At 40.4% G+C, this 121,896-nt stretch overlaps 1 protein-coding gene across 1 annotated transcript; it reads right to left on the reverse strand.

The window, feature by feature from the left end:
- Positions 1–52,466: 52,466 nt before the first annotated feature.
- Positions 52,467–121,486, reverse strand: FER1L6 (fer-1 like family member 6; the record flags this gene model as incomplete). The annotated part of the gene is made up of 41 exons (XM_079533384.1): positions 52,467–52,653; positions 55,328–55,428; positions 56,789–56,952; positions 57,286–57,527; positions 60,249–60,347; positions 62,578–62,666; positions 63,249–63,391; positions 65,132–65,292; positions 66,095–66,265; positions 68,120–68,247; positions 69,316–69,441; positions 70,368–70,499; positions 71,400–71,515; positions 73,825–73,864; positions 73,970–74,092; positions 75,637–75,818; positions 76,032–76,215; positions 77,547–77,708; positions 78,884–78,994; positions 82,440–82,589; positions 83,154–83,288; positions 84,957–85,081; positions 85,860–86,046; positions 87,307–87,459; positions 88,388–88,504; positions 89,277–89,367; positions 90,039–90,139; positions 90,684–90,804; positions 94,047–94,227; positions 95,536–95,644; positions 97,708–98,054; positions 99,018–99,210; positions 102,376–102,562; positions 103,660–103,816; positions 104,842–104,920; positions 108,716–108,778; positions 109,096–109,227; positions 109,302–109,356; positions 110,317–110,443; positions 113,684–113,766; positions 121,452–121,486. The coding sequence occupies 41 exons, from the start codon at positions 121,484–121,486 to the stop codon at positions 52,467–52,469; spliced, it is 5,589 nt and encodes a 1,862-aa protein (XP_079389510.1).
- Positions 121,487–121,896: the final 410 nt, after the last annotated feature.

Below are 121,896 nucleotides of genomic sequence, written 5' to 3' on the forward strand. Positions count from 1 at the left end.
TCAGCACCTTCAATAAGTCACCTTCTTTCCCCACTCAGATGGCAGATGACTGTGCATTGGCAGGAGAGAAAGGAAGTCTGGTGAAATAGCTCACTAATTTTGAGAGCGTGACCTGGCAGGACCAACAAAGTGAAAACAGAAGATAGCAGCCAGAATGTTTTCACAGGTTAATACCTTATAATCATTTTTGTTGCATAAAACCCTCAGGTTTTGCTGGGAATGTAATCCAACTGAACACAATTCAAATGAATAAATAAGATTTCCCTGATGGCAAGCTAAGTGCAGAGTGGTACTGAAGCATTCAAGGTAGCTATGGTGACTGTATCTTCCTGCTAACTAAAAAATATGCTAGAATTATAACAGGGCTTGTGACCAACCAATAATTGTGCATCCAGACCACAGTAGTTCATAGGAGAGAGAATTGTAAAGTTGCAGGCTTTTACAAAGTAGTATTTGGATTTTGTGGTTATACTTGGAAAGTAACCCAAGAGATTACATGCCAGTTTTTCTGCAGGGGTGTAAATCGGCTGAGACAATTATCACAGCCTGGCTGTTTGTGGGTAGAGCTGCCCTGTTCATCCCACTGCTTTGAGGACCTGCCTTACACAGACCTCCAGAGATCTTGGAGAGGATGAGTAGTCAAGAGAAGGTGATTACAGTGTGGTGGTGGGCAAGCACAGGACTTCTTAAATGAGATCTATCCTATGTATCTCTCCAAAGCAAAGGTCCAACATGAACTCCATTGCACATCAAGAAATTCATAATTTGCATTGTGTTTTTCCTTACGTCACCCAGCCCATCCACACCCATCCCATGAGGAGGTCCAGAAGTTTGCCCACAGTCTCATTGGGCTGTTGCTATTCAACACAAGTATTCAGGTACAGTAATATTTTTACTCATATGAATTTACCTGCTTTTTGTGTATAATATTCGTATTTTCATGTTAACATCTTTGGATTTAGCAAAGATTCACAGCTGTTTGCCTTACCTGGTAGCTCATAGTATCTTAACAAACAATTTTTGCTATGCCCACTGACACCTTCCATAATAAAGTGAGGAAATATATTACCAGAGATATTTGTAGAAAAGCATGAAACTTTAGATTTGAAAGTAAGCCAGTGCCAGCAAATAATCAAAATGATTCTCATCATCTCTATGTCTGGGTGGAGGCCCATGGTGAGTAATGCTCCCCAGAGGTCCATCTTGGGACCAGTGCCCTTCAACATCTTTGTCAATGACATGGTGGGATCTAGTGCACCTTCAGCAAGTTTGTGGATGATACCAAGCTGATTGGTACAGCTGATACAACAGAAGGAAGGATGCCACTCCCCTTCTACATCTGACAGTTGAACAGTGAGACTTGCTGCAGGGCATTAAGAATGCCAAGATGGGGAAGAGAGGGAAAGATTGTATGGGATTTTACATGTACATTTCACATGATACAAGTGAGTTTGTGAAGATACCCAGCACATCCCACTAGACTTTCTGGAGCGGAAACACCAATCTTTTTTTCTTTTATCAAGAGTCTAGTGGGGTAAACTGGGAACACTGCTAGAGCAAAACAGCTTCTCCATCTTGGATACCTGAGGAAGCTCTCAACAATATCATCCGTTTTCTCCAGCATTTCAGGAAATCCCTCATCTTGACAGTCTCACTGCACACCCATCACAGAGTCGAAGAATCATAGAATGGCTTGGGTAGGAAGGGACCTCAAAGACAATCCAGTTCCAACCCCCTAGCTACAAGCAGGGTTGCTAATTAGGCCTTAGATAAGGTTGCCCAGGGCTCCATCTAACCTGGCCTTGAACACCTCCAGGGATGGGATATTGTAGGGGAACTGCTGAATCACAGCCTGAACCTCTGACTGATCACCTGAGACAAGCAATGACTCAGCCCTGGGAACACAGGTGAAGGCAATTCACCTGGGCTGCTGGAAGGGGTGGAGCCTGGCTGCACCTCTCCTAGACCCATTTAAGAGCTGACTGCCAGTGGGGAAGGATCTCTTCTGGAGATCCTTTTTTGGAGTTTTGCAGTGACCCCAGGATGAGGGTAAGCACTCTATCTATTCTCTTTTGTATAATCATCTGCTCAGCTAAACTCTCTGGTATATTCTGTAATTATAACATCTGTGCATTCATTGATTATACAGCTTTCCATCACTCTGAGCAGCCTGTGCTAGTGCCTCACTGCCACCATCTCAGGGAGAATTTTCTTATCTAATCTAAATCTCCTCTCCTTTAACTTAAAACATTTTTGCCTTGTCCCAGGAGGATGGGCTGCCTGTACAATGGGAAATCAAATATGAAGCATTCCATAGGAAAAAAGATGCTGGCAGCTGTCTATTGGGAGTATTTCACCTATTTATCATAAGTGAGCACTTCGGTTTGACTGCCTGCTGCAGCCAATATTGAATAGAGTGCCAACTCTTGAATTTGGCTGGATAGGCTCATTTTTTTTCTTGTCTTCTGGTCTTCATTTTATTGTACTTAGCACTTTCACTCCATGCCTCACTAGAAACATTAGATTGTGTGGTTATTATTAGCATGCATTCAGGCTCTTAGCAGTGGTAGGACACAAGCAGCTGCACACATAAGGACATCTGGTAAAGTGACCTTTTGTTTGTGCCAGTGTATGGGCATGAGTGCACAGATACAGAAAGTACTTCTGATCTTTCTTCCCTCCCTTATTCTATTTACAACCTGAGTGTATTTAGGATATGAGGATATGAATCAAAGCTGACTTGCACTTTATTTAGCACTGTTGCTGTTCTTATTTTGACCCCATCAAGTATTTCCTTGGTAGCTAGATCCTATTTGGCTCACTGATCGATCATTTGACACTAGAAGTATGCAGTTGTACTGCTGATTTATTGCCTTTTTTGCCTCTACAGTTAATTTTATGAAGTAGTTCTTCAAATCAGTAAATAAACTCTCTGTATCACAATGTGGCTCTTGCAGAGATGTGCGCACCTGGTGTTTCCATGAAATTCTGGGAGTGAATCAGGGAGTCTGTAACACATGAGCTCAGCTTGATCATTAAGCATACCATACTTGTAATGTTTTTCTTTTTTAAATAGGAAATGATGTAAAAAATGATTGGTGAAGAATGGAAAAGTAATCAGTTATAATATTTAGTGATTTTATTTCATCTTTCACCTCAGGATTTGAATGCTTTATCATCTACTAATTAAGACTAAAAACCAGCAGGGTTTTACTTAATGAGTACTGAGACGTTCTACTCCATGCTGAGCTGAAAATAATCTTGAGCATACTAACAAATTTCTATTATATACCTCCCTATGGTCAGTATTAACAGGGGCTGAAATATTGTGAACTGGATGCACAGCCAGATATTAATGTCAAGGTAAAAATTGGGTTTTATAAAGGTAACAGCAGTAGTTTATTTTCAAAATGCCTCTGAGGGGAAAAAAAAGATTTGCATAGTTTCTATTCTACAAATATTTATTTACCCAGCTGTGGAGAGGATTCACCATTTAAAATTTGAAATGTAAATCAAGTTCCGAATCCCATCATATTAATGTTGTCAGTGTTCTCTTATACAACCATGTAGGAGAAGCTTTTCTTTAGAGTATAATTGTTCACGTTGCCAAGTGATTTCAGAATCACTTAGTACCAAATATTAAGATATATATTACAAACTGGAGAAAGATGGGGGGAAAAAATGTGGAACTATTTTCTGAACCCTAAAGTATGTCTTAGAATCATAGAATTGTAGAGGTTGAAAAAGACCACGAAGGTCATCCAGTCTGAACATCAACCTGTTGGTCATCTTGTTCAATATTTTCTTCGTGGATCAATAAGGATATGCATTGCTATAAAACAACTTGAGTAGAGGGGTAATAAAGATGATACTAAATCCTCACCTGCATAGAAAAACTGATTTCTGTGCTGAATGGGACGCTAGCTATGCTGTAAAGAACAAAGGTGTCACAGATATGTTTTAAAGTTTGTGTTTCTTCACTTGCAAGGTTTTGGTGTCACTCAAATTGCTATAAATACCCTGTCCCTGGGGCATTACACTTCAGCACCAAAAACTGAAAACATGTGTAAGATTCAAGTAACTGTAACTCTGTACTTGCTCGATTAATCACAAATTCAACTATTGATAGTCCAACAAACACGCAGTTTCTGTGTAAATTATAAATAGGTACTAATGATTTCTGTTAACCTGCTTGTTATGTGATTATTAGATACTGTCCCCAAAATACATTGGCTGCTCTGAAAGTAATGCCTCCTTTTTTGTTATGTTGGCCCAAAACATCAGGTAAAAATGTTGGTGGTTTCACAGTAAAGACTGAAACTTTTCATCAGTATTCCATTACGTTTTGTTGCTGTGTGACAGGTGGCAACAGAGGGGCAGACTGACAGAATGGCACCTGGCATAGAAGTGCATATGATGTGATAGTGTGTAACTGAATTCCTTGGTGCAGAAATGCAGTGAGGCAGTGATTGCTGCATTTCAACAGTGGTGACAGTGACATGAATGACAAACCACATTCAGGACAGCCATGTAGATCTTTATGAACACAGCATACAGATTCTTGTTCATTGCTGGCAAAAATGCGTATCTGATTGTGTTGACTACGTGGGAAAATACTGTTTTGTAGTTGAGAATTTGCTTTACCAAATAGTGTTAATGAACTCTTCCTATTTGTTGTAATTTCTGAATAAGTAGGAGGCATTACTTTTGGAGTAATCAACATACACGATAAATTTTTTTATCTACCCACTCAGGCAAGTATACTTTGATTTGAAATTTGATGTATGCAAACTGTGGGGCTTCCACCTATAAAAGCAGTGGAGATTTCCTCTAGTGAAGGGTGTTTGATTCACCAGGCTTTATATTTTGTTCTGGCTTGGTCTAATCGTATTATACTTTTGCCTTCTCATTTACATTGTGAACAGGTTAAGCACAAGGGGGGAATGTTTAGATTGGATGTCAACAGGAAGTTCTTCACAGAGTGAGCGGTGAGGGGGTGGCACAGGCTGCCCAGTGGATGCTGGAGGTGTTCAAGACCAGGTTGGATGGGGCCCTGGGTAACCTGCACTAGTGCCAGATCTGGAGCTTGGTGGCCCTGCCTGTAGCAGGGGAGTTGGAACTTGATGATACTTGGGGTCTTGTCCAACCCAAGTCATCAAAAGATTCTATGAATGATTTTTAAAATGTGGGAAAATCCTTCCTGTCTCCTGATGCAACAGAAAAAGTAGTAGCTTGAAAAAATCAGAGTCTGATGCTTGCTATTATATTTTCTGCTTTTTGATCAGCTGGGAACATTTCTCCCCTTTTCTTACTGGCAAAACAAATATGCTCCTTTCGGTACTCAGCATTTGCCTGTTCTCTGTGTGTAGACAGCTACCTTGGAGTGAACACTTCAGTGTCAGTTTTTTGGGAAGATGTGACTTGTCCTTGCAAACACTGGAAACTGTACTCATAGGAAGAATTTGTGCTTCCTTCCTTTGCACTCGCTGTCATTTCTGCATATTTTCCTTATGTTGATCCTATCACATTGCTGGAAGAAGACTTGCATACAAAATCATTGAAAGTGTTGCAGTTAGCCTAGGATAGCCAGACATGCAGCACTGACTATAGGGCTTAGTAATGAAATGAACTGTTTAAACCTACAGAACATCCTTAGCAATTTTTTATGGGTATATAGGGTGAGATGGGTAATGGGCATCTAAGGCACTGCATTCTGCAGATCCAGAAATGTGTAATCAGTGAGAAGAGCGAGGGTGATGAGGAACTGGAGAAGGTTACCTAGTGTTGTGGTTGATGCCCCATCCTTGGAGGCTTTCAAGGCAAGGCTGGATAAGGCCCTAAGAAACCTGATCTTGCTGTGCATGTCCCTGTTCATTGCTGGGGAGCTGGACCAGATGTCCCTCAGAGGTTCATTCCAACTCTAAGGATTCTATGGTTCTAAGAGTTTTGGACCATTCACTACAAGAAAGACACTGAGGCCCTGGAGCATGTTCAGAGAAGGGCAATGAAGCTGTTTAGGAGCACAGATCTTATGGGGAGCGGCTGACGGAATTGAGATTGTTCAGTCATAGAAGAGGAGGTTCAAGGGAGACCTTATCATTGTCTACAACTCTCTTAAAGGAGGTTGTGGTGAGGTGGGGCTCAGCCTCTTCTCTCACATAACAGCCATAGGATGAGAGGGAATGGCCTCAAGTTGTAGCAGGGGAGATTGAGGTCAGACATTAAGAAAAACTTCTAAGAAAGTGGGGTCAGGCTTGAAATGGGCTGCCCAGGGAGGTGGTGGACTCAACATCCCTGGAAGTGTTCAAAAGTCATGTAGACGTGGCACTGAGGGATGTGGTTCAGTGGGCATGGCGATGATGGGTTGATGGTTGGACTAGGTGATCTTAAAGGTCTTTTCCAACCTTATTGGTTCTGTGATTTTATGGTTTTGTCTGGAAAGGACAACAGTTATTTCCTTGTAAACACTCCCTCTGAGATTCGGGATAATATTTTGGCACACCTAGAAAATTTCCTAAGGCTCTTCTCTGTACTTTTGGCTCAGTTTTTCTTTAAATTTACTGCTTCCTTGGAAGGAAAATGAGTCTCCTACTGGTTCTTTTCATACCTTGGACTACATGAGTCTGAGCCAGCAACTTTAACCTCAGCAGTTTATTGTTATGGTACTGCTAATCCACTGTAACTACTTCTGCAAAGAGTTTTCTTTGGTTGCTAAATCTTACTCAGCAATATAGGGAATCACATGAGTATTCACACTTATTTGCGTGTATATAGATGTGTGTTTTTGTTCATGTATGTGCATATGTATATTAGCAAAGCCTATATTCATACATTATTTAAATAAATTGTAATATTAAAATAAACATTAAAATAAAAGGTTTTCTTTCTCTCGTTCTGATTTATCTTACTCAGGATACCTATCTATGCAACTTTCATCTTTATTCTACCCAGGCATGTTCTCCATTAGCAGCTTCTAGCTCTTTACCTTGGGCTCACCTCCCTGCTTGGAGGAGCAGGAATTTGCCCTGAGCGTGCTAGAGTGCAGGGAGGATCTGAGCAGCTCCTGTTGAGTGAGTTGTAGCTTTGGCATTCTTTCTAGGCTGGATGCTGTTTAATCACTTTTAATTCAATACTGGCATACATCTAGGCATACATCTCAGAAGAGATGCACAGATACAATATTTTATAACCAGTTGGTCACTTTTCCTTCCGCAGCCAAAGAAAATGTAGGAACAAAATTTGCTTAGCTGGTTTTGGAGATGCGTGTTTCTGGAGTATAACTCAAATGCAATGGAAACCTAGGCAATTGGCTGGAAAACAGAACAACTCTCTGCTGTCTTCAAAATCCCTGCACTTTTAACTCTTCTATTAACTTCTCTGCCTCTCCAGCAGATATTGATTCTGTCAATTCTCATTTCAACCAGCCTGCATATGGGAGAAAAGTAAGGTCTGGCTGACATGAAATGAACCACAAATTATTGCACAACTGTTGGAAATTCAGTGCATTCTACAATGTCATAAGTCAGTGTTTGTTACAGATGCCAAGGCAACCAGGCTCAAGGGACACTGAACATGTAGTAACAGACACAAAGTATACAGCCTGAGGACTGAAATTCTTATTCTTATGGATAAAAATACTTTATCAAGTTTTTCTTAGATAGGATTTCTCAATCCCCTTGTGAGAAAGAAATATTGACAGTGTATGTTGAGGGACTGTGCAGGAGTACAAGTTGTGGTAGAAACAGGTACAAAGCTTTCGAACTGCTTTATAGAGACAGCTGAAGAAGAGCTAGGACAAGATTAAAGCACCTATCTCAATAATAGGAATATCTGCAATCAGAGTAGACAGAGTGAAAACATATATACATTCATGGAAGAGATTTCTAGCTTATTAATTAGTTGGTGAACCAAAAAATATACCTGAAAGAGACTGATGGAAGGCATCTTTCTGGGTAAATCACTCCATGAGCACCCTGGACAGGTTTTCAACCTTCTGGCTTTTCCAAACACAGTATCTCTCAGAGACGGAAGGTGACGTGGTGTGGGGCTGGCCTGGTAGTCTCTTGCTTGCCCTATCTAAATGATGGGTCTGATAGAAAATACTTTGGAGGTGTTCAAGGCCAAGTTGGATAGGGCCCTGCCCCGATCTAGCACTTGATCTAGCTGTTGGCAACCCTGCCTGCAGAAGGGAGTTGGAACTTGATAATCCTTGATGTCCCTTCCAACCCAAGCCACTCTATTGTATGAAAAAAACCTCATTAGAAACTGACTGCTCATCAAGAGACTGTGTTGTGGTTGATATCTGCTTCAAGTGCGTACATCCCATTTGTGCAGCACCCCTCTGCACTTCTTGGGAGGAAGAGAAAAGCAGAAAGGGAGACAGAGGCAGACAGCATCTTTTCCTGTGTTATAACTCTATTCAACACACTGCCTGTTTCACTGGGGACTGTAGTCTTGTCTAAGCCAAAATTTGCCTAACAGTTGCTGAGTTTGTAACATACATTGAAAGTAAAAAGGATGGAAAGTACTGAATGAGGAGCAAAACACATTTTTAACGAGGAAGTTGTTGGGTGATCTGGCAGTGCAAAGCCTGGACGACAGATTTTCTGCCCAAAAATCTATCCTTCCTTAAGTCAGAGAAAAGGATAATTAATTATTGCAGCTATGGGTATTTTACTAAGGTAAATTAATGGACTATCCTTAGGCTTTCCCTCTTCCCCTCCTAACACTGTGTCAAATATACCTTTAATTTATAGTTATTAGTACTGTTGGCCTATATTCCTGCTTACTTGCATATCTATATTCTTTAAAACTATACCTTCTTCACTTTTAGTCTTATGAAAGATGCTTTCTGATGCTTTTCACTTGCAGGCAAAAGTGGATCACAGCTGAGTCATTGCACTTCAAACAGAATGAAAGCTCCTGAGATGAGCACATAGAATGCCACCTGATTCCTCCAAACTTTTCAACCCTGGTAGGCACCAAAGCATCTGTGCCCATTGCAGGCTTTCAAGAAACAAGCAGAGCAATCTTGGAGTGAAAATGTGGATGAAAGCTTTAACGCCCTATGGATTTAAAGTCATATGAGCTGACATGCCTTTAAATCTGTTAGTGTTGGACTACCCAGGGTTGGAACAACTCAGTGCGGTGCCCAGGAATGATCAGTGAGATTCTCTCTGCCTTTCCTTTCAGTGCTGTTTTCCAGCACTATTCTTGCCAAGCGCAGAAAGGAGGGCTGTCCTGTTTCACTTACCACAGCAGTAGCCAGGGTGGCGCAGGAATTGTGCATATGCCATAACAGCATTTTAAACAGTTACACGGATTTCTTCATAGGAAATAAGATGGAACAAAGGATGTCCCGGGATGGAAACTGGAATGGAAACAGGTCCTCAATGTAGCCACTAGTAAATTCCAACTTTCATAGAACCTGTAATAGCCCATGCTCCTTTAGGATTAAAAAAATAATAATAGTAATGGTCAAAATGTACATAGACCATTTAGAAACGGAGGAAAAAGGAAGGTCAGCCTACTAAGTGCTGATTTTCGTGATGCTTTACTTTTTTCAGACACTGCAGCTTCAAAAAGTGAAGAAAACAGGACAAAATTCTCTGGCTTTTTAACACTGACCTTATTTTCCTTCTGAAGAGCCTGCAGGGACCAGTATGCCTTCAGTAGTGGCTGGGGAGAAGATGAAGGGAGGGATTTGAGATATACCAGAGGTTTCAGCTAGAGAACAAGTAGTTTCTTCATTGGGTTGTTCACTTTGGAAATGATTTACATTAGCTGTTCTTGTGCTTTAAAGGACTGAACTATTAAATAAATTCTGTGTGATGCTACAAGACAATCAGGCTTAATTTTATGAGGAAGGAAATATGTTCCAGCACTCTTACTCCTATGATCAGGGTCATTGTTCAGGTATGTTGGAAGCTGGTTGGGGTACTTCATTCAGGACTGTTCTGGCACACTTCAGAACTGATAGCATGAGCTCCACTGATAATCCCTCAAATAGCTGTAAATAGGAAGATGATTTACCATGAGGTAAAAAATAAAAGTTTAAAATAAGAGCTTTGATATAGGCCTTGTACAAATAAATTGCCATGACCAAAGTCCATGGCTGGAGGTTACGGTTTAGAGCAGATAAATTTGGACAGTTTGGAAGGATAATTGGTGAGAACACAGTAAGTGCCAGTAAGTTTCAGAGACTGGAGAGAAGACAAGTCATCCCATATCACCACTGCAATAAAGATGCCAGTACTAGTTCCTCAGAGACCTGCTGGGTTTGAGCCATCAGCTTCCCAGTGAGAGAGTGAGCACCGAGCAGCATGCATGTACTGCCTGGGACATCATCACTTCTCACAGTCCTGGTTTCCTTATTGAGTTGAGGAATCCAAAAAATGACACCCATGCCTGGGAAGGGAATTGTTGGGTTCAAAGAAGCAAGAGAAACAAGAATTTTGTTGCGCATTTAAGATGTCATAAAAATGAGAAGTGATGCATCAGGTTAATTCCTTGTTATTTGCAATGCAGGCTGCTCCCAAGCTTTTATTGGCATCATTCTGCTCACAGACTGACTCATAACTTGAACAGCAGCACAACGGAGCTGGACACACAGCCAGACTGTGACATCACTGCCCCCCTTCATGCTCAACATCCCGGTTCTTGGAGGTGCTGGACAAGTCTTAGCACCATGTCTGCTTCCTACTGACTTTCTCAGGAGCTTATTATTGTTTTTGTGCTTATTGAAAGGCTTCCCTTCGCCACAGGGTACTGTAAACCCCAGAAATTCAAAACCAACAAAAGGTACACCCAGAAGATCATAAGAATCTCCATATTGGTGTTTGAATATCAATTTTGTCCATCTGTGGTGCTGAGTCATTAGCAGTGTTGCCAGGTCTGCAGAATATGTCCATGCAGAGGATTTTGTGTCCCATAGCCGCAGTGATCGCCATGTCATTCAGCTGAGTCCTGGTATGGCAGTATGGGTGAGAGTTCCAGAAGTCACCCTCATGTGGCCTGTGAAGGAGCTCTGTGTCCACTTCTCCCTTTGGTCTTTCTCCAGCCCCAGAAGTTTTTCTCCAGTGAATAAGGGGAGGCACAGGACCATCCTCTCTCATTTCCCAGGTCTGGATCAGCAGGGCAGCCTTTTCTCCCTGCTTATTCTCAGCTATACATGTTCAGAGCAAGAGCTCAGAAGTGGGATCTGCTCATGCTTTTTCCATAAAACAGAGAAATAGCAGCAAACAGAACTCTTCTGTGCTGTTGGGCTTTCTCCCATCTGCTGTAGTTGAGCTTGGCTGCTCTCCTCATTCTTCTGCCTCAGTGTCACCTGGCAGAGTTGCTAGGGAAGCACTATTAAAGCAGTGGAGTTGAGCACTGACATGGCATTGTGCCCAGGAGAGTGGTTGCCATGAGAGAAACCAGGTGTGTTATGCAGATGAAGTATTTTGATTTCACTTATTCATCTTCCCAAAGGTGATTTTAGCAAAGCTGAATTCTCTTCCTGTTCTTCTTTTCCATTATTATTCATCACCCTGCAATTAGGACCCACCATAATTACTCCTGGCTCTGTTCCTCTTGCCCAAGGAAGAAATGGAAATAATAACACCAGAGCAGGGAAGCTGAAGTCAGCTGAGATGCTTACAGGAAATTTCCCCATACCTTCTGCCCTCAGACAAGATCTGTGTCCTTCCATTTCTCCTTCAGCCTAGTTACGAGAGTGGGACCAGTATCACTCCCCACCCTGAGCCTAGAAGGAAACCTGCAGTGAGTCCAGCAGCTCACAGCTGACATGGGGAGCTGGTAGGAGCTTAGAAAGCAGAGATTAATTCTTGGCAAAGGCGCATTTGATGTTCCAGTGCTATTAAAGCTGCTAGATATAAAAAGCACTGGCCTGACTGATTGTTTTGCAGGATATTAAAAGCATTGGCCTGTCTGATTATTTTGTGGGTGAGTCCAGCTAGCTGGGTTTCCTCATCATGGGAATTGGAATGCTGTTGTTTTCTGATGCCATGATGCACTGTTTTTATAACTCTATTTGTTCATCATCCCTTCTCTGATACCCCCACTGCATATTCTTGTGTCTGAGCTGAGGGACAGGACCTGGAGTTCACTCCACATCTGGTTTCTGTCTCCAAAAATGAGGATATTTTTAACCTGAGCTGAACTCCTGCTATTCTCAGCTCCTCAGCTGGAGCCTCCTTTGTTCCCTCCTATCTCCCTCCCCTTGTAGCTCCTGAGGCTTCTTATTTTCTCTCTCTCAAATCTTGTTAATGAGGATATTGGGAATATATCCCTGCTAGGAGGGGAGGAAATATCTTGGCATTGCACTGAATGTTAAAAGGCATTAAGAATAAATTGTTTTTTTCACACAATGTCTTAGCTCTCAGATTTTATTAACATGAATAAACTCAAGACTTTATGTAGGAAACCATCATCAATGGACTAATGTGGGAAAGGGTGTTTACTTCAAAAATAAATTTGTCCCCAGTTTTTTTCTGTGGTCTTAACTTGCTTAGCTTAAGAAAAAGAATCTTGAAGGAGAGATACAGCTCCTGGTCTCTCACATTTGATGTTAGGCAAAAATTCTTTGCTCAGAGGGCAGTGAGGCACTGGCACAGGCTGCCCAGAGAGCTGTGGATGCTCCATCCCCGGAAGTGCTCAGGACCAGGCTGGATGGGACACCCCGAGCTGGTGGGGGACAGGCGGCCCAGGACAGGAGCTGGGGCTGGATTGAGGCTCCTTCCAACCCAAACTATTCTGTGATTCTGTGAATGGTGGAAGATGAGACAAGGGAAGTATGAAAGGATAAGCGCTCCCTGAAAGCATCAGCACTGCCACCAAACCCAGCTCATCTCAGCTGGGGAGAGGTTGCCTTAGCACTGTGGGTACAGCTGTTCCTGCTGAGAGCAATTCTCTCGTTTTCCCCACCTTCTCTACTGTGCCCTGAGCGAGCTGCTGGTTTGAGAGATGGTGCTGCAGGAGGTAAAAGTAAGTGAGCTGATAATACCACCTTTTTTTTTTTTTTCTTCATTCTTTTCCAAGGAAAGATAGTAAATTAGTTAGCTTTTGAAGCCTTAATTAATTTAAGAGGCTGATTTCCCTCATTTAAATCATTTAATGTTTCACATCTAGGGCAATGTACAGGAGAGCTCCTCCTACCATTATGAATATCATCCATGCCACAAACCTAGGAGAGGAGACATCTCAGTTCACTCTGTGATTATAATGGTATGTAACAGCAACGATGGCAATAATGCGCACAGCTCAGGCATTAACAGGACAGGATTTCCTTTGAGGCAGTGGTTTCTCTTGAGGTATTGCCACACCACGAAGCTGCCAGCTGGAGGCTGCCTGTGGGACTTCATGGCAGCCAGGCACCAGTACTGAGGTAACTTTTAATGCAGAGAAACATATTCCTTTCAGCTGTGCAGCTCAATGACTGTTTCTGACTGTGCTTACTCAGGCTGGAAGGCAAAGAGGAGAGAGCTTAGCAAACTCAGGCTGCCTACCCTCCCTCTGCTCACAAGTTATGTGGGGCCCTGTAAAAAAGGGCCTGAGCAGCACGGTGACTCCTGGTGGTATCTCTTTCCAATACTTTTTCCACTTACCTCTTCACCAAGAGCTCTGAGCATTTTCCATTGTCCTTGGCAGCACAAGAGGCAGTGGGCACAAATGCTAGGTTTGTGCTGTTGGGCCACTAGACATCAGCCAGATCACACTGATGCATCACCACTTCTCTTACTGGCTTGCAAACTAGGCTTAGCTCTATCCTCCATAGGATAGTTTTATAAAAATAGATCATTTCATTTGCATTTTAATGTGCCTAAAATTTTCAGGAGCTGAACTGTGGATGGGAGGCTCCAGTTCCCTTTCCCTGTATTGGAGATGATGAGATTGTGGCTCTGTAGGCTTGCTTCGCACTAACAGCCCTTACCATTCTGTGACTCTGCATCAGAGATTTTATTTTCATGTTTTAAGCTTCACATAAATGTTTGATTTTGAGCTGGTTTGGTTATCCAGCCACTTAAACTAGAAAGAGGCAGGAGAGACGAGAGAAATGCAAGGACTTTTGGGACTGAGCTGTGACATGACAGATTTCGGTCACTTGCGCACATCCTGACGTTAGGCTTGACTGGATGTGGAACGGGGAGAAGGCTTCTCCTGGGGCTGTGGCAGCAAAATAAGAGATGGTTTCTGTGTTGTTATTGCTGAGCCAGTATCCTGGCATACAGCTGGGAAAAGTGGCCTACTGAATTCTTTTGAAGACTCTGTTTTGGAAAAACAATTAACAGAAAAATTACAGCCTGCTATAAAGAGAAAATGCGCACTAATACTTCTACCACCTAATCCTACTTTGCTTCTGCATAGCTAATTGTGAAAGCAGTTGGTATTTGTAATCCCTGAGAATGGCCTCGAGAGGCTCCGTTTTGGAGCCCTGCTGTAATGTGATGACCAAATTAAAAACAAGTGGGGGCATATCATGCCCCATTCTTGCTCTGCTCACACAGCAAGTACTGGGTAATTATCTCCTAGAGCAGATTCATCTTTAATTACTGTAATGGAGTCATAGGCTTGCAGAATGGCTTAGTTTGGAGAGGACTTCAAAGCCCACTCAGCCATAACCCCCTGCCATGGGCAGGGCTGCCCCCCATTAGCTTAGGCTGCCCAGGGCCCCATCCAACGTGGCCTTGAGCTCCTTCAGGGATGAGGCATCCATAGCTGCTTTTGGGCAGCCCATGCCAGTTCCCCATCACCCTCCGAGTAAATAATTTCTTCCTAACATCTAATCAAATTTTTCCTCTATTAGTTTAAAACCATTCTCCTTTATCTTATCACTATCAGACCATGTAAGAGGTCGATCCCCCTCCTCCTTACAAGCTCCCTTCAAGTCCTGGAAGGCTGCAATGAGGTCTCCTCCTTAGCCTTTCCTTTTCCAATCTAAACAAGACAAATTCCCTCAGACTTTTTCCATAAGGAGAGGTGCTGTCCTTCCATTCATTGTTTTCTCCCTCTGACCTTACCGGCCATACAGAGTGCTTCGTAAACAGACCGTACTGACAAGAATGGAAGTGCAGGTGAGGATTTAAAAAGAAATAATTTTGTTTCTAGGTATTTTGAAAGTCTGCAGAATCAGGAAAATATTCAGCAAGAAGTATAGAGTTCCTCAGGAAGTCCTGATGGATGATTAGTATTCTTAGCTATGAAATGGCATTTCAGCTTTAGACCTGCAATGGCTGTGATTGTATTGTGATGCTAAATGTGATGTATTAAAAGGTTCATGTACATATTTCTTTATAGTCAACCTCATGTATTAACTTCTGAAGCCGCTTCAGGGTGTTGTTGATAATGCTTGAAAACCATTGTAAAGCAAGAAGGGTGAATCACCAGTGGCAGAGCACAAGAAAACACAGATTAGATATCAGGAAAAATTTCTTTTCAGAAAGTGTGGTGAGGCATTGGAACAGGCTGCTCAGGGCACTGGTTGAGTCACCATCCCTGGAGGTATTCAAGAAACGTGTAGATGTGTCACTGAGGGACATGGTTCAGTGGGCATGGTGGGGATGGGTTTTGGTTGAACTGGATGATCTTAATGATTCTATGAAAATATGATTCTAAATCTATTTTGGCCATTTCATGTCTAAATAGTAAGCTTCTCTTCTGTAAGGAGTTCAGAATTGAAAATGTGAAAATTCCTAAAATCTGTTCTTTCTGTGCGTCTCTTGAATGTAAAGTCTGTGTTTGCTTTAAAGATGTAAGATCTGTACTTTGTGAAAATAGGCTAGTTTGGAAAAGATCATTTCCCTGGTTTGGCCACCTGTATAATATTCTTGCTGCTGCAGCATGTTGATGTCAATCATGTTGGTCAGGTTGGAGGGCAGGTTTAAGGCCTGTCTCTTTTTCCAACAGAGAATTCAGCATTTCAGAGTCAAAAAAGACCTGCCCTAAGTAGAAGTTATTTTATGTAACATGGAGAGCTCATTCTCCTTTTTTTTTTTTTTTTTCCTAACAGATAAACAAACTTAGTTGCTTATAACTTTGGCATATAGTAGTCACTCAAACTGAGATAATTCCTCAGAGGCTGCAAATTCAATACTTTGTCTTCCAACTCTTTTGTGGCTTTCCCTAGCTCATTTAATTTAACATCAGATGACACTGACAGTCCTTTTATGCCCCTACCTCTTTCTCGTTTTAAATTTTAAGTCCTTTTTTCCCACTATTCTCTTGAAATCCAATTTCAAAGTGCCATGGTGCTGCCAGAGCTATCAGTGTAGCAAATAAATACTGAGTGAGGTTTTCTACTGACTGACTGACTACTCATGCATATCTGCAATACATCAGTATGTGGTACAGTGTCCGTGGCTCAGGTCATCCCATCTCCAAAAGGATACAGTATGACCTGAAACAGAACTGAGGAGGGGAATAAGGATGATTTCCTAGCTCTGGTTTGAATTTAAAGGGCTCCTTGGTCTTGAATGAATGCAACAGAGAAGAAATGTGACAGAGGTCTGTAAAAGTATGAACAATAAGGGAAACGTGAAAAGAGTGCTCATTACTTTTCACAACATAACCCATAAGCCACAGGAAGAATCCAATTAACTTAGTAGGTAATGAGTTTAAACCAAAGAAAAGGATGTACTGGCTAACAACAAATTCAACTTCACAGCTGGGATTCTTAGAGGAGGTCAAACATGAAAACAGGCTCCAAAAAGAAACAGATATATTCAGGTAGTAATGGGCTAATTAGCACAGTTATTTGGATGAAGTTTCTGACCAAAAGATCATCACAGCACTGATTAAAACACATTACAGTTATTCCAGGTAGTTATTACAGACTAGCTTATCTGAAAACTGAACACTCATCAGCATCAGGAGCACTTGAGATGCTCTTGGAGCACAACTTACATTTTGTTTCAGCTGAAAGAAGCCCAGATTCTCTCCAGCAAGCTCAATGGGGCACAGACTGAAACACAATAAGCCAACAGGACTGAGAGATTTGTTTCTAAATTGCATTCCTGATCTGAGCTGCAATGCATTTGAAGGTGTAAGGCCAGGTTGAATGGGACCCTGGGCATGCTGATCTAGTGCCTAATATAGTGGTTGGCAACCCTGCCCACAGCAGAGGGTTAGAACTAGATGACCTTTGAGATCCCTTCCACCCCAAGCCATTTTAAGATCATATGACTCTATGGCTCCCTATTACCCTATTAGTAGCAAAAGAGTACTTGACTTCATTGGATTCATTTTCTTTGGAAGGGGAGGATGGGAACTAGATTATCCTCTTCTCATTACTATGCAGATGAGATAAAGGCAGAAAATACATTTAACTGTAGGAAATGTCTAAAATACATAGTGATGCCATGAAGCATCTGTGGAAGTGTGTTAAAGATGACTATGTGGGAAATGGTGGAAAGTAGGCTTGGCTCTCAGGGACAGAGAATGGATTTATCTCCTATGGCTACAACAGTGGTTTGACATTTTGTTCCTGCAAGGACATTTTTTCCTCTGGATCCAATACAAGAAATCTTAAGAGTTGCACATAAGTATTCACTGTTCCATATTTACAGAGGATTAGATACATGTTTTGAATTTCCTTTCCTTCAAAGCAGTGCAGCACACAAAACTCATGCTTTGATGTATGAGAAAAGGAGAAAGGAAACAGAGGAATTTGGAAAGGTTTCGTTCTTTTTGATGCAGATATAGTGCTGTATTTGACAATGATCTTACTTCTCCTGTTTGAGGAGTGTATAAAAAATAATTTTGAGTTTTTGAATTCAGAATATATGTGCTTTCCTCCACTAGCCAGCTCCAAATGCCACAGTGATGTGTAGGACAAAATCTGGATGTTTTTCATACTTTGTGAGTTCAGCTTTTCAGCTGTGTGCTACAGTGGTGTGTTAGTGGATAAATGTTTCTCTCTCTTTGGCTACTACCTCTTGTCTGTAAAGGATCAACTTCCTGGTTTGAGGTGCAGAGAATCTGCCAAATATCATGGTGTTCATCCAGGTTCCCAGGTGGTGTTATTCTGGGAATGTTATTTCAAGAGGCTTTTATATGTACAATGTTTTCACCCTTCTTTTTGTTTTTAACAGACTCTTTTTCCATGATTGCATGACAAGTTGAAAGCACAAGCACAACAAAATGTACAGGCTCAAGAGCAGAAAGCAGAGGAAAAGATGGTGAAATACTTATTAAGAGCCTTAAAAGGATTACATCAGCGGCTGATTATTTTGGACCAAACAAAGACATTTGAAATGCAGCTGTTCACTTCCAGCTCACCTGGGAATGCTTTGTGGCACCATGCATTTCTGCAAAATACGAATTCTCACTGGCGTCTTATTGAATTAGCTGTTAATTAACTGATCTCTTGACATGAAAATCATGCACAAATAGCACGCTAGCGTTATTCACTTGACTACTAGACATAGTGCTGATGATATTCCTAGGTACAATTTGGATACAATGTACAAACAACAGATTGAACAAAAAGCCAATCTGTTAAGCTTCAGAATTACAATTGAAGACCTTACTTTAGGGTCATAGTAAGGTAAATAAAAACAAATGAGAAACAAAACCACAGGTCAGACCTGCAAGATTCCTATTTGCTTCTCAGGTATGTTTTGAAATTCTTATGAATTTGTGTTTGCAAGCCTTTACCCAGGGAAGTACTAATCCTAATGCCATTTTGCAGATAGAGGTACTTAACCACACATGTGGCTACTGTTTTAGCAGACCCATGGTTCTTTCACATACCTGGAGCCTCTGGTAAATGTGTAGTTTGATTTTTTTGGATTCTAATCCAGATGCTAACCTGATTTGAACTACTTCATTGGCCTAATTATCTTGCAAAGATACTTCATTAAGCATAATGAAACCAAGGCTTCATATCTAGAAGTTCATTTGCTTCTCTAAGGCAGCCATGTAGCTACTTCCATACTTAAAGGAGGAAGGGAGGCAGCCCAAAGGCCGAGACTTATCAGACCAAGACTCTGTCGAAGCCAAGCAGTGCAATTCCAACTTTGGTGAGATGGATGAATGGATCTCAGTTGACTCATCTGGCCTCTGTGCTGCCCCTCAGCTGCTCATCTATCCTCCCTTGTCATCACATAATCATGCTCTGAGGTTCAGATGAGAAAAATGGTCAGGAAAAGCAGGAGTTGATGTTTCAAGGGCTCATTGAATGTCTGATAGAGTGCCTTCATCTCAACAGTCTGTTCAGAGAAGTGAGTTGTTTTCTGTGTCATGATGTCTGCTGAGACATACAGAGAGCTTCAAACTGTTAACTACTAAAGAATCGACCAACTTGTAATAACTATAACCCTTACAAGACAGACAGCTAAAAGAAAATAATAGGACGTGCAGTATGCCCTCAGGTGACTCATATGTTTGAAAGGAGGATGTGAATGGTGTGAATGGCTTTTATATTAAGACTGCTCAGAAATTTCATTCATTTGGTTTCATGTCAGATCAGCAGGTTCTCTACAGCTTTGGCAATTTTATTCTCTTGTTGATTGTGTGAATACATTCAGTCCTACAAACACATAAAGCTTTGCCAAACTAGAGGAAACATGCAGCATGACTCTGTCCTATCATTTTGGCTTCATGTAAGAGAAGAGGCCTTTTTTCAGTGTCATGGCATGCTGTTGTAATCCACTGTCTGAATAAGTATATCCTCTGCTGGATATTCAGTGCTTCTAAGATGGAGCCAAGGGAACTCATTTTTACCAAGGTTAAAGGATTCTGAGATGTTATTGAGCATCCATTCCCATGGTTACTGCAGAAGTGCTGTACTTGCAGGCAGACTGTAAAGAAATATTTAATGGTTGACTAGTTCAAACAAAGTTTTTTTGAAAGCCCACAGTAAAATTTAATGGAATTAGCACAATTTTTTATATGCAAAAAAGTGACTGTGAAAAACAGCAAAAATGATGCAATTCCTGCAGTCTGTTCTCAAAGAACTGCCTGGCCTCACCCAGAAAGTCTGCAAGCAGGGATGAGTATGACAGCCTGACTACCTACTCCTGTGCTTCGACCTCAGAGAGGAATGCTTTCTCCTTCATTTCATTCAACAAAAGGTTAAGTATATTAGAAGGCAAAGATGGACTGTATCTAGAGTGCTTCAAATTAGTCCATTTGGTTTCAGTTCTGATTTAGAAAGATGTCTGAAAAGATTGACTCTTCCAAACTTTCATCTTCTGCTGTCTTCTTCCACATATTGCTAGTTCCTGAGTTGGATGGTCCTATTTGACATAGTCTAAACTCGTAGTACCTATTCCTTGCAGAAAAGCTTGAAGGATAAATTTCATTAATCAAAAAGCAGAGAGAATGCAAATCGGGATTTCTTTTTGCATGTCGCTTATTTCTGTTTCTTCGACTTCTAGCATTAGCAGTTGAGAAAGAGTTTAATATGGAAACAGTTCAGCTGAAAACCGCTTAACCCTTTCTAATTCTGAGTAAATGTCATTTCATGGAGCATTCCTTGTGTTACCTAGAAAATCACAGCTCTGCAGGGCACAGTTGCATAGTGCTGCAGGTAAGGACCAATCCTGTCCTCATGAGAGAAGTTTCATGCTTTCACTTCTAATCTTGTGGTATCTCTGGGCTGCTCCTGCAGACAGCTCAGTAGGACTATTATTGAAGCTGCAATACACCGGGTAGTCCTGTCTCTGATCCTGTGTTGTGCTGCATCCTGCTGGAGGAGGACTCTCAAACAGGGAAATGACAGCAATGCATCAGGGCCTGGGAATACACTTGTTCTACTTTTTGTAACTCAAGTTTTGGCAAAGGAAGAGCTCTGTCTCAGTTTACAGCCTGGCTTGTTTCCCCAGTGAAATCTAACCCCCTTCAAAGCAAAGAGACAAACTGTTTACGCAAAGGCTCTATGAGATATTTTTGTATGAAGGGTAGCTTAGTGAAGTAAGGCCTGTGCATCAGCGACAGGAAGGTTTGCTTGCTTAACCTGAGTGATGATAGCAAAGAAGGAATTTGCTCCTGACGCTGGCCCAACACACACTCATATGAGCTCTTATCCTGAGGCAGCAAAGGTTTGGGTCAGCTCTCCTTGGGCAGCTTGGAGCAGCACAGCCAATGGAGACATAAGGTCCAGGGGATCATAGAATCATGGTATGGTTTGGGTTGGAAAGAACCTTTAGAGATTATCTAATCCTAGTCCCAGGCCCTAGACAGGAACATCTTCCACTAACAGAGTTACACAAACTCCCATTCAAAGGGTCTTTGGACCAGGCAAAATTATCAGTAAGAATTTACCTTCTACCTTGTTTCAGGTGCAAACAATAGAAAGAAAAAGCCCCTGACAACAAATGCTCTGATGTACCAAAGTACCAAAGAAATAGAAAAGTATTTTCAGGTTGAAGAGTGAAATCAGGGTAATTTTGCTAAACATTCCATGACCAGGGATGTGTTTAAAAACCCACAAGACTATAAAGTAATCAACAAAAGCCAGTAGAAATACATTCATTTGTCATCTGGTAATTTGTAATTTAAATACATAGAAATAAAGCCAGTAAAACTGGCTGCTAAAAGCTGTTAAAAAATTTGTTGTGACATTGAGTGTGGAAGCTCAGACTTTCACCTTGGGGCACTTGGACAAACAGTTTGTATTTGAGTAAATCAAGGCTTCTGGAAAGGAACCTGGTTCTGTTAAGACTCCGGGAGAGGCAGGAGAGTCTCAGTTCCACACTAAGGATTAGAATGAAAGCTAAGTTCCACACTAAGGAAAGACTTTAAAGAAAAAAAATGAGTTTCCTTCATTGCTAAATATGACCTACTTCAGCATTAGGTTTTTTCACAAAAATACATTGTAAAGCCATGAGAGACAATGGCTGCAGAAGACTTAAATGACTGCAAGTTACTTCTAGATTGCTTCTGACTCATTAAACAGATATTTGCGCTTCTTGTTTTATGCAAGCTTTTCACTTTTGCTCCTCGCTTTTCATACATGTGTCCTCACTGACTTGGAGTTCACAACCTGGAGATATCCTTTATTAATATTATACACCAACTATATCTTAAATTAGTGTTATATACTAATATATCAGTGTATCTGCACATTTTCCAACTTACTCATCTTCATTGTTTCCTCCAGTAGGGTGTAAACAGCACATCTTGATCTATTGCATGTTTGACTCTCCTCCTGTATTACTGATGGATCTGGGACATGGACCAATGTGCTATGTGGTAGACAGATCCCATCAAAGAGAATAAAAAGACATTACTCTGCAGGTAATGTGTTGTAAACACTGTCTAACTTTGCTCTTGGTGGGTCAGTGTTGTGCAGTTCAGTCACATCTTTGCATTTAGTTATTGCTTGGTGTTCAGTGGTCTGGCACAGACCACGTGGTTGCTGATGACTGATTTTTGGCTTACAGATGACACAAAATCTCTCCCTAACTATCTGCTGCTGATCTGTAGTGTGGAATAAACATAACATAGGCTGAAGGCATATTCTTATTGGGAAAGAAATTCTCATCTCATTATTCAAGTAGATTTTCAAGCTCTCAGCATTCCACAACTTGCAAGGTCAGGAATTGCAATGTTGTTTCAAATGTGGATATTTGTCTCTGGCCAAGGTGCCCTGTTGGGCTCCATGTGACAGTGCAATCAAACAAAGCCTATGCTAGCAGAGGAATTTTAAGTGGTTCTTTAATGCTAAGTTGTATAATTAACAATAGACTTGCAATGCTGAGGGGGAAAAACATGGAAAAATGAGTGTTTGTCTGTTTAGAAATCTATCTTCATTGCAGACTGACAGATTTTCTAAAAGAAGAGTAAATAATTTCTGTCTGGATATTTGGAAAAAAGTTACCATACAATTACATGACAGCTGTAGAAAAGGGCTGGACTTGTTAAAAGCACCTTCAGCTCAGACAATATCCAAGCAGCTGAGATGTACCAAATCACCTCTGGTCTGCTGTACTGTACTGCTTGCCTGAGTCACCACAGTGAGAGGTAATGCCCCAGAGAGGAGACAGTAGGTCAAATTTCACTGCAAAGCAATGCAGGCCAACTTTAATAATGAGCTATAAAAGTCATGTAACTTTCCAAGAGGGAAGAGCTAATGGCTCCACAGACAGTTATTAATAGCCAAGTGTTAAGAATTGTTGTTAAAACTGTTTAACTTTGCACACCCACAGAAGATCCTTGCATCTCTCTTTCTCTTGGTAGACAATGAAGACAAGAGCTCATGGAGAATGAATTATCCTATCTATTTTAAATACCATTGTACAAGAGATGAATGGAATATTAAATATTCCTAGACCTCTCCACTGACTCCAGTGGTTAATCATATGAGAAGTTCAGGTGGAGGCATGGGTAAATGTAGTCAGTGTTTATTCAGAGGAATCCTGGCCATGCTACCTTGGGAAAGCTCCTTAACTACTTAAATATCCGAACCTTCAGTTGCATTGGAATTTCTGCTTCAGATCAGATCAACTCATCTGCAAAAATAACATTCTGTGTATTTTGCAAAGACCTGTCCACGAATTGGAGAGCTGAACGTAGGTATGTACTATAACTCACACACCCTCCAAAATGCAAGAGTTAAAATCCATAAAACTACTACTACAAGTTCATGCTGATTGACAGAAGTACTGTTTATTAGGTCAAAAGGTACCTAGAGGATAAAAATAATTTAGTAGTAATCATGCTCTGAAACAGAAATCACTTATTCAAGGATTTTAAGAGCTTTTCTTTGACTTGGATTTTTTCTCCAGATTATGCACATTAGTTTTACTTTCAGAAACTCTCACACAGACAAAGCATGCACAGTTTTAACCTTAATTCAACTGCACAGCCCATGCACACACATAGGACATATGTTTCACTGCAAGTGAGACCTGAACTTGCGACCACTGAATGAACATGAAAGCACCTTTGGAGGTGCAGGATCATAATCACAAGCATCTATGAATGTGCTTGTGTCATAGAGTCACAGAATCATTAAGGTTGGAAAAAACTGCTAAGATCATCTAGCCCAACTATCAGTCCATTACACCGTGCCCACTGAACCATGTCCCTCAGTGCCACGTCTCCACGTTTCGTGAACACCTCCAGGAATGGTAACTCTGCTACTCTCCCAGGCAGCATGCACCAATGCCTCACCACTCTTTCTGAGAACAATTTTTTCTACATATCCAATCTGAACCTCCCCTGCTGCAATTTGAAGCCGTTATCTCTTGTCCTGTCTTGTCAATTCTGCTTGTCTTCCTGTCGCTGTCCGGAGGATCCTAGGACTTGCAGGATACAGCTACTCCATTTGTTTTCATAGCAGGAGCTTAAACCAATTTGTGTCAAGTCTCACCTATGGTTTATGTGTTCTTGGATCTGTGCTTTAGTGTGTTGCTAACTCCAGGATATTACATCACCCACAAGCAGGCATGATAAATAATGTGCTGACCCACTCTCTCAAACTCCCAAATCAGAACCTGATCTCTCACTAATCCAGCCCAAGATCATCTTCTTCTCTTTGGTTTGTTTGACTCTTCAGATGTTTCTGAAGTTTAAAAGATACTATGTAAAAAAAAAAAAAAACAAACAAACAAAACCAAAAACACCTTTATTCAACAAATAGATCAAATATCATCTTTGCCCTCTCTCTTGCTCTAACTTGCTGTATGAGTTAGAGCTATCTCACCTGCATTATTTAAATGTCTGTTTCATGTGACCCCAGCATTCATTAAAGGAAGTAAAGTGGCAATCAAACAGGTGGCTTTTAGGTTTCGAAGTTATGTTGAGATAATTCATGTAGTCTGGGAAAATTATAGTGAAAAATAATTGCTTCCTGCTTCTATGATCCCTACAGAATAGCTAGCTACGTAAAAGGTCTGAGGAAGTGGTTATCATTAAATCATTTGATAGAGAGGATTCCTCCATCCTCCCTTTCCCTGGGCTGCCATGTGAGGGATGGAGACCATGACAGCTGGTGAATACAAGTCACGTCCTCTCCTGTGCAGCATATCAAAAGGGCCTAAGGGGTTTGCAGACTTGAGGATGTTTCACTCATCATGGGAGAAAAGGATCTGATCACCCCTGGTCGGTGCAGAGTGGAATGCCATAGACCTCTTGATACTCCTATAAGGATCTGGCCCATCCATTCTTCTCCACGTTGTGTAAGGAGAAAGCAGTGTATATCTGGGTGTCCTTGAAATATCTTCCAGCACACTGCCACGGTGTTACTGCAAGCCGGGAATTACATGACCTCTGCATATCTCAGGGAAACATTTGATACTGCCCACATAACCTCATTGGCATGGATAGCACTGCCAATGAGCAGCCAAAGTAGAATTCTAGTAGAACTCCTATGTGAGGAGCAGTGCAGCAAGTTGGAGACCTGAGAAAGGTACTGCACTGCTTTTCAAGCCTTCTACACCCTCCTTGATTCTGTCTTGGGGAAACTGGATACTAGAGAAATTTTTTTCTCAGAAAAAGTGGTAGAGCACCGGAGCAGGCTGCCCAGTGAGGTGGTGGAGTCACTGTCTCTGGAAGTGTTCAAGAAACGTGTGGAAATGGCACTGAGGGACATGGTTTAGTGGCTATAGTGAAGAAGTGTTGATGATTGGACTAGATGATCTTAGAGATCTTTTCCAACCTTAATGATTCTATGAATCTGTGAATCATTTGGTATGTAGCTGTCTTCAGGGAAGACCCTGAAGATGAGCTGAGCCAGTCACAGAGGTTGGGCAACACTCCTCACAGCCTGTGGGCTTCTCTCAAGCTAAGGAAGGCCTCTCTGGACTAAGAAAGTCTAAATCAAACGTTTACACAGTAAATACTTGTTTGCTCTGGGCTGCCCCAGTTGGAGCAGTAGTGAATTCCTGAGACTGGGCTTGACCTTCCTTGGAGACAAGCATGCCCAATGCCTTTGTGAAGCCAAGATCTCTGTATGCAGACTAGCTTTATTGTATATTTCTTTCCAAAATGTGGTCTTTTTTTTTTTATAATATGCAAAACACATGCCATATCACAAATGATGGGATAGATTAAACAGCTGGTAAGGAAGTCCCCTCTCAAGGACCAGTTTAAGAATAGTACTTTAATAGCATAAAGGCCATTGACCAACAAAAGACTTTTTGAGCTCAAGAGCCTTTTTATGACTCCCTGTTCAGCACAGTATTGAAAAATAGTGAGGAACTGAAAAATATTTGAATGCTATAGTGAACACTTATTTCTGTCTTCCATTACAGATGATAGGTAGACATCAGATGTAATGATAAGGAAACATCAGAGTTGGGGGAATTAAAGGATTAGTGCTTGGTTTGTCCTGAACCCCTGTGAAAAACTTTTTTGGAATTAATTTTTTGTCTTGCAATACCTAGATTAGACTACATTAAGCACTGGTAAAAATAAATAATAATTCTGAGTGTATGAGGTTCTCATCTGGAAATAAGTAAAACTGAGTACAGGTCACATGCAGGCACTCTGACATCTCTTTCCAGAGTGAGGCTTTGGTCCTGATCTATCTACATTCAGATCTTGCTCCATTCTGGGGCTTGATTCTGAAAAGTGGACCTCAGAGGTGCTGTTGTGGAGGGTGCTTTAGAAAGGAAATACAACGAAACCAGTCTTGTAGAAACAAAGGAGGTAGCATTTCATGGGAGATGTATGCACTAATAATAGGACATAATATATAGTGCCCCCAACTTTGTTAAACTCCCGGATCGATTTTGAGTGCTGTATGATGGAAAGCATGGCAGAGGGGATCCATACCAGAGTACAGTCCCATGTCTTGGTTGTTGGTTCATATGCTTATGGATAGTAATTAGAGGGAAGCAAATTTCTTTAAAAATGTTCAAATGAAACAAACCAGCTGTTGATGTGTGCTAGAAATACTTGTGTGCATTCCTTATAGCACCATGAGATGCTGGGTCATGTGTGTGGCGCGAAGGACTGAGGGTCATGTAAATAAAAGACTGGTAACATTCAAAATATCTTTTCTCAGTGTGCTAAGGAAGCATTACTTAAGGAATAAATCACTTCAAAAGCTATCAAAATTTGCAAGCATTGAGCAGCTATGTTTTTCCTTAAGAAAGAGATGTGACTTTCCTTGAGTAAGTCAAGATTAATTACACTTTGGATCACATCATTTTGGATTGCACTTTCCACACTTATCAAACATGAAGATCGTCTTTAAAATGAGATCTGAGCTAAGGACTGGGGGAAGAAAAATAGCAAGCAGCAAATTGCAGTGTGTCTGTAGCCTAGTGACATGTATCCTGTGATGCAATAAGACTGCATCATAGAAGGAAAAGTAATTCAGAGTGGGATGGAACTGGAGGGGTGAGAGTAGCAGTAGTAACTCCTCAAGGAGAAATTCAGCTGGTTTAAAAATAATAGTTGCCAGGCAAGACAGAAAGTCTTGGAGACAAGCAGGTGGCTGCAGCAGATTCTTGTTCGAAACGGTAAGGTGAAGGCAAATTACCATATTCTTCCAGTCTTTCTGTTTCCTTAGATTCAGAAGAAGCCTGATGAACATGTGGAAATGTCTTGTCTTCCTACTGAGTATCCTCTTTCATGGAAAAATGAAGCTGATATGCAAAGTGAACTACTGCCTCTTCTCTGAGTAGGGTATTGATGCTCCCTTTGCTCCCACAGTTCAGGAGGTTACTCAGAGGTCAGATACTCTTATAAAGTAATTTGATGCCTATCGTAAAACATGATGCTTCTCTCAGTTTCTTCAGAGCTCTGAAACATTCCTTCTGCTTCTCCACCAATGCTTGCAGCCAGTTGCCTCTGGTGAGGATGGAAGGGATCAATTCTCAAAGTAACCAGATTATGTCAGAGATGGGAATAGGCAGAAGTAGACAAACAACAGCCAGAATGATCCATCAGTCATTCCCAAGGGGCTCTTCACAAATAGCCTTGATGTACTCTCAGTGCTGAAATTTATGGGCATTGTTAACAAACAAAGCTCAAGGCATTGCTAGAGGAATGAAGTGTTTTCAGTTATTGTACACTACAGGCAAGCCAACAAGCAAGCCATCAAAGCTTTTGCAGACGATTAGTTTTAAACAAACTGAGCGTAGACTTTTGAGACAAAAGTACTTCTGTTATTTGATAGGGAAAGATTAATCATACCAAAAGTTTGATGGCTGCAGTGCACAAATCTCCACCTGGGCTTCTCATCGTGAGCTCCTGATAGTGTCAATGAAAGAAAAAATGCACAATTTAGAATATGATGTATGTACTGGATTTTAGATGTAGACTTTAGAGTGACATAATAGCAGACGAGGTGGCCGAGTGGTTAAGGCGATGGACTGCTAATCCATTGTGCTCTGCACGCATGGGTTCGAATCCCATCCTCGTCGGCAGGCAAATCTTTATGAAACTGAATGTGTACAAGTCTATGGGGCCTGACGACATGCATCCCAGGGTTGTGCAGGCTGATGTGGTTGCCAAGACACTCTGCATCACATCTGAAAAGTCATGGCTGTCAGGTGAAGTCCCCAAAGACTGGAAAAAGGGAAACATTACTCCCATTTTTAAGAGGGATAGAAAGGAAGACCTGGGGAAATAAAAGCTGATGAGCCTCACCTCTGCATGACAGAATCAGTGGACAAAGGAACAGCAACTGATATCATCTACCTGGAATTCCGCAAGGCCTTTGACGTGGTCCCACATGACATTCTTATCTGTGTATTGGAGAGAGATGGATTTGGAGGCTGGACTATTCAGTGGAAAAGGAACTGGTTGGATGATTGCAGCCAGAGGGTTGTGGTCAACAGGTGGAGGCTGGTGACAAATGGTGTTTCCAGGGTCCATCATGGAACTAATGCTCTTTTACATCTTTATGAACAACCGAGGCAGTGGGATTGAGTGCACCCTCAGCACGTTTGTAGACAACAGCAAGCAGAGTGGTACAGCTAGTGCAACAGAACTTCGTAAGGAATGTCATCCAAAGAGACCCGTCACCCAAGTGCAAGGTTTTGCACGGGGGCAATCTCTGATATGAGTACAGTCTGGGAGAAGAACACACTGAGAGCAGCACTGCAGAGAACGATCTGGAGGTCCTAGTGGATGAAAAGCTGGATATGAGTGTGCCCTTGCAGCCTGGAAGGCCAACAGTATCCTGGACTGCTTCAAAAGAAGGGTGGCCAGTAGTGTGAGATTGTCCCCCGTTGCTCTGCCCTTGTGAGACCCCACCTGCAATACTGCAGGCCTGGGGCCCCAGCACGAGCTGTTGGAGTGGGTCCAGAGGAGGGACACAAAGATGATTAGGAGAGCTGGAGCTCATCTCCTACGAAGAAAGATTGGGTGAGTTGGGCTAATTCAGATTGGAGAAAGAAAACCATGTGGAAATGTGGAAATCTGCTTATAGCCTTTCAGTATCTAAAGGGAGATTAAGAAGATGGAAAACAAAATTTTACATGGTCTGATCTTGATAGGACAAGAGGAAATTGTTTTAAATTAAAAGAGGAGAAATTTAGGTTAGATGTAAGGAGGAAATTCTTTACTCAGAGGGCTGTGAGGCACTGGCACAGAGTGCCCAGAGAAGCTGTGGATGCCCCAACCCTGGAGGCAGTCAAGGCCAGATTGGATGGGGCCCTGTGAAGCCTGTTCTGGTGGAGGGCTGCCTTGCCAATGGCAGATAGGGTGGAAGTGAGTGGTTTTTAAGGTCACTTCCAACCCAAGACATTCCATGATCCTGTGATTTCATATTCTATGATTCTATGATAGTGGACACCCTGATATGCCAAATTGTCATCACTGTTGAGGTAAGCCAGATGAGTGTCTCTGACATACTCTTCTCTATCTCTGATCACATGAATCCCAACAAAGTAGTAGTTCATCCTAAGAATGCTTGGCCTATGTGAACTTCCAGTACTTCTCAGTGATTATAAATCCTCTGCCCCAGGGAATCCTGGTTTATTTCAACCTACAGGGTTTGACAGTCATGTCGAAGTATCTCATTGATCTTTCTGACCTAATAATTCGTGACCTTTGTCTTGGCAGTCCCAGGCAGAGCAAGGCCTGGTTGGAGTTTTATGTCTATTGGCCCTTTGAGAGAGCGTCTTCTGAAAGCAGCTTTCTGTTTTGGACTTCTGTTCTATATCTTTGTATCTACAGAGATATCTGATACTACTTCTTTCTCTTCCTAGTAGTAATATTTCCTCACTCTGCTGAAACAGATGCTGACAGTAGAGTATCAGCCAGTAAAGATCTGAGGCCCCAAGGGTAAGGTCCCCCCAAGTCTTTTCATCTTCAGTAACATGTTTTGGTATGCACCAGTATGTAGGTGACTGATTTCCATTTTGCCTCTGCTATAGATATCTCTCACTCTCCTTGGCTTTCTCCTTAAGCCCCTTCCCATTTCTTTGTTTTTCTGTTTCCAATTTGTTCATCGTCAAGAAGGGCCTGAGAATTATCCAGTAGCTCTAAAATCAAGGTCTGAGAAGATGCTCCCAATTATTTCTATCCTATGACTTCCTCAGGTGCTTTCCATTACTGAAAAAAGCTAACATTTTTGACTTTTCATTCCAACCTGGAAAGAAAAATTATAAATCTGAAATTTTCTGCTAGAGAATTAAGAATCCCACAAATCATATTTTCAAAGAGAAGCTCCCAGTCTGGATATTTTTAGCCTCAACTTAATTAAGTCTATCTCCTTATTCAGTTCTTACTTTCTTCACTGAACTTACTTGAAGAAATATTGGGCTAAGAGGGTTTATTTTACCAGCGTGTTCTATAACACTTGCTAATTTTGGCCAAATAGCTTTCCTCCAGATCACCTGTGGGTAGCTGGTATAACCAGCAGGGTACATATTGTAACTATCAATTTTGAAGCGAGTGCAAGTTTTTGCTGTTATGATGTCTGTTTGGCAAATAGTTTCTGGTCATAAACTATGCAGTAAAAGATGGAATTGCCTTCTGTGTTTGTGCAATTAAAAACTAATTATAAGACTTAAAAAGTCATGTTGTAATGCCAGTAATGACCTTCTGTGCATATTCCGGCAATGAGTATTTTCCCTGTATTCCTTTTTATTTGAACAAAATGATTTTGTTCTTCTTAATGTCTTTTCTGTGGCAAAGGTAAGGAATTCTAAATGCATCTCTGGTGTAAACAAATGTATGAAAATAAGGAAAAAATTTCTTTCAATGAGTTTGAAGAGCTTTCATCCAGCTAATAGAAAATATGGAGATGAAGCTGTAGGAAGAGCACTACAGGATGGAAAGTGATTTTGTTCTGTGCACATGTTAAAGAAAGCAATATGAATGCATATTTCTATATGCTCAGGAGAAAGAAGGAGGGGATTTTATGTTGTGGACAGTTGAGCACAAACTTCTTAACTATTTTCTGTGTCTGAGCTATAACTGGTGGAGTGCTGCCCTGGGGCTCTGAGGGAGCCAACCCCATGGAGACAGTACTATCATCACCTTGCTTCACCTTTGTCCTGGCCTTCTAAAGTTTCCTGAGTGAGCAACAGCTGCATATGAGAGTAAACTCTGCTTGTGCCAAGGCTTGACAAGCATCCTCTTCCCACAGCACCCTAAATAGGGACCTCATTGCCAAAGCACCTCCAACCTCCTTTCTTCTTCCCTTCCTTTCCTGTCTAGTCTACTGTCTGTACCTGCAGTCCTCAGGGGAGACAATTGTTGTGACATCCATAGGTGAAATAAATAATTATAAGACCTTGTAACTTGTACTGTTCATGTTTCTCAAAACATTTCAGCAGTGTCTGTAAGTTGGCATCTCATTTTTCCGAAGCAGACATATCTGAGGCAAAAAGAAAAAATAAGGACTGTAGTTCAGTATTTGTTCAAGACTTTAGATGTCTCACTGGGTCTTAACCAGGCTTTAAACATTTAGTCTTAACTGGTTGCATGTACTGTCCCTGTCATTATGGGCCACCTGAGAGAGCAATTCTTAACGAAGACTGAGTAAGGAATCATTGCACCCAACTTCACACATCTCTATTTGGACTAGTTTCCTTTTGAGTTCGGTTTCCATGTTTCCTCTTGAGGCTGTAGAGAAAAGTAACATACAATTCTTTATGTCTACTGCAGCATGAGATAGACTACCCCTATTGTTCTCCTTTGATCATAAAGATTATTCGATGACAACTGGCTTGACGATTTATAACTGTATTTTAAGAGTTGATTTTCATCCACTGTGATAAATGCCACTGTTCTCTGAGGTTAGTTCTAATACATCAAAGAGTCTGTTTGCTGGCCTGTGATGTACATCTGTACAGGTTCTGAATCAGCTGCAGGGTACAAAAGAGACTAGTATTTCTGGGGTGTAACTTGTAGTTCTTATGGATTCAGCTAACATTGTAACTTAAAAGTTCTACAAAGTTGTTGACTATGAAGGCCTTCTGTCTTCCAGGACTTGTGAAAGAGGATGAGGAAGCAAGAGGAAAGGACCCCGCTGTGATAGGGGGGTTGGAACTTGATGATCCCCAGGGTGCCTTCCAACCCAAGCTATTCTATGATTCTATGATTTTTGTGGTCCTGGCATTCCTCAGAATTACAGTGAGTTTTAGAGCTAATTAGCTTTGGCTAAGGAGGATGAATAATAGGAAAAATGAACTACTGTACAAGAAATTTATTTGTTGTGACTACTGAAAGCCACATCTTCCCACCCATCATATTATGGTGTAATCTCTGAAGTGAGACAGGCTTTTCCAAGCTTATGCCATCATCAATCCCAGGTGAAAAATGAAGCTTCCTCACTATTATTCACATTACCAGTATCAGCCTTCAGTCCTGCTGCCTGTTTTGGAAAATAGCTTTTGTAGGATAGGAGCTCTATCTAGTAGTATGAATCTGACATATTCCTTTTTAATTTATTATTTTATAATTTTGTGTGATAAAATTGAGTGCTTTTCACTTATTACCTTTTTCAGTAAATGAGACCTAAGCCACGTCTCTTAATTAAGCAGTACAGAAAGTGGCTTGTAACTCTGTAAGACACCTCATCTCTGCACAGCCTGCTATGTGAGGCTGGGATGACTTATGGTCATCCCAACCTTGCCCATGCAGCCACTGGGATATGTGTCTTCCCAGAATAGTTAATCTCAAATTCCATTTGAGCCCCTCCTGATAGTAGCACTAGAACTATGCAGTCATGCCTCAAAGGGCCATTTTGATTTAACTAGAGAAACAGAGAGATAAAATGTAATCACTCCTTCCCAATTTAAAAAAAAAAAAAAAAAAAAAAAAAGACCTCTCTGAAATAATTTTAATGGAATGGGAGGATGAGTATGTTTGAAGAATAATATCCATTTGGCTAAATTAATTATTGAGATAAAAAGTTCTGATGGAGCCAAAATAAGCAAAAACCCAAAGCCTACTCAATCTGTGAAAAGATACTCACTGTTTTTGATTAATTTGGATGAAGCCTTAAACTTAAACTGTATGCAAAACTACTCTACTACATATCCACAGTTAGGAGGCTGCTCCTGGGGCTATTCTCCATCATGTGGCTGTTTTCTGCCATGAATCCCATAAACGCTGCAGCCACACTTCTAATATGGTGTCACTCTGGAGGATTCCATAGATCCCCGTGCTTCCTGCCAGCAGAAGTAATTCTCCAGATTTCAATTGCACCACTCTTCTACAATACGAGTACACCACAGGTATTAGAACCAATGTGGTTGTTTTATTCACTATAGAAGGAGAAAAACATTCACAGAGAAAGAATTCAATACAGAATCATTAAAGGTAGGCATGAAAGAGAGCTCAAGAGATTACCTGATATATCCTTTTGCCTCTTCCTGTGCAGGGGCAGCATTAACTCTGTCTCAGCTGTGGATGGATGAAATCATATCCATTTCCAAGGGACTTTTTATATATGCACATTTTCTTGTTTTTTCAATCTTTTATTCTTCTCTTAATTTCAGCCGATTAAATTCTGTTAAAAAAATAAATAAATGTGATAGGAAGGAAAAAGTCCAGAAAAAAAAGAAAGGGTTACCCAGAGAAAGTGCACTTCTCTAAACCTTATCTGTTGAATACAAGTGGAAGGAAAGATGTGCCATGTTCTGCCTAGAAATAATTGATATTTCTGTACTGGCTATTTTCAGAAACACATCTGTGAAAAATGGACATGCTCTGCAGTTCCTGATATTCAATCCAATCTCATGGAGAAGTCTTGACTTCAGTAACCGATTACTTGTGCCACATTTCCCCAAAGAATTCTGATGAAAGATCCAAATGTATTGCTGATGAGTTTTATATGTATTCTCTACTGTCTGCATTGTTGTAAATGCCAAATTTCTGCACACAGGCTATTAGCAATGTAAAATACACACTGGCATAGTTCTCTAATGCACTGAAAAATTTACTAGTGTGATTTATGAGGGAAAACTTTGTTTTCATCAGCTGTTACTGTGTTTGACAGTGCCTTTGAAATACTCTGAACCTCATTAGCTATGAAGCATTGTGCTTTATCTACTTTTAAAATATCTAGACAGACATCTATCTAGACAGTGCTGAGAATAGAAAGAGACGGGACAAGATTACACTCATTTACTTACATAGGTGACTTTACTGCTTCATGCAGATCCGTAACCATTTAAACATGAACATGACGAGGATGTGATGAAAAGCAGGGCTCTTCTATGCTGGTACATTAACTGAAAAAAAACCCAGACTTCTTTTCTTCTCATACTGTGTCCTACCACTATGAGAGAAAATACTGAAAAATGTTGCTTCTGTTCCCAGTCTCTCCAGTCATTTGAGTTTCATGGATTTGAATCCTCACTGCAATACTTCCATAGGGTAATAATTCCCTGCTACCCAAATTCTCAAGGATATTTGATATCTACAACCCTCTAGGCAATGCAGGCTGCCATTACGTGTTATTGCCTCTCCCACAGTTTATCCACTTACCCAGACCTCTCAGAACTTACATTTTTTCTACCACTGAGCATTTCCAAACCTACATAGAGTGCCCTGCAGCAACCTGCCCAGGCTACTGAGCCATCAGATAAGAATAGAGGCATCAAAGCTTTATTTCCTAAAAGTGCAAAGTACTTGGTTATATAAATGTAGTGAGATGGAGGAATGTGAGGAGAAAGGATGGGAGCAGTGGGGCACTGGATGCAGAATGGATACCTAAGTAGATGGCCTAGAGTGAAATAGAAGATAAAGGCCTGTCTAGGAAATGCCTGTGACTCATTAGCCAGATATATTCATAAATTGCCTTCACTCTGAGATTGGGGGGGGGGGGGGGGGGGGCTGAAATTTCCTAGTAGATGATCAGGGTTGACAAAGCTGAGCATAAAACCCCATTTACATACATTTGAAGATTTATCCTCCTGCCATTTGTACACCCTCCAGCTGAACTGCTTCTGACCCAGTGATGGGGCAACCAAACTCACTGTGGGCCACAGCATGTGTGTCCACAAAGGGACACTTAGGGACTGTGCAGGATGGGAGAGCTGTTGTGAGGGTTACGAGGAGGTGCCGGCAGATGGCACTCGGGAATATTCGGGAACACTTGGGAGCAGGAATTACATCGGATTTTCAAGGACAGAAAGAGTTCTATTTCCATTACTTTCATTTTCTGTGGAGGAAACAGAGCTCCAAGTGGAATCCACTTCTGCTGGTGTAAAGGGAGGCAGCTGATTGCCATCACCAAAAGACAAATCGCACAGCTGGGACTGGGCAGTGGTTACATTCATCTATTGCTAGATCAGATAAAGCTGAATGCCGAAACAAAGTGATGTTTTTTATGCAAGTACTGTCACTTCTTGCTCAGGTCCTCACTGGCTGAGCCTCCAGGCACCAGACAAGGTTCATTTCTGTACATGTCTGATAGTCCTCCAGTCTTCAGACCCAGCCTCTCTTTTTACCATGTTTTCCTTGAAATTTAAAATAATCTCAACATCAGTTCATTATATTTAAATGTCTTTATATAGGTGATTCCTAAATAAAGTCATTTCCCTCTAACTTTCTGGCTCTTTACTGAGAAATTTTGCATCTGTAACACTTCGCCTCTTGCTAGTTGCAATAACATCTTTTATTTTGCCTCTTTTCACACTTACCTGCTGACTGTATCCCAGCAACAGCAACCAAGGGTCTGACTGAACTTCCATTGTCTTCTATTGGCAAGGGGGGGAGCAAGGAACAGTGAGGCAGTGTATTTCTTTCTCATTTAAGCATAATGGAATTTACATATGCAAAACGGCATACTTAAGAAATATGCAAGCCCACAGAAACAGGTTTTTCTTATGAAAGATGAAAAATGAAAGATTGCTTTGTAAATTGAGAAACTGAGCAAAAGCAGAAGCTTACATTTGACTTTTGACTATGGAAAAGTAATAAACAGAATTTATATACATCAGCCTTCCCCAGCTGAAGTGCTGTCACTGTGGCATTGTTCCATTCAGTGAGTGATGGGACACAAAGTCTTTCACTGTTTGAGAAGATTATGATAAACTATAGTCATAACTGAAGCACTAACTCTGGGAAAAGATTGATAGATAAAGGTGAATTTAACTTTTCCCTCCTCCCTGTCACATACCTTGTAGTGGCTTAGCATCTGTATCACTCTTATTTACCATGCTGGCTTTTATGCAATGTGATTCCTACATCAAACTGAGAATTTAGGTGTTGGGCTCACTACCAGGTGATGGGGTAGGTATTTTCACTGATGGTGCTGGGATGCAGCATTTTCACAGTCCCCTTCACTGATCTTGCCCACTTGGCTTTAAGATGCTGCCATGCTGGGTCATTTCCAGGGCCTGCTTGGTGCAATATCTCTTGTTTAGTAATAGAATCATAGGGTGGCTTAGATTGGAGATTTACCCAGTATAGGTTTAGAGATTACCTAGTCCCAACAACCTGCTGTGGGCTGCTTGCCACCCACCAGCTCAGGCTGCCCAGTCCCCATGCAACCTGGCCTTGAATACCTCCAGGGATGGGGCATCCACAGCTCCTCTGGACAGCCTGTACCTGAGTCCTCTGTATTTCTCTCTTTTCTATTCTGGTCTATCCTTGTAATATCCACTTTAAATTTCCTTCTAGAAAACAGAATATCCATTTTACAACCAGTACATTCATTCCTTCCAGCCAGCAGAAACCAGCTGCTGTTGCACAATTCATCTCTTCTGGTCTCTGGAATGTTTTCATGCTGCACTGATACAAATAAATAAACTGCAGTACACTGTGTAAAACTCTCACTAAAAAAGGACTAGTCTTATTAAACAAAAGAATGCACTGAAATAGAAGAAGACTGTTCAAAATGCTTCACTATCATGATTAGTCAAAGTGCAATGCCAATATGGTTCCCTTGGCTTTATAGCTGATTTACCTTGGATGGAGCTACATTACAAAGATAAAAAGAAAAGAAAGGAATTTTAAATGAATTCAGCAATTTTTTATCCAACAATGCAACATTTTTGCATTTCACTTAGTTTTTGAAATATCCATGTTCTCTCTGAATCCTTTTGGAAGCTTTTCTCCTGGCATCTCTTCCACTTGGATTCAGCATTTAATATTCCATAAATCCACTTAAGATATAATAGAGTACTCTGTTCATCTTTGAGGTCTGAGGCATAAGAAAGATATGAACCTCTTAAAGCATGTCTAGGGGAGGGCCACAAAGATGACCAGAGGGCTGGAGCTTCTCTCCTATGAAGACAGGTGGAGAGAGTTGGGCTTGCTGAGTTTATAACAGCAAAGACTTTGTGGAGACCTTACTAAGGTATTGACCTTCCAGTACCTAAGAGGGGCCTACAGTGAAGATGAGGAAGGATTTTTTACCATGGACTGTAGTGAGATGAGAGGGAGACTGTAGGGAGACTGAGATGAAGCACAAGCCTTTGATATCTATTCAATCTCAGCGTGCCAGTGTCACTATGTCAACTGCTTCTGCTGCCATAGCACAGTATAAAGCTCCTACACCTTCTGTATCTTGTTGGTACCCTTAGGAAGAGAAGGCTGTTCAGACACTATTAGATTTCCCGAATGGGATCTGCTTGCTGCTGCGGTTCTTCTGGACTGGTTTCATTATGAAATGGGCTTTATTTCAGTTAAACACCTATTTGCAGCATGAACTAACTCCTCAGCCAATTAGTTTTAGAAACACTAATTAACAGACTGGAAAAGCATGCTTGTTTTCTGAAGTTTTTGCCATGATTTTTTCTGCTTTTGAAATTTTGAAATTTTGAAATTTTGAAAAACAGCAATGCTCTGAACACCAGGCAGGAATATAAGAGATTTCTGTATTGGAACAGTTATCCAAATACAGCCCTGTCCAGCCTAAACTTAAATTAATGTATCCAGAGATGGGGCATCCACCACCATACACCAGTCAGGTATCTGCACTTAAACATGGGACAAGATTACAGAACAGTAAAACAAGATAAAGAAAGCCAACCTCAGACTCTCCCCATCCAGAATTGTTCCTGACATTCACCAAAGAGCTCTAAGGTATTTGCAGCAACTGGAGAGCTCAAATACAAGTTCAGGCATCACCTCCATGCATGGTGCTAGTCTGTATCTGACCCTACAGATTGCCTGAAGTCTCAGCCTTGGCCAGACATGTTCCCCATGTTTCCCAGGGCATCAGCTATGGCCAAACTCTTTCCTTATCTCCCATCTATATTTGATATATTTGAATTTCACTTGCTGGTTCCTCCCTGTAATAAGAAGGCAGCCTCGGTGAATCAGACTGTTGTTATATGGGGCCGTCTGCTCTAACATCTTCCACTTTCGTATACTTTTTGGAGATAGACATGGAGACATACAAATGTAAAGGAACTCCCTTGTCCTCCCAGCTGGTCCTGCAGCTCTAGTGCCATTTTATGATGGGCATTTCTTCTGCTTTACTGAATCACATGTTGTAAGATGCATTTATTGTACATACGCTGTAGGCAACCCACTGTCCTTCTGAGCTTTATCTCTCCACAGAGACTAAGCTACAAGCACTACTGCTGCAGATGGAGTTGGCCAATCTTTGTTCACTCCCACACCAACCCACACTTGTGTCGCAGAGGCTCACTGGTGATTTTTATTTATTGACCAGTGGGCTGTCGGAAAGCAGCTGAAGGGGTTTTCATAACTCTAGTCACTACCTGGGGGCAGGATACTGAGCAGAAAAGTCACTGGAAAAGGGAAAATCTGCATTACATTTTCTTAACAGAGTGAATTAATGTGAATTAAGTTTCATATGCTGATTACCTAATGCCTGTGTGGTGGGGGATGCTGTGGAAGTTTGGAAAAGCCCATAGTAGTTAAGGACAAAAAAACAACTCTCAGACTGCAGCCATGCTGAGCATCCATTCAGGAGAGGAACCTACAGTATTTTTTCCACCGTCTGAAAGAAAATGTTCTTATTTTTCAGAAATACAGTAGTCTTTGGAGAGATTCACAGCTGCAGTACTTTGGCTGCAGAGTTGTTATTTAAATGTTCATTAGCAGACATGTCACAGGGAACAACTTTCAACTAATTGCATATTTCAACTTTAAACTAATTGTATATTTTGAAAATGGTGCAGTGATTCCCAAGGTGAGCACATAATAGTGGATATAAACACATGCTGCTTCAATCCTTCCACTGCTTCTCTGGGCTGTGAGTGGTCTGTGAACAGAAAGAGCTTTGTAACTGCTTCAGATGGATCAGATGTGGGCTTTATTATCTGGGAAAGACTGCACGGATTGGTGCCACTGCAGATATCTCTGGCATGAATGATGTATGAAATTCAAGTAGACTGCTCAATACAGTACAAAAAAGGTTAAATGGTCCTGAGGATGATATTCAGAGAGCATATAGGGGCACTTCAGCAGCAGGGTAGTCTCAAAGCCACAGAGCGCACCTGTCTCTAACTGGGGCAATACAGTTTGTGCTTGTTTTCAGGCACAATATCAGGGGGTGACCAGGCACACAATTTGCTGATTGCCACTTCTGCTCTGAAGATAATGACATGCAACCTAGAGCCCCACTGCCTTGCATGGCTTTGTCCCATTGTGCTGGTGTTGTTCTCAGCTGTGAGTCATATCTGAGTGCCCAATTTCATAGCATTCAGTCTCATCAGGATGCTGCAAGGCTACACAGTTGTTTTCTTCAAGAAACAGAAAGGTAAATCCTGTTGCAACATAATTCTTGCTACTCAAGAAGAAAACAGAGAGAGAAAGAAAAAGGTAAAAAGAAAATGGAGAAGGAGAAGGAGAAGGAGAAGGAGAAGGAGAAGGAGAAGGAGAAGGAGAAGGAGAAGGAGAAGGAGAAGGAGAAGGAGAAGGAGAAGGAAGAAAAGGAGAAGGAGAAAGAGAAGGAGAAGGAAGAAAAGGAGAAGGAAAAGGAAAAGGAGAAGGAAAAGGAGAAGGAGAAGGAAAAGGAGAAGGAGAAGGAAAAGGAAAAGGAGAAGGAAAAGGAAAAGGAGAAGGAAAAGGAGAAGGAAAAGGAAAAGGAAAAGGAAAAGGAAAAGGAAAAGAAAAGGAAAAGAGAAGAAGAGGAAGAGGAAGAAGAAGAGAAGAGGAAAAGGTAAAAGAAAGACAAAAATAAAAAGAAAGTATTGTCTTCTGTCAGAGGCTTTGTCTTTGCTGTTCTTCTGAAAGACAAGTTTGCTCTAAGTGAGAATCAATGCATCTTCACTGCCTCTGAAGACTCAGATGTGTCTGTCCATGATTCCCATCTTCTGCTGTCTGTGTTCAGTGGCTCTCACACCTCTGACTATTCTTTGCCATCTTAGGCTACTTTTAAGTTCTGCATGAGTAGGTCTATCTAAGTCTTTCTTTCATTAGAGACCTGGAGATGAGGCAGGAAGCAGCCTCCAAATGAGTCAATTTCCTTACATATTGGTTGGACAGGTTTTTATTTATGGGAGGCAGCCTGTCTTAATGGCAGTCTGCAAGAGTTTGAATTAATTCTCCCAGAAAGCTTCCAATTTGTCTATGTTTAATAGAGAAGGCATGTCATATTGAATGAAGACCTGTTCTAAAAAACAATTTCCACCCCATCTAACACTGATTACAGTGAACAAGCAGAATAAATTGGGAAAGCTGAGAGGAGGGATGGAGAGTACAGAATCATAGAATAATAGAATCACCAAAGTTGGAGAAGACCCCCAAGATCATCGAGTCCAACCATCACCAATCTTTTCCACTAAACTGTGCTCCGCAGTACAACATCTCAACATTTCTAGAACACCTCCAGGGGCAGTGATTCCACCACTCCCCTGGGCAGCCTTTCCCAATGCCTCACCACTCTTTCTGAGAAGAATCTTTTCCTGATAACCAACATGAACGTCCCTGGCACAGCTTGAGGCCATTCCCTCTAGTCCTATTGCTAGTTACATGGCAGAAGAGGCCCTTCTAAGGCATTAGACAGCTCTGTCTCATAGCTCAGGTAGAGGATTCTGATGCTGAACTCTGCTCCCTCCTTTGTTCTTGAGGCTTTCTTGCAGGTGACATTTGATTTTATTTTCTACACTGCAATAAATGAATGGGTCAGTGTTAGAACAAGGGAAAACTACATCCCTTCAGCTGTACGAAGAGTGGTTGAGCATCTTCCAGGTTTCTGAGTTTCTCTCAACCACTAAATGCCACATTTTCCCCTCTTGTCAGCACTAAGAGTAAATTACAGCGACTTTTCCCTGCTTTTTCTTATTTTCAGTGCAACTTTCTGCTGAACTGTGGCTGTCTTTGTGAACATGCTCAGAAAACACAGGATATCCAACTCCCCAGCAACACAGCCATTCTTCCTGTGCCCAGGAGCAGCCCATTTGTATGCAGAGATTAGAGAACATCTTCCTTCAAAAATCTATGTCCCAACATCACATTTCTCCATTTTCCCAAAAGTTAGCTTGCAAAAAGTGGATTTCCATACATCAAGTATGTTCCTTGAAATTACCCAGAAATCCCATCTCCATCTCCTATGGCCATCTCAGTCAGCACCTTGCTGGGGATGGCCTTTCCTACCTGGACAAAATTTTGGCCCTTAAACTATCTTGCAGGTATGAGTGTGACTGTACAGAACTAATGTGTTATTAGATATGGTTCCACCAAGGTTGGAGCATGGCGACATTGGGCACAAGACACCATCCTGGCTGCATGCTCTTCAGATCTTCAAAGTAGATCTACAAGTCTTCCCTGAAGAGAACATGAGGGGTTATGGAGGCTGCTTTTTTAATATATGGGCTGGATACTCAAGAAGTGGGAAAGTGTGCTGCATTTGCCCTCCATTTCTGCTAAGGTAAGCCATGTAAAGGCTTTTTAAAACCTTCCAAAAATACAAACTCTCTTTGCTTGTTTGTTCAAAAACTGAATTAAGGAAGCTTACAAGACTTCTGCCAAATATGAGAAATTAAATTCTGTAACTTTATTCTGCCCTAAAACCAATGGCTTTGTAGCAATGGCTTTTTATGGCATACAATTTCTCTTCCTGATAACTTCTCCATGTTCCCCTTTTTCCACACAATATTGCCTCAGGAGATAAGTGCCTCAGCACCTTTCTCTGTTTTCCATTAATATCCTCTACTTGATAGGTCCCAACCACGTTTCCTTCGGAGATGGGCTGATACCTGATCAAACTAACAGCTTTTCTCTTCCATTACCTGCCTTGGAAGCTTCCTGCTTCTATTGCAGAGCTGAAGAAGCTCATGAGTGCCTATAAGCTTTCTGAAATTTTCCTTTTGAGCTGACTGGTCTGAAAACTAGATGATGTCTTTACTTACGTTGTCTTGAATTAGTAAGATTTATAGTATTTATTTTTTAGAGATATGTTTGCATAGGCTTTGCTTTAGGATGCCATAATGACAGAGTTCAGTGCTGCAGTTTGCCAACATGCAGCGACACATTTGCATTATCAACATCCTTATTAATCTGAGTTGATTTAGAGGGTCCTGTAGTCTGGTAACTGCAACTTCTATTCTAAAGGACTTGCTCAAAAAAAAAAGAAAAGAAAAAAAGAAAAAAAACCCTGCATATAACTATGAATTACTTATTTTACTAGCAGGAAATTAAGAAAAAGGAAGAGATGGTAACACTCTGGGTAAATGAGACAAATTTTGCTATTTAATGGAAGCAGCCACTTCATGCTTCATCTGTTGGGTGTTGGCAAGCCAATATATAAACATTCAGAGAGATGATGAGACAGACTCCTGGCATGAGGCTGCACCACTGCAGTCAACAAGAAGAAGTGATCAGTGCAAATACAGCACAGATTATGGTTAAATGTCAGATCATAGAATCACAGAATGGCACAGACCTTAAAGCCCATCCAGTTCCACCCCCATACTGTGGGCAAGGTTGCCAATCACCGAATCAGGCAGATCAGGCAGATTTGGTGAAAAGCATCAAATGATGTGCTAGAATCTTCTCAACCCTGTTCACTTGGTCACATTCTTAAGTTCTGGGTGGTGAGTTGATGATTGGACTAGATGAACTTAGTGGCCTTTTCCAACCTTTATAATTCTATGATTCTATGATTCTATGATTAGCAGTGCTTCAGAAACTCTGCTTCAGAAACTCTGCTCTAAGCAAATCTCAACAGAAGAGCTCTGCAAGGCATGAGCAGGATACATGCTGGCTGCTCGCAGCTCAGCAGATGCCTGACAGCTGCACACAGGGTGTTCAGCCATGCTCCACATGCCTGCCTTTCAGAGAGGTATGCAGCAGCAAGCACAACCAACTCACAAGGTTTCCTAAGACCCTGGGATGAAAAGCATTTTGATGGGTTAAGAAGGAGATCACAGCCATGCATATTCATAAAAGCCTAGTTAAAGCTCTTAGTTAATATAATTATAAGCAAGGCAGTCAAAGAGCTCTCTGTACAAAGAGCTCTCATGTACAAAGTACTCACAGACTGCCCCAGGTTAAAATAGCATTTTTTCACTGACAAATTTGCTTTGTCTCCTCAGAAGCACTGTATGTTGTTGGTTTTTTTTTGTTTGTTTGTTTGTTTGTTTGTTTGTTTCCTGAGATACAGATCACGATTTATTTAACTCACTTTTGGGGGAAACTGGGTCTCTCTTGGATTTGTCTCAACCATAGCATGTAATCCCACAGAGAAAAGATAAGAATAGGTCATGTGGGGTGGACACCTACAGATGTTGATCCTGATCAACACTGAGGGATCTCAGCAGCATCAGCATCCTCCATCATGCATCCCATAGGACATCTTGGTCCAGCTGTAAATCAAATTCTTCATCACTCCAGGTTCACGTGCAACCTACCCCTTTGGCTGCAGTAGAAAGAATCCCTCAGGTCACCAAACTCTTGCTGGGAAATAATTTGCCTGGCGTAATTTTATTTGTTTGGGGAAAGGTGATGTTCTTGGAAATAAGCCATAAGTTTTGGGATGTGATTGAGGATCTGCAGGGCTCAGCAGGCAGTGGAATTGTAGGGGCCTATAATGAAATTTGCATCACAAACCTATGAGGCTGCTCCAAAATTGTGTCCCTGTTTTTATGATGTTGGCCCATGATGTCAGAGTCTGATGTTGATGGTATGGCAGTAGAGATTGAACTTTCCCACCATTGTCCCATTGCATCTTGTTGCCATGTGACAGGTGGCAGCAGAGGGGCAACCTGACAAAAACGGCGTCTGACATGGAAATGTGTATGAAGCAAAGGTGTGTCACTGAACTCCTCCATGGAAAAAAAAACACCCATTGGCATTTATTGACACTTGCTGCACATTTATGGACACCAAACAGCGGATGTGAGCTCAGTGATGGATGGTATATTTAAGCAGTGACAGCTGCAGGTCATCTCTGCTACTGCAGACCATTATAAGTGCAGCATGCAGGTGCTTGTTCATCCCTGGTGAAAATGCACAGCTAATGGTGGTGATTATGTTGAAAAACAGTGTTCTGAAACTGAGAATTTGCTCTATCACATAGTGCTATTCTGCTCTTTGTATCTGTTGTAGTTTCCATGGAAATAAATAGGGGGCATTATCTTCTGAGTGACCTATCTAGATATTTGCAGACTTGATAGGGCATGATTTTTTTTAGCTGTCTGCTTAATCTTTGTTCTTAAAAATCCAAAAGGTCCTTATCAAAACCTGTGGAGTCTACTAAAAGAGTTGAATATTTCCGTCTTTTCTCTCCCCAACACAGATGCTGTAGAAATAAAAGTACAACTGTGACAAAGTATCCCAGCTTCACTTTTCAGAGAGGAAACTCTTCAAGAATGTGCGAAGCTCAAATAACAGGAGGAGCTAATAAATTCCTATCCCTTAAGCATGCACACTGTCTTCAGTATGCAAGGTCAGTCCTGGCAGGCAGTGAGCATCTGCAAATGGAAGCCAAACTCTGTACATAATTTTCTGAAGAGCCATTTTGGGAAGATGTCTTAACGTTGCATTGACATGCTTGCAGTGCCTGGTGAGAAACAGCTAATGCAGGCTGGGGACAAATATGGAAACTGGAGATGCTTTTCTTCCTCTTTGCCAGCGTACCCTTCCCTCCAGCAGAAAGAATGGCTGCCACGAGCAGAGCAGAGGCAAGAGATATTACTGGGCAGTCTTCCTAAACCAATAGGTTACGCACAGCCCTTTCAAGAATTTGCAATATGGAGAAGTTCTGTGCTCTGATGAGCAGTTAAATGTGGAAGGGTAGGATGCTGGAATTAGTTCATTAATTAGCTGTCAGTGTAATCGTGGAGGGCTTAGCCAGGGCCAGCTGAGCAGCAGGAGAGAGGGGAGCAGCCTGAGATCTTTCCAGGTTGCTCTTAATGAAGGCAGCCTCTGTTATCTCTGAGTCACAGCAGAGAGGCATCCAGGAAGCTCATGCACGCTCTCCACTAATTAATGTAGCTCTAATAGGCCTCCATGTCTGCTTACAGCAGTCCTCAAAAAAAGACACAGGCTGGAAGATTATTATAATAATCTTTTCTCAAGCAAAAAGATGTGGAAAGTTGCTATCTGTTTGCTTTTGAGATGGGAACTTAATTAGAAAATGGAAGGGAACGGGTTTGTCCTGAGCCAAATGTCTGGGAGTCTGGAGCTTGGTCTTGGGTTGAACTTTTCCCCAGTCAAAAATAACTGATACAAAAAGTATCAATTTGTCTGCAAGGAAGCAGCACCCTGCACTTTGGAGCTGTAGACAAACCAGGCTATTCAGCCAAGCTCATAAATATCCCTTTTGGAGCTCACAGCAACACACAGCACAGTGAGGAGCTTCTCTAGGCAATTACAGTGACTAACGTATGGAGGAAACAAATTCTTCTATCATCTTATCAGGGCGCTTGTTACTTGCAAATGTAAAAGTCATTTTAATGTACTCATTAGTCAGTACAGAAGCTAATCTGCCTGGTGCAATGCCCTAAACTGGCTGGGGACAAAGCAGAGCATTGTGCTGTATGCAGAGCAGGACAAACCCTCTGCAAGTTCCCACTGATCCCATTGATTTAATGACCCAAATAAGTAACCTTTTGAACAAACCCTCACTGGCACCTCAGAAGCAACAGCAACTGCAATATTGAAAAGATATTTTTGGGTTTTATGGGAAAAAAAAAAAAAAAAAGTGACACAAACCTTGCACTGGTATTGAGATTGGATTTATAATATTCCATGCAGTCTCTTATCTTAACATGTAATATTTCAAGAAATGTGGAGATGTGGCACTGAAGGGAACAGCTTTGTGGGTGGTGATGGGTTGACTTTTGGACTAGTTGATCTTAGAGATCTTTTCCAGCCTGAATGATTCTGTGATGCTATGATAACTTACATGGATGGAAGAGTATGAAAGACCTATAGGGTACCTTTAGTTGTGGAATAATGTTTGAAAGCGTGGGTAATGCCCTCCTATTTCACATATGTCCTTACCATGTCCTGGGAGATGGTGACCACATTTTTCTTTAGTGAGAACTGGTTGGATGTGGAGGAGACCTTGCACTTGCTGTAAGGTACCATGGCTGGCCTGAGACGGTGAGATATGGGGACTGAAAACTGGAGAGAGACCTCCAGGGAGTAGGAGTAATGGTAGGGTGATGCCCATGTATTGAGTCTCTGGAGCTATGGTTATGTGAACATCAGTCATAGTGTCTTCAAATATTTTTTCAGTAGGACAGAAATTTGTCTTTAAAAAGTCTCTTAAATTTGTCCAGAATTTCAACTTTCAGGAACATTCAAGGAAAAAAGAAAATCCTAAAACTAAACAGAAAAAACACCCACCTCACCAAAACCCAGGAGATCTCGAGATATCAGGCTATTTCATACTGAATTTAAAAAACATGAAGAATTACCTCTGCCATGATGCATGAGAGCTTTTGAATTTGTTGTCTCAGAGCAATGATAACTGAATGATAAAGATGTATACAGTCTGTTTTTCAGCTTAGCTTTTCCCCCTTGCTTTGCTTAGCAGAAGAAATGGCTTTGCCAAAGCATGAATCCTATATCCATTATGCATTAATGCTACCTGGGTATGAATGGCTGCTCTTCATATGGTAATCCCACCAAGAGTGAGTAAGCTGTTTATAGTTAGGTGTCTCTACATGGAAAGTTGTATAGATTTAACAGTTCTTGATCCTTTTTGTGGTCTGCCTGAAAACCTGATTCTGTGTACATGGATTGATGTTTGGACTAGGTGATCTAAGTGGTCCTTTCCAATATCAATGATTCTCGATTCTATGGAAGGCAAAGGGGGAGAGTCAATGGCAGAACCAGGAAATGGTGTAGTATCTCTCCATTTGTGGTGGTTTTCTGCACAGAGAGTTCAAAGCCCAGCAACTCACCTGAGACATGGTTATGCTCTTGTGTTGGAAAGGACTGCTCTGACTCTGGCAAAACCTGATTTATCCTGAAAGCCTTAATCTCCATGAAACATTCCAGATATATGGGCTAATTGATGGAGTGATTTGTTTTCAATTGGTATCAAATCCCCTGAACTGAGGGGCTGAACCACCTGTTTCTAGCATTTGGGAGCATTTTGAAGATGTCATCTGCTACACTCAGCCATGGGCGTGCAACCCAGATGCTGACCAATATACTGGTGAAAGCTGTGGCTCAAAGAAAGCAGCCACAGCACCAGCAGAAAAAAAAAAAAAAAGAAAAAAAAGAAAAAAAAAAGTTTTTTTCTGAAGGTTTTTTGATTGAAAAGAGTATTTTGAGTTGGGAATAGCTGGTAATGGGTGCTGCACATGGTCCTATCCTTAACTTTCAGCAAGTTCAGCAATCATTTAACACTATTTTATTTTCCAGATAAGCACACATAAACAGGTGGTGTTCTGCAGCTAGGCTTGGGTAGCTTTTGCTTATGCAGGTAAAAGTTGGTCTGTGTTGCAGTCTTCCCTAGTAAGAACCAGAAAGAGCAAGTTTATTCTTTGGGAGTTGTTCTGCTGTGGACTGTAAGACTTAAGAATTTTTTAATTCTAATTAACTCTGTAAGAATGCAAAATTATCAGAAATTGTCAACACCCAAAGAGCCACCTTTCACCATCACCTACCTGCCATCATATACTCAGATCTATGCTAGCAGCTCTTTTCTGCTTTTACAGCTGGAAATCAGACAAGGCTGAGGAAGACCCCCTGTGGTAGCAGTGCTGTTGGCTCTCTGCTTTCACTGGCCAAGCTCAATGCTTGTAGTATTACCATGCCACCATATGTTCCCTAACCAAGGCAATGGAGATGACAGAAGTATAAATTCATAGATATTTCCTTTGAAGCCTCACCATTTGGTGTTGAAGTTTCTTTTTTAGTATCTTTCCCTTTTAGGGGAGGACCTGATGGCAAATATCTGTTAGTGATTTTCTGTCACTTTCCTCTTGTTCCACTGAAGCGACTGGTTCCACATCTCTGCTCTGCAATGGCAGCAATGCTTCTTCTTTCTGACTTAGGCAATAATGGTATTTACAAAGATTTCATTCTAATGTACTTATGAATACTACTAGATTCCTCTTTCACATTATATCTTGATTAGGTTCTGCTTTGTTTTTCTCCTGAAAAGCAGGCTTTCCATGTATTTTCCTTGGATGTTTTTAAGCTGTATCACCAGAACAAGTGATCCATCCTGAGGCCTAGTTTCCTCTCACTGTTTTTGCCATTGTGCTGTTGGACACTTGATGGTACCATTTGTAAATTTGTACAATTTTTTTTAATGTAAAGTTTTAGTTACTTGTAGATTGAGCCTAGAGCCGAAAGAGATGACCAACAGAAAGCTTGCTCCACAAAAACTTAATCACAAGACTTTCTTCCTACTCTGCTCCTGAAATGTCAGCAGTAGTGAGTTTGTGTCTAAAAATCATCCCCAAGGTACTTGAAATTAGGCACTCAAAAATGATTAGATCTCAAAATTGAATTTGTCTTCAGCAGTACAGGCATTCGTATCTTCATTTTTCAGGTTTGCCCACCAGAAAAGCAACATCTACTCCTACCTGAATAGATCTGTGGAAGCAAAAAGCAGTGTTTATTGCTGCAAGACAAGTGTCTCTAAGCAAGACATGCCTTTTTAGATCAGCAGTGGTAGGCTATTATTTCCAAGTAATTTTAGGATTCATTCTTTTATTCTCAGTTCTTATATTTACCAGTGGAAGCATTCAGCTATTTAATAAGCTATTTCTGATCAGCAACCAGTTGATAAAGCTCCAAGTTGTGCCAGCTGGTCTCAAACTTAAGCCAGTGTAATTGCAGACCAATGCTGAGATAACTGCTCAGAACAAGGAGCTCTTACTATATGAGACCGATAGCAGACCTCGGTAATAACAATAATCCTCAGTATAAACCCCACTGTCCGTTAATCACGAAGCCATGCCACCATAGCTCACATAAGATGCAGAACTGTAACATCTGGCTTCTATATGAGTGGTTCAATACAGAGCAGAGCGTGTTTTGTCTCTTTAATGCCCACTGACAGCCCAACTTCTCCAGCTACTTTGCAGTCATCTGGAATGTAATGAAAACATATTTAATTTCTCTTTGCCTGGTGACACAACGTTATCTAGCTCAGCCTACGTGCACTGAGTGTTCATATAAGACTGAGCCTGAGCAGTTTAAGACCTGTGGAGGAGTTAACTTCCTGGCTTTTTGAATGAGTGGTGCCATATTTAGCCCTGACTGCAGGGCTCTCTGGATGGGTATTCAGCAGTGCAAGGGGTCAGGAGCAGCTGTGCTGCAGAGGATTGAAGACACCAGGGGCACCAGGGGTGAAAGAGATGGCTAATTGCTAGGGGATGCAAGGGAAGAAGGGGGACAGGTTATTTACAAGGTCACTGCTCATCCAGACTCTGACCAGAACTTACAGGGAGTTGTCATTTCAGGCATCTCATAATAAGTGCTGCCACTGTGCTTGGTGCTGGGCCCAGCACTGGTGCCTGGTCCTGGATCCATGCAGCAGGAATACTGTGTTCAGTTTTGGGCCCCTGATTTCAAGAAAGAAATCAAGGCTCTGGAGTGTGTCCAGAGAAGGGCAATGAAGTGTTGTAGAGTCTGGAGCACAAATCTTATGGGAGTGGCTGAGGGAACTGAGACCTTATTGCTCTCTACAGCTCCCTGAAAGGAGGCTGTAGCGAGGTGGAGGTTGGCTGCTTTTTCCAAGTGACAGTGATAGGATGAGAGATAGTGGCCTCAAGTTGAGCCAGGAGAGGCTCAGATTGGATATTAGGAAAAATTTACTGTCCGAAAGAGTGATGAGGTATCGGCACAGGCTGTCCTTTTTGTGTTCAAAACCACATAGATGTGGTAGTTAGAGACATGGTTTGGTGGTATGATAGGGATGAGTTGATGGTTAGACTAGATGATCTTAGTGGTTTTTCCAACCTTAACGGTTCTATGACCCTCTGGCAAGGGCAGGGCTTCCCAGTCACAGTAACACAGTAAGGAAAAACAAGCAGAGTAAGAACACATGGACACAGAAGCTGCCATGCAGAATCAGGCCTGTTATCCTGGCACACTGGAGGAAAATCAGAATCACTGCCTTTATGACTGTCACAACATATTCCAGCTGTTGCAATTCATCTCTCATTTTCTGCATCAAAATAATTTTATTTTCTCTTATGGGAGCTTTTAAAGTGTTATTCCAAAATTCATAGTACTTTTATATGGTGGGAGAAATAAGATTTCCTTTTCTCTTTCATACAGGATCAACTGCAAAATTTGTGTAGATGACTGTGAGGTGACAATGGACTCAAGGTACACAGCACATTTCCACATCTTTTTCTTGCACTGCTGTGTTTATCTGGTGCAGATTCAACCATTAAACTGCTTCCTGGACTTTGGCAAGCTCAGTGCCATGACCAGTGTCTAAGTGCAATGTCATTACTCACCTACCTAAATAATTCAGTTATAGTCATGGTGTACTTAGAATATGAGATATAGAAGAATTACGAAGAGACACATCCTGCTGGCCAAGCTGGGAAGCTTTCAGCCTGCATTTCCATCTGCCTCCATTTCCATCTTCCTCTATATCAGGGGAAAGAAAGAGGAAGAGACACTTTCACAGCAATTTTTATACTTCAAAATTTGCTAAAGGTGAAGTCCTTTCAAAGTGCTCACACTTTGTACAAGTGGAGTATGATGAATGGTGTTTTCTCAAAAGTTGTCTGCACAAGTAACCACAGGTGAGGCTGGAAGAAGTTTTTATGCCTACTCCATGTTCTCCCATGCTGAGGCCAGGTGGGATCATTAAGTTATCAGGCATGACAGCTCATGATCACAGCTGCAGTATCTTTATTTTTAAGTAGGATGAAGATTTTCATATTGACTATCCTGCAAAGTTTTACTCCTTGTTTTCTCTAATCCTCTATGACTTGTTCCGCTCTTCAGCCTTTCCCTTTTTCATTCCCCATTCCGTCTGTTCCAACATCAGGACTCTCCTTTCCCCTCCACCATGAGGATTATTTGCTACTGCAGTGCCTGCATTAAAGCCTACATCTTCTGATACCTTCCTTGCAGCAATCTTCAGCACTTTCAGACTGCAGATGAAAGAAGTTCTTTCCATCTCTTCTTCTGCCTCCTCCCATCACTGCCACTTGCTGCGTTTATAACTGTGAGATGTATTTGTAGAGCACAGAGCTCCTCTTGAGAGATGCAGGTTGAATTCTCATTAGAACACCAAATGAGCCAATTGAACTTCTGATTTTTTAATAAACATTTTAGCTCAAAATAGTCATACCTTTATAAAATCATTGAAAACCACTGCAAATAATTAATTCCAAAAATGTGCAACAACAGAACTGTACATTTGTTAGAGCACAGATTTTTCTCTCAATATTTAATCATTTTTTCTGTAATAAACACATGATTGACAAATCAGTTTCTGCATAGCATTTTAAAAAAATTCACTTCTAAACTCATTTTTAGGTGCAGAATGAAGTTATCACTGCCACTGAAGCTACAGCAGGATGTTAATGATGATGTACATACAGTGAGGCACAGTCTGAACGAGCAGCCAAAGAAGTAAGATGTGAAAATATTCTAAGATAGTTCCAGTTTCTCAGAGGAGTAGTTATGTTATGGTTTCTGTTTACAAGGAGTGAGATGTATTTCAGGTTCACTAACTCTGCCTGATTTTTATTTTTAACTGAAGCGCTTGTATACCATATATCATTGTTACCATGAGAGCTGTAATCCTATGTTCCTCCTCCAACTAGCCTACGACTGAGTGCACCTGGCAATGTGTAGATGAAGAGCACCAAGAAGACGATGAGAATAAGCAGAATTATGCAGATGATGATGTACTTCTTGTAATTTCTCCAGATCAGGTGGTACAAACACTTGAAAGGATTGACAAACCAAGAGAAGGATGTGTCTGGTCGGCTAAGGAAAAAGAAAGAAAAAAAGAAACAAAAGCTTTTGTAAAGGCAGTACATTAATTGTATATAAAGATACAGTTATTTTCAAAGTTACCCCATTACAAAACATATATCTCACTCTAAAAAAGACCTTTAGACCTTTAGCTCCTGGCAGTCCACTAAAAGGTTTAGAGAGAATTGCTATGATTTTCACATTCTCTTGGGTCATCCACCTTCCCCCGGCTTCAAGTTCTACACTGCTAAGAATGAAATTCCAGTTCCCCATTCCTAACTCTTCCAATTTAGGGCAAGATGTTGGGCTCAGAATTAGAGAGAAGATTGTGAGAAATCCTAAAGAAAAATGCAAGCATCTTAAACTTGGGTATGAAAGCTCTCTATTTGTTGCAAAGAATTTAGCATTGCAAAAGGAGTAATGAGTCACTACAAAAAGTCTGTGTGGTGATAGTCACAGTGCCATAACAGGCAGTCAGCTCAGTCTAGCATACTGCACCAAGCGACATGTTGTCAGGGTTTTAAAACAGGCCTCCTGAAAATGAGATGAGAGGAAACCCAAAATCTAGGTAGATTGTATATGGGGAAGACTAGCCACTTTATGGTGAGGCATATCTGTGCTCTGCAATCCTCTGTTTCTTCCAAATATTGTTCATTCTGCTCTGTAACCACTTTCTTCAGCTGGCTGCATAGCCAGGGAAGCAGCGTTCCCCTTAGGAAATATGTTGCTGTAATCTCTCTTCTGGCACATCACATAGCTTGGGAGGTCATTACACCTCTGACTTCAGCAGCCTTACCCTTCCAATGAGCTGAGCCAACATCTATGAGCATGTGTGATGGGATGATCTGCAGTAGTGTAGAGCAGCAGTAGTAGAATGCAGTAGTGCTGAGCAGCACCAACAATAGCAAAATTGGGTGCAAATTTTCTATGTTATAAAATACCATTATAATAGTGCAGATGGTATAAAATAAAATACAGGAGAATAAAATAAAGGAGAATAAAATAAAGACTGAGGGTTACAAAAATTAGTGGACATATTTTAAATCAGAAAGCTGCCTAAGGAATTTAAACAATAACTTAGTCATCAGGAGAATTCACTATTCAGAATGTAAATCTGACAGACATTCAGGAAATCTCAAAGGCCAACTGAATACATTTTCACTGAAGACTGTTTTATAGTGAGAGTGGAAATGGCCAGGAAATAAATATTAAAAAAATAAACCCTCTGGGTTAAAAAGAATTGCAAAAAAGTGTATGCAATAGAGTCATTATTTCACATGTTCCAACTAGAGGGCTTTTCTTAACCTTTAGGGGGAAAAAAACAGACTGGCTTGTTTAATTTGTTTTCTGTACAACACAGGCAACAGAATTTGGTACCAGTTAGAGCAGCATGTGTTATAACAGAGAGTATTTACCCAAAAAGCATCCTCTGGCAGAGATGGAGAGATGGACAACCTGATAGTGGTTTTGCCAGTAGGAAATCACACCCACTACTAAAAACCATGCACTTTATTTCTCATTTGTTTTAGTCTCCAGACATTTAATCTTTGTCCACCCTTTCTGCCTTTGGGTAAAGAAAGATATTGAATGAAATGATTCATTAAAGGCTTTCCAAAGCTCGTTCTCAATGAGTCTCTGATGCTTCTAATTTTCAAACTAAATTTATATCCTTTATGTGGCTGTTGGCAATTATGCCTTTATGCCATTTTCTCATTTTTAATGTTTCCTGATGTATTTCAAACAAACAAAAAACAAACAGAATTTGCAATGATTACCTTTATGATTTGCTATTGATCTTCAGAAGCTTTATGTAACATCTACTTCCTTATTATTACAGAACAAAGGACTTGATATGATAGAGCATATTTTTTTCCTACATGCAAAACCCTCAGCTGATTAAATACTTTTTTAATGTGGCAAAAAGTGTAAGATAAAATCTTTTAGATCATCTGCTTCTGTTAAACCACTTGAAATGTCCTCATTAAAAGCATTGTGATAAAAAATAAGCATCTTCATTCTTTTGACTGTGAAGGAAAAAAAAAATAGAGATGTATTTTTTGTTAGAGTGAAAAGATTCCAGTATGGCCTGATTTTAATGTTGTACATGTGATTAATTTATGCAAAAAGAGACGTGTGCAGGCAGAGGTCAGCTTTTAACTAATATTTACCAATTTCAAATTTGTGCAGAGTATTCATTTCCTAATACTAAGGCTCTGACTCATAATGATCAGATTAAAAAAAACAAAAAACAGACGTAACTATTTAATACAATTGTTTTACAGCACTTGAAATATTAATGGGTTATATTTATCCTCTTCATGTAATAAATATCCCTCTGACTTTAATTGGTGGTCAGGTATCAGGTATGGACAGGCAGTGGCTGAAGAGGTTATCATACATTAGGTCAGCTATGGAACAAGCCTGTGTGTGAACTGCAGCTGAGGACAAACAGGCAGCAGTGTGATTGATTTTGGCTTCCAAAGGAAGACAATTCAGTTCACCTGGAACGTGTTGCCAGCTCAGAGCACCAGCAGCCAGCCTTGTCATGAGAGAGTGCAACGATGCACAAGTCAGCCAAATGGCTTGCTCAAGGTTATAGTGGGAAAGAGAAGAGCAAGGAGAGCTGCTCCTCCTAGTCCTGCTGAATGCCCCTGCACAGCTTTTTAATGAGTCCATTCCCACTCACTTGGGTTTTTCCAAGGGCTCCGGCTCCTTTCGTGCTTTGCCTACCGGATTCTTCTCAGCTTCTTCTGCTGTCACTAAGTGAAACTCAGCTTCCACTTTGCCCTGTATCAGGGAGATCATACATAAGCATCTGTTACTGGGTAATTATAATTAAATCTCAGCAGGAATTGGCTAGTGGAGAAATTATGGAACCAGATGAGGATGAAGGAAATTGATTAAAGAAAAGAAGAGGAAGTCTTTGCATTTAAAGAAAAAACACAAAGGAAAAGCCAGGCACAAAATCCCTGATTTATGCTACAGGACCATGAGGGGGAGAGGTAGGATGCTTTCTCCCAGACCCATAAATACCTTTTTTGCTTTCTAAATTATAATGTAATTCATCTGAGAAGACTTGTTGCAAAATTTGTCAAGGAATCATGGAATTGACTTATCACAACAGGCTCTGCTAGAAAGTCAGACCCTTTCTTTCTTATATTCCAACTCAAGACATTGAAAGGCTGCTATCAGATCTCCCTAGAGCCTTCTCTGTTCACAGCAGATATCACATGTCCCTGCAGAGTTAAATGGCTCCACTGGAAAATGAATGACTTGGGTGGAGAAGGCACAGTCCAACAATGGGGAGAAATGTAGGCAGTCGTGAGTGATTAAGCAGTGAGTTCCCACATCACAAAAATAAGATATCTAGAAATGAAATCTGCGTGCAGAAAATGTCATGCAGTCCTAGAGCTTTGATCAGGTGATAGAAAGATGAGAAGATTCCAGCAGCTGGAATGAAAATCAGTTCTCTTTGTGTGTTGTCAGAAGATGATACTTACAGCTATGACAGAAGGAAAGCTTTGCTCAGCACCAATTTACTGATAATTCCCATGATTCAGAAAAGCCATAAGGGAATATAGCTGATGTTCTACTGTTTGTTTTCATTAAGACAAACCATTATAATTTGTTGAGTAATCCACAAAATACTAGCACTAATAAAATACCATATCTGCTCCACCTCGCAGTAGAAAGGTGAGCAACCTGATTGAGCTGTAGATGTCCCTGCTCATTGCGGTGCATTTGGATGAGAAGACCTTTAAAGGTCCCTTCCAACTCAAACACCTATATAATTTGAGTTAGTTGTGTTCTTAGAATCAGCCATAACTTATGCTATGGAGTTTAGAGCTTCCTTAGATCTTTCACTCTTGTGCTCACAGAAACACCTGATTTGCTGCTCTACCCATCAAGTGTGCTGGGAGATGAGCAGTGGAGAAAAGCAAAGTAAAAATACAGAGTGTTCTGGTTGCACTGGGATTATCTGAACCAAACCTCTGGGGAGAACACTGAAGCACATGAGATGTTGTGTATTGGCAGTGACGGTTGTTCTTCAGATGACATGTTCATAATTAGTATCTGTCTCTGTCAGGGTCTTAGCAGAGCATATCACCTTCAGAGAAGACCTGTATATGGGCAGTGAGCTACCTACCGTGAGCTCCCCAGCCTTGATGAAAGGCCACCAGCCTCTGACACGCTTCTGCTGAAAGATGGAGATCTTGTTTTCTTCACATGCTGCCACAACCATGCCTACATCACAGCTCTTGGCTGTCTTTGCTGCCCGAGGGAACCCATTCAGGTTCAGTTCAAGAGTGCCTGGAGGGAGAAGTGATGTAATAGCACTTGGGGATCATGAATATACAAATGCATTCAAACAGAAGGTACACGAAGCAGTGCAGCATCTTGGCCCAGTACCCGGAGAAGTGAGGACTGTTCTGTACTACCAGTGATTCATTTATATTTCTTCTACAGTGCCTCATCAGAGTTCCTAATCATTTGCTCTACAAGAAATGGATAAGGTGCTAATTTGGTGCCTCAGAGAAAGATATGAAATAGTATGGTCTCAGACACCTTTTTGTATGTACCTGTATACAACACAGGTATAGAGAACACTCAGGTGAAATTCAGACAGTTTCACTGCATACTTACCCAGGAAATCATCTGAAGAGAGCCTTTCAAAGTCCCACACCTGAAGCACAAGCTCAGCAGGTATTTTGCGCTCTGTCTTTTCCAAGGAAAATATGTTTTCTCTTTTACTAACAACCATTTGTTTTTCTGCTGGGAGATAGTGGAATGGGAACACAAAGCGCCAGTTGAAGTTGCCCTCTCCTGTCAAGGAGTTGTAATGTACATCTGTCTCCTGTTTGTCCTCTTCCAGGCCCTTTATCCACCTATGGAAGCACATGGAGGATTACGTTGCCATCACCAGGGGAGCTTGAATCGCCATTGTTGTCATTTGGTAAAAGGCATAATAATTTACTAAATCTTCCCTAATCAGCAGGAAATAACACCCTGTCCAGGACTGTCACACACACAGTAAGAGCCCTAGCTCAGGAAGTATAGCTACCTCCAAGCCTTTGCACATGGTCAAAAGTGAAGACTGAAAAGGTAAATTTTATTAAGATCAAGCTCTACAATGCCATTGGGCAATTTATTTATTTATATTTTATATTTATATTATATATTTGCAGGCAAACACAGCATCATTTCTTTATTCATTACTGATCACCCCATATTCATGTGTCATCCTAATAGATCCTGTGTCAATGAACAGGACAGTACTAGAGTCTGTATTGTTTGCCATTTCTGAGGATATGAGCACTGCAGAAATGTGGCTGGAGAAGTCTCCTCAACTTTTCTTGTCTTTTTCTCTTGTCTTATATTACAGCATGCATATAGAATCATAGAATTAGGAAGGTTGGAAAATACCACTAAGATCATCTAGTCCAACCAGCCACCTACCACCAATATTGCCCACTAAACCATCGGTGCCACATTAGCATGATTCTTGAACACCTCCAGGGACGGTGACTCCATGGGCAGTGCCTGGCCGCTCTTTCTGAGAAGAAATTTTCCCTAATATCTAGCCTGAACCTCCTTTGGCTCAACTTGAGGCCATTCCCCCTCATCCTATTGCTGTTACTTGGGAGAAGAGGCCAATCCCGTCCTCAGCACAGCCTCCTTTCAGGAAGTTGTAGAGAGCAATAAGGTCTCCCTGAGCCTCCTCTTCTATGACTGAACAATCCCAGTTCCCTCAGTCGCTCCCCATAAGATTTGTGCTCCACACCCTTCACAGCTTTGCTGCCTTCCTGGACACACTCCAGGGCTTCAATGTCTTTCTTGCAGTGAGGGACCCAAAACTGAGCACAGTACTTGATGTGCAGTCTCACAAGAGCTCAGTACAGGGAAATGATCACCTCCCTGATTCTAATATTTTTGTATTGCACCCAAAAAGCAGCATTTTCCCTGCAAACCCTATTAGTTCAAAAAGAAATGTGGAAAACCATAACAATCCCAATCACCACACTGCTCCAGGGCAAATCCTTGCCTGGTGACATATTCAGTGCCAAGTGCACTCTCTGAGCATAGTGAGATATGCGTCTTTTTCAATGAGGCAGAAAAGCGGACAGCTCTGGCAGTGATAGCAATGTCCTCATACTATCACACAACTCAGTACAAGGGCTGGCTGCCCATTTATTTCCTCAGTTTTTAGCTCGCATTGAATGTTATGCTCTCAGAGCTATTCTGCTACATCTCTGAACGTGTTCAGTTCAGAGGTGGCAACATCTGAGCAAACACTGGAATAACAGCTTCTCTCATGGAACTGAAAGGAAAGATTTGCTCAGCCAGTATGCACAATAGCCTTACTTGCTTCTTACTGGGACCACATGGCTATGCTTGTGTACACTTCACCTGAGCTAAAGGCACTATCTCAAAGAGACAGCTACCACACAGCATGGTCAGAGATAACAGCTTTCCCTGGTAAAACGTGCAGATACATCCTAAAAAGCAGTAAGATCTGCTTTGTCCTTCTTACTTTGCATTTGCCTGTGATTTCCAGTACCCGCAAAGGGGAAAATATCCTCCTTTCCTGAGTCCATCAGTCCCAATGTTCCCTCCTCCAGCTTTTTGCTTTTGGTCTTTGGCAACACAGGAATAGATTTTTAGGAACATTATTTTTTCTATAGCCGTACAAATACAGATTTTTCCAGGTCTGCAATAGGAAGTACTCCAAAACAGGAAAGGAATTTTAAGAAGTAACTTATTTCATTCTCAAGAAATAACTAGTTTGAGTGGTTTGGTTTATTCTCATTTAACTGAATTCTCCCCTTTTACTTATCATCCCACTATGGGCTCTGAAGCTGCAACAGGCATTCTGTTTGCAGCAGGGAGCAGATTGAGTGCAGAAAGAGCTTGTGTGAGGTTCTCTTGAATATGGCCATGGTCATTTATCCACACACCATCCCCATGTAGAATCACAGAATGGCTTTGGTTGGAAGGGACCTTAAAGATCATCTAGCCCCAACCCCCCGCCATGGGCAGGGCTGCCCCCCATCAGACCATGCTGCCCAGGACCCCATCCAGCCTGGCCCTGAATGCCTCCAAGGTTGGGGCATCCACAGCTTCTCTGGGCAGTTGTGCCAGTGCCTCACTGCCCTCTGAGTACAGAATTTCTTCCTAATGTCTAACCTAAAATGAGATTAGAAAATATTTCACAAAGAAATAGTCTGGTATATTTCAGCTGTTTTTCTCTCTGAGGACTCTAATTCCCTTTTCTCTAGTTATTTCATACCTCTCTGCTTGAGTGTAATTCCTTGCAGTTCAGATTTTGTGATTGGTTTCTGGTGTGGGTTTGGTATTCTTCATATGTGATCTCTTCCCACATGGGAAGGAAGGACAAGTGTCTTTTCTTACAGTTGATTTTAAGTGAGAAAAATATTTAAAAAGTATTCGGTACAAATGACCAGTTCAGAAAGGAGTTTGGAGCAAAGTGAAATAGTTGGAACTATTAAAGAAATAGCTCCTCAGATAGCCCCACATGATAACTTTTGTAACTGATCTTTGAATCAAAAATTATTTGCCCTTTTGAAGACAAGTTCTAAAGAACTTACCCTTTTACATAGATATCGCTTGATTTTTGCCCTGTAAAGATATTTTCATCTTCTAGAATTACATCTTCTGTATTCCAAATGATTACCCTCAGTTCATAGCTGAAAAAGAAAAGAAACATTTTGCATAACTAAGATCATGGTCATTGTTTTCATAGGCCTTTGTATGACTACTGGTTGGACACTAATGTAAGCCTCTATCAAATCATGCTTTTATAAAGTGAGAAATGTTGCATTTGTGCAAAACTCTTAAAATAGCACCAGCCTTGGGTCCCTTCTGTTTACAAGAGAGTCAAGTGATAGAATATGGATCATAGAATCATAGAATAGCCTGGGTTGAAAAGGAGCACAATGATCATCTACCTTCAAGCCCTCTGTTGTGGGCAGAGTTGCCAATCACCAGACCAGGCTGCCCAGATCCACATCCAGCCTGGCCTTGAATGCCTCCAGGGATGGGGCATCCACAACCTCTCTGGGCAACCTGTTCCAGTGCCTCACCACCCTCTGAGTGGAGCATGCCGAATGACAGCAGCATCACAGCCAGCTTTGGGGCGATGGAAAATTCCTTGCTTTTTATGTGTTCGTTCCTTTGCAGTTTTCTTTACAAAACTGCTGCAGTGAAACAGGTAAAGCTGATCTGAATGACATCATCAGGGCAGCCTCCAAAACTGTAACTCCAGAAAACAGCTCCGTAAGAGGTGCTCTCCAGAAGAAATGGCTAAAATAATTATATTAGGTGCAATTCAGTGCATTTAACAGGAAAAAAAGTACTGTTTAGACATATTTTCACTTAAGTAAGCCCAATCATCATCTTCAAAAGCAAAAGCAAAAAGAATGAAATCTTTGCAATCCTTTCCACTCCCTATATGCAAACACTTCTGGCAGTCATCCAAAGCTCTAGAAGTTTGAACTGAAATTCAGATACTGCAGGTGACATTAAAAAAATCATGTTCAAAAATTTGAGTATGCTTATTTTATGGGCTGTAGAATAATTAAAAAAAATACATTTGGGATGGGATAACAAATGATATTTTTTATTATGATATGATACCTTGGAAATGAACTCAGTCTCAGATGAGAAACTTTGCAGAGTCACCATCCCTGGTGGTGTTCAAGAACTGAGGAGATGTGACACTGAAAGACATGGTTCACTGGGCATGGTGGGGATGGGTTGATGGTTGGACTGGGTGGTCTTAGAGATCTTTTCCAACCTTAATAATTCCATGATTCTAACTAACTAACTAATTAACGTGGAATGTTTTCACAAATGGTTTGAGGACATGTGGAGCCTGGAGCCCCTTTTGCTGCAGCAAGAAGACAGATCTAAGCAAAAGGTATAACTCATGTTTGCATGTTTACTTTTTTTCTCATAGTTAATGACTTGACAGTATTTTTCTATAGCTCTTGTAGACTACAGAAAAGGCAGCAGCAGTTTGTTTTTGTATGTATTATTTGTTTAAAATCTCCTTTTCCTTGGGAAAAAAACCTCTTGTTAAGGAGAATTATAGAAAGTTATGGTCTGAAGAACTCTGGTCTGTAACTAATTGTTACAGATATTCTTGTTTTGGTCAAATATTAGCTTTTATAAAAAGAAAATAAAAAAAGCAAGTCTTTATTAAATTGTTCCTTGTTCAGACATAAATGAAGCATGAGTCGTATCCGCTGCTGCTTCAGACAGAAAATTCCCAAGAAAGGCTTTGCTAAAGTACAGGAATAAAAGTGACATAGGGTGACCTGAGAACTCTGTTGGTCATTTTTTATTTTTCACTTCCAAGCATAAAACAAGCTTGAAGAGCTATATGTAATACTGAATATAAAGCAGTAGTGTCCATCTGAAATTTGAGAAACTGCTGTTCCAGTTCTGTCTAATGCTGTTTTAGGTGTTTCTTGATCATCTCTTTGAACCAAGTACTGAAAATCCAATAGGTACAGTACTGCATCACATTAACGATCTCACTCAGTTGCTAAGCACATTACATAACTGGAGCAAGTGCTGAAAACAGAATTACTTCTTTCCGTTTTGCAAATGGACGAGAATAACAAAATTATTGCCTGTAGGCTCCTGAAATTTCAATGTGAAAAGAGGGATGTCTTTCTAGAAGAGGTGTGGTAGCCTTGGATGTAAAAATCACCAGCAGTTCTTTGACTCATTTAATAAAAGAGACAAAATTAAGCATACTTCTTTGACTACAGTTATGTGAATCTACAAAAACTTCTCTCAGGATCGCAGAAATTTGTTATGATAGTTCTTTTGCTAGTTCTTTCCAGAAACTTGAGACTCAGTCTCTGAAGACTTATGCCACCATGTTTGGAGGAAAGCGTAGACTGTTACCCTTTGGGTTTTCTTGGTGAAATGTCCACCGGGGGTCCTGGCAGAGGCATATGTTTTGGAAACATGTCAACCCACATCTGTAAACGACCCTTGAAAAAAAGAAAAACATTTCTGTAACTCTATCTATTGAGACTTTTGAAGGCTTTTAGTGTAATTCTGTATTATAAAACCACTGCTCCCTCTCTAGGCACCAAGCCGTTCATACTCTGTAACGATCTCATCCATAAGCTATCTACACAATGTATTTTTTCATACATGCATTCTAGCAACTGCTCAGTAGTTTGGTGAAGTTGGAATTGAGTTCAAACATTGGTAACTTCAAGGTAAAATCCACACAAAAATAGTGCATAATGAAAATGTAAAAAGAACCAAATACCAAACACGAACAGCGCTTGTGTTAGATTAACAAACTAAAGCTAAATTTAAAATAAGTAAGCTCTGCAGTTATACATTGTGATACTGTACAATGTACAATACTGGATATTTGGGTAGCTCACTGTATACAGATGTGTAACAATTTCCAGGTTGATACTTACAAATTCTCATGTATGGTACAACACCTGAATGCTTTCTCTGCAAGTTTGCAGATAAAAATTGAAGTCACAGTACCTGGAGGAACGAAAAACTTCTCCTGGGTCTACCATCACCCTACCATCTCTGAACTGCTCTACCTGTTCCATGCCTGGCTTATCCTTATGGTAGAGAGGCCGAGTTTCAATATGCTCTGGGACCAGTTTGTATCCAACTTCAGGGATTTCTTCCCAAGAACGTAAAACCTTTAAGGAAAGATGTTCATACGATTCAACTGGCTCCTCTATAGGAAAAGTAAAACAAAAAGAACAACCAGAACAAAATTAGCATGCCAAACCCCTGTGCAACATGTTCCATTAAGTATTAAATATGGTCATTAAAAGTCAAATTAAAAGGAAGATTTTATGTACCTCAGTTAAGGAGAGTCTTAAAGCGCATTTAATTCTTGTAAATGAGCGTACTCACTGTGATAGATAGAACAGTAGAACTTAGGCAACAGTTTTTTTTATGCATACAGCAAATCATTTCACAAGAAATTATACCTATAGCTTTGGTTTGCCTTTGGATGGTAACAGCAAAGATTCCCCTGGAGAACCAAAGCACACATCAGGGGAAGAGCAGCAATGTGAGGGCTGAAGGCCATGGGCAAGGACTCATCTTCTGAGCAGTTCAGCTTCACCAGCTCCCTCAGCCTGGAGGAGGGCATTTCAAGGAAGGAGCAATCTTAATAGTGCAGGTAATGTGGTTATTGAAAAGGAGAAGAGGCCTCCTGAGCCCTTGAGCCGCTCTTTTCTCCCTTTTCGTGTAGATTCCCCTGGAGATTTGAAGCAGGATGTCTCACTTTTCCAAGAGTGCTGCTATTTAAGAGTAGCTGGTAGATTACAAAAGATTTGATTTGGACTTAAACAACATTGAACCCTTCCTAATGGTACAGCAAGGAAGGATTACTCTCTGGTTCTGAGTCTTCACTCCCTTTTTCGCAGTAGCACGTATTCGAGATGTGATATGTTTCATCTAATTGTATCCAGCTAGGGCAAGGTCTTTAGCATCTGCTACTCAGTTGTGGCCCAGTGGGCTATTGGGACAGATTATTCCTTGAGAACCCATTCTGTCTGTCACAGGCGCCTTTCTAAAGACTATTCTCACATCTTCTGAAGAGATTCTTTTTGTTCTTACTGGCTACAAGCAGTCCTAGACTGCCTTGGAGTAGATATCTAACTTCCATACTTCTAGAGCAAAGTTAAATTATTCTTTCTCTTACTATTTAAATCTGGATGAAAGTCCTTCAAGTATTGTTTTCACCACCTGCAAAGTAGAAATGTTACTGCTTCCCCTTTTCAGTACTTCTCTAAATCTCAAATCTGTGACCTTTTTTTGTTTTATAGGCCCAAGTGATGAACAACAGAAGGACTCAGCAGGAAATAAGGACCCAGATGGACCTGTCAGAACAGCAGTTTGGTTAAAAAGCGTATAAAAAACTGTGCAGCTATTTCTTTACAATATGATGAAAAACTTGTGTGCAAAAGCTTTACAGGATATGGAATTCACCATCTGTATTTCTGTATTTCTGTATTTCATTTCTTTTAGCTTTCATCATTTTGTTTGACACTGATTGTTCTGGTTCTCATTTTACTGAACCAGATTTTGATTTAGATCAGGGAGTCACATTTGTTCATGTTCCAGTGAGGAAAACAAGCAGCAATCTTGGAAACTCTCTCAGGCCAACAAACTGAAAATGGACCAGCACTTCTCTCTCTAACAGTGCTGCATGAACAGCATTCCACTGGAGGAGTGAGCTATATTTTTTCTGATGCCAAAAGGAATTTTCTCCAAGATGAATAAACACGGAGAAGTGAGGAGAATGTTCTCTACTATCTCCAAGACTACTTCCTTTGGTTCCAGCGTGTCTTCATCCTCACTGCTCTTTTCCTTACTCTAAGGACAGTACATAGAAACATAGCACAAGAACTTCCTGGCTATAGGTTTACTATATTAGTCAAAGAATGATAAAGTACTTCATTACCATTCTCATCTTCAGTGAAGACTGTCTGTCCCTTGAAGACTTTTGTTCCTACTTGTATCTCTCCTGGCCGCATGAAAGGCCCATTTATTCTGTTGTCCTTACACAGCTTAGTGAGGATCTCACTTGGCTTGGTTGCATCTCGCCATGCATTGTACCCTTCTCTGCAAGGAGGAAACAGAATTGAGAGAAATAGCTGAGATTTTCCCTCAGAAAAATGGGCAGCCAAGAGAAGAGAAGGGAAGGACTAGAGATTATTCTTTGTTCTACCTGAAGGATTCAAATGTACATGTTTATCTCCAGAATGACATTTAAGGACGATGCATTCTGTTGCTCCCTTGTGCAGAGGGAGAAGCTGAGATTGTCTGGGGCCTGGAACAAGGACATAAAGAAATACTTCATACTACAGCTAGCAAGGGCTTGGGTTTCAGTCTCTTTTTTTTTTTACATTTTCCACGTTTTGTAGATAAAATAGTGAAACGATCGTGGAACAAGAACCCCAAATTCTCATCTCTAAGGTAAATGCCCCACCCCAGGGCAATGGGGTTATTTTAGTTTGTTTTTCTCCATACTGATTAATCTTTGCACACAACAACAACCTTGAGAGTCCAGCTGTGTGATTGGGATCAGGAGCTCAGTGTCACTGCCTTGTGAGTCATTTTCACTACAGTGGCCCTATATGCCTGTCCAAAGGCAATTTATGAAGCAGATACGCCATACAGAAGCTGTTTATTACCTAAAACACTTGGTGAACAAACAGTGTTGTTAATTTTAAACTACTCACTTCCTGCTTAGGCTGACAGGTACGTAGAGCTACTGCTAAGCTCTGTGGTGGAACTTAATTAAAATACCTCCTGTGACTTTTGTCCTGGAGAAATTTTAATTTTTGGCCACATCTGGAATTTCTCCTTCAAAACATTAATTCACCACATGCTGCTCTCTGTGGCTGTCTGAAGAGGTACTTACATTTCATAGCGACTTTGTAACCCACAGGTAGCTCTATGCCTGCTGTAGAAACGATTTTCCAAATCAATTTTAGTTTCTCCAATCAGATCATCAGTTCCCACAAAGTCATGGTCATAGATCAGAACTGTAAGCAAGGAATCCTTGGGAAATGTAGCCTGGATTTCAAATGACCTATGGCAAAAATTGGGCAGAACATGAAGTCAAATTAGTTTCGATATCTAAAAAAGTAACTTAATGAATATAATGTGAATAATGTGTGGATAGTTTGCTCAACTTGCAAATTTTCTCTTCTAATAAAAAATGGATTTTTTTTTTGCTTGTATTTTTTGTTTTAATGAAATGTCTGAATATACTGGAAACATACAGTGCAAAATACTTTTATTCCACTCCCCTACCACCTCCTGTGCTGTTCTAAGATTGTTCTCACCTATAATAGACAGAACAATGGCAAGTAGTGGAACTGTTGCAAAGATTTTTCCTTAATCTATCATAGATGAACACATAGAAATTATGAAGCTAAAGAAACTGTATATGTGACAATTTTTATACACTTTTCAGAATCTTCAAAAGGCTTTAAAGGAATACATGAGTCTTTTCTGTTTTATTCCATACCTGCTGGATTAAATATTGAATATAGGATTTGGGGACACAAAACGATCAGGTAAAAGCTTCACAACAATTAAAAAAAGGAAGAAAGAAAAAAAGCAAAAACAAGAAGTCTCTTTTCATTGAGTGCAAATTTTAAGGGATAAGAATAATTGTTGTGAGATATTTTGATAAGCTGGAAATATACTTAAGAGGGGTTTGATAAATTGTTGGAAGATAGGATATCCGCATCAGCACATCACTGGCTCCAGATTCCTCTGAAGAAAAACTGATTGCTGTCAAATTTTATCTCAAAGTTTCTTCTCGAAGTGACCAAAATCTAATCTGTAGCAACAACAGAGCAATTTTGGAAGGAAAGAGAAGTTTAGGAAAGCTCTGGGGTTGCTCTGGGGTTGGTGATGCTCTGCTGACCAGGACTGTTAACGATGGTGAAAGTTGATTACCATGACTGATACTACTGCTGTAGAACACTTGCTGGGCAGTCACTCCACTACTGCTTCTGGTAGCAGCAGCAAGTATTATTCCAGTGAATTAGCCAGTTCTTATCTAAGCAAATATAGTAGTGATTTCCCTTCTATCTATATGCATCTATAATCTTCAGGGTTTAGCAAAATAAAGGCTCAGCCTTTATTTTCAGCCTTTATTTTCAGTTTATTTTGCTAAACCCTGAAGATTATACCTCTACTAAAGGAGAGCTTCAGTCACAGAGATGATGTGAGATGGTGTGCAGTGGAGGGATCACTCTTTTCTTGTCTTCTTTCTCTTTTACTTCAACCCTCTGCTGTTGTAGACTCGACCCTAGTGTGACTAATTAGGCTTTCAGTACAATGGAGTACAGTTTCTCTGTCTTAATGTTCTTCTAGATCACCTCCATCCCAACTCAAAACATTTTAATTCACCTTAAAACAAGGAAACTTACTGTAATAAAACGATGGCTATTGGAATTAGCAACATTAAATAGGTATAACACCTTGATAATACTAATTTGATGTTTTCTGAGAGTCTGAACCCCCATTCAGAAGACCGGGGCATGTTAAAACTAGTCCTTTAATGATGACATTTATTTAGCATTCTGTTCAACCTGAAATGGAAACAGATTTTGAAATCACACTCTTCTGTGCATATTTATTTCCCTTTAAACTTTGTATTAATTTGCTGAGACAAGATTATTTGTTGCTTCACTTCCTCTTATGCATCACTTCAAGAAACCTTTCACAGATTGCATTTCATGATGAATTGATTGTTATGAAAATGAAATAATTTGCAATTATACAGGGTGACATAAATTTTCAACATTTTAATTAGTAGAACTATCAAACAGGCCGACATCAGCATACAACAAACACTTTGTAATGGTTATAGGAAGACAAGGGACAAAAGAGAAACCTCCAATGAAAATGAAAAGAAGCCTTCACTGACCTTCCAAACACTGGGTTCAGCTGCTTGGGAATGTAGTTTTCTCTATCTTTAATTTCTGTGTTGCCCAGTCTCAGCACAATGTAGGGATCTGACTTGCCATCTGGATCAGCTGGGCTGAGGTTAAATGCCTGTTAGGAAGAAAGGCTACAACCTCAGGAAGCTTTTCTAAACGTAATATGGTCACAGCACAACTCTGTGGGTTCCCTGCCTGGTTCGCACATGCTCTGGGGATTCAGGAGCCTTAGTTTGTCAATTAGTTTGTTATTTAGTATTTCAAGTTGGGAAAAAAAAATTTGGATGAGAGGAGGATTTCCAAAGATGGAGCAGATGGAAGTATAGTGCTTGTGGTGGCAATGGTGATAAGGAGACAGTTGGACTAGATGATCTTACAGGTCGTTTCCAACCTTGTGATTCTATGATTCTATGATTCTATGATCTCTAAGTATATCTAAGATGGGAAAAGAGATAGGCAAGAGAGTCAGTGCTGAGGAAGAAGCTGGCTGCAATAGTGCAGGCTGGATTCAGAAAAGGTTTCCCAAAAAGAGTGGATAAGATCCTTGGACAGTGCAATACAAGTCCTCTTTATACCAAGGAAATAACGCAATCACTTCTTACTCTTCAGTTTTGTCACTGTCTTGTTGTATGGCATATTTTCCTTCCTTGGTCACCTGCAGCTCTTAAATACCAGCTCTTTCTGTTTCATTTCTCACATTGCACTCCGTCATTATCTTGTCATCTGTATTTTTATCTCTTTCTCTTTCCCATACTTTTTCTATAATATCTACCACTCTGACTACACCCAACACACAGCTCATACAAAATGTTATTTTCCTCTTCACTGAGAAGGCTATATTTACATTTGTGTGATTTTGACACAACTCTACTGATTGAGACTTACCAAATTCGCATAATGTGTCTAGAAGAACCTGTCTATTATATGTTACTTTTACCCCTCGCCCTTTCAGTTGTAACAAATAAAGTGATTCTTCTGTCTTGTGATTCATCGTGAGGAATGTGGAAAGTTTCCTATTCTGAACACTCTTTTCTACAGCATGAAATGTTGTCTAAAATAACAACAAAAAACTACCACACGGATGAGGACTTTCAGAAGCTTCAGAGCAAAACACTGGAGCTAAATCAAGTTGAAAAGCAGCATCCCAGTTACTTCTGGGTTAAAAGAGCAGCTATCTACTTACTGCCACAATATACACCCTGATAAGGACATTGACGGAATGGTTTGGTGGTATCCCTTGCAGGATGTGGGGCTGCCCTCCGTCCAGCAAGCTGCCATCCTCATGACTTGGGTATATGCAGAAGGAGCCCTGGTAATACAGGTAATACACTGTCCTTATCTATCCTCCAAAACAGATCAAGTGCAATGCAGAAATGACCCTTCAAATGCAAGCAAAACATCATGCAGCACATTCTGCAGCACATACATACACACATCATGTTTTGTGGAACCACTCCAAAGGAACACAGGATTCAGTGTGCTGAATATCATCTGTTAAAATGCTTTTCCTCTATAACATCGTACTCATTTTACCTAGATGACTACAAGAAATACATGCATGCTCTTAGATGTCCATTTTATTATTTAAAGACCTCGGGATGCTCTAGGTCTGTTTTTCTTAATATTAATACTGTATATACAAGATTTTGATCTTGTCTACATATTTGCAAAATGATAATTACAGTGAGATAGTTTCACAGCAGTGTGACTGGAACCCAGCTTGCCATATGTTTTTGAAGCCACGTTACAACTCATATAAATCAATATTAAGTCATGCTGCTAAGTAGCTCATACAGCCTGAAAGCAATTGGTAAGTCATTTGAACAGAAATTTGCATTGCAAAGTAACAAAAGTATCAATGAGTTTAATCAATTCCTCTGAAGTACAAAGTGCTTGGAATTCTACTGATATTATTCAGGCTTTGAACTGCATTTTCAGATTGCCTAATGGTGCTCTGGATCAGACCATGCAATTGTTTTCACATGGAACATATAAAAGGGCCTCCAGTTAAACTACTCAAAATAACATATAAGGAGATGTGACTGGCAGTGTAGTAACAGAAGTTGCATAAGTGGAATCTGAACGACATAAAATGTCTCTTGTCCTCTCCTATAAAAGAGATGACCCTACTTATAACAGACTACAATTACTCCTTTCTTGCATTTCTGATACATCCAAAATGCACATGAAAACATACAGTCTCTAAATTATTACCTATTTAACATGAGAGCTCACCTTAAATTTTCCTATTATTCTGTCTTCAGAGTCGGCATGAACTTCATCATTAGATTTTCCTCTTAAGAGTTGGAAAGTTTTCACCCAATCCTCAAAGTTATTAAATTCACTCTCCAAATCTCCTTCATAAATCTTTGAAAATAAAAGAATGCTTATTTTTTTAGTGGTGCAGTGAATATATTTATAGCAACTTTTTTTATTACAGGATGATTTAAAATCCATTTTGATTCAAACTACAGATTGTAATAACACCAAAGTTTTTGCAAAACTCCTTGAGGGAAAAAAAAGTTAATTCCCAACTTGAAACAGGAACAGTTTTGTCCTCAATCAAAGTCTTTCTGAAGGACTGAAAACAGCACATTAATGCAGTGGGTTGAAGTGGCTCTTGAAGAGCCACGATGAACATTTAATAAGTACTGATGTAGGGGAAAAACAGTGTGGATGCACTGCTTACTCTCTGCAGTGTGCCTTTGATGTACTGATGCTTTTTAACTGCTGTTCAGTATCACATGAGAGCAAAGTAGACAACAATAAAGTGCCATGGGGACAGAGCTTTAGGACAGGTGACAAGATCAAACTGTTTAAAAAAAAAAAAAATTCTTTTCCTCCTATCCTGTAGTTTATGAAGCATTATTCAGTGTGAAAGAGAAGGGGTTAGCTTAATTATCTCCCAAAATTTGGAAACAGCAGTTTCAAATTTCCCTTTATTCAGCTAGAATGTAATCCAAACTGTCCTAACCTTTTCATATCTCCTCATCTCTTTGTGACTTATATCTTTTTCTTTGAATTCCTTCTGTCCTTACCCAACCAACGCAAGCTAGACATTACCACCTCAGCAGGGAAGTTGCACTGGCAGTTGCAGTAATGTTCTCTACACTCTTTTTTAAGTCATCCTTAATAGGCTGTAATACACTATTATTGCATGTGTTATATCGATGTCAAAGTGTCTGAAATAAATTTGTTTGGCTAAACTCTGTCCCTGGGGTTAAGTGAATTCAAACAGACTGAATAGCAACCTTATTTCTCTCTCACCTGCAGTGTTGCTAGGTTTGGAGTTGTTTCTTGCTGTTTCCTTTTGAATGTCTTATCCTTCTTTTTGTTTGGCTCCTCTTCTACGGTCAGCGCAATATAGTCTGAAGTTTGCTTACCTGCAGAGATTTCATGACATCATGTAGGTTTCTGCTCAGTAATGCATATCAAGTTCTCCAGATAAAAACACAAAATATGTTTTGAAGATTCCCCCCTTGCTCGTTCCTCATTCATCCTTCTGCTATGAAGCAGAAGATCCCCTCTTTTCCCAGTACTGCAGACAGAGATGTGGCAATTCATACTGTCTGTGGCTGACTATCTTCATGATTAGCTTGGTGGACAAAGAATGATGACGTCCTGCACAACTCCTTCCCTGCTGGCCACCTCCCAGAAAACTGTCGCTTTTTCTCTCACTCCTCACAGATCTTAACATCTTTCATATAACATTTAAAGCTTATTTAAAACTGGAAGCTGTGATTTAGGCCGACTAGTACTTCAAATGTCAAAAGATCCAAGCCTTTCTCCGTTCAAAGGTGTCATAAAACAGAGAGTATCTCACCTTGGAAAGCCCAGATGTAGGAAAAATGGGAAGAGGTATCTGCCTAACCATGACCAGACTCCAAACAGTGGCAGTGGACTAATCAACAAAAAGAGGATGAGGCCCCAGAAATGGCATTGAGACCAGTTCTTGGGCTGGAGTCTGGACTTTGAGTTCACCTCTCTTTCAATTTGAGAATGGTTTGTGTGTGTTTGATACCACTGCTACTCAATACTTACAACTGCACATATATGTACATATTGTATCAGTGCCATCCTATATGTATAATGCTTATCATCATAGCCTAACATAAGTAACAAAAAATACCAGAAGAGAATTTACAAGGTCTTGAAGGATCAGACAAAAAAAATCACAACTGCCTTGACGGCAGATAAGTGTTTATCAACATATCAAGTAAAAGTATAATTATAAGTGAAAATTGTATCATTGTAGAATGTATTCTGTCTAAACATTTCCTCCCCATGGACAAGTGAGTTCCACCTTGAAAGTGATCTCTTCCTCATCTCCTAGCAGCACCTATGATCAGTGAAGTACTGTCAGCTGCAATTTTGAAAGCAATAACATCAGGCATTCAGTCTGTGTCCTCAATCCACAGCAATTTCATTATCTTCTTTAAAATAAAAATCACCTCAGTCACTGGCAATACCATGCAAAGTTGCTGTAGTTTAACTTTGAACAACAGCTCTGTGCAAACTGTGAGCATTTCTTTGCTTTCTCAGTCTGTGCAAGAAGTTACCTTTGTCAAAAATAATGACTAGAGCTGAGTTTGACTATGGGGGAACCTGTCAAGCCATGGGCTGTTGTCTTTGGGTTCGATAGATTTGCATACATATGTACACACATATATGTAAACATCTCGAGTCCCGTGTTCAGTGTTGGGCCCCTCACTACAAGAAAGACAATGAGGCCATGGAGCGTGTCCACAGAAGGGCAGCAAAGCTGTGAAGGGTCTGGAGCACAGATCTTATGCAGAATGACTGAGGGGTCTGGGATTGTTCAGTCATAGAAGAGGAGGCTCAGGGGAGACCTTATTGCTTTCTACAGCTTCCTGAAAGGAGGCTGTGATGAGGTGGGGGTCGGCCTATTCTCCCAGATAACAGTGATATGATGAGGGGGAATGGCCTCAAGTTGAGCCAGTGAAGATTCAGGTTGGGCATTAAGAAAACTCCTCAGAAAGAGAAGTTCCACCACTGGAAGGGGCTGCCCAGGGTGGTGATAGAGTCACCATTCCTGGAAGTGTTCAAGAAATGTGTAGATGTAATACTAAGGAACATGGTTTAGTGGGGAAATATTGGTGGCAGGTGGGCGGTTGGACCAGATGATCTTAGACATCATTTCTAACTTTAATGACTCTATGATTCTACGTACAGGGACATAAATATATATATATATATATATATATACACAGTGCCTATTTCTGGCCAATTCTTTTAGGAATTTTGTGCAAAATAATTTCTCCTGAACATGATCAACAACTAAAATTTAACAATTATGAAAGTTACAAATATGATCATGGACTCTATCAGCAGAATCTGTTCCTATATTATTGATCCTTAATTGGATTCAAAATTGAGAGAAGCTCCTTTTCTGTTACAAATGCAGTATAAGATTAGGATGATGTTCATTTTCTATCATTATAATTTTGACATTAAAAATCTTTGAGCATAGTACTGGAACAACAAAAAACTCATGTTTAACCAACACTATTTGTGAAATTTTAACCTACTCACCATTTGATCATCTGTAGAGGAAAGAATCCCCTATACCAGCAGACTTCTGTTATCAGACATTAAAGGTTAGCAGTAAAGCAACAGATAAGAAAAGTTTTGGAAATACAAAATAATAGAAAAATGCAAAGAATTTACTTACAGTCTTCAGCTTTCCCCTCACTGGGAAAAATTTCTTTCATCTTTTCAAGGAAAAAGAAAAGACAATGGACAAACTCCTCAGTATGAAAGCAATATCAGATTCATCTAGTTTTACGTTATGAGTTAGGGCTTACTGGATGACTTACTTTTTGCATTTTGAGCATGGATGCATAGTATTTTGACCACCAGTCAATAACATTCTCAGCTGATTCATCTGCAATTGTTCTTTTTTTCCTCTTTGTTGACCGTCGCAAGGATTTTTTCCTGTCCTACCGAAGAATTCACAATTGAACTCTAGAACGGATTCAAGTTAATCCCTTATACATGACATCAAGAATGAACAGATGTATATGGGAAAAAATCTCCACCTCCAAGAGCCACGTAAAATGCAGTATGAATTAGCATCTCTGTCTTTTATTCCAAGACACTTCATGATGGTCATCGTATTAATAAAGCAATCCCTGTATTACCTACTTATGATGCCAAAATTTTGAATATTAGAGATTCTGTGAAAGAATCAATCCATACAACAGGTAAGTATACAGTCGTAAGTAATAACATTTTAAAGGATATAAACATGCAGGTACAAATTTCATGTTCCTAAATATTCTAAGAACTCTTCACTGCCTTTTGGAGATCAGATCAGCTATTTTCTTCATTAAAAGCGAACAAACAAGCTAAAAATTAGAAACATGCAGCAAATCTTAGTAGCTTCATTGTTGTTTAAGAAGCCTACGGCCTTCTCAAGTAGCTTCATCCTACACCCTCACGGAGAACTGTTTGTTTGGTTGCAGGAGTAGGATCATGCATAGAAAGTAGGGATAATATCTAATATGAAATGGAGAGTTAATTTACAGATTTCCCTCTAGGAATCCTTTCTTACTATATTTGTTATAATACATTAAAATTGATCTGTAAGAAATGAAAGATTCGGGGGGAGTGTACATGTAGGTATGAGAAACTCCTTCATTTTTCTTGACCTCCTAACTATGAAGGCTTATGGAAGCATCTCATTGAATCGTCGTGGTTTGAAGAAACATGCTTTGTGCAGCTGCAGAAATAACATGTGAAAGGAAACTCATTCCTGTGGCCTCTGTTTTTAGTTTTGCTAATAAACCAGTGACTGTGGTGGCAAAAACTGCAGAGAAATGAAGAATATGTGCACATGAACAAAATATAATGTTCACGTTATATACTGTACAGTAATATAATGTTATAATAATATAGTACAGTGCACATACTGTACAGCACGGGCTGTGCTGGCAATAACTGCCTTGCTTCTTTGTGCTTTTCTAACTTTCATAACTGTCTCTTTATATCCACACATTACAGCTTCATACTTCAACTGTAAAATGTTTTGAAAACAGACTTTCCTCTCTATTTGTATACAACATCTAACACAATGTGACTTTCATCCATGCTTACACACCATCAACATAGAAACAGTTGTTCATAGTGACAATTTTGTAATTAAGAAGATCACTCAAGACCAGAAGCAAAAATCCTACTGTAACAGTACCATGGGATGAGCACAAAAGGAAAGAAAGGCAGTATCTATTCATGGAATGAATTAAATTACATGGAGTCAAAGCAGCATTGATAACCAGTCCTATTAAGGTCCAGTGAGAAGGGTGGGTGCTAACGTTAGAACCCAGAATTTCTAGTAAGTTGTTGTCTCGAAAATACCATTCTACTGCTACAACATCTAAGGATCTGGCTAATCCTGAGTTCAAACAAGACATTACCATTTTATAAGGAAGGGATGAAGTCTGCAAGACTGCAGCAGACAGCTGGCAGTCTCAGCGATACTTACCTTCTGTTTTCTGTCTTTCTCTGGTTCGGAGATGGAGTGCTCTGGTTCAGCAGCAGGAGGTGTTGCAGGACCTGGTTCTAGCTCTATCACTGTACATTTACCCTGCTCCACCTCAGCGTAGATGTGATCAGCTAAACAAGGTTCCTGGGATAAGTCAGGAGGCTGGGATGACTCAGGTGAAGCTGAAATTAAAACTTTGCAGCTTAGGTAAGATTCTGCTAGAAATGCTATCATCACATATGATGATGGACGAATCATTCAGTGTTTGCCTCTATGCTAAACTCAATAAAACAAACCTAAGCGTGTAGCTGGTGTGAAGCCTCTGAGCAGCTGCTTCACTATTTTCACAAAACACTGCTTAGTCTTTCTATTTGGGATCTGGTTTGTTCGTTTACCTTTCTCTGTTTCTGCAATATCAAGTCTGCTTGATGTGGCTTGAAGATCCAACTGGGGCTTAAATAGGAATTGCTTAAGGCAATTGATGGTGTGTGTTCCAACAAGAGTGCTCCTCCCAAAAGCTCTCCAGTCGACTACACAGATGCTTAGTGGGGGATGCAAGAGTTCATTTTCTGGCAGTTCCTAGTGGAGAAGGACAGACAGCAGTATGAGACGTGCTAGAGAATATAGCTCACCTGTCACATATTTGTGATGCACCTCAGTGAGGTTGACACTTTTCCCTCCTTTCTCCACCACATCTATTTACTTACTCAAAGACAAAATGCATACAGCACAAGCAACATAATTCTAGCCACAAGTTTCTGCAACATCTGATGTTCCAGGGAGATGATGAAGTCACTGTCCCCAGAGGTGTTCAAGAACAGGGTAGGTGCAGTACTGAGGGACATGACTTAATGGATATGGTGATGGTGGGTTGATGATTGGACTAGATGATCCCAGGTTTTTTTTCCCCCAGTCTATTCTATGATTCTATGAAATCCTTGTCCTTAGAATACAGAGCAAGCCATATGAACTTTCTTACATAGTCCAGTTGCATGCTGTCATAAGCAAGCATATCTTGTAAGGTTAAATGAAGAGAATTAGGAATGTTCTAAGTGAATGAACATAGTACTGGAGACTGTGAGTCCTAATGCCACCACTGCTTTGCCCAAAGCTATTAAACCTGCTTGTCTTAGCCTGCCTAACCATGAGATGGGAACACTGTGGCTGCATGTTTTACAGAATGAGTTACAACAGGGAAAACAGCTCTTTGGGACACGTGATGTACAGTGGAAGGTAAAAATGCTGCAGTAATTGTACTTCAATATCCAAGGTAATGTTTTGATATTCTGCTGACTTACAAATAAACTTTCACCTTCGTTAATGCTGCCAAGCAGAACAAATTGGACACAATATTTTTTCTGATGTTCACCTTTGCCTACTGAAACTACCAGCTCTTACAACTCAGAAAATACGCAATAATTAAATCACCAGACCATAGCAACAAAGGTTATAATGTGAAAAGGTCCAGAGTTCATCAGCAAGAAATGAATAATCCTATGAATAGTCCAGTAAGACCCTGCGGCAATTAAATGAATTGAAATAAATAAATAAATAAATAAATAAATAAAAACAGAGCTGTACCCTGAAAAAATGGGAGATAAGGAGGAAAAAAGTTCTAGAAGCAGCCGTTACCTGCCAACAAGATCCATTCTATCAGTAAAAACCTGATTGCAAAGTATGTCCTTGCCTACTTGAGACATAACGAGTAATATCTTTTTCTTTTATCACACATTTGTAGCAGCTGTCTTTTTAAAACACCTTCAAATCATTATCTTTTTCCCTGAGAACTGGCATGCCTTAGTATTTATGCAAGAGACAGAGGAAATAATTTGACAGGAAAAGAGGGAAATTAGTAATTAACACCTTGCCTAGAGAGAGTGGATAGTCGAGAAGCAGCATACTGTACGCACCACTTCAAACCAATCCGCAAGGACATTGAAATTGGGATTTTTCTTGTAGCTCTGGATGACAGAGGATTTCACTCCTCTTCCTGCACACTCAATGAAAACTTGGGGACGATCAACAGAGAGAAGCTGGACTTTCTTAAGTTCTCGAACACCCCAGAACAGGACCTGTGGTGGGCAGAGAAGAACATCAGTTGCCCAACGAGATCCCTCAATCAGTAGGAAGTCACTGCTGGGATCCCATCCCCTTGTATCCACTTGGGAATGCAGTACTGCTGGTTAGAAAAGAAAACAACAAACAAGAAAACTTTGTAACCTAAATCTCATAACTACTATCCATCATGTTTATGGTGGAAATTAAAGTTAATGCAGGCAGTAATATTGGATTATTATGAAGGATTTATTACCAACAGCAACTGATCATGAATGGTGATGTCATACTTTCAGAAGGGCAAAGGGACTATCAGTCTGAACAGCAGAGTCTTGGTTTGTTTGAGTTGTCTGAGCTCTTGGAGAAGTAAAAATTCCCAATATGAGCAGAGATGATTAACAGAGGTTTGCCAGCTGAGCTGGCCATTAAGTCTGCAGTAGATAGCATGAAGCCTCCAAGAAGCTTCTTTCAAAGAACTACGATCCTGATCTGGAAGACAAAGAGGAGACTGGATCTGTGAATGAGGGGTCTGCAGGAAAAGTGGAACTATACAGGACACACAGGAGGAACCTGAAAGATAGGGCTGGGCAACGAGGGATGTTTTCATTACAGTTGGCGAGGGAAGCCATGAGTCTTATGACACTGAAAAGATTATTGGGACCAAAAGGGACCATGAGGGACTTTGTGGACAGATTGAACACTAGCAGGGCTGGAGATATGTGTAAGTTTCACCAGGCCCATTAAAGCTATTTCAGTGACAGAGGGTGAGGACCAGTGAGATTCTACTCTACTGCCAGGAGTTCCAAGTTGAAATGCAATGTCTCTGTGGCCATTTCTACTACTGTAGGATATAGATCATGAGATCTTGACAAAAACAGTTATCTTTATCTGGTGTTGTCATTTCCTTGCTAGAATATGAATTCGTGATTCATATTCTACTAAATTCACAGTTCAACCACAAGTCTGTTCTGGTGGCAAACTATCCAGATCTGTATGTAATTTCCCTGATTTTAAGGTGCAATCATTTACAAGCAGGCAGAAGACAATACTTGATTGAAATATGGGAACCAATCATGTCATTCCTATAGATTAGAATTTTAAAGTCATCATCACAGGTAATTAAAACTTTACAGTTCAGTAATAGAATAAAAGAAGCTGAGATTTGCAAATGGATATATTCTAAGTGACTCACCTCTACTCTGTACTTGCTTAAAACAGGTCGAATGTTGGCTGGAACTGGATAGATCTGGCTAACATCTGGTGGATCCACAGGAGGAAGTCTGTCTGGATCAGAGTCAGGAATCTGAAAAATTCAGCAGTCATGTATCAGGCCAAGTTTTGGAAGAATGAAAACAGTATCAGAAGCATCCATGTTTAGTATGTTGAACACATCTATCTGATGCAGTTTTGCACAACATGTTGCAAAACAGACTTTTTTTGTGATGAAAGAGCAATGTGACTTGGATTGCTATCTGTCCTGCTGTGATGCTAAAACACTTGGCAGGGAGTGTGTTCAATAGATTGGGGTTATGCACCTTGCTGGAAATAATACTCTCTGCTGTCATAGCAAGACATAGTCTGCCCTAAAGACATGCATCCATCAAAGTATGGTAATTCTATTTACTAAAAATGAAAGGCATGGTAATTCTATGTCATAAAATTTTCGCACAAAACTGCCTAGAAGACTTTCACAGGAAAAGTATAGATCTGATTCTAGCTGAAAAAGGTTGGTGTACAGACAGTCCACATGAGCTAAGCTACACATTTGCCAGCCAGAGATAATGCTAGCGCTCTTCAGCATTATACTTAAATGTAATAGTACTGCACCACAGCATGCTGTCAGCTTTTTAGAACTTGTAAACTACATACGGCTTCTGGGATAAACACACTCTCTGGAGAGCTTCATCACTCCCAGGCTAACTTGTCGCTGTTGAAAGGTGAAGCATCTGAGAAATAGTTCTCAAAAGACCTGTAAATTTGAAGTCTTCTGCTTGTTTTAACCCGTCCATCTGCGTGTAGAGACATATACTGTTGCTTGGGAGTTTAATATGCCTAAGGGAGAAATCATTTGTTCCCCAGAACCTCATAGGTGAAAGAGGAGATCGGTGGAAAGCATGTCTTGTAGTATAGGAACAGGTTGCCCAGAAAGCACTGGAACAGGTTGCTCAGCAAGGCTGTGGATCCCCCCTTCCTGGAAGCATTCAAGGCCAGGTTGGATGGGGCTTTGAGCAACCTGGTCCAGAGGGTCCCTGCCTGTAGCAGGGGGTTGTAACTAGATGATCTTTGAGGTCCTTTTCAACCCAGGCCATTCTATATTCTATGATTCTATGATTCTATAGCACTTGCAGCATAAACTAGTAATAACATAAAAGCAATAATTCACATTAACATGCTTATGGCTATGGCTATGGATTCTTACTCTTAACTGTAAGAGTCCAAAGCAAATCACTGTGTAGATTTCATGGAGCTTAAGACCAGAGATCTACACCTTGTTTTCTTCCAATATGTCTGGTTTAGATCAGTCACCTCTTGCTGACGTTTAAAAAGCCAAACAGAAACACACAACTTTGTGAACAATACCTGCCTGGCTAGAAAGACAGCTGTTTGGCTTCAATTACAGTTGCTCCACTTTTTCATTCTCAATAAATTGACACCTAGCATTCCAAAAATTGTTTGACAATAGGTTATTGATCCATATAGTACTATGAAAAACATAGTAAACAAATAAGAGAGGCAAAGACCACATGTACTAGAACATATATCAGATACTATGCCCCTATATATAATTTGCCTCTCTTTCATTGTGCTATTTGACTTGTGTACTGATGACAAGTGATCAAGAAAAGTATGCTCATGTACATACAGTGTCTAATGAAAATATAATTTCTAAACCGCTCAGTTTATTATCATTTTCATTAAACTACAAAATGCTTAGCTATTTGTGTAGCTATGAGAAAGGACTAACTTTCAAAGATACAACTTAGGACTGGAAGACTAGAGACATCAGAAAATCAGAGAATTAGAGAATGGCTTGGGTTGGAAGGGATCTCAAAGATCATTAAGTTCCAAACCCCTTGCTACGGACAGTGTTGCCAACTACTGGATCAAGCACTACATCAGAGATCTCACTTTTAAAGAGCAGAATTTCCTCATACAGTTTTATTAAATTCATTAAACCATCCCATGCATTTGAGGACTGCAAAGCCTGCCTACATCATGACATTTGATGAAATAAGACCAACATCAAACCAAGAATCCTTGGATCTTCTTATGTTCTGTTTAAATATTGGAGTTAAATGAACGACTCTGCACTGTATTGCAAGGTATTGAAGTTTTTTTTTGAAGCATCTAACAACCTATAGTAGAGTTGAGACTAATTCTGTATTACATAGTGAAAATCCATTAATTTCAGGGGACTTCAGTTGGTAGAACTCAGAGAGAACTTTGCTTTATGGCTAATGTCTTTTTTTAATGACAAGATGTTGTATCACAAGAACCAAGTGAGCCTTCTAGCATAACAACTTTCATTTTGAGTGCTCACTTTTCATACTCCACTCTTTCAACTGAATCAACCACAAATCAGTTATGGAGTGCAATATGTCACAAGAAAGATTCTGGGTTTGGATGAAGAAAATGAGTTGATGATTAGAGTTATTCATTTCCATGCTTAGACAGAGTGTAATCAGATACAGGAAGGAACCACTGGCACAACAGTTCTGGAAGTGCTTTGGAACCTGGCAGATGTTTATATGTTCTTTTTCCTGAAAATTTCTTTAATGTTCATATTGCTGATACCTGCCATGTGAGATGCTTGGGAAAGCTGTCACAGTAAAGAATAATATGAGGACTATAGGGTCTTTGCTTATGATTCTTCTCTCCTCTCTGGAGATGTCCTAGAGGTATATTCAGATACGTCCCCTGTGCAGTACTGCTTTTCATGTCCCGAAAGATAGCAAAACAAAATACAGTACTCTCTGTGTTCACAGATAAATGGATTTCAATAAAAAAGAGGGAAAATTATTGCCAGGGCACTAGGCTACCTCTGGGTACCCACTATAATGAGGATATGGTCTCAGTGGTATCATATCACAGGCTTTCATGAAGAACACAATTAGCCTATCATGCTTAAAAGCCTGTTTTATCTTGGGAATATCTATTAAAGTATCACAGAGCTTCACATCTTTCCCATTTCCGATTTGAGATTCAACTGTCATAGGTTCATAGCAGAGAAAAGTTTGATGTAATCAATGGCTCTGCAAATACTCTGGGGCCTGAAATCCCAGGCAGGTTACACCACACTTGTGTATTTGCTGGGCCAGCCCCAGAGTTATTCCGACTTATTGGGAAAACAGTGTAACATTTCTCCCACTATGTACGAGAATCAGGAAACTCATTTTCCCTTATCCAATTATTGTTATTCACTGCTTTTTTCTTCTAAGTGAGAGAGCAATACTGAGAGTGTTTTCAAGCTGTTAAGTCAGTGCCACACATTTCTCCAAAGAGCCGGTCATTGCAATGGTGGTGATAGTTTAATATTTGTTTCTGTAGTTGGAGTCCAATTTAGGGCAGGGCAACTGAGAGGCAAATGATGCACAGAGCACAGGAGGAGTTGGTCACTGTACATGGGCAGTGTCCCCTGTTTCCTGGCATGACAGAGGGAGTGATAAAGACTGCATATGGACTATTCCAGTTGCTTTTCCCCTAATTCCCATGGTGTAAAATCCAATGGTCCAGGAAGTCTAGTTTACCTCTAAGAGCTCAAATGCAGCAAGAATGTCTCCTCCAGAAAGACTCCCGCAGTACACGGGGTGGTAAGAGAGCTTAGGTGGTTCATACTCGTGGTCAGCAAGTCTCACCACTGGTGCAGCCACTGTAGACCCAATATATTCTGCTTTACCCTAGAAAAAGGAAATACAGGTGTCAAAGACACATGAAATGAAAATATAGACACTAGTGTTCATAAAAATAATGCTCTTCTCTTGAAGTAAACAGCAATGAAAATTCAAGGCAGCTATGACAATGGGGGTATGGGTGGTGCTGAGTAGTCAATAGCTCTTCAAGGCATCCAAGGTTTCTCAGCTACATTTAGCCAGTGAGACTGTGCCAGAGTTGCACGGCCAGAGATAAACTCACATTTCCACAGACACAGTTACAATATTTACAGATGTGTGCAAGGACAGTACATAAGAAGATTCTTCTTATTGCTCTAAGCCAGTTTTTGGAAGCAGTCCTCACTTGGGAAAAACGAAGTCATAGCTTTGCAAGGGCATAAAGTTGAGTCTCAGGGCTGTTTTCACATGTTAAACTGCAAACTATTGTAGCACTGAGCTCCATTCAGCAAGGTTAACCACGTTATTTGACAATTTGCCTTTTAATGTCTTTACAGTGGCGCAGCTTTGCCTTTACACTGACAGAAAGATGGAACAGTCTGGGTTTCTTCCTAAGAAGAAGTTCAGGTTTACCACTGCATCGTCATCATACAGCTCAATGACGATCTCTGGAGGGAACTGAGCGATTTCCTCCCCATCCCCATGAAGCACAATGCCATTGAAGAGCAGCATCTGGTTCCAAGTAGGGGACAATGTCTGAGAAATGATCTAATGAAAAAGAAGAACTGTTCAGTAACCTATACATTACATCAAAACTGAGAACAGCTTTCACTTCTGCAGGGTGCACCTTTTTCAACCTTGTTTTGCTTCAATGTAATAACATGTAACACTGTAATCACAGATAATAATAACTTTAATTTGTAGTAATTTGACTTACAGGGATGCTTATAGCATTTCATCACTTGAAATGTTTTAACTGGCTTAGAGGGAAATGTATTTAACAAAGACAATATTTAAAGAAGAAAAAAAATGCCAACCACAGAACTATTCATATCCTGCTATCGCTCTTTTAGATGGAAAAAAAGCTCTTGACTTCATTTTATTGACCCTTGGCTGAAAGTCTTCTAAATACATGCAAGTTAATTTATTGGCTACAATATTTTATTCAAGCTGTGAATAAATAACGATTCTGTGCCTATAAAACTACTGCTTCCCTTGGCCAACTTCTACTTTCCTGAACTCGTTGCATATAAACACTAACCTCACTGACTTCACTCATAAGCTTCTATTAGAAGTTAGAATCACATTACAGGAAAAAATCAATTCATATCTGTGAGGCAAGAGGAGCACAAACAGGCGCTTAAAGCACAGAAAGCTTTTTACTTCCCTCTTCCTTAAGCATGTGCTACAGCACTTTCTTCCTAAGAGAAGGTGTCAGAGAACTTTAGGTCAGTCATCTTGGTTCAGGAAATGAGCATTGGTTATCTTCTAGGTCAAGGTCTTCCCATCTAGCACAGGGTCAGCAAACTCAAAAGACCACAGAGGAAATAGATGCCCTTTTATACTTGTGCTACTCTGCTTGCCTTCTGGTGATCAGCCTGCACTCTTGCATTCAGTAGAAGTATTTATGGCACCTGCTAATTACTTCTTGTCAGTCTTCTGAGGAATTTTTTGGGGAAAGAATTCAAACAAGAAGAAGATTTTAAACACTTCTATCCCAGAGATACCATATTTGCTGAGGTAAATTTTGGTTGTGTCACAGGTTTCAGAACTCCAGGCCCTACTTTAAGACAGCTGTAGAGGGCTTAGGACTTCTGAAAGTCACTCCTTACGTTCTAGGACCTTGATCATTTTCAAGGTTGTACCTCAACTCTTCTAGCTGAAGCTGTGAAGAAGTTCCCACTTCTCTTTAGATGCTTCTTCAGGTGTCCATGGGCAATCACTTGCACCCCAAAATGCCTGAGGCATAAGTGGGATCACTTCCTATGGGCACATCTTTGCAGCATTTAAGCCACACATGGCTACAGAAGTCATACAAAGGTCTTCTTCACTGTTTGATTAATTATTACACTAAATCTGTAAGGAAAGATATTTTTTCATACTCATATCAAGCAATGACAAAGACACAAAGTGAAAATATACAGAAAAAGATGTTTGCTTGCTGCAAAGGCCCAGTAACTCCGGACAACTTGACGTCTGAAGGAGCTAAAATAAACAAGCATTACTGCACCTCATGTTTGAGCAGTGAGTACAACTATGCTTTTGCTTTGCTTAAAGTGAACTCTCAGAAACTGTCTTTTAATGGCAGACATCTAACTTTTCTTGCTAGGCATCTCTTTGCAAAACCAAGATTTTTCCTTTTTGTGCCTTAACTGAACAAAAAATAACCATCCAACCAAAGAGTTTTCATTTACTACAGAGGACTTTGCAACTCACCTTTGTGGTTTGGCAGTGTGACATGAAAGTAACTTTTGCAAAAGGATCAGAAAGTCCGGTGCTGTCAGCTGCGATGAGCCCCCTCGCCTGATACATGTGGGCTCTCAGCTGGAAGAGGTGCACGGCTGCATCATTGCAAAAAAAAACCAGCAACATCAGCATCATGAAAATGAGGCAGCACACAGGGGAAGATCCAGCACTTGCCATGCAACTATTTCAGCCAGCACCCTCAGAAATGCAGTCCACGTAGAAGAGGGTGGGAAAAGGCACATCCTTCTGAAAAGGATCCTTGTCTACAACTCCCTGAAAGGAGGTTGTAGCGAGGTGGGGATCTGTCTTTCCTCCTATGTAACCGTGGTTGCATGAGAGGTAATGGTTTCAAGTCGCCCTGGGGGAGGTTCAGGCTGAATATTTGAAAAAAATTGTTCTCAGAAAGAGTAGTGAGACATTGGAACAGACTTCCCAGGAAGGTGGTGGAGTCACCATCCCTAGAGGTGTTCAGGAAATGTGAAGATGTGGCACTGAGGGACATGGATCAGTGGGCATGGTAGGGATGGACTAGATGATCTTAAAGGTCTTTTTCAACTTTTATAATTCTACGATTCTATTAACTAAGGGATGCTTCCTCACTGCAAGGAAACAGACTGATAGTACAGGGAATAGAAAGTGTTAGGAAACAGGTCCTTTCTTTCCCTGACACTTGCAAATTGGAAGTGGTAGAACCAAGGAGGCAGCAATAAAACAAGTGTTTTTTTTTAACCAAAAGTTGTTGAGCTGTGATTAATTCAGAGCAGTTACTTTAAATAGAGATCTTCCATCCCTCTGAATCAGAGCTTTTGGGGACCACCTGTTTCTTTACAAGACCTCTTTCACTACTGTTATGGAGAATAAAAAGTGTCTCACTTTTATACCGCAGGTAGGCAGGGGAGGGCATCATGCTGTGCCCTGAGCTGGCACTGGATGGTATTTCAGTCTCATATCCTACAGGTAAATTATCCATGATGTTTTGGGTGTAGCTGGCAGGTCCAAGCCATAGGTAGATGTCCACTTTTGCCTGCACTGTCCAGCCCAATGGGCGCTTGCCAGGTAGCTTAAAAATAAAAATTAAAATTAAAAATTAAAAAAATGGCATTTCTTCACTATGAATGGCCCTAAGACCCATTTAGCACAAGTAATTTCTGTGATTCCTAGGGAAGAAAGAAGTAGTTGGTTGAAAATTTGTAAAAGACGTACTGGTTACTACTGCGTTTGTGCAGAATAGCTATAAGCACACTAGTGCTAGTTGATAACCTACTTTTCCCAAATTTCAGCCCACTTCACATTACATGTAGTTTTGCTGGCCTCCAGTAGATATTCCCATGTCTTCATAAAAATATTATCTCACTGGGCAAATCAGAACGCATATTCCAGCATAAAACATTACTAGTCTTGACAAGCAAGGACTATTTCCTTACCTTACTCACTACATCTAGGCTCTGCTCAGTATTTATTATTATCTGTTCCTAAGGTTGTTCTTGATATTGTAGGAGCTGCAAGATGAATTATAGCACTTCGTTTTTTGTTTGCTTGTTTATGTAGGCAAATAGTATTGTGTTTAACAAATTCCTGTGACAACTATCAGGAGCTTAGATATTTCTATCCAGCTGCTTTTTAGCTATGCTTTATAGGTGTGTTCCCAGCTGCCCCAGGTGGAGAAAAAAGAAAAAAAAAAAAGCACAAAAAAATAATTTTACTGCATTCCTATTGCCTTCTGTGTTCAGACTTCTCCTTCTGGCCATAGTAACAATTCCACTGCATAATATTCCACTGTTGGATATTATTAGGCACACAGCTTTTGTAGATGTATAATATCCACTCTGACTTCCCTTCAAGATGAGTAATTCCAAAATAATTATATATATATATTCATATATATATATTGCACAAAGTTAGTCATATTTTCAATAGCAACTGCTCTTTTAGCTCAGAATACCTAGTTCCCTTCTACTAAGTTGCATGCCTGCTGGGCTCTCACCATTCTCTTCCTAACTTCCATGCACTGCAATGTGATGTCTTTGCCAGCCAAGAAGTGTCTATTTATGCATATAGCTACAGATAAACAGTGCTATAAAATCGGTCTGACAACTAGTAATGGTGAATTACTCTGACACCAAAAGCTTGGAAATAATGCAGTGCTTAAAGAAGGGCAAGCATAAACGTAAGTAAATATTAACAGAAGACATATATAAACATGTATACGTTTTTAGTATATTACAAAAATAAACAAGTAAAATACAGGCTCCCTGGGTGAAGCCTGAATACCAAAGTCTCCTCAGCCATTTGCTATGATCAAAGGATACCCCAGACTTACTTTTAGGAAATGGGTTTTGATCTTCCCACAGTCCTTGCCTTTCTGATCTTTCTCTGGGGAATAAAGTATGGATTTTGCAGGGATTCTTGCATATGCGACTCTCTTGTTGTTGCTGAGCATCCAGATGAACACATCAGGCACTGTATTCTGTGGCTGTTACACAACATGGAATAGTGAACTAAATTGGACTTCTGTCTGTGAGCCATCACTATTACTTTTTGTCAAAATACTCTACCCAGTGCAGATCCCCTACCTCTCTTGTGTATACCCTGAATAAACAAGGCTGTCACTTCATGCTTTGCAAGCTGTATTTTCACTCATAAGCAGACCTAAAAGTAGAGAGCTTTGCAGGGTGTTTAAGGAGCACCCACTCTGCAGATCATTCCAGAGGAAACTAAAACTGCAGGAAGCCACTAACCCATAACTGTTTAAGCTGAAAGTGCCTCTCATGGGAATGTCATCAACTTCATCTTACAAGACAAAAAAAAGAGGTCCAAAGCCAAACACAAGCCCTGTTAGGGTAGTATGGTTAGGTTGCGGTTGGACTTGATGATCTTTAAAGCCTTTACCAAGCTGAGAAATTCCATGGCTCTATGATTCTATGAGCTCTGGAATATCCATAGTCCTGTTTGGCTTACTAGCATTGACAGCATGCAGAAAGAATGCTCGACTGGCTGGATTTGGCCTGACCAAATGCAGCTGTCCTTCTATTATTCTAAGGCTCATTAGTATGTCTAAACAGCATCTGCACAGTCAAGTATAATATAGAGACCATTGAGTTCAAATCACTATGCCATACAAGTGGAGATATGAACTTGGATCAGAAAGCAGGCTGTCTCTACCAGGAGAGGGCACAAATGGGATGGCCATTTTTTAAAACAATCAAATCTGTGTACCAAATCTTCTCAATACCACTTAACTCAGTGTTTCCTACTCCAGCTTATTAACAGCTCCATGAATTGCAAAACAGAATTAAGGTCAATCATCCAAAGGAGGACTCTTTGGTCAGATGAGGATTTGTTAATAACATTGGGTTATGAAAATTAAATTTTAAATTTATCTCAGTTTCTGTATGGATTACCTCATCAACCAAGAATCGTATTTTATCTATAAAGATCTGAGTTGCACGTATCATTTCATCCAAGGACATCTTTTTCTGTTGCTGAACAATTCCTTTGGCATCACTGGACATTGCTTCCTGCAATCAGGAATGACAACGTGTTTTTATTCATAAAGTATTTTGAACAGGACACAGACGACAAAAACTGTCTTAGATGCAATTTAGAAAGAAAAGATAGACACAAAAATAGAGCTTATTTTATGTATGTACTTTGCCAAAAGATGGCTCTAAGTACGTCTTCATAGGCAATAGATTCAATCTGGAAAAACACATAGGTGATTCTTGTGCTCTGCTTAGCCTAATCCAGATGTTCACTTATACTAACGTCCCTCTAGCACCCAAGGGAGGGTAAATGTAAAGGAAAATTTTAAATGTAGAAATGACCAGAACAACACATGTAGAACGGACGGAAAGAACACACAAGAACACGCCGAAACTGATGCCTGTTTGTAGATGTCCAGGTATAACAAATGCCAGGCTCTACTAGTGTTGAAGCTCAGCCCCACCACAATAATTAAAAATCCAACAGCAATGTTGATTAGTATTATTCTACCGAACTCAGCATCATCCCATTTAAAGAGTAAAGAAAAGTCAGTTCATTAATATGATGTCTTATTTGTATTTAAAAACATGCCCTGAATTATTTCAGGCTGTCTTACAACAAAGCACAGTGGGAACAAGCTTTATTAAAAAAAAATGTTCTAAGACTATATATTCATGTTAATTATAAAGCACTCCTCTGTGGTTGAAATCAAATAGAAATTAATATTCATAGAACTCATGAGCTTCCAGTTAACATCATTGCATCCGTGCTTGTAGTAGAAGATAGTAGTAGTAGAAGCACTCGTACCAGCTCTTGCCTGAACAGCATGAGTCTTTTTTTGTCCAAAGTAGTGTAGTTCAACCCTTTGGGCTTCTTTTCAACAATGCTCATGAAGGCCCTAGGACACAACAATAACAGTTGCTTTGATTGTTTCTTTGGTTTGAGTTGGGTTGTTGTTTGTTTGGTTTTTTTACATGAGTTGCTAGCATAGATGTTTGTTAATGAAATGCTCCCTGCCTGCTGCAGTGCATGATTCAGAAGACAGAGACACTGAAATTCTGTCTAAAATAAATAACAAGTGCCTACAGGATTCAAAGAATAGAGTCTCCAGGCTCTTCACCAGACCACACAGAATTAATAAGTTAAGGTTTATATCTATTTTGAGTCAAATCACACTGTCTGACACAGAACCCACTGGAGGATTTATCCCAACATGTGAAATCCTTTGTTTTTATCTTAATTTTGCACATTTTTGCACAAAATCTATCACACACTGTAGTAAGTTTTGTTTATTCCCACATGTTTTATCATGTCCACAAGGCCAAAATAATATGTATACGACTGGAGTAGTCTCCTGTAAATACTGAATATTGACTGTAGCAATAAAATATTTTCTTTGTGTAAATAGAAACTACAATTTGGGAAGCCCTTTGCCAAACAAATATATACGTCCCAGCAAGTTTATTGTACTATTTTTGCTATTATTATCATCAGTCTTCTTGTCTAGTCTTGAATTTGTGGCCAACATATAAGGCCAATTTTCAATATTCCTTTAGTAAATGTACTTACCTGCTCTGATTGATGAAATCACTTAGGGTCATCCTCATTTTCTCCTCAGCTTCAATCTCTGAAATCTTGATCAAATCCTTTACCTGCAGTAATGATTCCTCCTAAGAAAAACACATGAAAATGTTGTTATGTAAAACAGGGTTCTTTGTCATTCTGCTGTTCTTGTGACATCATTATTCACTGTACCACTAGCAAGAATGAGAGAGGCGAGTTTGTAACGTGATAAAACAGGACCTTTGATGTACAACAAGCTTGGTGCACAGCATGGCTTGCTTTGACCTTTCCCCAGCCTGTACAACATGCTTCTACTGCTGGAAGCTGATCTGTTTCCACTTTTTGACTGGTTGGTGGGAAACTATCCACTATTTAGGAGGAAAATCTATAGTTCTCCTTTGCTATGTTTGCAGCCTTGCTGCTTAAATTTAGCAAGATGCTGGAGTTAACTTCTCAAAATTTATTGGGCACAAGTCTACTCTCACATCCACTGCCACTGAGAATTGCAGTCAGTCCTCATTGGCTAAGATAAATGGCTGAATGGCAAGAAACACAGCTGGGGTAAATTGCAGAGGCCTGATCTGGGGGAAGTAACATCTCACTGTCATGCTCTGCTGAACACCTAAGCCTGGGAATTTGGTTGCTACTTACCAGGTGATCTGCCATATTTTCAAGAGTGTTAGAAGAGTACAGACGAAAGGTCTGGTCACCCCAGTAACTCCTGACACAGATGCAGGGCTTCCTCTCATCATATGGCAAGTACTGATAGTTCCTGTAGAAGTAAAGTACAGGGTGGAACATAAAAGTGAGAAAGGAGTTCAGGGCAAGGCGATGGAATGAGAAGCTATTTGGTTTCCTCTCATGAGCTATGCAGTAAATTGGTAGGAAGAACAAACAGAAGTACCACTTACTCACAAGATCACACGCTACCTGTGAGATCCCTGAAAAGAAAAACTTGAAGTTAATGGCTCTAACTTCAGTACTTTCCAGAGTGAGAGAAAAGTCAGGCAAAGAGGCATGCAGAGGTCTGAAAAACTTGGATAACGGTGGGAAGCCACAGCTTCATTGCTACATTTGTGGGTGCAACGTACAGCAAAACCAAGGGCAAAAATAAAAACTGTGCACTGCCTGGCAGGAAAGGCACGGCAGGGACTCAACGCCATTTTCATTTCATGGGACAGTTTCTTCAGAATGAATAGCTATTGAATATTGACATATCTTGGCAAATCCTTAGTAAAGGTGATACCTAGCTCATAACTCAGTAATAGAGCTCCCTCTTTTCCCACTTTCAATCTTAGGGCCAAGTTGTGGTATTGGCTTTTTTTGTAGAGCTACATTCTTTTGGTGCTTACTTAAACGAGTGTCTTGTACTAAACGATGAGCAAGCTACCAGCACAAATAGGGTCTCTGCAAACTAACACATGCCCTGCACAGTGCCTGGTGTTTTGATTAGAGTTGTGGTAGCCACAATGCCAAAGCTACGTACCTGATGAGCACATTGTCCTCACTTCATATAATGTTATAGTGCTATGAAACATCACATTTAGCCATACTGGACATTACACCAGAGGCCTCATCACTTTAGCAATTAACAATAGGACAGCAAAGAGCTTTTTAATGGAAATAAAACTCTGTAAATTGATTTATGTTCTTTTGGGACTGGCTTCAATCCAGTGCTACCAGTACATGCTCTGCAGTTAGAAAAGGCTGTAACAAAGAGTTATTTTCAGGTGTGTACTCATCTTGTGACCCTGAAGAATTTTTCCACTGAATTTAATTCTCCAGATAATAAAGAACAAAATCTCCAGAGCCCTCTGCTCTTCACCGTGTTCAGCAACTGGCAGAAAATAAATAGTTGCATTTTCCATTTCCTCTCCTTTGGGAGAGGCTGTGGTACCCAGAAAGGAGATTGTACTTGGTAGGAAGACTTGACTTCTTCCATCCGTCTGAGCACAACCAAATTTTTAGAAAATTCTGACCACCTGTGCTTGAAATCCAGAACCCCAGACTCTCAGTTGCCCAAACTTAGGCATGCTCCTGTAGGCCCAGAATGGTCTGGGTCTCCCACATTTACTTCTGTGGGTGCCTTAGATACCATTTCAGAAAGAATTGCACCCATGAGTTTAAGCATTAAACCTAACCACAGAAACCAAATCACCTGTCACTCCTGATAACCCTATCCATAAACTCTACATTCTACATAACCCTCGCAGTTTTGTGTATGAGCTTTTTGTTCAAAAAATGTGAAGATGACCTCTACAATTTTACTGTCCTATGGGATATTGAATAGAAACAAAATTTCAACTATCTCTCAATGTCAGAACTTCTTGACCAGAAATTCTCAGAGCTCATGAGTCCTTTCATGGAATTTATTAAGAAAATTATATGTGCATGAAATCACTCATATGGAAATTAGAGCTTTCTTATCTATTACCTGTTCAATGAGAATTTGAGGGAACTGATTTTTCAGTGTACCCATCTCACACATTTTAATAGAAGTGTAGAAAATTCCTGGCAATTTTGTGATGTCTACATTATAAGTCTTATTGTTCTTCATGCTTAGAGAGTGGTTTGTTCTCCAAAGCACACATTTGCTATCGTTTTTTCACTCATTTATGATTATTGTTCATTTATTGTTCATTTATGATTCTAAGACACATAATTTATTTAAAATATTGGATATCCCATTAAATACTGATTAATGCTAAAAACATTCAATGATGAGACCAGTAAAATTCCAGCAAAGGGTGACAGACATAAAGTCAGTACCTAGTATCTGTTTGGCTGGCCAAACTGCTTTAGATAGCACAGAAGGGGAAAAAAGTGCTGCATTTTATATAAATTTGAGAAACAGAGACTTTTAATGAGAGAAACTTGGTTAATATTGCCAAAAGAAAATAGCATATTTGAAGAATTATTCATTCTTTTTCAACAATTCTTTAAATTCTTGTTAAGGGAAAAATAAAAGTCACAAAGTCTTTCATGGAGGATAAATAACCTGGCATGTAGAAAAATCTGCAGTCTTTTAACAAGGAGAGGCAACTATCTTTATATCAAAAAATTGTTTGCACTTTTAATTTATTCATTAGCTACAGAAACAAAAATTCTGCTACGATATTTTCCTATATTTTCTTGTTTTGTTCCACTACATCTTATTTAATTTGTCTGAACTTCCAATCAAAGGAAAGGATTAAAGCACTTCTCAACTCTAGGGAAGCCCAGAAACCAAACAGATCCAGGTTCAAATTTCCCACCTGGTCCTTTTATCTGTAAACTTGTCAGTGCATGGCTTTCTACATATTGAGATACCATCTAGTCTTGGCATACACCAGTATCATGGATTGTTCTACCTACCAAAGTAACAAAGAAAATAATACTTTTTATTGGCATCCTTGAAATGAATTAAACATTTTCATTTCTGTTCATAAACAAGAAGAATTCTGCATATATTTACCCATTGCTTCATCCTTCTTTTTTTTTTTTCTTTTTTCTTTTTAAGAGGACCATTCCATTCTTCTTTTGTTACTACCTGCTATTTTAATCTACATTTATCACTATTAGCTCTCAAAAGTGTTTTGGGAAACTGTTTCTGTCTTGACCACATGTCAGTATTTCCGATGTGTTATTCTACTGCTGGAAATGGCACTATAGGTGCTTATTGCGATCATGATATGCATCCTAAACCAGAGACAGCACTGAAGGAGATGCATTCTTTCTTATGGCTTTCTGAAGAATAATTGGCATAACACAGCTCTTTTAAAAACCACCAGAAGTTCAAGAACCCATGAAGCCAAGATCAGAAAATATTGAAAAATTGGATACAGACCACTGCAGTGAAGCCTGGCAAATTTATTATCATGAAAGATGTAATCAAAGATGCACAAAGATCTTCTTTGAAAGCCTTAATTCCACAGAATCATTTTAATGCTGTTATAGTTTATTAATTAGTCCCACAGGATTATAAAAGAGGAACAAAGTTTGTGTACGATGAGGCCTTAAAACACAGATCCTCACCTGTTCCCACCTGTGATTAGTGGCCTCTCAGGGTGTGTGGTGGATGCCAGAGGTACTCCAAGCTTATGACACATTTCATCGTCCTTATCATGTAGTAGGCTTTCTTCCATTTCTTCATCACGTGCCTTCTTTTTCCCTCCAGCTCCTGCTGACACTGCATCAGTAACTTTGCCAAAGTTACCTAGAGACACAGGATTACAAGTGAGGAGATGACTAGCAAGGAGATGGTAAACCTGAATGAGGTTTAAAAAAGAGGAAGAATATTCATACTAGTGAAACTTCTTTGTCCCTCCACTCTTATCATTATCTGCTCCTGACATACCAAAGCATAGAAAGGTCCTGACTGATTATGTTCATCCCAATGTCTGTTCAGATTCCAGAACCATGCTGTTCTTGGATCATGCTGATCCATTACCAACCCTACCCAATAGGCATCTAGAATACCAAGGCCCATCACTGAGAGATCCTCTGCCTGCTAACGCCTAACCCACAGGAGCACCACAGGAGGACGACAATTTTCTTTTGGAATTCTTTTACTAAAGAAACTCAGAACAAAATCAATACTGTCACTAATATTTCTAGACCCAGGACCCCGAGTATATTTGTCTTAAATAGTAACTGTATGTCTCTTTTGCAACATGTGGATGATAATTACAGAGCCTGATCTCAGAAGCGTTATAGCTCATTTTCAGCCAAGCAATTTTTGTTAAGTAAGGGTTGCAAAGGGACCTTTAGTAAGAACAACACCTTGAGGCCACAGCCTCATGCTTGACACTAGAATACTCTGCCAGTAACACAATCATCTTCTCCGATAAGATTTTTCCTTAAAAGGCAGTTATCAGCACTGGGAAAGTTGTGTATCCATGAAAGTGGTAATTACAGCTTAAAGAAAGGCACAACAGATTCACTGAAGGAGAGGGATGTGCTAAGTCACCCCACACAGCATCCCTGTCTGGATTCTGGATTCAGCCCTTCATGTAACTAAAGATCGTTTGCCAAATTTGGATCCAAATTTCAACTGCACATGTATCTGGCAGATGTTCATATCCTGAGATCAGAGCCAGACTCATCTTTAGCAGTAATTCAAACAAGAATACAAAAATCAGTATCATTTCTCAACCGATTATACAAAATGAGTTTCTTGTTATTCCTAGCACTGCTTCCTGCTAAGTTTCAGCATGAATCAATATCACTCATTGATCGCTCTATTAGTGAGAGCAATCTCTCCCTGCACAATTATCCTTACTGCTGAGCACACCAAGGTACACAGGCACAAACATGGCAAGTGTCAGGGTGCAACTTTGCAATAAGACTCTAAGTCTGGAATGAGCATGGCACTACCCATGTGCTGCCCTGATAACCAGGGTTTAATTCCAACTTGAAAGCCTTGTTCTGAAGGTGATGCTTGAGACACAGCACTCTGTAGCACATAGTGTCCACATGCAGGTGAGAAATCCTCTCTTCTTTAGAGAAGATTTAACACACTTACCAACAGAAACCTCAAAGGTTATTGGCTTGTCTCCAACCTTCCTGTCAATCATTGTGGCTTCAAAAAATGTCCCAAAGAGGAGGAACTCTTCAGATTTTTCTCCATAGATCTGTTGGAGAAGAAGGAGGCAGAAAAAAAATGACATTTATTTTACTTTCTACTCTTCTTTTGCAGCACAGAGACTTCACAAGTATCCAGCAGCTGTGTTAACTGTTGTAGATCTAGCAGCCTGAGATTGTCAGTGAGAAGTAATACCACTCTGCTCTTACTGGAAAAAGAGAAAAACATGAATAACTTTGGTTGTATCAACAGTGTCCAGTAATATCAGTTGGTCACATAAAAGTAATTTCTCACTTCATGTCCTTCTTCACCAGTAGTCTCTTACATAGTTCCTTTATTTCCACATACACTTAAACCACCATTCCACCTGTAAGTTTCTGGTAATTCAAGGGCACTTTTTGCTGCTTGCGCAGCTCTGTTCCTCAGGAGTGACTTTAACCTACTGCTCTTGTGTTTGCATTATCAAGGTGTCGACCTGGTGGGTTATTTGCCTTCCCTAGCATCACAGCACAGACACTGGTAACTGTGTTGTCAGCTTTTCACATAAAGTGAAGCACAGGAACCAAACAATCATGACACAGAAGCAGGCACTAAAAAATGTCACTTCTTGAGAAGTTTTGAGACTCAGTTTTGTTCTATATAAACTCATTCAAGATCCATTCAAGGAAAGCCAGCTGAGTCCTCTTGGGCCGTCAACAAAGCAAGCTATTAACCTCAAGTCAAGACTAAACTCAAATGAATTGAATTTTATGGCTTACGTTCTCCCAGGTTCATATACTGACTGCCACAATCTCCCCAGTACAAACACTACTGATCTCCTCAAATGAATATCAGTTATTGAAGCCCATCAGGCAAGATCAGAATGAGGATCTTTTTGAACAGAGTGAGGAAATGATTAAAAAAATCATCTATATATGAATGTTAGTTTCCCTGCCTTTTGCAAAGCAGAAACAGCTTTTGACATAGCCCACAGTCTCTTCTTTTTGAAAATAACTCTCTGCTATCCACAGCAACGGGGTGTATGTTTCCAACAAAGGAATTAGCAGCATTTCAAACCAAACACAACTTCACATGCAGATTGCAGCTCCAGAGAAGCTTCTCTGCACCTTGATTGTTTTCAGTATGAACTCAGAGCAAAGTGTGCCTACTAACGCTGTGGCTCAGAGACTGTGACACACATTTACCTCCCATTTACAAAGAAAGCAAATAACAAATATTTAATGTCTTCTTGCTGTTGGAATCAGTCAGCAAAGTTCACCCATGGAGCCAGGTAATTTGCCTCTGTTGTCTCAGAGGCTCTATGAGACATTTTCCAACTTATTTGTAACGGCTCCTTTTTCCGCTTTTCTTTTCAGAGAGATGAAATACAATTACTTTGTCTATTATAGCATGAAATATTGCTGAAACAAAAGAATATCTAGCAGCACTGCGTTATGTTGCTACTTCTTACTCATTCCATACTGGAAATTGAGGCACAGTTGCCAGAAAGAAATCCTTATTACTGCAATTAATATTTATTTGTGATACCGCAGGGTTTGTTCCTCTACCTGGAGTATTTAGCTAGCAGCTAAAGCCACATTGTTTGAGCCTCTTACAGTAATGGATTTCTTCTGTGTGGAGGAAAATTTATACGAAAATAAATTTCTTCTCATGTCATTGCTTTTACAGTCTTCAGGGAAGAACAGAGGGGCCATGGCAATTTAAGCCTAGATAGGTATATAAAGTCAGACCAGGGCCCAGACTTACATGTTGGCCTGCAGTTATCCATCCAACTTCTCTGCCAACACACTCCTTGACTTGTGTCATTTAGCAGCTTTTACCTCATATGTTTCTAATAGGAATACATAGATATAGACACTGCAGAAGAACTGATAATACAGAAGGTAAGTTTTATGGAAACCGAGTCCTAAGCAGTACTTTTCTCTGAGTTTCGGATACATATTAATGTTCCATTTGAATTGCTTTATTATCAGAAGATAGCAAGACTATGGGGGCAGCAAGAGGGGAGCATATAACAGCAGCACTACACGATCTAAATGCAACTGTAGAAATCAAAGCCATCCTCAGAAGTTCAGGGGTATGTGTCAATCAATCTCTTAATATCACACCAACCTCTGAAGGCACATCAAATGGCTCAACTTCCACTTCAGTTGAGTTCATCTTATCTGAAGGAGAAGCTGACTTTCCATCCTCTCCTGTTTTGTCAGTTTTGTCTTTTCCTTTGGCTGCTTTATCTTTATCTTTAGCTGGCAACTTGATATCCTTGATGATTCTTGAAAGTTTTGACTCACGAGCTCCTCCTGAAAGTATCTCCACAGCAATCTCAATGAAGAGACGCCCCCTGAAAGATGCCCCTTCTCCAAAGCCTTCATTAAGATCCTGGTGGTCATCCATGAGGCTGTTATTCCTGGCTGAGCCATAGAGATTGATCCAGGCAGGCCCAAAGGTAGGCAAGAACCCTGGGAATAAAGCACATTTTATGGCATCTCCATTAGGCATTAGCACACATTCCTGGCAGTCTGTTCAATGAAGTTTGCCTCTCATGCTCCAAAAGCCAAGCCTGGGTCCATTTCTATGCAGGTATGGACCAATTTCTATAGATCACTGTTTTGCAGGGCAAATCTTAGGCACTCAGTAGCTGCTGTTAATACTCAACCAGGGACTCCGTTAATCTGAAGTTCTTTATCAGAAGATATTCATGCTTCATTTGCTGGGAACATAGGACCTATCAAACTTCTTGGAAGAAAATACCTTGCACCCAAAGGATGAGGACTGGGACATGGTAGCAGAGGCTTTCTCACCTTGCTGTTCACAGGCCCATGTCACTTCTCACCTTATATGATTTGTCATATGATTTTGATTGAAAGAGTCAGATACAAATTTGAATTGCCAAAGACAACTGACTGTGTTCCATACTGTGATAACACAGTATAAATTAGGCTGGAGACATGTGTTCAGTCATCAGTGAAAAGACTCAAGGCAGTGAGTTTCACATACATGAGGGTTTACAAAGTTGTTTATGATACCGCTTTGAGCTGTGGTAGCACCCATCTGAGTGCTAACCAAAACACGTTTCTCTTCCAGGATAGAAGCCTGTTCTGCCTATGGTGTGCACTTTTTGCTTTCATTGCTGAAGAGATACTGGTACAAACTGTAAACTTACATCAGTTTATCCCTAATGGTCTGGAAAAAATTCTTGCCAGTCACAAAGAAGGTACCAATTAATGCCAAGTAAGGAAGTAGCACACTACCATACACCTAGAACTTTGAATTAAACAAAGAAAAGGACTTTGAGAACAACAAAAGACATGGATGTTTAATTGAACACTGGGAATCCCTAAATGGAATTAATCAGTGCTCAGATCTCAAACAACTGGATTTTACCATAGGGGCATATTCTGGAATAGCCGTTTTTCCTTTACCTTTGTCACCATCTTGTTCATTGGATATTTTCTTCAAGTCAATGAAGTGGGTGGCTAAGGCCACATCGTTCATGCTGCCCTCATCCCAGACCTGGATTTTGACTCTTCGGCAAAGTGGGGGGAACATTTCCTTGAAGATAATCTGTTCATGCCATACAGGATCTGCACAATTCTTTTGCACAGTTGTCCGACCCTGAAATGAAAGTCCAGCATATGTAACTCTGCAGGGATTAGACTCTTGAGAACAGCAATGAGTATGTAATTGCACTCAGCAACATTTTACCAGTTAATTTTTAAGCACTAATATCCTGTGTTGAAAGTACTTCTGCTTTTTCTATTAGCTTTTTTCTTCCCTCAGTATCTAATAACAGACCACATTATGGCTTAAGTATTCTTAGCTGCACACAGCACACCTTAGAATAAAATCTAATTCATAAAATTATAGAATCTTCTGAGTTAGAAGAGACCTTTAAAGGCAATCTAGTCCAACTCCCCTGCAGGGACCCTACAGCTAGATCAGGTTGCTCAGAGCCTGGTCCAGCCTGACCTTGAGTGGCTCCAAGGGTGGGGCATCCACCACTCTTAAGGCACTTCCAGTGTTCACTACCCTTATCATAAAAAAAACCTCTTCCTTACATACAGTCTAAATCTCCCCTCTTCTCATTTGAAATAATTTTCCCTCATCCTGCCACAGCAGACACTGCTAAAGAGTCTGTCCACTTTTTTTTTACAGCTCCCCTTTAGATACTGAAAATTTGCTATCAGCTCTACCTGGAGTCTTCTCCAGATTGAACAGCCCCAGCTCTCTGTTCTCAAAGGGAAGGTCCACCCTTAGATCGTTTTTACCCTCCTGTGGACACATTCCAACAGGTCTGTATCTCTCATGTGTTGAGGATTCCACATCTGGATGCAGTACTCCAGGTGAGGCCTCACTAGTGCAGAACAGAGGGGCAGGATCACCTCCCTTGACCTGCTGGTCACATTTCTGTTGATGCAGTCCAGGATACAGTTGGTCTTCTGTGCTACAAGGGCACATTGCTGGCTCATGTCCAGCTTCCCATCCACCAGTACCCCCAAGTCCTTTTCATCAGAGCTGTGGTCTATCCTCTCATTCCCCAGCTTATACTGATAGAGGGGGTTGCTACAACCCGGGTGCAAAGACACAACAATTCACTTGAATTTGTTGAACCTTATGAGGTTCTCCTTGGTTCAATGCTCAAGCCTGTCTAGGCCTCTCTGGATGTCACCCCATTCCTTGGATATGTTGACCACACCACACAGCTTTGTGTCATCAGCAAACTTGTTGAGGGTGCACTTGATCCCACTGTCAATGTTGTTGATGAAGATGTTAAAGAACACCAGTGCCAGTACTAATCCCTGAGGGACACCACTCAGCATCAATCTCCGTCCAGACACTGAGCCATTGACCAACACTCTCTGGGTACAATCTCTCAACCAGTTCTTCATCCATCAAACAGTCTACACATCAAATTCATATCTTTCCAATTTGGAGAGAATGACATTATGAGGGACCATGTCAAAGGCCTTACCGAAGTCCAGACAGAGGATGTCAGTGGCTCTTCCCTTGTCCACCAACATGGTTACACCATCAAAAAAAGCAGCAAGTCATGCAGGACCTGCCCTTGTTCAAGTCATGCTGATTATCCCATATCACCTCCCTCACTTCCACGTGCCTTAGCACAGCTTCCAGGAGTTATCCTCCTGGAATCTTGATCTTCCCTGGCACTGAGGTGAGTTGAGACAAATAGGTCAGTGGTTCCCTGGGTCATCCTCTTGGCCTTTTTTCCAGTCACCAAGGACTTCACCTGACTGCTATGAGTTTTCAAATATCATCAAGCATGTCTTGGTGATTACATGAACCAATTCCCTCAAGACACTGGGATGTATCTCATCAGTACCTATAGACTTCTGGATGTTCAGGTTCCCAGACACTCATAAACCTGATCTTCACAGTGGGAGAGGCATTGTGCCCCTGGTTCCCACCTTCTGTACCATCTGCTTGAGGGCAGTGTGTAGAGTAGTTTCTAGTGAAAACTGAGGCAAAAAAATTGTTGAATACCTCAGTCTTCTTCCAGATATGCCCTTCTAGACTTTCCTTTTCTTGATTCTTCCTTTCTTTAATTCTTAATTCTTTCTCTTCCCTTCCTTCCCTTTCCTAATTCTTGGGACCCTTATGCCCAAAACACATCTGTGAAGCCAGACATTTATGTTTATGCTATAAAATGCACATCTTAAAATGGCTTTTGAAATATCTTGGTGGTAGTAATGCCATGCATTTTGTCTCATAAAAGCTTAAATTCATTACTGCTGCCAGGCTGTATGTATCAATGGTATTACCTTAATTGAGGTGATTTATCTAGTTTAAAATATGATTACTGTGGCTCATGCTCTAGGCACATATCTGTGTGCTGCAGATATAAACTGGAGCTTCTCCTAGCCTGTATAAATGGCAGGACCGTATCACAGCACCAACAAGCCTTCTGTTTTCACATTTGATGAAAACAACTAAGGAAGGAAGTCCAGATGAGCTACACCCATATTTGACATGCAGACTCACGTTGATGACCCATTCCTGTGTTTTCTTCAGATCTCTATTAACCCTGAACTAACCGCACACATTTGACAAATCATTTTAACCCATACTAGTTTCAGACTTTCACCATTTGGATTCACAGCAAAACATGAACTCAGCACAAAAGTCCTCATTCTCATGTCTAAAACCTTTAGAGGATAAAATATACTCCTCCTCTCTCTCCCCAGGGATTCCTTGCACACAGAAAGTATTGCTGCTTTCAAATAATTTTCAGTTAGGTTCTTTCATTATTTAGGTCAATAATCAAAATGTCAATGTTGTTGATGAAGATGTTAAAGAACACCAGTGCCAGTATCAAAACAAACTCCTTGACGTGGTCTGTCATGGTTGTAACAGGGGAACTGGATCCCTCAATTTAATCCTACTTTACTGATTTCAATCCTGTTTCATTTTTTCACTTTAAGGAGATAAGAATATTGGACTGACTTAATACCACACTGCATAATTTGCTGTTTTGTAACTTGATGCTTTTGTAAAAAATCTGCAGAATTTGCTTTCCCCTACTGCTGCCTGACTCCAACCTACTGCTGCGAGGATGATACTATTTCTTCTGCTGACATCAAGAGTTTATTTTACTTTTTTTTCCTGAATAATTTAAGAACTGAAAAATTTCCTTCTTTGAAATAAATCTGTTTTCCTTATTTTACACAACAAAAAATTAAAGGACATCTGCTCTACTGCCTGCTTATTATACAGCTAGCAAGAAAGAAGGCCTACATTTGTGATCAAGAGGATCCCAATTACCATTTGACCTGCAAACATGACCACCACATAGGGATCCACAAGGTCCTTACTGTCGCCTATGAACACTTTCGTGACATTTGCCATGATGCTAGAGTTCATCTTTGGAAGTCCTTCTGCTTTGTAAATTCTCACATAAAACCTGGCCCATGGTCTTTCAGATGGAAATCCTTTGGGGATCAAGAGATTCCTGAAAGGAAAGAGAAGACACTTCTTTAAAATTGAAAGTGATTTTTTTTTCCAAAATTGTTATCCCAGGTTAGCCTGCATTCTGAGTATAAATAAAAAAAGGGGGTATAAATTTGTTTCTGGATCTCCAGAACCACAGCATTTTCTGGTTACTATGAGAAAATAATACACCATTATTCAGCAAACATATCTATGTGACATATATGTGCTTCTAAAAGCACAGAAAACGTCATCTGTAGGTGACCTCTGGATATTACCTATTTCAGCACCCTTCTCAGAACAGGTCTAGCTAGATCAGGTTGCTCAGCACTGTGTCTGATAAATTCTGAGTATTTCCACCTGCTCTCTCTTGGCCTCTGCTACATTTAACCACCTTCACGGTACAAAATATATAAATTTATTTATTTCTGTTCAGCAATTTCCTTGTTCTAACTTGTATCCAAAGCCTCTAATTCTTCTACTCTGAAAATAATCCAGTTTTGTCCTCTTCATTATACAGCTGGAGACAGCAGTAAGATCCCCCTTCGTTTTCGTAAGGCTCAAGTAATGAATCTTCCCAGCTCTCCTTGTAGATCATGCAATCCAATTCCATATCTTGGTGGCCCTTCATGAGCTTGGTCCTATATGTCAGTATTAACATTGCTTTTGTAAAATCTAAAGTATACTGGCAGCTTGTTACCACCTTAATTTCTGTATTTTACATGGAGAGTGCATGTGAGTTTATTTAAGAATGTGGAAAATACAATATGCACATATCTGATAGATAAGAAGTAATAGCTTCTCGCGCTTTTTCTTCTTATTTCATTGCTTTTCAAAAATATTTCAACTGATTAAATCAATGAATCTTCTATCAAGGATAATCTGGCACTTAGCCACAGGTTCTGGTCAGCTCTGTCAGCTACAGATAAGTGACTATGACTTCAATTTATTTGAGAGGATTATAAAAACCTCTCTCTTTCAGTACATCAGAACAGCCAGGCATATGATAACTTCAGCTATTAACCCTGTATTAGCAATGACAGGAGTGAAAAGAGAGCAGAGGACTTTTCAGGTACTTAGTAAAGAAGGATGCAGTAAGAAAGAAACTGTTGGCAGTACTTTTCAATCTGCTCCTCAGTATCAGCTGTTTTTTGTGTGGCTTGTATTGTGTCGCCTTTCCCAGTCACACTGATGTCACACTTCAGGTATCCCTTGGTTCCTGTCCTAATATCAGCAGGATCTGTGAGAAGCGCCCACTTGTCGCAAAATTGATGACCTGTAAGATGGACAAACTTAAACACCAAAACATGCAAAACTTGCTCCTTTCCATTTGCATCAAGGGCACTGCAATCATTTGTGTTTTCAGCTGGATTTGAGGATATAAAACGTTATGTGACCAAAAAGGAAGACAAGAGAATTGATGTAGGTCTCACTGGGAACAAGGTTATTTTCATCAGTGTTTACTAGGATCAATGACTGAAGACCAGGGGAAGGCTAGGTAAGGTTTCAGCAGCTGAACTAAGGCTGAGGCTTTAAGAATGACCTGATTTCTGATGAGAACTGTCTGAAGATTTCAGTACTCTCCTGCAGCAAGAGGGTGGCCTGAATGGCTCTGCTGTTACATCTCTAGATGCTGTATCTGTGTAACACCTACAGCAAGTGGTCTAAACGCATCCATTTAGGAGAGATCAGGTCATAGAATGGCTTAGGTTAGAAAGGACTTTAAAGAGGTCCCTGAGTAACTGTGGAAGAGAAAAAGATATATACTTTGTAGATGGCTGTAAAAACAGGACAAAAACGGTAATCTTTCCTTAACTACAAATTTCAGTAAGTTCTGGACATCTCTGAAGATGGAGTGGAGCCCTGGTCAGATCTTTGCCACTTCCTTCTTCTCTCCCCCTTTCTGGTCTGCCTCTCCTCTTACCATGTGCTCTCCTCACAATTTTTTCCACACTTTCTCCTCTCTCCCCACCTCCCCACCCCTTTTGCCTGCACAGGTGGTAACGAACAGGTAGGTTCAGATTTTGTAAACACTGAGCTGCCCACTCTGACCCCATAATTAAATGCTGACTCTAGCAAAGGACAGATCATCAAGATGTTATCAGTGCTGAACTTTCTTCCTTCCATAGAACCAGCTTTGTCTGGTTATCTGTCATCCATATAGGAAGACAAACCTTCCAGAAATCCAGCTGAGTTTGTCCCTTGATATACACCTCAAGCATATATGTGGAAAAGCAACACACCTCCCCCTTCCTTCCTTCCAACTGATTTAACAGGTTTAACAGGCAGGAATCCACTTACCTGGCTGAGCATACACCATGCCCAGATCTACCTTAAAGGAGCCTATCAGCACACTCCCGATCAGTTTATGGTGCATCACCTGTCACGAAAATGCAGTGTTACTGCCTCTTTTTTTCTATCAACGTAAGAGCAATTTAAAGATCACATTTGGTTTAGAGGTAGTAAACAGTGACATTCAGCAGCACGTGAAGATGATTGCTTATAGCTGCAGATATAGGGAGCATTTGGAATTTCTTCCCTCATGCCTTGAGCAGATTTAGAAATCAATTCAGTTGCATTCATTTGAAATCACCCAGGTTCATCCCAGGATGTGTAAGAAGGTTTATTCCCAGATGAGGAATCAGATGGATATGTCTTCAGAGTAGATGTAGTTACATTATTTATCTCAATAAATTTAAATAAATCATAATAAGGATAGACACATGGGGCACAGCTGGTTCCACATTAGGCTGCAGAAACTGTGTCATATGGCAATTCAGCTATGAATTGCCATATGAACCAAATACACCCATAGGAGAAAGAATTAAAGTGTGCCTTTGCAGCATTTCAACATGTGTTAAACAAAGAGACTCAGTCCTGATTTAACCCCCACCATATTAATGAAGTCAGAGAAGTGATGTGGATGTAAATGAGATGGCAGCAGGTCCCAGTGAGTCTGTCTCCTTAGCCTTCCTGGCAAGTAATGCATTTCATTTAGTTCAGTTGAACTCAAATTTGATTAATAACTTTCCTTTGTCGGATAATTCCTACATCTCTGTACTTTTCTGTTTGGTTTTCAAATACGTCTGTGTGCTCCATCTTACAGGCAAGGCAGATGCTAGTAACATATTCTAAGGGAAGACTGGCTCTGGAAGTGCATTTTTTAAAGAATATGCCTCTCACCAGAATAGCTGACAAGGTTAGAATTCACTCCTCAGTTGTGGAATGCTTTCTGAAAACAGCCTGAGTCATCTAGAAAATCTTGGCCCAACTGCAAATTAGTCCCTGGGCTTAGTTTCACAAAAGTGAAATTGAGAATTTGGAGATAAATATTCACATATCTGAGAGCATTTTAGGAATTTGAAAGACTTCATACTTTGACTTTGGAGTTGCACATCCATGTCAGGGACACTGGACTTCAGCGATTTTTCATTGGATTTATCATGTGACTTCATTTTCTGTGTTACCCTTTAGTGTGCCACTGTGATTTTGGGATCACATTCACCTGTCCTTGGTAAAACCTCACTTCATCATGGAAGGTGTTGAAGTAGGACAGAAGAATCAAAAGACAAAGGAGAAATTTTATTCAACCCTATGATTAAAGCTTAAAAACTAATTGAACTTTGTGTAGGAGAGGGGTCGATGTGAAGCCAGTGCTTCATGCACAGGTGCTGCTTTTCTCAATCCCTTATGCCACCAGGTCCCGTCACAGTGCTGCAGCCTTGCTCTGACAAGGCTGGACTAAGGTACCCATGGAGGAATAAGCCATGAAAAGTGGTGGGTTTCATCTTGCCATGTGACAAGATCATAGTTTTGGAAGAACTGCATGGGAACAGAAGCTTGCCCATATCTACTGTCCCACCAGGAAGGGTAGGTGGAATGGGGAAGTAGGACGTAGGCTTTCCGTGATCAAGACATTGAAGTTGCTTTATGACTTTGGAAACAAGAGGAGGGGGTGTGCCTAAGTCTGACATGATGTTGTCTCACTGCTCTTTGTATTTTCTTTCCAGGGTATGGCAAGGTATTCAAACAGCAGATGTGTAACCCTCACTACTCTATCTGGAGGTTTGCTGTGTGAAACATGATTGTCCTTGGATGAATGCCCTCTATGGCACTTCTAACCGCCGAGGGAAAACCTTAATGCTTCTGTTAAGCGCTCTGTATTTCTCCTGGTACTTTTTCAAGCATAGGGGTTTTTTTTATGATAGCAAAGTATGCAAGCATTAAGTTTATAGCAAACGCCTCGCCTTCCCTGGAAGGGAACATCACATCTACACTTCACATTAAAGGTTTGTATCTTTCCAGACTAGAGACAATTTTCTTTAGATTTTCTGAATGAGGACAAGTATAAAGAGCGTTAAACCGAGGAGTATTTCAGTATTGCAGCATAAGGGGCATCTCAATCGCATCGTAACATTACTACAAGGTTTCTGAAATGTACTGGAAAATATAAAAGGAGAAAAGTATTTGTTCACTAGTAGGTGCTCGGAAATGGAAAATCTCATTTTCTTCTCAAATTCAGAGTCTGAATGCAGCTGAAAGGCTGAACTCAAAAAAACAGCAGTAATCTTTTTTGCTTTCCTTGAGCTTCCAGATGCATGTGAATGTGAATTTGTTTTCACACATTATGTGGATTCACTGGATGAGTGATTGCTGATAATGGCAGCTACTAATCTTTGTTTTTCTTTAAGTCATATTCATGCTAAGCAAGTGCCTTGAAGCTTTCCATCTCTCCCAATGTATATTTCCTTTCTTATTTATTTCTATCCCAACATGTCGCATTCTTTGAAACTGTGCTGAAAAGTAATGAATTTCTCATTTCAGTAGCATCAGTGAGCATTGTACTACGTTAATATTCTCTTTTTAAAATGTCATTTTTATCTAGGATGCCTTCTTTAATTTCACCTTCACCAGGTTTATATCAAAATGTTTTCTGAGCCCTCTGAAGCTATGCAGATTGACACTAGTTAATGCTGGCACATTCCCCACATATCAACACACTCAGAAAGCTGGCATATTCCTGTCCATCACTGGAGATATGTAAGTAGTATGTAAAGAATATGAGTTCCAGAAGACTGACTATACCTTGTAGAAAAATTACTATACATTCCCAAAATGCTGTAGTTCACAATATTTGATGTGTCAGTATTGTCCTTATATGCTATCACATCAGAAGAACTTATGAAGGCCATATGCTGTGATATAATCTTAACAGTTATACAATATCTACTCCCAAACAGAAGAGGGAACAATGTCAGCCTGTAATAAACTCTGTCCTTGGGGATATGTGAAGGTCAGATCTGCAGATATCCTGCATAGGTATGAATTTCATGTATTTGAGATGTGTATGTGATTGAGTGGATCTGAGCTTAGGATTCTTTCAATTTACTACCCGCACTGGGATTCCAGATGTCCAGATGGTCATTTTTAAATGAAGATTTTTTGTTTTCGTGGTGGGAAAAGTCATTTCATAATCAGCTCTGCAAAGCAAGAACATTTTGAACATCTCAAGAAGGTTTTGCTCTTGTGCTTTCCTGTAGCTCCTGAGCATCACCTGACTTTGTCAAGCACAGCTAACACACCATTTCCTGGTGTACTTCTTGAAATGGACAAGGCACTTTAGGAAAATCAGTGATTTGGGACTAGGACAACAACTCACTGTTCATCCCAAGTGGTGGGACTTCTGATAGTAAAATTGGGAAAAAAAAACAAAGACAAACAAAAAAATCCAACAGAGCATGTAAGGTTCTGGATGTTTTCCTACTCAAATTGATGTAGGTAAGCTGCTTTTAGCAGGGGGTTGGCTTTCATCTCCAGAGGTCCCTTCCAACCTCTATCATTCTATGATTCTACGATTCTATGATTCTATGATCTTGTAGATTTTGTAAGGTGAAGTTTATCTTTCTGTCTCACAGAGTGCCAAGCCAGCAATGTGTGTCCCTGAAAATCCACACCTCATCTTCCTTTATGTTTAGCTTTGCTTTCCTTAAAGTAATTGCCAGCTGCCTTTTCTCCTTTCCTCTCCATTCTCCTTTCCTCTTCCAACACTTTCTATTGCTTTCATAGCACCCTTGGTACCAAACAATATTTCTCTTTTTAATTGCATTAGGAAGAAACATTCAGAGCCAAAATGACACAGATACTATTACTGTACTGGGCTTTCCTAGGTACTTACAGAGATGTTGATTATTTTGTCGAACAGAAACACCTGTGGTCCAACGAAATCAAACACAAAGTACTGTGGGAGAAGGGGACAGCAGGTCAGAATCATCTTTGTGCTGGTAGCAGCACTGTCAGCATCATGGATTAGCTTTTTCAGTTACCCCACAGAGCCTTGAGAATAAAATCTGGGAGCTGGAGAGGTGGTGGTGGGCATGGCAAAGAGCTTTCCTTGTTCCCAGGACAAAAGGGAAAGCCCAGACCCCTTTGCTACTGAACAGACATTCCTGCTCAGATATGCAGATTCTACCAACTTGTCCATTCCAGTTCAAGCCACCAAGTGGAGATATCTCAGAGCCATTGAAGAAAATGTCTTCCCCAAAAGAAAGCACCAACCTCATTGTAGAAGGGAGCATTTGTGCCTTCTTTCACTGTTGTTTGCTTCTTCTCATCACCGATCTCAATGATTACTATGGGGTCGATGTTCTCACCCACCAGCTGCCTGGCCTCAGTGATCGTGATGGCAATCTGTGGGGAGCAAGGACAACACATATTTTCCCAGCTCATGTAAAGGTGTGTAAGGGCTGCCACCCCCTGCTCACCTGGTAATTCTGGGTTTTCATCTCCTCTTCATGAATTCTGGGCACCAGCTTTGCCCTGTATCAACCACAAAATAGTTCATTAGGCATCTCTGGCTAGACCTACTACTTGGATGTATGTTGCAAAGAGTTTTTGTCACTAAGCTGTTATTGTTTTTGGCATGTAGCTTTGTTAGACTTGATTTCACCAGCAGTCATTCAAGCACCATCAGAGGGACATGTGTGGCTCCAAGGGCTCAGATCCGTGATCAGATGGCAGCTGCATCACAGTCTGAACCACTGTAGCTGTCCATGGGCAAGGGCCATGCACATGGAAATCAACGTATCCCCTCCTCTCCTGTTGGAAGATGGGTACAAGCACTGCTCTGCTCGTGCCTCTCATTAGAACATGCAAGGTGCAACACCAGTTTCATGCAGAACTGTGCCACAGGGCAACTGGTCTATTCCTTTTTCCTATTGCTTTTCATAAGACGTGAAAATAGGATGGCACATTTCTTCTCTAGTTCAAGTGGCAGACTCCTTGAATACTATAAAATTTCATACCTGGATTTACATGACATCCCACTTAGATCTCTCTGTCTTTCATGCATTTGGTAATAGGGAAATGCTTAGCATCTGAACAGCCCATAACAGCTACCTGCTGTTCAAGCAAATGATCTCACCCATTGATCCCATCAAACTTGATTCCTTTCCTCCCCCTCTTGAAAAACAACTACATAAAACACCTGATTATAGAGACTGCTGGCCAATTTAGCTCATTTTCATTAGCAGCAGAGTTCAGGCCCTCTAGTATCTGTTTCAATCTCTCCCTGAACTAGACAGCATCTGGTGACAATCTGCCTTGAGCTGATAATATTTTGCTGACAAGCACATCCACTCTGCCTTGTGGAAGGAGTGAAGGGATCACCGCTGTCAGTAAATGGATTTTCTGTCAACAGATGTATTGTCCTATGCCAATACCATTCCTGAGAAAGATGGAAAAGGTGTTTTAAGGGACATAAAATACGCCAATGAGAACCTTTTCCTCTCTGGGCTTAAGGATCCAAAAGCACTGGACAATGCATTGCTGTTCATCAGGTCTTGCTCTCCCTCTTCTTGTCTTCCAAGAGTGTCAGGTTGAAGATTTTCACTTTCGTCTTGATCACCTGGTGAGTAAAAACAATCAAGAAAATAAACCCAGTCTCTGATTTCTGCCAGAAAAAGCTAACTTGGAGAAGAGCAGCGAATTCATCAGTATGATGTGCATATTTTATTTATTTGGGTATCACAGTGGTCACAATGAGGATTCATACTGAGCAGCACTGATGACAACAGCAGGTTCTGTGCAAAAAAATTATACTACACATAAATTGAGGGTACAGTTCTTCTCATCATACCGTGTGCATTCACAACAGGCACATATACCAGTAGCACCTGACTGCCTCATCTCTCATCTACTAGAAAGATGGTGGGACAGATAATCACCGTTACTTGCCTGTATTTGCAGCAGTGAATCTGTCATTCAATCCAACACCCTCCATTTCCCTCTAAGCTACCAATTTGGAGCCTAGTTTTGAAATCATTGCTCACCTTTACCTGCTGCAGAGATGACGAGTGGTAGATCAAGGACAGAAAAAGAGAGTTGAACATGATTCATTGTATCTCTTGTAGACAGCTCTGCTCAGACGAGACAAATTGCTTTCAGAAGTGCCTATTTTTCTTCCTCACTCTCCTGAGTCCTAGTAACCAGCTCAGAGGTACGTATCTACATTTGGACAGTTTGGCCTTTCTCATACTGCTCTGCTTAGTCCTCCTGGTCCAACAGAAGTTCTGCCAGCATCTTTGCCCCTTGCTGAGTGTGTTTGTATTCAGCATCCGCCTTGGGAAGGGACCTGTCCATTTTAGGTGAAAGTTTAGTTATTGGTTACCTGTCATTGGTTCTAATATATACAGATAAGCAAGAAATGTTCAGTGACTCTGGACTTGAGCTATTTCTGGTCTAAATGTCAGATGGCATCCACAGAAGTTAAACTGACTTGCTCAGCTTAGAGGCTTAGAGGCTTAGACAACCTTGTGGAGAAATCCTTGCATCAAATGAAAGGAAATACATCCAAATGCATCTTTTGCAAGAGTTCTGTGGCACTGTATCCCAACTACAGAACTAGATAAAGATTGCCCAGAGAAGCTGTGGTGCTCCATCCCTGGAGGCATTTGAGGACAGGTTGTATGGGGCCCTGGGCAGCCTGATCTGGAGAGTGGCAGCCTGCCATGGCATTGGGGTTGGAATTGGATGATCTTTGAGGTACTTTCCAACTGAAGCAATTATTTGATTCTGTAAAGGATTTTAATACTGCTTCCTCATCCCTTTGCAAAGGTATGGTGATTTGAGTAGTACTTAGAAATTGCTGATGGTAGCAAAGGACCATCCACCATACAGTAAAACTCACTTTCTAATTAGCGCGCTTATCAGGTGTGAATGTGGTCCTTCTGCAGCTGGATTCCACAAGCCCCTGTTCCCAGCAAACCACCAGACAGGTAAAGAGACAGGACTTTTGGTTGTGCTGGAAGGTGATCATGAGCCAGCAGAGAAGCAAGCCAGCCTGGGTGCCCTACTGCCCTGTTATGCAGCTCTGTGCTTGAGCTGACATACCCAGTCTCTTGATGGAGCAATCTCATATACTATATATGTTCTCTGACTGCCCCTCTGGCTCTTGTTCATTCTGCCCGGAACAGGGAGAGTGAGTTGTCTGTATCCATGTAGACATGACTTGATTTACAGCCCTTGAGTGAAAGGTGTCTGTCCAGAGTTTCGCATCTGTAGTACCAAGTCCCCATGACTACTCCCCAAATCCTATTTACTCTAGAGCATGCTGTTTGATTAGGGGCTTGTAGTACTCCGTGCTGTTTGCTTTGTAGGCTAAAGCAGAAAAATCTTCCCCTCCACCCCACAGCTGGGAACAGGCGTGTGCCAGTGTGACGTCCTGCCTGGGCCACTCTCTGCAAGGTCCACGCTTCTGTTGAGATGTAAACTCTTTGCAACACTTTTGCTTTACAGTTCCATTCTCTTGACATTTTAGTATCTGAATCAATATCCTTTTTTACTCAATAACTGTATATATATTGCACATAACAGCAGGAATTATTCCCTTGTGTACATACAGCAAGTGGTTTAATGAATCACCACACTCCCTCATTGCACACTTCTCTGCTAGGTCTCCTAAGCCCAAATTCCCATTTAACACAAGAAAGAGATGGTAATATCTGCATCTTTGCTAGTTTCAACTCTTCCACAAAACAGTAATGATATATATGAAGAAGCAGCATGAGGACCCTGATCCATCCAATATCTCAAAGACAGAATCATTTGAAATAAGCAGTTACACAGATACAAGTGATTACACAGTAAACTGAAGTTACCATGTAGTTTATCTTGTAGAGCACAGCATATTTTATAGAGCATAAGGTAAATAAACTCTAACATAACTGTCATTACTGAGAAGTTTAATGGTGTTGGTTTCTCTTCTCTGAAGTGGAGTTTCCTTGCTGTAAGGACCAGAAGAGAATCTTTTTGTTTAAAACAGTGCCCTTTAGCTAAATAGTATTTATGACACAAAATAAGTGTTCCTGTTTCTGCCCAACAGTGAGCCAAGATACACATGGCTGGTTTATGGCAGCACTGTAATTCACAGGCTGCACTAAACACTAAGGAGTCCACATTTTAAATGTCTCATTAAATTTGAGGCATGAAACTGTAACATAACATCACAGAAAGCAAAGAATTTTTTGTGGCTGAAATGTGAGTTTTTGTGGAGCTGAATGAGAGGACTATGGGGAGAGGAGGAAAATGGCAGTGGTAGGAATGCTGGAGAGCATCTCCTTAGCTTGGGAAACCATTATGTATTCCAGGGTAAGAAACAAAAGACTCTGCATGTCTTATGAATGCACTTAAAGCTGTTAAAGATAAAATACAAAAGCAAAAACAAAAGAGGAAGGAAGCAAACGAAACCCACTCCACCATATACATAAGTGGAAAATTGCTTGATCTATCCAGCCTATCCAGCCACCATTCTGCAGGTTTCTAGAAGTAGATCTTCAGGAGGAACTGTGAAATGATGTTTCCACCAGAACAGAAAAAACTGTTAAAATCCTGCCACCTGCCTATTTTTGTTCTCTATTAGAGACAGTAGTTTGAACTTGCAGGATCTGAAGGTGGATTTAACAAAATACTTCATGCAAAAAGAGTAATCTCTTTGTTTACCTAAGAGTGATAAAGAATTTACTGCCCATTTTATCAAAACTAAGGCAGCAATTGTAAGACACAATTCAAATGAGTTCACATGAAATGAGGTATAACACGATCCCCAACCTGCTCTCACCAGTTGCAGTATTGATTTATGAGGCCTTACCCAGCGCGTCTTTGTTTGCAATAGTCAACCCTTTCTCGCCTTTTTTCTTCTTCTTCAGCTTCATGCCACCAAACAGCCCCTTTCTGAAAAAATAAAAGAAAAACAATCATTGTAACAGCTTCCAGCCCTTTTCTGTGCTGGACTCTGATTTAATTCAAAGACCTGCTGAGAGGGCATTTTGATTTCCAAGTGATATCATTATATTCTGATTTGCCTTTTAATGAAAGCAAACAAGAGAATTCTCCAGTTTCATGCTTCATCTAACTTAGTTTATTTTAAAAATTTGGCAGTGTATGGGCAAGCATGCTGACAGAGAGCCAGAGCTTCTTTTCAAACCAAGACAGCAGGAAGAGGCAAAAAAAGGAAGTTCAAGTTTCCAGTTCTACTGACTTGCCCACACATAATTCCCACTCCTGTGGCAATACTAGAAACAAAAACTTCCTACAGATTTTAGGTTCCAGTCCAAAAGCCATTTTACAGTGAATTAAGATAAACATAAAAGCATTTATTTAAACTTCTTTGGTGTGGATGTGCACAGCGCTGGTGGCATATTCACCACAACAGCTTTTGCCTTTTATTTAATTAGTTCTCATTCCCCCCAGTAGCAAAGCTACAAGCAGAGCTGGACAAGAGATCTTCCTCAAGCTGTTTTATGGGGACAGTTTAGCCTAGCACCAACCCCAGCTACCACTGCTTGTGGCTTTTCTGCCTCCCACTCCTCCCCATACTGAATGAGGGAACTCAGCAACTTAAAACAAAGCTTTCTACAGTCATTTCTACGATCATGGGTTAAAGTGGCTTTGCCTTCATTAAGGATTTCTTATTTCTTGCATTCATTCTATTTTAACCACAGCCAGGAGCCTAGCACAGTTATCTGGGAGCAGCAGGCATTGATAGGGTGAGATCCAGGCAGGCCAGCACAGACCTGGGCTGGCTGCCATAACAGAGAAAACATGATAAGACATTCATTAGGGACCCATTGCAAATCTCCCTGTGGCAGCAAGCAGTTCAGCTGCTGAACTAAGTTAAAGCATTCTTCAAGCAACAGCAAGGAGCCAGGTTGGTTATTCAGAGCTTTGTGCTGTTCTGCCTTTTCCTATTTTACCTTCCCATTGCTCCTGCAGCTTTTTAGTGAGTAGAGAGACAGAGAACTTTGTTTTGCAGTTAGTTTCACAGAAGAAGACAAAAGAAAACATCTCTATAAGTCATACAGTGTTTTCCCATCAACAAAGAATCTTCTTGGCAAGGTACTTGAAAAGGGAGGTGATGGAGTCACAATCCCTGAAGATTTTCAAGAAAACAATAGATGTCACACAGAGGCGCATGGTTCAGTAGGCAGGGTTGTGGCGGGTTGATGGTTAGACTAGATGATCTTAATGGTCTTTTCCAACCGGAATGATTTTATGATTCTGTGATTCTTATTCCTTTCATATCTACTCCAAGGAATGCTTCTTGGTGGCCAGATAGCATAATCCCATCAAATCTCCTTTGTTTGCGCTGTGGATCCAGGAGCACTGGCCCTGGAATGGGGCATTGAGGCTGTTTCATCATTTTACAGGCAAAGAACAAAATATGACTACAAAACTAAGAAATTTAACAATCTCCATTTCCAACCTGACCTCCTGCTCCAACTTCTGATTCTTCATACCCTAGAGTCAAGGTAGGAGTTCATATACTGCAGAGAAAAGCCAAGAGGGGAAGATCGCTCAATGCACAGAAAGGCTTGGGTTGAAAGGGACTTCAAAGATCATCTACTTCCAATTCCAGATCATCAAGTTCCAACAGAATATGGGACCTCACCCCACTGTCTTTGAGGAAAGATTAGCACAGAATCTGTCCTCAGCAACATGGAAGATTTTTGTGCTAAAACTGCCAGATTTCTCCTTTTAACCCAAAGTTCTGAGCAGTGGGATGGACATACTTGCTATCCTGCATTTGGTTCCCTGAGAGACACAGCTGTTCTCACACTTTGGGAAAGGACTGGTTGTTTTTTATTGATCTCATGGTTTTCTTATCTTTTCTTCCCTTAACAAAAAGGATGCTTTTAAGCTACATGATTCAGTGTTTGAGAGGAGACTGGGGAGCAGCAATCAAACCACTGAGCACTGGAGCGTATCATTTCATTTTTTCTGGTTTTCGAGAGGTTTAACCCAGTGTTTAATAATGATCCTTACAGTCTGCATGCATCACATCGTGGTGCCAATCAAGGTTTGGCAAAACAGTTACAAGAATATAGGAGCCACACACAAGAGTTCCTCTTTAATGATAAACTGAACAGTGCTTGGGATAGGAGTGGGAAATAATGGACTCTGCACTTTGAGGGCCAAAACTAAGACCAAAAATAAGATGGGGGGGAGGGGGAAGTGGGGGAAGGGGAGAGGGAGGAAAGAAGGGAGCAAAATAATAGAACAAAAACAGATTTGGGAAGCTATTTTTATTAGATAAAACCCTATAGACTTATTTTGAATTAATCGTACCACTCTAACATATAATCAGAAATCCAAAGTTGCTGCTAATGATTCATTTTGCTTTACTTCATGGTGAAAATGTAAGTCATATTCTTTCAGATCTCCCCTGCCCACACTCAGCTTTGCTCAGTGTTCACATTCTTTGTACTTAGAGTGGAATAAATGGTTCTGTTTGCAGGCATTGTGAAAAGTTACAAAGAACACATATTAGCATAGCCAAAACATTTCATCTTGAAATGTTGAAATTACATGCTTTTATATTTTGAAAATATAGTTCTCTACATCTCTTTTTAAAACTGAAGCATTCACTGAAACCCACACGAATCTGTGAGCAGTGGTATCTAACAACTGACTGTTCTCTATCGTTTTCCCAATTACTGGTAACATTAGTTCAAGAAGATATCTCCATGGGCATGATTTCATACTACAGTTTTTCCAAGGAAACAAATATGCCTGATATTTCAGGGGAGAAAAAATCTATACCACTTGAGAATTTTCTGCTAGTAATGCCAGTGGTAAGAGTGAAAGCAAACCATTTATTACAATGGCAACATTTTATTCCCCTATCATCAAAGGATTTGTTTGCCTAAATTGCTGTATAAATAAAAATAGGTTTCCTGGGAGAAATACAGTCCAGCCAGCTCAGACAAACAGCACCCACAAACTGGGCAAATCTGATGCCAGTCAGTGCTCAAACACCGTAAGTTACCTGCAAACTCAATGTGCATTTAATTGTGAAGAAAATTTGCAGCAAACCAGAATGGGAAGCTGATAATATTTAAAAGCCATATTGAGGGACATATATCATGAAGAAGTTTCTCCAGTGCCCTGAAGGAAATCTCCTGGCTGTCAGTAAGGAACAAATATGGCAGTGTGAGAATCTGGTGAATTGGGATGCATGTAGGGTGCAGATTAGTTGGGGTGCAGAAAAAGTCTTTCATCCATCTTTGGAATGTGGTGAGGCTGAAGGTAGCACTGACAGACTGCAGTGAAGGTTCAGTCCCCATGTATTACACAATGCATTAAGACAGAGGAGGATTTTGTTCTTTCTTGGAACCAACAAGATTTAAGGTACAGTAGAACAAATTCATTTCCACAGAGAAGAAATTAGTTTCTACAGGTTACAGACATGCTTACCTTGGAATTTTCCTGTTATAATTACCTTAAAAAGAAGCAATTAGAAATTTGCCATCTCAGCTAATTGAGAACATTGCTTAATTTAATGAATGAATAAATAAATAAATAAATAGGATCTCTCAGTTCTCTCTGCATGGGGATTGTGAAAAATCTGGAGTAAGGATAGTCTTTTTTCTTCTGCACATGTACAGTGACAACAGGAGTCTTAGTTTGACCACAATTAATTGAAGTTTCCCCAGCATAAGTAGTATGTAAGAGTGGTTCACCAACTGCTCAATAGCATTTGATTATAGCAAGAATGTGTTCGATTTATGAGTTCATTTCCCTCTATCATTGCCACAGGTCCATTGGGGTTCTGACTTCATTATCATACTTCTTGAAAGACTCACAAATTGTATTCCCCTCTCATCAACATTTACCCATTACAGCTTCCAGCTTTTGAGCTTGTCAATTTTTCAAAAACATCCTTTCATGCCCCTTCTTTTTCATTTAAGCTGTCCTGTTATCACAGAGGCTTCATGTTCACATCGTGCACCGCATGATGTTCTCTCAGATATCCCATAATTGCTATTTGCAACATAATTTAAGGGAAAGATCACAGAAAAGAACACTTCAGATTTGACAGCATAAGAGTACAAGTAACTTTACCATACACTGAATTTTCTTTGATTTTTTTCTGCAGTAAATTTAAACTTAGTTTCATCTTTCAATAAAACACTTCCAGAAATCTATGTGCTGAGAATTCACATTTGAGGAGAATCCCTTCTTGTATGAATGGTCACACATAATCCATTCAGTCTTCACTTCCAGACATGGATAGTAGACTTCATCCCCAAAAGGTACTGGAGAGACTCATCTCACCAAGTCTGGTGTTGGCTTCTGACATCCCAAGGGTTTTCACCATCAATGGAGACACTTCAGTAGCACTTCTAGGGTGCAGATTACCTGACCCACTTCCCATGGGATGAAGGAAATCACTTTTTTCTTGTTGGTCAAGGTTAATTTATGCAACCATCAGCCTTGGATTGACTTTCTGTAATGCTGACACATGAACTGTGCTCCTGGTTGGCACAGAGGAAAACAGCCAAGGAGGTGGGTGTTGGGACCTTTGGAAACACTGAGGGCAGGCACAGAGATGAACCCAATTTTATCTGGAATGTCTCCAGGGACCATCCAGAAGTCCACATAAGGACAGGTGAATGAGCTGCCAGCACACTCCTGGCAGCAGACAATCCTAGCTGGGACAGCTGCCTTCGTTCCCCCAAGGCCCATTCCTCCCTGGAAGAAGCAGCCTCTGCAAACCTTTCAGTGCCATCAAAACCATCAGTTCAGAGATGATCAAAGGTTTGTGCGGCTCAGATCTGATCTCACTCCAATGCCTGATCTGAGTGTTAGAACCAAAGAAAGAGAAAGAACAGCCTTCAGCCTTTTCACACATTAACATACAGCTTGTTAGGTAGGTCTGCATCTTTGCATTTTGTTGTTTGCACACTGCCTATTGTTAGGCAATGTTAGCTTCTATATTTTGCAGCTTCTTAAAATTCTGCCTCTTTCAACAAAATTTAGTTACCCAAAAAATTTTGCAGTAAATCGAACGATATTGCATTAGGAGAATAATCATTTCTACATAATTAATCCCTATTTTCCTCAAATTATTCTCTAGATCATAAAAAATATTTTCTCTTTTCTTTTTAAATTAAAAAAAAAAAAAAACGAACAAACAAAGAAAGATTCTTGGCACATTTTATCACTTCCAGAATAGGTACAAGTCAAGGAAGCTGAAAGGGAAAGTAAATAACGTCCTCATGTAAAGCCATGCATTTCAAACTTCAAAATACAGTTACAAAATAAAGATGGAGTTCAGATTAAGCAGTGCAATCAATCTAAAGCTTTAATGCAAGCATAATTAGTTAATTAAACAGAATTTTTATTAAGCTAATATCTCATTCCTGATAATAAATTAATTTTCAGGGAAGAAATGTATTGAATTGCGTTTAATTGTCACAGAGAAATTAATAAAATATCATCTATATAATCAGTCAAAGCAAGAAACACCTCTGAGCAGTTAATGGTGTACTCATTTCATGCTTTCTCTTCTCAGGATCATAGAAAATCAAGCAAGAATATTGTCTGTTTATTTGTTTAATTTATCTCTTTTGCCAGGGCAAGATTGCTTCACACAACATATTGTCAGATACTTTACACTGATACAGTAATGAGATTCTCTTTCTCCCCAGATCCATTATTTCTGTTGCTGTTCTTTTACAGCCTATAGCCCTGGGCTTTTAACTTGCTTTCAATCATCCTATTCCCCATCTGACAAGTCTATGGATTTGCAATTGAAAACCTTCAAGTTCTCAAGGAGGTGGATCCACAATCCTACCTGACTAGTTGCTATTTAAAGACCAGCCTTGGCATACATACTGCTATCAGCTTCCATACTCCTCTTATTTGTCCCATCTATCTGATACTATGGAATTATATAACTTGCCTGAACTATTAATTTATCATTAGCAACGCAAAAACAAAACTGCAAGATGATATTAGTGTGGTACCTGTTAGTTATACACTAAATCTTACATACTGTAATAGGCTCTAAATTAGCCATAACTACTCAGAGAAGAAATTCTATCTCTGTCAATAATTCCACATTAAACACCGGTTTGGTGTGCTGCAACAGTCAGAAGGTGAAATCAGCTATTAAGAACTGTAAAAAATGAGATTAAAATATGATAGAGAGCATTGTATGGCACTGAATTATTGTACTTTGGCTACTGCTTGCTGTTTTGAATGGCTTCTCTCAAAAATGACACAAAACTCAGCAATGTTCAGAAGACACAGCAGAGTGGCAATTGCTTCTGGAAGAGTTTATTCAGCCAGAAAAAGAGATGATAACCTGTTCTTTAAGGTGGTACGCTGAGGTAAAAAACAAGCATGCACTGAACACAGAACTGGCAGTCAGTTTCATGGAGATGGTCATGGTGTCATCACTGATGAAGTCATCTCTGAAATCAGCAGCTCAGAGTGAAGCTCCAGTCAGGAAAGGCAGCACTATTCTGGGTATCATCAGGCTGGACTTCAGAAACAAGTGCCATTTTGCCTCTAGAGCATTGGTGTAACCACAGGACATCATAAACACAGATCTGAATCAGATGGACGTCGTGCTAGATTTGAATCATGAGAAGGTTCATTACTGCATTTCTGTCAAAATGATCAAAGCACACCATATAAGCTTCTGCCAGAATTATACACAATCAGGCTGATAGTGTAAAATCTGTGCATTCTGTGAGCACGTTTGACCAGGAAAGTGATTTTATCCCAATTAGTGCTGCCTCCTGTGACCACTGTGCTCTTGGTTAAGTTTTTGAATCTGCTGTTCCATTGCACCACCTAATTGCAGATGAAATGGTGTTTTAAAAAGAACTATAAAATAGGGAATGATATGGAGAACATGAATAAAGAAGGAGTTTCTCAGCTTCTTAGTCCTCAGATCACAGTGCAGGAGCACTCAATCAGTTGATAAGCTTGAAAAACATGAGCCTAAGTGTTCCGCAGTAAGAAGTATAAATCATACAGCAGGTTGCAAGGAACACTGTTGGGGCCAAAGTATCAAAGATGTTTTGCATTTGTGGAAACCTAGTCGCAGTGGGGTTTAATGTCCATCCAGCTCCAACTCCCTGACTCTGTGCTGCTGACGACAGGATCATTTTCTTACACCTGTCTGGCAGACTCATTTCCCAAGCATCCTCTCTCTGTCTCTCTTGGAAAAACAAAACTGATGTGAAAGAGACTTAAAATTTGACCCAGTTGCTCTCATGTTCTTGGTGTGTTAATTAAAATGCATTTCCTTAGACACTGTTACACCCAGAATATCTAAAAAAATGGCCTGGAGGGGCATATTCATTCCCCTCTCCACAGGCAGCTTGAGTCATCATCTGCCTGGCTGAACAAATGTACCCTGACCTCATGCATGTAGAAGTGATGAGACACAAGACAGTATGGAATATAAAAAGAGAGGCAATAATAATCAATTTTGACATGAGCAGATAAACCTGAAAAAGAGGATTTGTGTATTTTCTTTTTCTTCTGGAAGAATACTTCAAAAGCAACCAGCCGAATTAAAATCAAACCCTGGAAAAGTCCCCCCAGAGTATCAGACATACCTGTGAGCCTGAGGTGTCACTGCTGTGGGCTCCATCCTGCTTTTTTACTTCCAACTGTTGCCTCTTACATTGTGAACAGGTTCTCCAAGCTTATATTTGTAACTAAGACTCATCTACTTTGTGCCTGGTCACTCCAGTTGGTAAACACTGAACTGGAACAAAGCCTTTTCCCTGTGCAAACATTAACTCTTGCTCTGGGGAGATATGCAGGAGAAGCCAGCAAGCCACACACTGCTCTCCTCCAGCAGCTCTGAGCTAGAAGAACGTCAGCCTCTTCACCTCACCAAGAGTCCTTGGAAGGGGCTGGCTTCCAGACTGAGTTATCACCCTTTGGAACATTAGTCTTGTTTGAACTTTTTGCATATTTATACTCTGCTGTAATTAAATAAGAACTTCATTTTCTCCATTTTCTTACTCTTTTCACCTGTGATTTTCTCATCTTTTT

The sequence above is a fragment of the Tetrao urogallus genome (assembly GCF_951394365.1).
Source record: "Tetrao urogallus genome assembly, chromosome: 3".
NCBI lineage: Eukaryota > Metazoa > Chordata > Aves > Galliformes > Phasianidae > Tetrao > Tetrao urogallus.